The sequence below is a fragment of the Thunnus thynnus genome, chromosome 8 (assembly GCF_963924715.1).
Source record: "Thunnus thynnus chromosome 8, fThuThy2.1, whole genome shotgun sequence".
In the NCBI taxonomy this organism is placed as follows: Eukaryota; Metazoa; Chordata; class Actinopteri; order Scombriformes; family Scombridae; genus Thunnus; species Thunnus thynnus.
In genome coordinates, this window is record NC_089524.1 from 20,606,645 (window position 1) to 20,748,149 (window position 141,505).

At 40.0% G+C, this 141,505-nt stretch overlaps 10 protein-coding genes across 21 annotated transcripts; 6 read left to right on the forward strand and 4 right to left on the reverse strand.

The window, feature by feature from the left end:
- Positions 1-2,544: 2,544 nt before the first annotated feature.
- Positions 2,545-12,412, reverse strand: safb (scaffold attachment factor B). Its single transcript, XM_067597060.1, has 21 exons — positions 12,126-12,412; positions 11,717-11,807; positions 9,752-9,816; positions 9,428-9,637; positions 9,281-9,340; positions 9,135-9,174; positions 7,902-8,328; positions 7,490-7,533; positions 7,288-7,397; positions 7,024-7,173; positions 6,317-6,405; positions 6,048-6,097; positions 5,848-5,927; positions 5,522-5,664; positions 5,183-5,294; positions 4,761-4,957; positions 4,339-4,516; positions 4,152-4,234; positions 3,947-4,005; positions 3,699-3,753; positions 2,545-3,588 (listed from the first exon to the last, which is right to left on the reverse strand). Exons 1-21 carry the CDS (start codon positions 12,276-12,278, stop codon positions 3,471-3,473), a joined length of 2,514 nt encoding a protein of 837 aa, XP_067453161.1. The 5' UTR covers positions 12,279-12,412; the 3' UTR covers positions 2,545-3,470.
- Positions 12,413-12,648: 236 nt separating this feature from the next.
- Positions 12,649-20,458, reverse strand: malt2 (MALT paracaspase 2). 6 transcript variants are annotated; one of them, XM_067597070.1, is made up of 17 exons: positions 20,354-20,458; positions 19,626-19,803; positions 19,217-19,383; positions 18,532-18,662; positions 18,133-18,289; positions 17,868-18,055; positions 17,170-17,266; positions 16,893-16,943; positions 16,506-16,598; positions 16,185-16,388; positions 15,613-15,790; positions 15,432-15,506; positions 15,096-15,223; positions 14,201-14,350; positions 13,870-14,027; positions 13,520-13,657; positions 12,649-13,264 (listed from the first exon to the last, which is right to left on the reverse strand). In XM_067597070.1, the coding sequence occupies exons 2-17, from the start codon at positions 19,760-19,762 to the stop codon at positions 13,034-13,036; spliced, it is 2,283 nt and encodes a 760-aa protein (XP_067453171.1). In that variant the 5' UTR covers positions 19,763-19,803; positions 20,354-20,458; the 3' UTR covers positions 12,649-13,033. The 6 variants fall into 6 exon arrangements, with proteins under 6 accessions (XP_067453171.1, XP_067453172.1, XP_067453170.1 ...); XM_067597071.1 differs by having other exon boundaries at positions 19,626-19,800; positions 20,354-20,442; XM_067597069.1 differs by having other exon boundaries at positions 19,626-19,800; positions 20,239-20,436.
- A 511-nt stretch (positions 20,459-20,969) lies between these two features.
- mrpl54 (mitochondrial ribosomal protein L54) lies at positions 20,970-23,971 on the reverse strand. Its single transcript, XM_067597079.1, has 3 exons — positions 23,769-23,971; positions 22,438-22,594; positions 20,970-21,813 (listed from the first exon to the last, which is right to left on the reverse strand). Exons 1-3 carry the CDS (start codon positions 23,884-23,886, stop codon positions 21,681-21,683), a joined length of 408 nt encoding a protein of 135 aa, XP_067453180.1. The 5' UTR covers positions 23,887-23,971; the 3' UTR covers positions 20,970-21,680.
- Positions 23,972-24,074: 103 nt separating this feature from the next.
- Positions 24,075-27,056, forward strand: fam32a (family with sequence similarity 32 member A). The gene is made up of 4 exons (XM_067597080.1): positions 24,075-24,208; positions 25,442-25,586; positions 26,559-26,612; positions 26,814-27,056. The coding sequence occupies exons 1-4, from the start codon at positions 24,135-24,137 to the stop codon at positions 26,880-26,882; spliced, it is 342 nt and encodes a 113-aa protein (XP_067453181.1). The 5' UTR covers positions 24,075-24,134; the 3' UTR covers positions 26,883-27,056.
- Positions 27,057-27,204: 148 nt separating this feature from the next.
- Positions 27,205-29,565, reverse strand: fh (fumarate hydratase). The gene has a single exon (XM_067597075.1). It carries the CDS (start codon positions 29,491-29,493, stop codon positions 27,994-27,996), a length of 1,500 nt encoding a protein of 499 aa, XP_067453176.1. The 5' UTR covers positions 29,494-29,565; the 3' UTR covers positions 27,205-27,993.
- Positions 29,566-31,098: 1,533 nt separating this feature from the next.
- Positions 31,099-38,485, forward strand: hdgfl2 (HDGF like 2). Its single transcript, XM_067597073.1, has 16 exons — positions 31,099-31,294; positions 31,841-31,917; positions 32,817-32,958; positions 33,491-33,670; positions 34,060-34,182; positions 34,271-34,339; positions 34,446-34,626; positions 34,760-34,844; positions 34,958-35,249; positions 35,416-35,549; positions 35,662-35,729; positions 35,827-35,897; positions 35,997-36,098; positions 36,686-36,842; positions 36,996-37,113; positions 37,279-38,485. Exons 1-16 carry the CDS (start codon positions 31,223-31,225, stop codon positions 37,376-37,378), a joined length of 1,971 nt encoding a protein of 656 aa, XP_067453174.1. The 5' UTR covers positions 31,099-31,222; the 3' UTR covers positions 37,379-38,485.
- An 814-nt stretch (positions 38,486-39,299) lies between these two features.
- ap3d1 (adaptor related protein complex 3 subunit delta 1) lies at positions 39,300-66,847 on the forward strand. Of its 6 annotated transcripts, none has more exons than XM_067597062.1 (35): positions 39,300-39,642; positions 43,462-43,557; positions 44,464-44,544; positions 44,979-45,059; positions 45,188-45,295; positions 45,416-45,545; positions 46,345-46,484; positions 47,362-47,435; positions 47,556-47,605; positions 48,034-48,083; positions 48,496-48,544; positions 50,012-50,157; positions 50,616-50,764; positions 50,883-51,113; positions 51,303-51,534; positions 51,719-51,864; positions 52,145-52,286; positions 52,617-52,688; positions 52,837-52,914; positions 53,093-53,293; positions 53,641-53,714; positions 54,114-54,137; positions 56,701-56,869; positions 57,138-57,281; positions 57,718-57,771; positions 59,733-59,846; positions 60,148-60,297; positions 60,698-60,745; positions 61,362-61,382; positions 61,778-61,967; positions 62,190-62,278; positions 62,751-62,836; positions 63,339-63,460; positions 63,630-63,709; positions 63,872-66,847. In XM_067597062.1, the coding sequence occupies exons 1-35, from the start codon at positions 39,547-39,549 to the stop codon at positions 63,965-63,967; spliced, it is 3,813 nt and encodes a 1,270-aa protein (XP_067453163.1). In that variant the 5' UTR covers positions 39,300-39,546; the 3' UTR covers positions 63,968-66,847. The 6 variants fall into 6 exon arrangements, with proteins under 6 accessions (XP_067453163.1, XP_067453162.1, XP_067453167.1 ...); XM_067597061.1 differs by having other exon boundaries at positions 52,837-52,912; positions 53,094-53,293; positions 60,145-60,297; XM_067597066.1 differs by lacking the exon at positions 57,718-57,771 and having other exon boundaries at positions 60,145-60,297.
- Positions 66,848-67,889: 1,042 nt separating this feature from the next.
- cdc34a (cell division cycle 34 homolog (S. cerevisiae) a) lies at positions 67,890-83,492 on the forward strand. Its single transcript, XM_067597078.1, has 5 exons — positions 67,890-68,386; positions 78,188-78,274; positions 78,543-78,640; positions 80,133-80,267; positions 80,428-83,492. The coding sequence occupies exons 1-5, from the start codon at positions 68,204-68,206 to the stop codon at positions 80,648-80,650; spliced, it is 726 nt and encodes a 241-aa protein (XP_067453179.1). The 5' UTR covers positions 67,890-68,203; the 3' UTR covers positions 80,651-83,492.
- A 6-nt stretch (positions 83,493-83,498) lies between these two features.
- Positions 83,499-92,383, forward strand: hsd17b1 (hydroxysteroid (17-beta) dehydrogenase 1). 2 transcript variants are annotated; one of them, XM_067597076.1, is made up of 8 exons: positions 83,499-83,651; positions 83,896-83,923; positions 87,333-87,462; positions 87,647-87,808; positions 87,894-88,073; positions 88,231-88,324; positions 88,449-88,632; positions 91,596-92,383. In XM_067597076.1, the coding sequence occupies exons 1-8, from the start codon at positions 83,626-83,628 to the stop codon at positions 91,749-91,751; spliced, it is 960 nt and encodes a 319-aa protein (XP_067453177.1). In that variant the 5' UTR covers positions 83,499-83,625; the 3' UTR covers positions 91,752-92,383. The 2 variants fall into 2 exon arrangements, with proteins under 2 accessions (XP_067453177.1, XP_067453178.1); XM_067597077.1 differs by lacking the exon at positions 87,894-88,073.
- A 14,061-nt stretch (positions 92,384-106,444) lies between these two features.
- LOC137187853 (C2 calcium-dependent domain-containing protein 4C) lies at positions 106,445-112,838 on the forward strand. Its single transcript, XM_067597081.1, has one exon. It carries the CDS (start codon positions 106,495-106,497, stop codon positions 107,752-107,754), a length of 1,260 nt encoding a protein of 419 aa, XP_067453182.1. The 5' UTR covers positions 106,445-106,494; the 3' UTR covers positions 107,755-112,838.
- The last annotated feature ends 28,667 nt before the right edge of the window (positions 112,839-141,505 follow it).

Below are 141,505 nucleotides of genomic sequence, written 5' to 3' on the forward strand. Positions count from 1 at the left end.
TTTCTTCCTGAAACGGCATCGTGGGGTGGATGCATGTTAGGGTTGGCATTGTTGCAAACTGACAAATGTTCACATATGAACCATGTTTTTTTTTTTTGCTTCAGCTGCAAGTTAGCTGCAGACCTGAAGGTTTTAAATGAAGAGGGGGGTCAGCTACATTGCCAAAAAAACTTTAATATTATTTTTTGACTGAAATTTTGTTCACCAGTCAATATATGAAAGAAATGTGCAAAAAAGCTGCTTTTAAACATGTTTGGCAGATATTATAGATAGACTGTCGTGAGACAGGTTAGTTTTACCCTACTGATGATGTGTTGTTGCAATAGTAATCACACACACTTCTTTTAAATACCTTTCAAATACAACAATACTTGATATTATATAATGTAATATAGAATTCACATTATTGCTGTAATCTTGAGTTATTAATGACCATGAACAAGTCTTTCACAAATCTCACTAACAAGCAAACTAATCATGTCGTCAAAGCTAAACCTTTGAGATCCACTGACACATTTTTAAGGGGATATTGACACATGTCGTGGTTTATACCTGTTATACTCCAGTACAAGAGCTAATTAAAGGAATATAATGCTTACTCTTGACCATTCAAGAAGTTTACAGTATGATTATGTGTACTTCCCCGATGATATGCGGTCTGCATCATCCTGTGAATAATGCTTAATGACACATGATCTTCAGAGGCAAGTATTTTGGGAAAGAGAGGAACTCCATTTCTAGAAAAAGGAACTTGGAGCCAGTCATAGATAAGACTCAAGGACGTTGCATACAGATGAAGGAGTTATATCTAGAAATAATATTTTAAGCCAAAACTGACTGTAGGTTTACTCATGATCTGAATACAAAGATCAAAACGCCTACTGTCAAAATCATTTCCTGTTGCAGATAAATATACAGTATGTAATCCTGGATTACATGTATGATGTGCTATTCTGTAATGAGAATGTTATATGAGGTGACCTAGGAGGAGAGTTGACATACAACTTGTCCTCAACTCATCCTCCTAGGCCACCCATGGGGGGTTTGCAATTGCAGACATTAGCTTCTCACCTCATTTCTTCAGTCTAGGCTGGAGGTCAAACTGTTTATATATATATATACACATCCCTCCTTGATGGATTTCAAGTCGAGTAACACTCCCTCTGCCATTTGGAAAAGTTTCAAGGCACCACAGTGCAAAATCCACTGTGTGTGGTTAGTACTGCTGGAAAAGGTGACAGGATTATAGGAGTTTTGTAGTTTAGTTATTAAAGGAAAGGTTAATATATTTTTCAAGTCTGTCTTAAAACGCTACAAACATATTACTGGTTGCTGTAATTTTTCTTCCATTTTCCTAAATTTTAATGCAAGAAACGGGGGGCAAAATCCACAATCCTCACTCTTTGATGGAGTCATGGTGGCTAGATGGTACCATGTTTAAAACATACTTTACAGTAACTCAACAGATGCTTATCATTTTAAGATGTATGGCAGATTCTTGGACATGTGGAGTATGATGTGGTATGTCAGTTGGCTCTGATTGGCTGGCTGTTTATGAAAGGATTAATCCCGCAGCACATTTTTTCAAAAAGCTCAGTAGGATTTAACATTTTTGATGCAGGATAATTTGGAAGTCCCCCTACAGTCAAAAATGTGTTTCGCTTCTTGTTCCTAGAGCTGGGTGTTTGAGCCTCACTGTGCAGAATACTGTATGTGCAGAGTCTAACACCGGAAGTCTGTTTTCACTTTCATCTATGAAAGTGGAAAGTTTCTCTGTGCTCATTGAAAATCTGATTTTAAGGGGTGGGCCTACAAGCATGATTTGTGACATCACAACTAGTTTTGATAGCCAATCCTGATCCAATATTCAGTTTATACGAGTGTGATGTGGAAACTTGAAGCCCCCAGTGCACAAACAGTGAGAATGGACTTTACAGTGAAGTAGGAGACATCTTGTGTCCCACTGTTAAACTTCTGAAATGAACATATTTGCATATTTATAGTTTCTGGAATTTCTAATGAGTGAGAAGATGTCATTTTAAGGATTTAAACATTTTCATCATCATTTCAATCATTTAACTTCTTTTGTGGAAAAACAAAAATTATTATTCAAAGTAGAGTATTTTAAATACATCTTCAAACATGTCTGGAGGGGATCTTTAACCATTTGTTTGCAGAGCACAAACAAAATGTCAATTGTGCAGTGTTCACTACTAAATCTGGACTCTAACACAGTTTGAACTAATAAGCAAGAAACATTCAGGTAACCGAACTGGTAATGCAAAGTTAAATCACCAACACTGAGACAAAGGGCCTGGCTTAGTGCATGATCCAAGAATATTTATGCTATAACATTTCTTTACAAGAAATTGTGGTACAATAGGAAGCAAAACTAATGGCTGTTATAATATTATGCCACCTCATGTACTGTAATTTTGTTGTATGAATTCTAATAAATACACAATGTTACACTCTTAAATTGACTTCAGAAAATGTGTTTTAAAAATAGAACAAGGGAAATTTTGATTCAGTTGCACCACTGCAAAAAGATGAAAAATGTTTTATTTGTTGAAGGAAATTTTTTTTTGTGTATTTTACAAATTAAGCTCCAATAGAGACCAATAGAGCAGCTGGTTTTCTCTGCTGCTGAACTGAACTGGCATTCAAAGAAACCAAACAGTGTCAACATGAGGACAAAATAAAACCATTTTATGAACAAACCTAAAAACACATTTGAGTTACAAGATCTTAGTCAACAGATTCCTGGCCCATTTATCATAATCTAACATTCACACAAATCAAAGCACTACTATGTACAAAAGAGTTTGGTTTGAAATACTAAAAAAAGGTCTTACAAGCATGGGTTATCAGAATGTAACATTTAATTTAAAAACCTTTCCTTCGGCAGGGAAATTTCACCAACCATCCGTGTTTCCAAGAGAATAACGTCAAAAAAGTAGCCTGAAACTCATAACAAATTAATTACAAGAAGCAGATGAAAGATCTCTGCTCCGTCGAACATCTGACTGGCCAACGAGGGGCTTACATACATTACAGAGTGGAGAACTTCCAAAATGTTCAGACACAGACTGGGATACAGCAAGGAGACTGGTGAGGTTAGGTCCATCCAGGTGTCTATAAAACATTTGAAATTACAGCACAAAGCTCTGATGTGACTCCATCACAGGTCAGCCCGCATATACAACACATTCTTGTAAGCAGACAGTCGTGTTATACAGGCAAGGCAGGTAGGACTGAATGAGAAACACAAGACAGGTGATCACTATATCACAAAAAAGGAGAAGTGACCAGGAAAACAAGGGTCTCCATAAGAATTGCAAAAATGGATAGGAATTGTGCGAAAAAAGAATTCCTGATAAGATTTGTTTTTTTTGTACAAAACAAGATGGTCACACCCTTCCTGATGTGACCTCCTCAAACAGTCCCAGTGTTGTCTATTGACAGAAACATCAGTAGCGTCGACCAAAGGCTCCACCTTGCAGCCCGCCGCCCTGCATCAGCTGGTTCTGTCTGTTAAGAGCTCCAGAGAGAGACTGAGATGTTCCTGTGTTCATGTAACCTCCACGGCTGGTGACAGAAAACACAAAAACACATAATGAGTGACACCGTTACAACAAATACAGTGGCATGCTCTTTAAGAGGGATAAAATCAAAAATCAAACTTAAATCCAGCTCACCCTGCCATTCCTCCACGCGCTATGTGGCTCTGGCCTGGTATAGCACCGTCTCTACCTAGAACGGAGGAGCAAAACATCAGACACACCAAAGAGCAATAGTCATAGCTCTACATGTTACCGTTAAACAGGATACCAATTATATGTAGCTTCAGAACACATTACACAATTTTCTTTGAGCCTGCTGTTATATTTGTGGCATTTGCAGCTAGCAGTTAAGTCATTTTAATATAAAGCACAAGTGTTCGTACTTTGCCATGCTCTGTCTCCGTCCATCTTCCGGCCAGAGTCCCAGTCTCGACCTCCTTCCCTAAAAAAAGAAAAGAAAAGAAAAGAAATCAAATAAGTATTTTTCACATTTCTCCCCCCTTCAGCAAAAAGATTTGGTACTGGACTCTACTTAGGTTTTTTATTTAGCTTGAACTGATGCCAGTTCAAGCTCAGAGTGATGCTCACCTGGGGTTGATGCGCTTGTCGTAGCCTCCAGCCCACGAGTCTCGGCCATCTCTGCCGTGTCTGTCTGACCTGTCAGAAAAATGCTGCAAGAAGAGACAACAGACAGTTAAAACTCTCACACTGTGTTCCTGTGCCGTTGCATCAAATCTGCACTGCAAACATTCACAGGTTTCATCACGTCTCTTACCTGGCCATCTCTGTCTGCGCCAATGCCTCGAGCGTTGTCTCGCCTGTCCATCAACATGTCGTCTTGGTAACGTCCCCGGTCCCTGTGGTCAAAGTCCTGGTAACGTTCCTGTCGACCGAAGTCTGAACGGCCATATCGGTCATCCATGGCCATGCGCTTATCAGGCCAGTCATCTTTCCTAAAAAAAAAAAGAGCGAGCAACAACATCCAGAATGAAGTTCATCCAATGAGCTGCATCTAGTTGATATACAATCTACAAGACAAACAGATGCACTGAAATGCTCACCCTTAATATTGTTAAACGTTAATGCTAGCACTTAAAAATATCAAGAAGCCTACTGAAATGAACCTCTGCTATGAAATAAATCCATTCTGTATCATCCTGTTCAGCGTCTGTTAGCGCATCTTTTGTTATCATTTACCTGCCGTCTAAGTCATAAGGCCTTTTTATGGGACGTCGCTCCTGTTCATAGCGTAGCTGCTCTTGCTGTCGTCGCAGTTCCTCACGCTCTCTCAGGATCCTCTCCTGCTCGCGCCGCCTCTCATATTCTATACGCACCCTTTCCCGCTCCAGGAACTGACGCTCCAAGCGGTCTGCGTCAAGGCGCTGTTTCTCAGCCTGTGAGTGAAACCGTTCATGGGTTAATTATGATTATTAACATACAGCTTGTAAGAAAGTAGGGTTGACAACAAGAAATGACATAAAACATAAAAACAAGATATGTATTCAGCAGACTGCAATTTGCACCAGAGAAAGTGTTCCAAGAATGTGGGCAGAAACACAGATGGATATGCAGAGTGTGTCAGAGAAATCACTTGACAGAAATAAGTGATTTGACCGTACCTCCAGCCAGTCTCTCTTCCTGAGCAAGTGTTTCCGCTCCTCTCTCTCCCTGAACAGACGGATTCTCTCCCGCTCACGGTCTGGACGGTTGTCACGATCACGGTCGCGGTCACTGGAAGAAAAAACAGCAAAGACTTTCAATTAGTAACTGACTGCATTCACTGTTTTTGAAGATAGATAAGACAGTAGGTTGATAGTGTCCATTTCCCATGAACATCCACAAGATAATAATCCAAAACTAAGTAAAAAAAACCGACATTCATTTCAGTTATGTTGCATTAAATCTTATTATGTTGGGTTGAGATCGGAGTTTCCAGATAATTCTTGCATGATCCTTACGTGTATCTGCGTCTCTCCACCTCTCTGATCTCCCTTTCCCGTTGTCTCTGCCTCTCTCTCTCCCTCTGCTCTTTGATCTGGTCAAATGACAGGATGTCTTTCTTCTCCTTACTGGGTGACTTGCGGTCCCGACTCTTTGTGCTCTGGAGAAAGTAAAGAAGGAAAGAAACAGTAGAAACATTACCGACAACACCAAACAGACACAAACAAGTTGTGGGTATACTGAAATGAGTAACGCACAGAAACATGTCTCTGTTCAGTTGTTACATATCTTATATTACAAAAGCAGTTTGTTTACCTATTTCAATATATGCATGTTGACTTACTCGTTCTTTGCTTTTGGTTTTGACGCTGATGACGGGCTCTCCCTTGGACTTGTCCATGACTACAGTCCTCTCGTTACGCCCTGTTAAAACAAATACATTATTGATATTGTCAAGAATACAAGTAAATGTTTTACAGAGGTGAGAGATTTTCCAGTGTTCACTTGATACATAAAAGCTGGAAATAATCCCACTTTTCTCACCTTTGCCATCTTTTCCTTCTCCCTCAGACTTCTCATCCTTTCCATCAGACCTGCAAAAGACATCAACGTGACATAAGAGATCTATGTATAAACAGTTTCATGACTGGTTTTTTCCTCCTGTAAAAGGGGGCTATAAGTATTAAATCTGCAAGCCATGCTGAAAATATATGAGCCCTTGATACTCAAGGGTCCACTTGACTGAAAACACTGTTGGGTCATTTTTAATAAAGACTTTAGTCAAACATGTGGCAGCTTGTAGGGAATCTTACTTTGAGTCAGTGGAGTGTCTCCTGTCGCTGCCAGACTTCTTGGTGTCATTCTTGTCTGCTGGCTTCTTTCCTGCAGGCTCGTTTTTAGCCTACGACATATAAACAGCTTGAAATGATTTATTCACAAGAGCTCCAATTTCACACTGATCATATCATACTATGAAAGTGATCACCACCACCTCTTTTGTAGGTGTGAGATTTGTTTTTTTTCCCAATGGAAGTTATTTCTGTCATTTAAGTGCAGTTACCAACATCATTGTTCTAGACAGTATTTTATCTAAAACAATAGCAGATGGTTCATAATAAACAACACATTCCCCAGTCTGCTACACGTTAAATAACTCGTAGGTAGGCTGCCTTAGAGCCTAAATAAAATGCTTACATGTAGCTGACATTACAAAACTTAATGGGCATGTGCCATATGGCGTGCCCAGTGACCCTTTTTCTTTGCTATATGGGTTTCTAATTAGGACTGCATGTCAGTGCAATTAAGATTGTATCCATCGAGTTAGTCACAACATTTCCATTACACTGAACAGAACTCAAAATGCACACAGAGGTGGTTAATTTAAATAACAGGAAATAAGAGTTCTGTGCACAAATGATGAAATGAAGATTCACTGAGATCCATAAGGTGTTTATCTGGGTGAGACTAATTACTGGAAGACTGTGCGCACTAACAGCTAACAAGTTCCCTTAACACTTACCCGCTCCACAGAGATCATCCTGCCATGCAGCTCAGTCCTGTGAAGGTGGCTGATACACTTGGTGGCCTCCTCTGTGGAGGACATGGTGACAAAGCCATAGCAGCGAGCACCGGGACTCTTAGCATTGGTCACCACCTTAGCTCCAACAACCTGCAGGTAAAGGTGGACAAGGAGTGGAAGAGATGAAAATAACTCCAATCAATAGTACTTTTTTGGATCAAATTTGAATGTTCTCTAAGTTTTAAGTCTGTTTAAGCTACTAACCTTGCCATATTTGCTGAAGAGGGTCTTCAGATCAGTCGCTCTTGTAGTGGAGGAGAGACCACTGACCCACAGATTCCTGCTACTGCTTGCTGCAGCACCACTTCCAGCGGCTACGCCCAAACACGCAATAAATTAATGAGCATTTATCCACGGAGTTTGAAACAAACACCACAGCAGGAAAGAAATCACTTAATAAACTCACCCTTTTCATCTTTTGACTCGGTCTTGCCATCTTTTTCCTCAGAACTAGAGACAAAGAAAAAAAGCCATAAACATACAACAGTCAGGACGTCTGGGATCTCTCCTCATATTGATCTATATATGTATGTGTTTTATGGTATAATACAAAACTGACAGTGATCCACCCATCGCGTACCATAGTGCAGTGATTTAACAGTGAATAAATGGAGCTATACCCTATGACAATTCCGATACATTACATTGTCAATGGGTAATAAAGTGGGATAGGTGAGTGTAAGTGATGAGAAATGGAAACAGACAAATGCAAACAACGTTTTTTTACCTCCAAAAGAGCATCCAAATTTTGCTAGCACAAAGGAGCCAATGCAACAGAGATAGCCATTTTGGTTTCTAGTAGACAGAAAGCAACAAACCTCTTTTTCTGATCATCGCCCTCTACAGAAGAGGACTCTTTCACTGTGGAGGCTGAATCCGCAGCAGCTTTCTCTTCTGTCTTCTCATCCTCCTCACCCTTCATAGACCCCATTTCTGAATCAACAGTTTCGCCCCCGGTGCCCTGTTCGCTTACACTAACAGCCTGCGAGCTTTTCTTTTCAGTGTCAAGTGTCTCTTCTGGGACGTTCTGTGCGTCCCCAACCTCTTTGGTGTCAGTCTCTGAGACATCCTTGTCGCTCTCCACATCTCCAGAGGCGGCCTTGTCGCTTTTGGCACCAGTGTCGGACACATTGTCTTCCCCTCCGGCGGTTGCGGCTTGCTCTTCTTCAGGGCTCGTCTCGTGGCTCTGGTGGTGATCTTCGTTAAGCGGCTCAGATAAACAAGACCCGGCTACTTTGTCATTTTCTACGGATTTAACAGGAATAGAATGGCACAGAGTTTAATCACTTCTGAAACACAGCAATGGTTAACGAGGAACTGGCAAGGCCTGGATTAGGAACGTCATGACCACTGGCCTGTGCTCTTAGAACTAGGTATTAAAACGATGAAGTAGACCCTAATGAGAGACTGGAAAAGAACCCAAAAGCTGGAGGACAGCCAAGCAACTAGAGGGACACACTTTTGCTCATTTCTCAAGTTGAACCACTTCACTCTGTTCACCTGATCCAAAGCAGACAAAGAGTTCAGTGCTGAAGAGAGCCACAAGAACAGCAATGCGGCAGTAGAGGCTCGCTGCAGTCCGTCTTCTTTCAGCCTTTAACTTTTCCAGTGTCCATTTGTATTGACCAGAACTTCAAGCTCAAGTCCAGAAGTTTCATATACAGATTATTTCTGAGTCAGTGTCTTTAAAAAGTTGTGGTTGCTGATGAATCCTGATGCATCTTCGTTGTCTTGGTCTTCAAGTGGCAACCTAGAAACACTGCAATCACCTGCAACAGCTCACACCTCCCTGACCTTGATATTCAATTGCTGTCAGTGTGCGTCAAATTGTTAACCACTGCTGTTTCAGTACTGCAACATCATTGATAACTTCACTTATCTTAACACTGAAATTATGAATTATGGTTAACCAAATTTCAACACAAAGCCAGCAATTTCCTTTGGGCTTCCAGTCTCTCTTCCTGGTTTTGAAACTAAACAAAGTGTTTGCATTCCAAGCTCAACACTATAAAAGATACCTACACCTTCTTCTAACTCTTTCTCTACAGTACCTGTTTCTTCTCTCATGTCATCTGCTTCTGGATCCTGAGCCTGAAACAAAAAGATGATGTCTTTATAAATAAAACAGTTTGTGACATTTACTTCTATGATTGTTTCACAAGATTTACATATGAGAAGTATTTGTGAGGGAACACACCATATTGATTGATGAGTTCATCATATATTCATCTTTATCTACCATCTCGGACTCCTTCATCTGATAAAAATACATACAAATAACATTAAAACTTGCCGGTTTAAAAGATAAAAAATTTGCAGATAAGTTTCTAGTCTAGTTTCTCACCTCTGGACCTCCTGCTTCATCTTCCGACTCGGAAGCCCTGTTGTCGTGTTCTTCGTTCATCGCTGCTTCTTCGTCGCTGTGAAAATTCTCAGCTTCGTCGTCGTCATCGTCCTCAGCTGGTATTCCATTGTCGTTCTCCGTCTCATCCAGGATGTTCATGTCAAGGATGTCCATTTCCTGCATGTTCTCATGTTCGTCCTGAAGTTCCTCCTGGTAAAGAAAAGGAGAAGGTGTTTTAAAAAAATACAACAGTAACAGCCGGAGCAAAAGCGTTGTGTTAGAGCAGTAGTTAAATATGAAAATAAATCAACGTTTCAAACTCACATGGCCATCGCGGGAATCGTCCTCGATAGTGCTGTCCTCTGGTTCATCATTGTCTTGCCTTGTATCTAAAGAACAGAGAGTATGCTTTAGTTAAGACCAAGTCATTGAGTGTATCACAAGTCCTACATGAATGCAGATCAAAATGTTCTGTGACTGTCAAAGTGTGTTTTGATCCATCTGTTTTTATGCACATTTATTAATTTGCAGTTAAAAAATAACTTGAGTGGAAACACCTGAAATTTAAGGGAAAAAAAAGTTTTTTACCCCTGGTGGAGGTGGAAAAGTTGGTGTAAAAGAAGAAAAAGAAAATGCAACAAAGTACAACGGAACCAGAAATGGGGCATAAATCATGACACACATGAAAAACATGTGAATGAAACGTCACTCAAGCTTCCACTCCACTTAAGAGACGAAAAATGGTCAGAACCGATGTCCTCAAATTAATACATGAAACAAACATAAATGCCATATGTCCATCACGTCTGAGGTTTGACAGGCAGCATTTCAATTTCCCCTCTTTTTCTGTTGTGGTTTAACAGCACTGGACTGGAGATTTAGCACCATAGACTGTTTAACGGCAGTCGATGAAGAACACGCTATAATTTGCATTTTCTTTTGCTGATTGTACGGAAATTATGTTACAATTTGTGTTACATTTGGATGGATACTTTGCTATAAAGGTTTGCACATTTGGGTACATCACATTGTACTCCATAATACAATTTAATACCTACTATAACCTCTAAATTGACCATTGTCTTTACAGGACACCTGCCTTACAGTCTGACTAAATTTGACATGATAAGACTCAGTAATGTGGAGTTTGTTGCAGGGCATTATTACCTTCACACAGACATGTCTGTTGTGTTATACTGCTTTACTTTTAACAAGCTGCTTCTTGTAAAGTGGCAGCTACTCAACATTACATAGTAATTTAATTGGTAAGTGAATATAATGCCCGCAAACACTGAAATATTTTGTTATTTCTAATCACAAGCCTGCATGTTCATCATAGTTGTATTATGAGATCTGGATACCAGATGGCGCCTATTCAGTCCAATAAGAATTGGCTGCCTGGCGCATGAGCTAAAAAAGTTTATAGTTTCCTGGTTTACTTCTGCAGTATGTGGCCCACTGAGTCTGTGCAGTAGTGTTTCTCCTGCTAGCCCTGCCCGTGAATCCCCGCTCAGCCCTTCCGAAATTGCATACTGTGCACTACATACACAATATGTGTACTATCATTCAACATGTGAATAAACAGTTGTATGTATCTTTTCAGACGCAGTGAGCTGTAATTATCACGTCACTTCCTGAAGCGTTACTGACATTACACCAGAGCTGCCTTGGTTCCTGTCCGCCGTTGTCTATTATGTTGTTGTCGTGATGACTGCATTATATTGCGGGATATTTACACCTGCGTACAGTCAAGTGCTAGCATACTTTAATATTTCCCAGTAAACAGTATGCAATTCATGTACTATTGGTTTCAAACTAACTTTTTAAAGGGCTTTTCTTGGTCCGGGGAAGGTTTTACAAATATAAAACTTTCATGGATAAAAAATTCATAATAGAAAGAGAAGTAATTGACCTTGTTTGCAGTTCGAGGTTTCCTGTCAACAATTTTGTAGACGTCACGTCTCTTATATAATGGTGATTTATGGGGAAAATGTATTTTGGGCAGCAGGGTGATTTTTCACTGCAATACCGCAAGTGGTCGCTGGGAGAAACTGGATAAAACGGACAGCGTCGTATCCAGGTCTTATTATACATCCATGGTGTTCATGTGATCGCGCACAAGCATGAAACACCACGAGATCCGAGTATCGGGTGACATCTAGCAAGCAGAGGACTCATCAGTGTAGTTTCGTTGAAACAGAAACGAAAGGGACACAGGCGACACAACAGACAGTTACAGTAACGTTACAACATGGTGTCCACTCAACACCCGTCTTGTCCAAAATGTACCTTTGGCGGCCCGTTTAGGTGTAGCTTTCTTCGGGGTTGCCTCCGGTGCAACAACAATCTCATCAGGATTTCCACCATCTTCTTCGATTGCCTGTTTACAAAGAGTGGAGCAAAAACACAATCATACATTTACATTGACTGTAACGTACAATTCAGGACAAGTTTAAAATAACAACCAACACCAAAATATGTAAAAAACTATGTATATGTAAACATTTAGCTGTTTGGCGCAAACGTAAGCTAGCAGTTCGTGTCAACGGGCCTCGTAAGTCAACGTCAATGCAACGTTAATGTAACGTTTGGCTGAGAGGGTTCATTTGCACAGCCAGAATATGCAAAATGCAGCCTTCTAACATGATTGGGAAAACCTTATAGTAATCAAATTCAGTGAGTAGTTGTTTCACAAGACCTTTTTCAAACGCTCCGACAGCACGCTCTTGACGCCAGTGGTGTCCAGGTTTCGTCTCTTCAGCTCGGCCTTCAGATCGATAACTCTCAGTTCCGACAGTTTGCGAATCTCTCCGCCCTCCGGAACCTCCATCTCTGTTGATGGGTCAGCCATTGTTTTGTCCGTAACAATATATCTGCAGCTTGAAATAATCCCTTTAAGCACGTTATTTACTAATGCTGCACCGCGAAAGGGAGCAGCTAGCTTGCAAAACTACTGCAAAATGGAGGCCGTAGCCAGTTGACGTCAGTGCGCAGCCGCAATGCAATTATAGTGCAGAGACCAGCAAGGGAGAGCAGCATTCATTTATACAAGACTATACATATACATATATACACATATATATATATACACATATACATACATATATATATATATATATATATATATATATATATACACACACACACACACACACACACACACACACACACATATGTATTAAAAGTTATAAAAAGCTGAAGGCATACAAGGTTTTATACAATTAATCTTCAAAGATTGTTTTATTTCTTCCCTCTTGCAAACAACACACATATCAGACTTGATCTGCATTGTATTATATTTTGCATTGCATTATAATGCATTACATTATTGTAAAAATGTTTATAAAACATTACAAAAACTTAATGCATAGATACCTGTAAGACAAGGACAACAGTTAAATTGAGTCCTGTGTCAAATGTACTGAAATGACAAATTCACAAGCTTTCTTTCCCATCTTTTCACTATCATTTGTACTGTTTCATCACCAAAGTGTGGTCAAATCATAGGTTTCTTCATACTTAGTAGGAAATGGAAATTGTATTTGTCACTACATTCATCAGCATTGGCAGATTCCTGCCTGTTTGTGCATAACATGACCATATCTTTTAGGCTGAACCAACGGAGGTAAAGGCCTCAGCAAAGGAAGAGCACTCAGGAACACTGAAGGAGTCGAGGCTGAAGGATGAAACGGTGGGGCAGGCGCGAGGCGGTCGTGGTTCGTGGAGGTTGAGTTTGGAGACTAGTGGTTTTCCAACTGTAACTGGTTGTCTTTCCACTACTTCCTCATCCATGTTGGAATAAGTGTAATGAAGACAGACGGTGAATGTGAGCTCCCTCTATGAAGACAGTGAAGAGCAGAATATGTTTTTTTAGCTTAAGAGGAAAATATAACAGTTAATTTCTACTCTTAATTGTAGACTTACAATATATTTCAACATAAACTTTGACTAGTCATAATTGGGGTTTAAGCCTTATTCCTGACTGTGCCAAATATTACTACGTTGACTCCATACAGTACATAAACATTTATCAGGTTTCTCCTAGGACAGAAATAGGAAAAGTAATTATGAAAACAATGACAAATGTCTGACCCTGAGTCTCTGCAGGCCTCGGATCCGTGTGTAGAGACTCGGGACCTCCGGTGAAGGAAGATTTTCCTTGATCAATAATAAACTGCCTGCTTCAAGCAGAGTCTCCTGATTACTCTTCTTCAGGTCAATGTCCACATCCTGCCATAGTTACATGACATAACATACAGTGTAAAGTAAAAGTAAAAGTGAGTACAAATTAATTCCTGCTTAAAATATAGTATATTGAGTAACACTGAAGGATGGAAATATACAAGTGTTTTACTTCCAGGGTCACAAGCATGATGACTTATTATACACCATGTATGTGTGTGTCTTTAAAATCTCAAATCTACATAATGTAATACACCTACCACAGGGAAATCAGTAAGCTGAGCAGAGCAGGAAACAATGTCATCAGGCTTGTCAAGTATGCGAGTGTAGATGACCATGATGTTGGAGAACTCTGCAGCAAACCCGAGCTGAACCTTCACTCCACAGTCAAACTGCAGGTAATGGCTCTTAGGCAGGACTATGAAGAAATACATTTGATCACAGTTTGTTAATTTTTCTCTCTTATTGAAGGAATATTGTTACTAAAACAAAGCTTAATCTGTGCCTGTAAAATAATATCACTGTGTATTTTAAATGAGCATAACTCTAGCTATATTTAATCATTTAAGTTAATATTTGTCAAAGGAGTACCATGAGCAACAGCCCACTGCAGGTTGCGAGCTGAATAGGCTGCAGAACAGTCAGAGGTCTGAATCTGGTCAGTGAGGGAACGTCGTTCAGATAGATTACTGCGTAGCTCCAGAGCCTGCCTCCCTCGAGTGATCTGACAACGTCCCATGTCTGGTAAGAGTAAAAAACTTTTAATTTACAATATGCATTAATTAGTGCTGTTTAAGAGTTACACAGAGTTGTCTAAGCAGGTGTGCTCCATCAGCTGTCAGTGGTGTAATGTTACTGGGTGGTATGTGGCCAGATCTGCAACACGCTCAAACTCGTCGACCAACAGAGAGCAGTACAGTAGCAATTTTTTGCCCTTTGTGAATCAGCATTAGAACTGAAAACATTTTGAGTGTTTTGAAGCCTCTTATCTGGTTGAGGAACATGTTTTCACTGTAATAATGCACCGGAGGGCACATAGAACTGTGTTTATTTATTGCTACAATCACTAATAACAATATCATTGGCTCCATTCCATCTAGGTGTGCCAATAAACAATGCCAGTGAGCCATCATGCAGAATAATTATGGCCCTGGAACTCTAAGACTGAAATATTTCATACTACAAAGGATAATACCACAGTGGTAAGTCAGGTTATTTAAGTATTATTACAGCTGTTATTTCAATGTATTTCTTAATTTGATTTGTTTTTATGTAGACATTTTAAATCTTTAGTACACTTTCAGGCCACATGTGAACGCAGAGTAATCTGACCTCATGACTTCTGATTTATAGAATCTTCTTAAACATGCCATTGTAACATCAAGCATAATCACAACCTACATACAAAACAGCTTCATACAGTTGGTGCAAATCTGTTAGAGGACTACAATGGAAACCTCATACTTAACATGTGCACTTTACGTACCTTCAGCCACTCTGTCTAGCATGACTGTGACCTTCTCATCGTCACAAACTCGCCGTTTGAGGAAGCTTATGAAGATGCCATTGGACACGTCCTCCCTCTTCACTTCATAAGCTTCTGCGTCAACGCATCTAAACACAAGCGGCTACACATGAGCGACACGTTTAAGCCAAAAGCAGGACGATTCACGCATACAGTCATTTATACATGTATTAAATATATTACTCTTGTCTCAAACGCTCAACTCATTCAAAGCCAAAAGCGCAGTATGTGAATAAAGATAACAGCTGAAACCAACATAGTTTGAAAAACTAATGTGTCGAAGGATCAGCAACTTACGTGGCGTATCCAAACACTATATTTGCTGTCACCTTCAGCAGCCCCGGTTGGACAATGATGTCATCGTTTAAGTTCCTAAAACAGAAAACATTTAAAGCAGAAGTATGCACAACATATGATATAATCTCAATAGTAGGTCAAATTCATCCCAAAGAAAAAAACCTACAAAAAACATTCATACCTTTTGCGGCACATGTCAAGCAGGAACACGTTGAGTCCAGTCTCTTTCTCCTGCATCCTGGTAAGTATATTCTGTACACACAAACAGTGCTCTGATGTGTAGGAGGCTGGTGCATCGATGGGAACCATGAAACTGTTGCCATAGTTCTCATAACCATGACCAGCAAAGTATAGCAAGCCTGTGGAAGGAGGACAAAGAAAGTGCATCAAATTTTGAAGAAGTGTTGCATGAACACTTGGTCAGATTCTTAATGCTGTTCGTAAATGGTCTGCTATAAAAAAAAGTGTGTTCACTTTTAGGTAAAGTTAATTAGATTTATGTCATTAAATGAAAAAAGTGGGTTTATATTCTGCAAAGTAAGTAAGTAACTCGTTTTTGTTATGGTAGCAAAACTTTAATGCTCTATTTGCTGACTACTAATTAAGCATAAAGCATGAACATAAATATTATATCCCCTTTAATATAGTATTATGTAGGGTTACTGCAGTTTATAGCTTTAGCAGTCTTTAAAAGAACAGCCACAGACAAAACACATTTGTTAAACATATTGTCCACATGGCCAAGAGACGAACCGTAGACTCCCTTGTCAAGCAGCAACAGAAACTCTGTAACAGCACTGTGCATTTCCTGCCAGTTGAGGTCAAGCAGGGAAACCACCTTGAAGTCCATTTGTCTGAGGAGGTTGGTCAACTCATGCACATCAGCCATGGGAGCGCACAGCTGAGTGTGGTAGAGGTAGTTCAAGTTGCCAATCAGGAGAGCAACTTTGTCTGTTGCTGTGGAAGATAAGACAACAAGAAATATATTTTTAAAATCATGTAATGTCTCTATTTGCAGTGTATATTTTGATCTACAGATACTGTATTGTGACTATTTGTTTGCACAATAGTCACCATAGAATTGCTTGGCTAATGGCGGTGGATTGGCTATCTCTTGTAGCGGATGTATTCCTGGTCCAAAGGTTGACCTGCGGAATTCCTGTGAGTCTGACAACATCAATACAGAAACATTAAAAAAAACTCAAAATATTCCGATGCAGCTTGCTCTTACATCAGATTCTTTGTTTAATAATTCATTTTCATTTTCATTTAATTGGTAACCACACATACACATTAGTTTCTACTTTCAGTTTTCAGATTAACTGCTTTGACACATACAAAGTAAGTTTACATGAAAAACAAGAATTAAGGTGTGATGCAATGATGAGGAAAAAGTCAGAGGAACTAAAATCTATAGTTCCTCTATCCCCTCCTCCTATTCTATCAAAAAATAAAGAACACCTAAACCACGATCAACTTCTACCCAGGAGGCATCAGTGATGGAACTGGGGCCTGCAAAACAGGAAGTTACAGTATTCACTGCACAGTATTGCACTTTTGCTCATGTGTGATTCTACGAATGTGTCACACTTCACGTCAGTCTACAAGTTCCTTCTAAGTAAAATGGTCTTTGCTTGATATTGATAAAATTATTGCATTTTAAGACCTCTTTGAATTTTCTCAATTATACATTTGAATTCTGAATATAGAAAATAGAAATAATGCCTTTGGGTCTCACCAATGGTGATTGTTGCTGGGTCACTCCACGCCTCGTGATACAAATTAAATATCTTACATTTGTACTGTCCTCTGTCTGCTGTGGTCACACACGGGATCTGAAGAGAAAACAAGAATGCACATACAACATCAGCAACACACAGCGTATTGATATCAATATACCAAATGGGAGAATTACCCATCAACTGTATTTTGGTTTAAAAGTCTAGACATAGCTGCATGTAATATAGCTCATATACACATAACATAAGAAAAAATAACTTTGTTGTAATGTTTGGAACATTTTAATCAGTGTCAGTGTCATTGTTAATGGGTGACTCAGTTGGTGACCCATCAACCAAACTTTTGTTCCCCTTGATCTTATACAGGATAAAATGACATCACCCTGATTTGATCATCTTAACACTGATGTAAGCGTCAAAGCTGGTTTCCAAAATACAACTACAACCACGACTTTAAGCTCAAGCTGATGAAATCCCTTTTTAAATGTTACATGTAAATTGACCTGCTTTTTATGTGATGACATTTTATTTTTGTTTTTGACATCTCTTTTATGACTATAGTGCTTTATATAGGTTTCATATTTCTTGCCTTTGTTGTAATTCTCTTCCACCTCTTATGAGTTATAATTCAAAAAGGTTTCATAAAATCATTGTGATACATAGGAGTTCACTCGTAAAACTCTGTGAATACACTTACTTTGAGTGAACGTGTCCTATGTTGTGGCATGGGAACCATGTTGTGGTACCACGCGTACTGGGCTGGAGGGTTGGCCTCTGCATTGCACTCCAGGATCAGTGTGTCGCCCTCAGACACTGATCGGGACTGAGGGTGATAGATGATATGCAGCCCACTCACTGACCCTGGAAAGAGGCTGCTGCTGCAGCCTGAGATTACAGGATTTACCAACACATCACGAGAAGAGAGGAGAGGAGAGGAGAGGAGAGGAGGTAGAGTGTCGTACCTGGACTAGAGCCTGCTGAGTGAACCAAGACAATATGAGCCCACTGGGAGAAGATGCAGTTTTCTCCATGGTTGACCCTACAGATATAATGACCCTGGTGCATCGGGGTCAAAGGACACAGAACCAGCTCTGGTGTACTTCCAGTCTCATCCAAAATCTAAAACAAAGAAATAATCACAGATTAACTGACAATTTATCAATGACACTTGATAACTGATTATCCCCCCTGGATTTGCCTTTTGTGTCTTCTTTTAACAAATAGCTTACATTTAACTTGTGAACTGATTTAAAACTGACCAGTCCCGTGTTACTTTCCCAGTATAACAAACACAGTGCAATCCTCACACCTCAGAGTTTGACCTCAAGATACTTTTTATTATCTTAAAATGTTGGACTGACCTCATCTTTGCCTCTGAACCACTGGTAGCTGAGTCCAGGGGGGCCAGAGGCCTTGCAGCTCAATACCACCCTGCCCCCCATTATGGACTTCTGGGACTGAGGCTGCACTGTGATCCGGATCAGCTCTGCCACTACAATACACACACACACACACACACATACACAATGTAAAAATTCATATTCACAGACAGAAAGATACTCTCCCTCAGAGCACCGGTATCTGAGTCATTGAGTTCTAGCCAGGGATAACAAGCACTAACTTGTAAAAGGAGTCTACAGACACAAGCAGGTAGCGTACATGCTGGCTTATCTTTATAACTTGCTGTGACAGCTAAATGTAACAGAGGCATCATTACAGTAATGTATTAATTACACCTGTGCTTTTATAGTGTCACAAAGTGAGAGATGTCTATTCACAGTGCCTCAGTGTAGACAGAAGCTCTGATCAGGACACACTGCCACATTAACACACACAAATACACACATTTGACATTACGACCAAATTTAATTCAACAGTCTTTGCCATTTTGAAAAGCAGAATATGGCTTAAATCAAGGGCTTGAAGTCTCCTACTGTCTCTACCAACATTACAATAATCTCAGTTATTACAGAAATGTACGTCTACCATTTCACACCAAAGATGAGCAAAGCATAGGGGTTTTTTTGGAATTCAAGAGGTTTTTACCAGCTGTTGTGAGGAGCTGCATGGCTTCCTGGTGGTCCATCTTCCTCAGGCAGTAGAGCAGGAAGTCCAGGGAGCAAGAACGATCGGCCAGCCGAGCCAAGAGGGTCCGTCCTGGGCTGCCAGCAGCGCTCAGCACCTGGAGTGAGCAGCTGGTCAGCTCACTTTCACTGCAGGGAGTGAGTTCAATGGTGTTAGTAAAGGAGATGCCAGATCAAGGGGCCCAAAGTTGGGGAGGGCCAACAACACTTACTGTACAGAGATGTATTATTTAGACATCAGACATTAGAAAGGGGGGCTTGGCTGTTCATTTCATACATCAAAGACAATCCATGTAATACAGGATTAGAGTGTAAAAGAAACTATGAAAAAGCTTTGTACATGGCTTTGTGTGATGCCTTTAATGCCTCACCTGCAGCGGAATTTGGGTTGCTCAGACACCGCATTGGCCAGCTGTCTCCATCCGCAGGTGGAGTTGTCCAACAACTTTGCCAGCCTGTTGAGGACCTCGTCGTTCAGAGTACCAATGCTCATTTTCCACTCTTCCATCTTCACATGTGCCACCACTTACTTACTCCTGAGAAAACCTACTGCACAAACAGAGAAACTGAAACTTTGTGCGCTTTAAATCTGCACCACCATAATCATAAGCCCCGGGCACGCCGTGAGCCCTGTGAAGTTCTCTGGGTGTCACTGACAGTAATGATATACTACAGCGGTTTGGTTGTTGAATGAAGTCTCCCACACAAAACTACAGGTTGTAAACGCAGCCTCGATCGGGTTTTCCCGTGGTCAACTCTACGAAAATGCGTATCGCGGAGGAAAATCCGACCTGTAACAGGTCACCAAATCCTATTGAGGAAATAAATCCACCTGGGCGACTGTCAGCGAGGAAAGAAAATGAAACGATGAGGTGTATTCAGCAGCAGACCAAACCACGACGTAGATTAATAAACTGCGCTGTGGCCCGCCGCTTCCGCCATGAACATATTGTTTTATCTGAAGGCGTGAAGAGGAAAACTTACCGAGCGCAGAGCTTTAGTTAGATGGATCCCAGCGGTAGGGAGAGAGGAGAGAGTGCCTGTTCTATAAAAAAAAATGTTTGACGCATTTTATACCCCACCGGTCTCCCAGTCTTACATGATTTTGTTCCCCTGTTGATTTGCTTCTCATTTCGGTTCCTCATTTCTGCCATCCCCGGTAGGCTCGGTCATTTGCATGAAACGTTGTCATAGTTACCACGCTGAAGCCAATAATCACTGCAACAACTGTTCAATTTGCATCCTGGCAACCCAAAAGTTTTCCTTAATGGCTTATAACCGATTTGTAAAGAGTGGTACATTAACCAACTCATCAATCCATCAATTACAGCTTATATAAACTCTTGCCTTTTTAGAAATGGCACCAAAAGAATTAAACATAATGTTGATTAAAGTAGTTAATCAATATTTCTATTATTGTTGTTGTTGTTGCTGTGCTTCTCTGTGTTTCTCTCTCAACCCCAACAGTCAAGGCAGATGGTCGCCCACCAAGTGCCCGGTTCTGCTCCAGGTTTCTTCCTGTTAAAGGGAGTTTTTCTTGGCGCTGTCAAGTGCTTGCTCATGGGGGAATGTTTTGTCTCGGTAAATTAAAGAGTACGGTCGAGATCTGCTATGTTAAAAGTGCCGCGAGATGTGCCCTTTTGTTGTGGTTTGGCACTATATAAATAAAATTGACTTGACTTAAAGCTATGGGGCAATCTGCAATAATAAAAGGCAACATTTGAAGGATATTTATTAACATTTATTCATAATAAGTTTGCAAAAACAACAAAAAACAAACAGTGAAGATGATTTGTGGAAATATCAACAACAAGCAATGTGTCTTCAGATATGGACAAATACAAATAAAACCATGAATACATGTACAAATTAGTTCAATCCAATGCAGAAGCCCTGCAAAAAATCCAGTACAACTAACTCTCTGAAGTTGGCAAAACAATCTCTCCACGTGGTACATTTAGTAGCTGTTCTCGTGCTTTCAACTGTTTCACATGATCTTTGAAATTTGAAGATATCAAATTCCATGACGAGCAGGAAAAGTCCATCTCCTGAGAAAGATTGTGTGATACATGAGCTATTAAATGGACAATGTGGAAAGACTGTTTTCCCAACTACTGTTTTCAGTTTTAATCAACCTTTCTGAGGATTCTGGTGGTCTCATATTTAGGCCTTACTACAGTCTAATTCAGAAACAATCTTCCTTTAAGGTTTCAACTTGTCACCAGAGGGCCAACACAGGGATACCACTGTATATGCTGCATAATTTCAAATAACTACCCTTCTACGTGGTAAGTAGGAAAGAGGTGACTCTCTCTGACAGTGTTTCGATCAGGAAGTTGACACGGGCTCTGAACATAAACCAATGTCAGGTAATTCAGTCCACATGAGTCTGAAGCAAACCAGTGTACAGGAAGTCCAGTGAAGGCCTAAAATTTCTTCCCTTTGTGTAGTTTGTTGTAACGCCAAATGTTTCCCTTTCTCAGACGCTTCCAGTACTCCCAGGTGTCCGACTCCATGTCGTGCAGGTCTTTGGGTTTTCCCAGGTTCAACTGGAACAACCTGAGTGAATGATAAAAGCAGAGAGGATCAGTGAATGCAAATGACATGCCCTTTTTCCTCCAGAGTAAAATCATAGTTACAAAGGGTGGACATAATTACACCAAAGCCTCCCAATTATCTCACACAGTCTCAAGTAAAATGTATCTGCTCTTCTTTCCACCTGTCTCTGACTGTATTTATCATCAATCAACTAGTATACCTGTTTCCCTCAACCTCCCTCTGTATCTGTTTCTGTATGATGCATGATTTCCAGGAATGCCTATCAACTACTGAAACTTCACCCTTGAACTGCACTCACTTTGTCTTGGTGGAGAGAGCAATAGTAATAGTGAAAGGCTGCATATGATGACTAAAAAATTATGGATGGATTCAATTAAATAAATGTTAATGTAAAGTATGCAATCTTTATATGGGTAAAATATGTGTACCAATTTCCGCCCCAGCATGGCAAATTTATAACCCTTTACTTGTTCATTTTGAGCTGGCTAAAAGTGTTTTCTCAACAAATAAATGTTTAAAAGGAAGAAATTAAATTTGACAAAAACAAAAACATTACACATCAAGTAACCATTATCAGAGGCAATGGAAAACAGAGGCAGGAAAGAAAGAAATATGTGTCCTCACCACTCTGGATACTCCCCAGGGGGCTTTAGTTTGGGGTCTTCTCCTTGCTTGAAGATGTTGACCCCCACTGCATAAGATGTAAGTCTGACAGGGTCTTTACACACCTCTGGACCTTTCAGCTCCTCTTTCACCATGCCTTTACCTTTACCTTTAGCCGCTGGATGACAGGGGAAAGAGATTTGTGATGTGATATTAACACCAGTATAATGATGTGTTGAGACTGGCTTATTGACTTACTGAGAGAAAAAAGAGCAAGCATCTGACATTTTGTTGATTATTACACATGATTGCATGGCATGCATATTCATATACAGGTGATTAAGGTGGGTGGAAGAACTGTGAAGGGACACACACTCACAGATAAAGCACTTTATTAGGAACACCTGTGCAATCTAATGCAATCCAATACAACAGCTCTCTACTTTTACAAAGCGTATACATTTTCAGTTTGTAGGAAAGGTGATAATTGAGTATTAGATTACTCAGGTGTTCCTAATAAAGTGCCCAGTGAAAGTATAAACAAGACAAATACGTATTGCTACACCGCAACAGCAATTAACCACCATTTACTTTCCATTCTAAATCCCATACAGTGGAGTAAGCTAAACTGTAGGGCTGGGCAACATATCGATATTATATCGATATTGTGATATGAGAGTAGATATCATCTTAGATTTTGGATATTGTAATATTGTGTTAATAAGTGTTGTCTTTTCCTGCTTTTAAAGGCAATTTTCAGTAATTTTCTGAACTTACCAGACTGTTCTAGCTGTTCTATTATTTGTCTTTACCCACAGTCATTATATCCACATTACTGATGATTATTTATCAAAAATCTCACTGTGTAAATATTTTGTGAAAGCGCCAATAGTGATCCCTACAATCCTGTCACAATGTCAATATCAAGGTATTAGATCAAAAATATTGTGATATTTGATTTTGTTCATATTGCCTAGATCTACTAAACTGTTTCATTACCTTACCCAAAATAAAACTGGCACTAAAGGACACTGAGGGATATAACCATCTACTGCATTTTTATTAAGTAAAATGTCTTCTTTTTTTTTTTTTTTTTTTTTACCATTTTATATTTATCTCAGCACTCTTCACTTCTTTGTACTATTTGTGTCCTGTTTACAGTTCACAGAAACATGTTTCACCAGTATAAAGTCATTCCTTGTGTATGTTTCAGACGATTGTTGTGTTGTTATTTTGTGTAAGTACATGATAGCCACTAAACTGGAGTCAAACTCCTTGTATGTGTAAACATATTTGGCTAATAAAGATGATTCTGATTCTGAATAGAGAAGATAGATGTCCTCTTTACTCACCCACTTTTTTCGCATATCCGCATATCTGCAGTCTGTTTAACATGTTCGTCCTGCAGAGTAATGCTGCAGCGTTGCATTGTGTTGACAATGCTATCCTAAATAAACTATACCCCGACATTTTTACTGTAGGTTACCTCACAGTGCTGCTCACCATGCTACAGTTTGACATTCATAGTTTCTTCAACTTCCGTTTTCTGCCTTAATGTTTAACTCTGAAAAATAATCTTTACCGCCTCTCTCTGGCCTGGAAGACACACTAATCGTGCTTGTGTCGCTTCCTCTAAGTCCGGCAGGTGGCAGCACTGATCCACCGGTGCCTGGTAGTGTAAAAACAAAGGAGAAGAAGACGTTAAAGGCTTCTCGAAAATGTCGGAGTACGCCACTGCCCAGAAGAGTGCCCTGAAATTTAAGGGTGTAGGAGCCTCTTCAGCTGCAAAAAAGTAAGTCGTCTGACATTTTATTGTATTTTAGTCAGATACAGTGCGTTTACGTGTTAAAAATGAGTTAAATGGGCAGCCGCAGAGTACAGAATCGCCGGGGTGCGAGGCCAATGTTAGCCTGTTTGCTAATAGAAAACATAGTGGTACGCTAACGTTATGTGAGATAAGCTGACGGAATATTTAGGTAAATCCATTACAGAAACAGCAATATACAGTAGAAAACCCAATTTTCCCATCTGAGACCCAAACACCCTGCACGGTAACATATGGAGTGGTAAAGATGAGGCCAGAAAACATCAGCTAATAGACGTTAACGTTAGCCAGCCAAGTTACACAAAAACAGTTACAAAAGGGGGTACAGACAGAAGATACACGCGATCTTAAAATGTCAAGCTAATTTCGAAATGCTTAATATAAACATGTCAAAGATAATATTTAATTAATAAAATAAATACTAAATAAATTGTACAACGTATTTGTACGTAGGTATAGGTAGTAACTTTGCCCAGCTATTCAGCAGGGGATTCTGAGGGGAAAGTTAAGGAAAACATAAATAATGGTATTTAGCGGCTGATTCCCCGTTTTTGCACCATTTACACTTATGAAAAATTGTTGTCTAAACCCACTTTCAGACTTGTGAAACCTTTATTTTTCCTATGAAAACTGAAAAAAGGGCGATTTCACTGACATCTCTCCTTTCAGACCAAAAAACAACATCAAAAATCAGTATACTTAGTCTTGTCAAATCTGGACTATATTAACAAGAGTACTCCAGACACTCATTAAAACATAGTTTCAGATTTGTGAAACAATTTATTAAAGAGCAATTTCACCAATATTTCCCTATTCAGACCACATTAGACCAGATCCAGGTCAAAAACCACCATACTTCGATTTGTCAAATCTGGACTAGATTGCCCAGGAGACTCCAGAGACTCATCAAAACACAGTTTCAGATTTGTGAAACCTTTATTCTATTTGTGAAAAAAATTAGAGTATTTAAAATGTATAATGTATTTAAAAGAAAAAATTAGAGGAACGAGTAAAGATAATTTACTCTATAAAGATATTGTGATTGTATTTCAAAAGGTAAAAATAACTTGTCTACCTTTTTGTTTGAATGTCTGAATGTCTCTTTATACTGTCCCTGCTGCAGCTCTCTTTCTTTACTTGCCTGTGGATAGCCTGGCACGCTATTGATCTACTAACTGTTCGTTGCATATCCCTTTTCAGGAAGAAGAAGAAGGATAAAGAGAGTAAGCATCGTTTGGAGCAGGTTGTGACCAATCAAAATGACGAGGAGGTGAAAGCCAAGAAAGCATATGTTGACAAAAGGACACCTGCACAAATGGCTTTTGACAAGATGCAAGAGAAGAGGGTGGGTTGATGTTCTACAGCATTTCAGAGCTGCAGGTCGAGGATTTGAGGGACAGACATGACTGATAAAATTAGTAACAGTAGTAATAAGTACCTACTTTTATTGTCAACTACATCATCAAAAATCAGAATCAGTAACAGGTTTATTGCCACATAGATTTCCACAGACAGGGAACTTGCCTTTGTTTTTGTGGTGCATAACAATCAAAAAGTAGAAGGTGAGAGAAAACACAACTACCGCAAAAGACAGGTGATATAAATATATAAATAAAAGCTGGGGAGGCTGCTGTTAACCTACATGTTTTTTTTAATGTATCAGCCAAAATGCTTTACTAGTGTAAGGATTCATACTTAAGCATAATGCAGTGAAAAACAGATCATTTTGCAGCTACAGTCAAAGCTCATAGAGAAGTTGTCTAAAGGATAAACACTAGCTTGAAGTTGTGTTTACACTAAAACACAAATAAAAATCAAACAGGGCAGTGAACTTTTGGAAAATGAACTTTCCAGTCATACGATGAATTAAATGTTTCTCTTATGGGTTCACGAACAGCATTTACGTAGTAGTGAGATCAGAAACATCAGAATTATCAATAAGTGGTTAGTGGATCATTAACTTTTGTGCAACTCTGAACTTTCATCTTTTCCAAAGTACTATCATACCATAACATGAACATATAGTGGTGTGTTTTATTAACGTAATGGGTAAGCAGATCAACATGCCAATTGTCCAAAAACATGGTAAGATGTTTGAAAATAATACATACCCAGTATGTTTTACTTTTAAACATATTTTCAGTATTTTGCGGGTTTGGGTGTTTGACTATAGCTTAGTTGTTGTATAGTACTGTATGTATGAATGGGGATTTGTTTCCGCAGGTGTTGGGTATGTCTACATTGACTGTGCGCCTAGACTGACAGTAATAATGTACTTTCAAGTTTTTCACATTTATTTTCTTCTCTTTCTCAACAGCAAATGGAGAGGATTTTGAACAAAGCGTCAAAGACACACAAACACAGAGTTGAGGCAAGTCCTGTCAGACCTTGCACAGCATTCAGTCCAACTTATTGATTCAAACTTGTGTAACAGCACATTTATTCAAGTAGATCATTTTAGGTGATCCATGTGTAATCCATGTCTAAACTACAGCTAAAATATTTTCGTATTTATTAACAGAGACATGTTACCAAATAATAACAAACCTTCTATCATTTTGTTTGTTTGCAGGACTTCAATCGCCATCTGGACACCCTGACAGAGCATTATGATATTCCCAAAGTCAGCTGGACCAAATGAGGGAGAAAATTTTCACTTTGTTGTTTTATTTCCTACTTATACAAAAGCTGCCAGGTCACATTTTTGAACTGTACATTTTTTATTGCTAGTTTTATATATTAAAATTTGTTTCATTGGCAGTGATCTGTTGTTTTTCTGTCATTTCAGTTGTATCCATTAAAGATTTTAAGTCAACACATTTGTTTTACTTTGTCTCTTTCTTAGTCTTACAGAATAAATCCTTCTGGTAATTTGACCATACATAGATCACATAAGCTAATAATTCTTAAATTTAAAAGTGTGTGTAAACATGAATTATGAAGAAAAAAGTCTGAAACCAGTATATAGTTGCTTTTTTATTAACACATTTCATTGAACTGGAAATGGCACACATACTGTAAACCAGAACATACATGTTACAGTAATCCATCATGACACCTTTTGGGATGGCACAATGTGAATCTGAATCTGAACTGCCTTGAAGGTAGAAAATAACAGAATGACAATGAAGAGCATTTTAAAATATGAAAACCAAGGAGTTGATGTACAAATACACAAATGCTACTTCTACAGTAAAAGATGGAACTCCATTCTTTTGATGTTAAGCAACAAGTGTAACTTATTTTATCAACAGATAAATAAACCTGAAAAAACACAATTTTATGTAAGAGTTACAGAGGTATGTGTGACTAACCTGGGTCAAATAGCATCAACAAATGTCAATCTGTTGGATCTGTTGGGTGTGTGATCAGAAATCCCTCCCCAAATGTGTGAGTTACTGCATTAACAACATTAACAAGTGTGATACATCAAAGCAAACCCAATTAAATTGTAAAATCTAAATACCACTTTGCCCAGGTCTAAAATGCACCAATTTTTTCCCCTCATCCCTATTCAAAAGTGAAACATACTAGTATATGCAAAACACAGACAGTAAGAAGTCTGCATCAAACAACTGCGAAGGATTCTCAAAATGTTAATTTAAGAGATGAATTTGTTTAAGAGAAGGATTCATTTAAGAGAGGGATTCAGAGCAAGTTTTGTTCATTCAGTTCAACATCTTTGATTTAATTGGAAAAAACTAAGTTTCCCCACTTTCTTTGTTTTGTAGTGTTTCTTGTGCTGTCAGAGTTCACTTTGGCCCCAGCATGTCACTTGGCTTCACCCACTGGTCGAACTGCTCCTCGGTCAGGTATCCCAGCTCCACAGCCATGGCCTTCAGGGTCGTGCCTTTCTTATGTGCTGTCTTGGCGATGGTGGCTGCTTTGTCATAACCAATGTGTGGGTTGAGCGCGGTGACCAGCATCAGGGATTCATTCATGAGCTTGTTGATCCTCTCGTGGTTGGCCTGGATGCCCACCACACAGTTGTTGGTGAAGGAGACGGATGCGTCGCCGAGCAGCCGCGCAGAGTTCAGCACATTCTTGACCATCATAGGTTTGAAGACGTTGAGTTCAAAGTGTCCGTTGCTTCCTCCGATGGTGACTGCCACATGGTTTCCCATCACCTGAGCTGCCACCATGGTCATGGCCTCGCACTGGGTGGGGTTCACCTTACCGGGCATGATGCTGCTTCCTGGTTCATTCTCTGGTAAGATGAGCTCTCCCAGGCCGGAGCGGGGTCCTGACCCCAAGAATCGAATGTCGTTGGCGATCTTCATCATGCTGACAGCCACAGTGTTCAGTGCCCCGCTCAGCTCTACCAAGGCATCATGGGCTGCCAGAGCCTCAAACTTGTTTGGAGCTGTCACAAACGGCAGGCCTGTTAGAGAGGAAACAGTGGAGGCTACCTTCTCAGCAAAGCCGATGCGGGTGTTGAGTCCTGTTCCTACTGCTGTGCCTCCTGCTGCCAGCTCATACACCCTGGGCATAGCCGCCTTCACTCTCTCTATGCTGTACTTCACCTGCTGGACATAACCGCTGAACTCTTGTCCGAGTGACAGTGGGACAGCATCCTGAGTGTGTGTGCGCCCAATCTTGATGATGTCTTTGAACTCTTCAGCCTTAGCCGCCAGAGCATCATGCAGAGTCTGCAGGCCGGGCAGCAGGACCTGGTGGACCTCTGTGGCTGCAGCGATGTGCATGGCAGTGGGAAAGGTATCATTGGAGCTCTGACTCTTGTTGACGTGGTCATTAGGGTGGACAGGGTCTTTGGAGCCTAGTTTTCCTCCAAGGATCTCAATAGCTCTGTTGCTGATCACCTCATTGACGTTCATGTTGGTCTGAGTTCCTGATCCAGTCTGCCACACCACCAGAGGGAAATGATCATCCAGTTTGCCAGCTGAAACCTCATCTGCAGCCTTACAGATTGCATCTGCTATCTTTGGATCCAGGCCGTAGTCCTTGTTAACCTGAGCAGCCGCTTTCTTCAGGATCCCAAAGGCCTTGATGACTTGGATCGGCATTCTCTCGGTTGGTCCCCCAATTTTGAAGTTCATGGTGGATCTGACTGTCTGGGCACCGTAGTACTTGTCAGCCGGGACCTTGAGCTCACCAAACGTGTCCCTCTCGAGCCTGAACTCCGAGCTGGCCATTCTGGACGTGCAGATGTGGAGTTTAGAGTTGACGCTGACTCTTTGCAAAGTCAGGAGGTTGCAGTTAAACTGCTGGACGCGTCTCAAAGACCGAAACATGGCTCCGTATTAGAGGTGAATTCGGGGGGAGGTCAACGCTGCCTTCCAGTTTGTAATCTGTTATTGGGTAGTTGTAAAACTGATCGTACAGCAGCCAATAGGGAACCAGAAAAGGAGGGACTTCCGCTCTGGTTGGCCTATCGGGTGGAAATGATCAGGCTGCTTCATCCGGATGAGTGAAGCTTTTCACAACATTGCACGATTGTATTTCCGGTTTGACATCGAAGCATAATTTACTTTGCAGAACAAAACTCAGCAACTTTACATAATTTAGTCATTTTAAAGGTACGCATTTAATTTACCAAAAGAAGCAGCTTTTTTAATAAGTGTATATATGACATTTGTGAATATTGTGGAGTTTGTGATTTTGGAACAGAAACATTTATTTCATGAATGTTTATGTGGAAACCTTTTAGGACTGATGTTGAACATGTTGTACAGGACTGAGATTCATGTATGGATTTTTTCTCCTTTTCTTTTTAAATCTGATTTTAAATGCAATGGTAAAGAAAACTCAGACTACACGAGTTGAAGACTGAATTTAAGAGACATTACTTTGAAGCACCACATGGCCAAAATAAATAAATAAATAAAACTATTTACCATCAAGACTATGGTCATCTGCAATGCCTTGAAAACCAGTTTTTAGTTTCTATATTTATGTGCCACTCTTCATTATCCCTTTTGTTTGTACATAAGTTTGTATAAACCAAATTAAGTTGTTGGATAAATAGGTTTTTAAAAAGCTAATAACACTTGAAAGCATGTCTACTGTCTGCATTTCCTGTATAGTGCACACTGTTTGTCAGTGGAGCAGATGGAAGCTGTGTGTATGTGCCTTGACAGTGGCAGTGTACTCAAATACTAAAAAACCCTAAAAATCTCAGGTCTCTCTTGAAAATTAAGTCACATTGTCAATGGGACGTATACCTGTCCCATAGGATATAAAAATCAAAATAAAGACAAATAACTGTCCTCTTATTGTCGTCTAGTGTCTAATCTGTTCAAATTTAGTGATCATATTGTAGAGTTTTTGTATGTATCTGCAGTTGTACCTGTATTTGGGTATTTGTAATTCTAAAAAGTAATAATTGCACTCAATTTTTAAAAACTTTTTTTCCCTTATTTTATTACTTACTTTTTTGAAAGTTTTTCTCTTTTAAGCATTCTTTAGCATTTTCATTTGATTGCAAACCCTCATTTTATTTGTAGCTGCTATCTTTTTTTTTTTTTTTTTTTTTTTTAAACAATTGCTTGCTTTCCAGTAGAAAGTCCTGTATGTTGAAGGGTGAACGATTTTGTACCGGATGTGTTTTGTGCGGTTGTGCCAGCTTTCACGCAACCGTCCGCCAATTTTCTTTTCCTAGGACGTTGAAACCATGACCCGCCCTACTCTGCCTCCGATTGGCTAGTACTCGTTGCCTTCGTTGGTTGGGTTAGTTGGGTTGGTTGGGTTAGGCATTAGTGGTGGGATTGGTTAGAATTAGGGTTAGAATATCAGGGTAAGCCAATCAGAGGCAGAATAGGCCGAGTCACGACTTCGCCATCCTAGGAAAAAAATATCGCCTACAGTCTCTTCTCGCGGTAACGACAGTATACTGTTAGCTTGCTGGCTAACCCCATCGTTTCCAGGTTTCGTGTCGACCTGAAAACAGCAAACGCAGAGAGACACAAAAAGGCTACGCGGCCGAATACGCTTCAAACCCCGGCTGCTAAGAGGAGCAGGACAATGCCGCACAACTTCCAGCCTGGAGACTTGGTCTTCGCCAAAATGAAGGGGTACCCCCACTGGCCAGCCAGGGTAAGCAAGTAACGTTAATAGCAGCCGGAGAGGCGGAGGAGGGGGTGGGCTGCTCTGCATGGGACGCTGGAGAAGGTCCTCTGTGTATCCTCGGCACTGTCTAGCATGGATAAATATTAAACTAATATGTAACTTGATGATTGCTGGGCTGACAGGCTGCGTTACAGGCCCACAGTCGGTGTATGAGCAGCATAATTTGCATGAGATGCTGTTGGCCTAATGTGCATGGAGACGTTACAGCAGCGAGGCTAACGTTATTTTGAAAATGACGTTTGAGATACCTGTGCAAACATTTCCAAATAGCAAACACTCTTCCCTCACGTAAAACTAGCTCGTTTTGCACCACGCGTTCATTCAAATTAAATAATCTAAATTGAACCTACAAAGCTTTATTTTTTCCAGAATTACCAACAAACTACATAGTAGTTCATGTAACTTAGGCATGTTAACTTGAGTTTCAGGTCCAAAGAAAAGTTATGCGATATTTTCCATTTGCCGCTTTTTTTTTCTTCAACTTTCTTACTTAAAAGTCTTGTTTGTTTACAGATTGAAGATGTGGCTGATGGGGCAGTGAAGCCACCCCCTAATAAGATCCCAATTTTCTTCTTTGGGACCCATGAAACGTAAGTACAGAACTTTATTGTCCTTATTTTCACCTATATAATATATACACATATATATCTATAGCTACATCTACCAGAACCATTACTTCTGCACATATTTTGTACAACTTTTCTATCTCTACGATCCTCAAGTCAGGTCATGTAGCCCAAGTATTGTCATGTCTACAATGTTTATCATGTATATAAATTGAATTCCATTTACTTTTTATTTTGTTGTGTTTATTACCTCAAGTTATTATCTGTGACCTTGTTTCATGCACTGCTGCAACATGCAAATTTCCCTTCTGAGGATCAATAAAATCTGATCTTATTTTATTTATCTTATCTTATCTGTGTGCACAGACCTGTTTAAGCTGAACTGACTGCAATTGCACTATGGAATCAATATAAATAAGGGGTGAATTAAATCACATTAAATTAAATCATATTGGATGAAATCTATTGACTGTAGCACAGTTGCTCCTCAATCATGCATTGTTGAATTGGCTTTGCCATTTTTAAATTTAGTCTTTGACTCATCTGTTTTTTATAATCATATCCTGTTTGTGAGCAATGGTGTGAGGCATAAAAACACATACTTTTGACTCACACCACTGCTTTTCAGTCTCTTTTCTGAGGCTTTATACTTTTCTGAATGTTTGCTGTTAACCACTTACAGTTTGAGTGTACAGTATGTTTTTGAGAGATGTGTTGATATGTCTGATCTGGCATCAGACACCATCTGTTTGACAAGATGGCACCTGCATTATATCAATCCATCACAAGGTGGCACAGTCAGCTGCCTTTAAATCTTAAGTTAGTGTAGAACATCCTTAATGTGATAACATTTGGCACTTGTTTGGTTTTAGTTAGTATAGCGGTTGAATTGTTCACATTTTTTTAATCTCACTGTTTCACAGTGCATTCCTCGCTGCAAAGGACCTTTTTGCCTATGAGAAGTACAGAGAACGCTACGGAAAGCCCAACAAAAGGAAGGGATTCAATGAAGGTTTATGGGAGATCCAGAACAATCCACATGCCTCCTACAGTGCCCCACCTGTGGTAAGTTACCCTGAAATCAGAAATCTGAAATCCTGAAGCATCCATAATTCATTAGCTTGGACTCTAAAAGATGCTGTTGATATAGACTCAGAAGTTACTTGAACTTCAGTTGTCAAACTGTATTTATTTTGGTGTTTTCTTATTGTTCAACCTCATTCATAGTTCATAATCCGAATGTCCAATTTTTATGTCCATCGTTTTTCAACTCACAAGCAAGTCTCTGGTAAATGATAACATTTGAAGCACTTTGAATTGCCTGGTTGTAGAAAGGTACTATATAAATGAACTTGTCATGCTTTTAGATTAAAAAACTGCACGCAGCAATTTAAGATGTAATGCTTACTGCAACATCTACTACTTGGCTCCGACTAGGGAACTTTGTTCCATCTCTTTCTCTCTGTCCCACAGTTTTATTTCATGCTTCAATGTGAAATGTCAAGGATAGCATAATATGCTGCAGTTCCAACTTCCTAGACTGCAGTGCATTGCAATGGAAATTCATCTTAATCTTCTTATCGCGGTTTGTCTGCAGCCAGCCAGCTCATCTGACAGCGAGGGCAACAATGCTGGAGGAGGAAGCGATGAGGATGACGACGACGAAGAAGCCATGGTGCCTCAGAAAGCAGACTCGGGAAGTGAGGTTGACTCAGATTCTGGGAGTGAAGACCGAGGAAGGGGAGGAGGGGTGAAGCGAAAGCCACCGGCTGTTAAGGTAATTCATAATATAACCATGTTATTGTAGTGAATGGAAAAATGCATTCTTGGTCACAGTTGATGGTACAAAAGGGATGCAGCAGTCACAAAACCACTAGCAGCACTAAAGTTACCATATAAATAAGAATGCATGGATACTATGTCTGCATATGTAAGAATGAAAACAGGAGGTAGCAAAAAAGACATTAATTACTGTTAGCTTCCTTTTTTATATCAGTTGTCATAGCAATCATAAAAGCATAATGAGCCAACCTTAATGGAACCCATCATCATGGCAACAGAGCATGTTCGAGTGGTCAGATTGTTTGCCTTATGAAGAATAACTCCATTTATATAATAGACAAAGTTAAGTTTAATCTGTTTCCATGTCTGTAATTTCTATCTTAGCGGCCTCCTCCTCCAAAAAAGGTTCGGCGTTCGTCCAGTGACAGAGATGAAGAGGAGAGCGGATCCCCCTCAGAATCAGAACCCACCCCTTCAGAGTCTGACTCTGGCAAGAACAGTGACCAGGTTATTACACATACACAACATGTCATCAGCGTTGGATATTCTGACCATTTACAGTGAATGAATGTTAACCATTTATTTTGTCTGATAGGATTTTACTCCAGAGAAGAAATCTGCCGGACGAGGTGGAAAGAAACCAGGAAGCAGAGGGAAGAAAAAGGTGAACTATTTGCACTCTTGAACCATATTTGAGTAGTTTTGACATGGCAGTTTGTGATTTATTCCTCTATCTCCTCTTCTGTCTCTTTTTCTCCGTGATGTTGCAGAAAGCTTCATCTGATTCGGATTCAGATTCAGCATCAGGATCAGAGAAGAAAGTGGTGGACAGCGAATCAGAGGACGAGAAGCCTCGACCAGCTCTGTCTGGCTCAGAATCCCAGTCTGGCTCAAAGTCTGAATCAGACTCAGATCCACCTCCTCGGAAGGGTCCACAGGCACGCAAGAAAGGTGCAGGTTGTTAGATTAGAAAACCTTAAAGATCGATATAGTTTGATGTGATAGGAACGATTTTTATCTAATATCTAAATGTAGCAGTGCCCAGTTGTTCATGCTCTTTGCTTGTTTTTCTTCCCGTCCACAGAGAAGCCAGCTCCAAAGCCTCGTGCACGGAAACCTAAACCTGCCCCAGCCAAACGAGCACCTTCATCATCCTCCGACAGCGACAGGTCAGGCTGCTATAAGGGTTTTTACTGCACCACACATCAAATATGGTACTAAAAATGTGGATGTACATATAAGCTTGTTATAAAATGCAGCATGATCCTGTTTTTTTTGACAGTGACAGTGAACCAGACCGCATCAGTGAATGGAAGAAACGTGATGAGGAACGGAGAAGAGAGCTGGAGGAGCGCCGGAAAAAGGAGGAGGCAGAGGAGATCCGCCGGCTACGCGAGAGAGAGAAGGAGGAAGAGGAGAAAAAGAAAAAAGACAAAGAGGCTAAAAAAGGGAGTGACAGTGACAGCAGCAGCTCGGATGAAGGCGTAGATGATCACCCATTGAAGAAGTCCAAAAAACCCCCTCCACCCCCGATCCCTGCGCCCTCCGACTCCGATTCTCCACCACCATCTGAGGTACATAAGGACTGAAAAGCATCTCTTATTTAGACAGTGGTTTTATATTTGCCAGATGCAGAAAATTGTTTATGTTGTGTGTGTGTGTGTGTGTGTGTGTGTGTGTGAAGATTATGTACTGACAAAACGCATTTGTTTAACGTCTGCTGTTTTTCCTCTTCAAAAGGCGAAGAAACCACCCAAGAAGTCAGACAACCAGAATAAGGCAAGAATAAAGAAAGAGAAGGAGAGAAAGGAAAGAAAGGAGAAAGAGCTAAAAGAGAAGAAGGCCCGGCGGTCAGAAGAGAAGTCCAGAGCAAGGTGAGTGCACAACGGGCAACAGAAGACTACACAGTATTCAGACCTCATTAGAGGAACTTCATTAAATATTTAATATACACAGATCACAGAGTTTCCTCTCTCTCTCCCTCAGGTCTAAGCCTGAAAAACCCAAACGCAAACCAGAGAGGCCTCCAGAGAAGAAAGTGGAAAAGAAAAAGGGTCAGTGTTTCATACCGTCATTCAGTTTCACAATTACTGTACATTGATATTTTTTAAGAGGGAAAGTAATAATTGAGGGTTGTGTGTCCATATGCAGAACCGTCGCCTGAAGAAAAGCTTCAAAAACTCCACACAGATATTAAGTTTGCACTCAAAGTGGACAACCCAGTAAGTGACGTTTTTCATAACCATCTCTGGTAGAAAGTCAAGTTTCCCTCCTTTCTGGAAGCATGACAACTGCATTTTTATGTATTGTGTGTTCTCTAGGACATAGAGCGGTGTCTACAAGCCCTGGAAGAGCTTGAAGCTGTGCCCGTCACCAGCCAGATCCTCCATAAGAATGCTGAAGTTATTGCCACACTAAAAAAGGTACATTTTCTTGCCTTCTGGCTGTGTGTCTTATCATTATTTTGTATGTGTGCTTGCATTAGGAATAGATAAATCATATCAAAATATGCATTGATGGTGCTCTAGTTGAATAGTTATATACTTTGTCTTATAACATATACTGTATTGAATATATTTTCTGTAAATTTAACTTGTGGGTTCTCTTACATTTGCGAACAGGACATAGATGTCATTAAACAGTCAAAGTCTAACTGCCTGAATTTTAATAATATTTGGATACTATTCCACCGGTTTAAACTGATTTGCATTGAGATGTGAAATGAAACCAGTAGTCTCCAGTTAGCTATGTATATTTTAATTTATATAAATTACTCAATATAAAACTATGATAACATATTTAGTTTTACTGTTCACAGTATTTATTATTTAACTGCAACAGTACAATGTTAAATATGATACATCTGCCTACATTGTTTTATTCAGTGTGCTTCTTATCCTCAGAAGGTCTTTAGTAGGTTAACCTGATTGTAAGACAACTCCCAGACTACTATGACTATAACATCCATTCTCAACTTCTTTTATGTGTTTTCATGTCATGAACAATATAGATTCGGCGGTATAAAGCCAGCACTGCAGTCATGGAGAAAGCTGGTGAAGTCTACAACAAGTTAAAACTTCGTTTTGTGGGCAAGGCAGATGTGGCAGCTAAACCCAAAACAGACAACAAGGAACCTGAAGATGATGTGAAAGAGACACAAGACACAGGTAAAAAGCACATTGTAGATCTTGCTGCCATCTAGGTCTTCCATTACATAGTTATCTTCTTCCAGCCAAGTTAATTTTCCATCATATCCTAAGTCAGCATAAATGAATGCATTTGATCAACGTGATTTAAAAAATATTTTTTTTTCTTCCTAGATTCAACTCCTGTGAATGGGGAGTCAGAACAGAAAAAGGATCATGCGGAAGAAGAGGAAAAGCCCAAATCACCTGCCCAGGAGGAGAATAATGATCATCCTGCTTCAAGCCCAATCAGGTGAACATCCCACTTGAAGCAATGTGTTGTTCATTGGCTCTACGATCACTGTACATCTTGCTTAATGGTCACGTAATTCAGATTTACTAACCAAGATAATACTTATGTGAGTAGCTCTCATGTTTAATATACAGGTAATCATGATCTAATGTACTTCCTCTGTAGACGGAGCCCAGACAGCCCTGCTGAACAACAGACAAACATGTATGAAGAAGCAGACAACTCCATCTCCGCAGAGATGGAACCGTCTCCTGTAGAAAGCTGAAAGACCCTTAACAACCACTGCAATGGACCAAGTGCTAAAGATGGTGGCCTCTGTTTGACTTCATACAGTGCCCCTGGCCCAACACACACAAACACACACACACACACACACACATATACAGCATTTCCTACACTATCTGTTACGCCAATGTTGATGTTTTGGACATTTTGTACTATACAGATATCAAACCAGAAGGCCCTGTTGCTCAAACTGTTTGGTCCATTATTTATCACAGCGAAAAAGGAAAGCTTATTAGTGTGATAGTTTGTGGCGCTCCGCAAATCCCTTTTGTTTCTGAAATGTACGTTTCCTTTTATACGACACTCAGCCCGTCCTGGATCCTCACTCTGTACCCCTACACCTGGCTACTTTGTTCTTTCTACCACGTGAACTCTGACTTTGGTCTTTCATACCATATTGAATGATTACATTTTTAGCACTTCTAACCAGAATTTAGGCTGCAGTAGTATGAGATGGAACTTTAATGATTCTTGTGGGGAAGTTGGGTGGAAATGGAGCCATGCCATTAATTTTTCACTTTGAAGATTTTGTGCAGCCCTTACATCTTTTGACTTCAATTTTTCTTTTTTTCTTTTTTTTCTTTTTTTTTTATAAAGCCAACAAAACATCACAAAGGCCTCCTGTCTGTGTGTATGACATTGTGAGAGTGGTGAAGTACTATTTGTGAGTCTTTTATGTTAAGTATGTTTTTTAAATTATCTGGTCTTGATCCAGTTAATCCAGTCTGAAATGTAAAGCCATGAATTGAGTCACTTGCAGCTGTTTTCCAACTGAGGTCCACCTACTTTTTATAGCCTTGTTTGCAGGTATTTTCATTTACAGTTTTGTTTAAAATAATAATTGCCGTGGAGTTACACACCTTGCACTCTCGTCTCCCCATAGTGTCTGCTTTCAGTAACCTGCATAATAAATGGAATAACTGTACAGATTGAAAACTGCCCTTAAAAGTTATTGAGATCTCATGTAGCTGCAGCCTATTTTGACATTTTTCCTGTGATACGCATACAACAGGTGTTTTTAGTGCTATGTAAATTGGTAAAGCATTTCTATCACTTAGTTGAGACTTGAATAAAAATCTCAGCATGGTTTTGTTCCTATCTTGTTTCTTGGTGTGTGAAACTTGCTTTTAATTCATTTGTTGTGTGTAAAAGGAGGTTTTCCAACAACATCACATTGAATTGTAGGTTTATGGTACACAAGGTTAGACAACCTTATATGCAATATAGCCTGCTGCTCGTACATACTCCACTTACTGCTGGCCTGTGAATGACTTGTTGAATTTTATGAGTAATTAAAGGATAGGTTCACAATTTTTCAAGTCTGTCTTAAAACAACAGTCAGGTGCCCATATGAACACAGATTGAGGGTTTCCTTGCTGTAATCATTCCTCCTGTTCATACTGGCTATTGAAAGATCCCCTTCAAATGCGCTTTCAGTGTAAGTGATGGGGCCAAAATACACAGTCACAAAAATGCATTTAAAAGTTTATCTGAAGCTTATATAAGGCTTCAGCACTCTAAGTTAGTCGCATCAAGTGGATATTTGCCGCATTTACAGTCATTTTTGCACATTTTTGCACAAAAGGAGGCTTGTGGATTTTGGCCTCAATGCTTACATTATAAGTGCATTACGAAGGGATCTTCTAATGGCCAATATGAACAGGACAAATGATTATTGCAAGAAAAAAAAACTATTTTAATGTTCATTTGGGCACCTGATTGTTGTTTAAAGACACGATTTGAAAAATAGTGAACCCATTCTTTAAAACATATAATTAAGGCTAGAAAGATCTGTTTACTCATAATGGGCAGAGTTAACTGCCGTGATCGGGGGGACTAGACCTTTAATTCAACTGCTCCCCACATGAGAATCTCGCATAATACTCAAGCAGTCAGCTGACTTTAGACGCCATTTTGTCAGCCATTTCCTCCACTGATCCATTGCCAGCGTCTCTGCACAGCACAGGACGCCCCAGTCTGGCCCTCAGCTTCAGCTGCCCGGGCTCGGTAAACAGCTGCGGATCCTGCACACACGGTACCCGGGTGGATGAGAGACAGTCTAGCGGGTCGGTCGGCACCCACTAGACCTCTGCACGGCGCTTGGCCCCGCAGGAAGAGAAGAAGAAGCGGTACAAGTCACAGACAGACATGGCTTTGAAGATTGTCAAAGGGAGCATCGATCGGATGTTCGATAAAAACCTTCAGGATTTAGTACGTGGCATTAGGAATCACAAGGAAGATGAGGTAAAACGGCCAACGAGAGGCCAACGTTTTTAAATTCACATTCATTGATGTTTTTAAGTCGACACTGCACATCGCCGTTACCGTTATCGTTGACTAGCTAGCTAACGTTAGGTAAATTAACATTAGGTAGGCTGACCAGCTAACGTATAATTAAGCTAAACAGTCATTTCTCAGAAGCTACAGCAGCCGATTTAATGCTTATTTAACGTCGGCAAAGTAATGAGTGAGTGAGTGGAATATGTGACAATGTTAACTAGCTGTCAAGGTGTTAAAGAAGGAGGCTTAATGTGGAGTTAGCGGTTGTGTTACTGGCAGCTAACCTGGCTAACTTGACAGCCAGTTTAGAGGAAGCTGCTCGCTAGATAATCACAGTTCACCAGGCGATTACTCTCCTGCAAAACGGTGATCATAACAGATTGTATTTCCTATGTGAACACCCCGTACCATCAGGCAGCTACTGCTAACTTTATCTTATGCTGGCTCTATTAGAGTGTGGTAGCTTATATGTGGGTTTTGCCACAGTCACAGTCCGTGTTGACTGCTAGGTTCATTTCCAGAGGTCTTTAATCCGCCAGTGATTTTTTCCCTCTCCATTTGAGTTGAGGACACCAGAGACATTTAACCACTGAATGAACAATGTGATCATCTGATAATATAGGCAAGAACAAATTGTCACAGAGGCCTTTCCAAGATGGATCTGTTTCACTTTGAACTTGTATAAGCAGAGATGACCGTCCTGACTCTTGCTACCAAAATGGCATATTTTACAAACATGTTACTTTATTAAAATTTATTGAAAAAATTCTGGTATAAGATATAAATCCTCCACACCAGACTCTACAACTCAAAACAAACTAACCATACAACAAAACAATTTAGGCTGCAATTATTTTCATTATCAATTAATCTGTCGATTATTTTCTCAATTAATTGATTAGTTGTTTGGTCTATAAAATGTCAGAAAATGGTGAAAAATGGTGATCACTGTTTTCTAAAGCCCAAAGTGACGCCCTCAAATTGTTCCTGTTTCGTCTACAACTCAAAGATATTCAGTTTACTGTCATAGAGGACTAAAGAAACCAGAAAATATTAACATTTAAGAAGCTGGCATCAGGGAATATGGATTTTTTTTCTTTAAAAATGACTCAAAACGACTGATTACTTATCAAAATAGTGATATAATAATTTGATAGTTGGTGAATTGACTTATTGCTGCAGCTCTAAAAGCAATACCACAATATACTTGTTTTAAATAACAATAATTACACATATAATCACAAATCAGCTGTATAAATAAAAATAAAAAATTCTTTGGTGACCAGAATTTATCCAATCTGTTTTTAAAAGAGTTAACTGAAGGAGCCCGCGCTATGTCCTCTGGAAATTTGCTCCATGCTTTTACAGCACAATGTGAAGAAGATTTTTCTCTTTTCAGAGAAAAACTTTAGTGGGAATCATTTTAAGGAGTTCCCTCATAACTCATATTTAGTATTCCAAAAGTGGATATTGAAGTTGAGAAATGAGTCAGCCAGCCAGCAGCTCCACTTGAACATCCCATCAGTGATTGAAGGTGATGTCATCACTGTCACAGCTCATCAAAGCCTCAGACCTGAGTGGGAACAGGGTGGGATGGACCATTAGAGGGCACTGTTTGGGGCAGCCACGTCTCCATCTCTCCCATTAACCTGCCATTGCTATGCGCTGTGTTTTTGGCTGTGTCTTGCCTCGTTCTTGCAGTGAAAATGCTACGTCAGGTGGTAAGATAGGCTAGGTATGATGCATGATCCCTGGGTTGTTGTTGCACAGAGCAGCGGTGCCGTGCACACCTGTCTCATACTGTAGGCCAACTGTGAAATTTAGAGGTAGTGTGTCTAACCTGTGGGCAGCTTTTGGATGTGATTTCTCTGTCAACGTGGCAGATTTGTACTGCTTACTATCTCATCAGTAAATCAGTTTGCAAACAGGGGCTAAACCAGCAAACCTAATCAGCTGTACACACATTTTGCTTGGATATTATATCTGCATGTGCGTCTTCTTTTTTCGTATATGAAAAATGTACACCTAGCATGGTTAGGTTGTTCTAGTCCATCAATGTTTGATCTCTTGATTCAGCCTATGGCCTAAGCCTTTCGCTGGTGGTAACCCAACCTGGCCAGCCTAGATAAGCTGGTGGTTGCCCAGCCAACAGTGGACAGTTTGCTGAAATATTAATACAGTGTATGTGTGTGTATACGCCTGAGTGTGTGTTGACTTTTTCCTGGCCAGCCCACAGTTTCTCATACACTCTATTTGTTTTTCACGTGTGTGCTGAGTCTTTGCACGGTTCATTCATTCACTCTCCCTCCCACTCCTTCGGAACAGCAGACATATTGGAGAAAAAAAAAGGTGTGAGGATGTCCTAAGTGTTATTCAAAGAGATTGCCAGTAAGAATTAAAAAAGGCTTGTTTGTAATTGGCATGTATTAAAAGATAAGGTGTAGCACTAGTTAGCATCGGCTAACGCTGAACTTCCTCCTCCTTTGCTCAGAAGGCTACAGGCCTTTCATTATATCTTCATTTCAATCGGCATCAGTGGCTTAAAGATAGTCGCTGCTGGCCCTACGACAACTATTTCAGTTATTTCAATTGGTTCTGAATTGGTCATTGAAGGAGAGTGTGATGGGGAAGCACAATGTGTGTCTGGTGATAGTGTGCTGAATCCCAGCCCTGCTAGCCACAGTTTCTCCAGGATCAACAGCAGAGCTCAGTCCTCCGCCCCCTCTACCTCCTCCTGTCACTGTGCTGTCTCATGACTGCACACACATGACCAGCACACTCTCACACTCTACAGAGCTATATGTGTATGTGTTTGTTGTGTAAGGTTGCTCCTCTCAACAATGCTCGACTGGTCGCTCTATCTACAGGTCAAGCTGAGATCGAGCTCCATTGTTTGATGAGATATATCTTCTGTTCTCACTATTTCTGGGAATCTTGTGTATTACAGCAGGGTTCATAAGAGCAGCTATATTTTTTTTCACCTAATCATTCATGTCTATTTGTGAGGCTCCTCATTTTTTAAAATGTTTTAGTGGATAGGAGAGCTGTTAAATCACTCATTACCTTTAGACCTGCATGAAACAACCTGCGGCCAATAACTGTGTAATTAGTGATACAGTTTAATCTTTTGCTCAAGAGCTTGTTTAATATTTTTTTTGCTCTGTAAGCAATGAATAGTTTGTTCTTCAGCATGAGCTGTTTGAACTAGTGTAGTGTGTTTAAGCTTGGTTCAGCCATCGCGCTACACCTGATGACAATCCCATAGGCAATGTGTATCAGTGATGTGTGTTTTTGGTCCACAGGTCAAAGCCATACCATAAATCATCTGCCACATGGAATAGGGCTTCAAAATTATGTTTTTTAGCAGTCAAACTGGCTAGCACAACTGCAGAGTAGACTTCAATGCAAGTCATAATTTGATGTCTTCAGCCTCTACATAATTCTGAACTTCAATACCAATGATAGTGACCTGTTCTTAAAAGACTCACTGCCCTCCCTGAGCCCATGGTGGAAGAATTTTGGCTGATGCTAGAGGCAATAAGAGATAAAGACTGTGTTACGACTCGATGACTGTAAGTTTAAGACTTGAGACTTGCATGACATGACTTTAGACTTTACTTGGGACTTGCAGAACTAACACAGGTGTATTGTATAGCAACAGCAAACAGACCAGGATTTTCCAGCTTGTTTTTAGGTGCTTGGTAGCAGCCTCCCACTCTGGATATCACTCCACCTAATCTGATCCGGTGTGTGTTGTTTGTCCTCTCCTTTGTCTGCCCTCAGGCCAAGTACATCTCCACATGCATCGATGAGATCAAACAGGAGCTCAAACAGGACAACATCGCTGTCAAAGCCAATGCTGTGTGCAAGCTCACCTACGTAAGATCTCTCGGCGCCCTCCACCGATTCACTGACACTTTCTGCTCATCACTTCTGCTCAGTATATAGGAACTGATACATGAACAGATACATGCATAGATATACACACAGACCAGAAGCTGCTTTGGAGCACAACTTACTAAAAATGACACCAGAGTCTCTTTATTCCTGTTGTACTAGCAGGGTAATCGATTTTCAATTATTCAACACCCAAGATTAACAAAGAAAGAAACTAACCAAACAAAACACATGTGATTCATAAGCAGTATATAATTATATGCTTTGGAATTTAACCTTAATGGGGAAAACACATATGAATAACTAAGCACAATTCATTGTTTCTTAAAGAAAGTTTAACCACCAAGGTACGGGCATTTAATTTGATGCTTTCTAATATACTCAAACAGCTCTATCACCTGTTTACATGCACACACTGGAAAATTATGGCTGACTGTGATAACTGTACAATATATTATATATTATCATGTTCAATCAAAGCCCATTGTTTCAACTTAAGCCTTCATCAGGAGCAAATAAAACTCCCCATTTAGAAACCACTTTATAAATTTTTACAAAACATGCACAGAGGTACCTGTACATATTTTTGTTTTATAGCAGAAGATTAGTCACCACACAGCCAAATATGAAGCAGCCGGCTCTTATTAAGAAGACCGCTACTTCTATTAAAATGAAAGCACTCTCTCTATTTATAACCAGGGTCTACATTTAGGTTTAGATGGCCTGTTGCGATTAGCATCTGTGCCCGCTTTAAAAGCTTTCAGCTCAAATCATTTAGCCTCTCTGCGCACCACAGGGACAGCTTAGAGCCCCCCTACCTCCCCTCCTCCTCCTTTTATTCACCCACATCTCTCTTTCTGTCTCCTTTCTTTCTCTTCTGTGTTACAGCTTCAGATGCTGGGCTATGATGTCAGCTGGGCCGCTTTCAACATCGTTGAAGTCATGAGCTCCTCCAAGTTCACATACAAGGTATAAATGATTCATCTTGGACATGCAGATCTCAGAAGACAGATGTGGTGTTCAGATTGTGGTGTATGTCAAAGTGAAGGTTGTTGGTTATTGGTGAGATACCTGGAATCTTTAATAGAGGTGTCAAGGCCTAGTGACAGCCACAATCCCACAAACTGTCCTTTTCTGCAGCATCTAAGTTCAGTTCTCCACATAGAGACTCACCCACAAACAGTGCATTGAAGAGTCACAGCATATTTTATGTACACACATATATATATATATATATATATATATATATATATATATATATATATATATATAATCTTTATGGAGCTGCTGCAGGTTAATAAATATTTTTAATATTAGCATCATAATGAAATATATAGTATGTGGTTGCACAAATAAAATGCAGCACAATATGTAATTCTCTCTGGTTGCTGCTGTTTTTACAGAGGATTGGCTACCTGGCTGCCTCGCAGTGCTTTCATGAGAGCACTGATGTCATCATGCTGACAACTAATCAGATCCGAAAGGTCAGTGATGCTCTTGTTCTGTAAACTCTGTGTCTGAGTATCTCTGACTGCCCCCTCTATCTCAGCCAATCCCCTCTGACTCATGGACTGTTTTTTTTTTAAAAAAAAAAATCTTTTATTGCTCCCAGGATTTAAGCAGTCCCAACCAGTATGACACTGGTGTTGCCCTCACTGGCCTCTCTTGTTTTGTGACCCCCGACCTGGCTCGAGACCTGGCCAATGACATCATGACACTGGTGAGTCATGGCAAGGATTCATCCTCTTTTGTTTTTAGTACAGTGCCATGGCATCAAGTAGAGTTATGCCTTTTTTTTAACACTTTAATCGCAACTCTCTCTGCCTTTCTCTCACTCTAGATGTCCCACACTAAACCCTACATCAGAAAGAAAGCTGTGTTGATCATGTACAAGGTGTTTCTGAAGTACCCAGAGTCCCTGCGCCCTGCTTTCCCCAGGCTCAAGGAGAAACTGGAGGACCCAGATCCAGGTATCAAGACAGACACCATAAGTTTTTACTGCCGTGAAAGAAGAGAAAGTTGTTTGCTAATTTTTCTGGGAGTCTTGGCTTCGGCTCTTGATATGGGCCGGATGTGCCTCTTTTCCTCAGAGACAGCTAAATCGAAGACTATGCCGATACTCCTGGGGACAGGCGTTGTCTGTCACCTGAACCCTATGAATTATTCAGCAACTAAGAATATGAGATTAAGGAAAGCTCATTTGTGAGCCTGTCCGGACTGTCTGGGAATATTCAGCAGCTCACAGGACTATTTCTGTTACACAGACAGAAACATCTCACAGGACATTTATCTGGCTTTATTGCATGTAACAAGGACTGTGCCTGTGGTGTTGCACTTATTTACTATATGTCAGGGAGCCAATATTTACTGGTTTGACATCGTAGGGGGGTGGTTAATCTTATAAAGCTACTTTCAACTGTTGTCAAAAGGATATTTCAGCTGTGATATAAGGCGAAAAATAAATCTACTCTTTAAAATATTGTGTGTGTTAACCAGTTGTGATACCACACTGAAGTAAACAAGTAATGGCTGCACATGATAATTGAAGAACTAGTTTTACTTTTTATTTATTAAGAACAAATGGCATCTAATGAAATAACTGTTGTTTTTGTTATACTGCTATTTTATCCTACATTATTGCTTTATAGTCATTACAATGTCATCATTTTCTGATTTCTTTTTTTTTCTAGTGCTGTTAGTGTTCCAGATCAGGATTGATAGCGATGTGAATGACGTTTGTTCCTGTCTAATGTGTTTTCTCCTCTTCAGGCGTTCAATCGGCTGCAGTAAATGTAATCTGTGAGCTGGCCCGGAGGAATCCCAAGAACTACTTGTCTCTGGCTCCTCTCTTTTTCAAACTCATGACGTCCTCTACTAATAACTGGGTTCTCATTAAGATCATCAAGCTGGTAGGTCAACAGGCCACAGTCATTGAGACCGACTCTCCCTGTGTGGAAAAACGCAGCCATCTCATTTGTTTGAATGAGATGAGTATGGTCGACGCAGAATTGTAAACCACAGTGCAGTGTTGTTGCGTCAGACAAGCCTTCAAACTCTTGTCTGTTCTGTTACTCAAACCAGCCTTCCTGGATCATATTTCATGTCTCGCCGGTACCTGAAACGACACAGGGCGCCCAGTACTAAACTCCGTACCATGAGGGATCGAGCCTTCTGCTCTGCTGCACCATGCTTGTAGAACAGCTTTCAAAACGATCTGTGGGCAGCACAGACCCCAGACCTAAAAACTGCGAATGAAAAGTGCAGTACAGGTTAAATGCATTATTATTATTCTGACTAACGCAGCCCCATGTGTTGTTTAAATGCGGAGCTTTTTTTTTTGGGTCTGAGCGCCTGTTCAGATTTGCTGAATGGGTGTATAAATATTACACTGGCTTTTAGATATGTTGCTCTACTGCTCAAAGCCAAGGTTTTGTTTGACGCTCTTATAGTGTTCCACTAATCATACAATGAATCCATCACAAAAGAGGAATTGATACTAGTTCCAGTAGCCTCAGTTGGCTCCAAAATGCCATGGAGTCACATGACAGGTTACATAGTAGACTCTTTTTAAGTCATTTGAACTGCCTTGTTATAAAATAAGTCCATGTCCCCTCTGTTGCAGTTTATACAAATAAATAACACATTCTCACAAAATATATTGAGCATCCTTAGTGACGTTGAAAATACAGAATAGGACCCACAGTTACATCATTGTAGAAAAATGTAATTTTGTAGACTGCAGACTTCATACTCCATGTGTCATAGTACTGTCTTTGTGTCTTACAGTTTGGTGCTCTCACACCACTGGAGCCACGGTTGGGGAAGAAGTTGATTGAACCTCTGACAAACCTTATTCACAGGTGAGATGAAATCTTTTACAATCTTTTTCACAGATGGTTAAAGCGGTCTGATCTGATGAATATATCAATACTAATCTTTCTCTCTCTCTCTGTTTCTTACCCTGTCTTCTTCTCTCACAGTACCTCTGCCATGTCTTTGCTGTATGAATGTGTCAACACTGTAATTGCAGGTCAGTACTGGCGGTGTAGTAATGTCGTTCAGTTCAGTCAGTGTGTGTCCGGTATTGTAATTAACCTTACCAGAGTTTTGAATTTGAGTCCCACTGTAAATACTGTAAAGCCCTTTTGATAAAAAGCATGCAGACATTTAAAAGCACATATGATTTCTTTGCCTCCATGTCCAGGAATAAGCTCATAATTTTACTCATTTACTAAGATATACAATGCAATCAAATGTATCACTTAATTTACACACAAACCTTCATCTGTTATTGTTATTCAATCATTCTAAAAGCAGCATTTCGTATACACAACTTGCTCGATTATCTTACAAATATACTTGAAAATGCACCTTTTGGGAATTCTAGTGATATTTTTCACTATCTACCAAATATCAGTTCACCTTCAGATCTAACTGCTTCTTTGTCCTGCATTGCAGTGTTGATTTCCTTGTCTTCTGGGATGCCGAACCACAGTGCTAGTATCCAGGTAAGGCTCTGAGGTCCAACTCCTCTATCTGCACCTTCATTTGTGTGCTAGATGTTGATTTTTAACCCTTTCCACTCCAGTTGGATCACAATGCATGCTTTCACCAATTTCTTTCTGTTCACAAGTCTGTCTGTCTTAATACGTTTTTATATTTCCTATATATTTTTAACAGCTGTCAGACTGACAGGCTAGCAAAATTCCTTCCCTTCAGTCTTTGTAACTTTCAGTTAATTCATGAAAAAAAAAACATTTTTCTCCATTTCCCACCACTTTTGTTTGTCACATTTCTTTTCTTTGAAGTGTGCCCGTATGATGAGGCTGAAACTGGTGTGGAAAGGTTTACAGTGATGATAACGGCTCTTCCTTTCTCCCCCTCTCTTGCTCTCTCTCTCTTTCTATCTGTCTCCAACAGCTCTGTGTGCAGAAACTGCGAATCCTGATAGAAGACTCGGACCAGAACTGTGAGCCCTCTGTCAATGCCTGCAGTGTGTCATTTTCTCATTGTCTGCGTGTTTCTGACTATGGAACAGTCCGCCCTTTTAGACGACAATTACGTAGATCCCCTGACTCTGGATAACTCGAACTTTATTACCTTCCCACACAGAAAATGACCAATTTAGACTTGTTTTTTTTCCTGGGTTGTTGCTCCAGTCTGAAAGGGGTAAAAGTTGCCATTTTGCTACCTCTTGCTCTCTGGCACATTTGCAGGTTAGTTCATTTAAGTTGTGCCAGTTGCAGCTGATATTACTGAATTCAGCCATTCGAGTTATCTGGACATCCCCCGTATATAGGTAGTTGTGTGTGTGTGTGTGTGTTTGTAGAGTAGATTGTAGATCTCTGGTCTGAATAGAGCAGACTGTGAACCTGTGGTTTAAGGTTTTGTTTATCCTTTAATGGCCCTTCTTGTTGGATGTTATGGTCTGTCTAATACAATGAGTAAAGTAGTAAAAAGTTGTGTCATAAGCATTTTCAATGAGCAGGAATAACCCCGGAAAAGCATCGATTTATAAGGCAGCAGTGTAGTAAACAATCCTTGAAATGTTATCTCAGTTCTTCTCACATTTCAGTGCACAAAGTGTTTTTCCACAACATTTCACTAAACTGCTCCCTGTCACTTTTCCACAGTAGCAGTAGATTTAGAAGCAGTCGCTGTCATCGCCTCCTGCAGCAGCACTGAGGTTGCTGGTCATTTCTGCAATGTATTCACTGCAGCCTTTTACCCTCACCCCCAAGGTCACTACCACACACATACACGCACTCATATTGATCCAGGAACCTAAGAGGCATTTGTCTCTGCCAGATCATATGATCGACAGAAGGCTGTGATTCAGCAGATTTCTGAATTTCGGTGAGCGAGTAGGAAAAGCTGCCAGCGATACGACGGAGGATAAAGCAAAACAAAACTACTGTGTCCAGTGTGTGTGTGTGTGTTGTCCCGTGCATATGTGTTTGTGTGTCCTTTCCATTGTTCTGTTTGTTTTGTGTTCCTTTCCTTTTGTAACATTTAGTTTGTGTCATTCATATATGTTTTTTTATATTATTGCATGGATAAACATAGCAGTAATTTGTTCATACTGTATTTACATACAGATACAGATTTTTTTATGTTATGTATGCCAGCTAGAGTTTTTAGAGTGACTAAATGATCATCAACAGGGGTGTATAGTAAAATCTTTAATAAAGACATTTATGTCCTCTGGTGAATATGGATGTCTTAAAAAAGTACTCTGCAACCAGGTATTGTACTTTTTGTGGTACTGCAGTCACAATCAAGTAAATAGATTCTTGAATAAGGGTACAAGTACCATGAACATTGTTGTTAAGGCAGACAGTAATGTCAGGTGATAGGTGATGGGCTACGGAGAGCCAAGGGTGCATGTATTTCAGTTGTTAAGACACTGAGGACGTGTGTGTTTGTATTTATGTAGTGAAGTACCTGGGCCTGCTGGCCATGTCAAAGATCCTGAAGACCCACCCCAAGTCAGTGCAGAGTCATAAGGACCTCATCCTCCAGTGTTTGGATGACAAGGATGAGTCCATCCGCCTGAGAGCTTTGGATCTACTCTATGGCATGGTATGGAGAGGAGAAAAGTTTTTGATTTTACACATCAGTTTTTTTTAACAACGGTAATTTTAATCTTAAGTAGTGTCATTTACTCAGCTTTTTAATGCCAGATCATGAGGTGTCAGAAAACTACATTTATTCAAATAAGGACAAGAAACTGTTTTGCCACAGCTACTGATAAATTCCGAGTTCTCTTGCTGTTTGGGTGTTTTACTGTATAAGACTTGATTTGGCCAGTAGGTTACAGCAGGTGTGTCAGGCAATGTCACAGTTTCTCGTTAAAATGGCCATATCAGTGTATGATACTTAATAATGCTAAATTATGTGATATATTTTTTTGAAGAAACTAAATTGTGCTGTAAGATAAAACATAGTCAACTGGGCTCTCTACATTTTAAAGCTATAGTGAGGACATTCTGGCTTTTTCTGTTCTAGTAAAAAATATTGTTGTTTCTTATTCTCTCCAGGTATCCAAGAAGAACTTGATGGAGATTGTCAAGAAGTTGATGCTGCATGTGGACAAAGCAGAAGGAACCACCTACAGAGATGAGCTCCTCACCAAGATCATCGACATCTGCAGCCAGAGCAACTACCAGTACATCACCAACTTTGAATGGTCAGTTTTACTCCACAACAGACAGCATCGTCTTAAGTATCACTCCAAGTCTTTTTAACCTTGTTTTCCGCTCAACGACGTGACATTCAACTGCATCTCTCCCACATGTGCTTGACAGGTACATCAGTATCCTTGTGGAGCTGACCCGATTGGAAGGCACGAGGCACGGCCACCTCATCGCCTCTCAGATGCTGGATGTTGCTATCCGGGTCAAAGCCATCCGGGTCTTTGCTGTTGCCCAGATGGCCACTCTGCTGGACAACGCCCACCTGTTGACCGGCAACATGCAGCGAAACGGCATCTGTGAAGTGTTGTACGCTGCAGCCTGGATCTGCGGAGAGTTCTCAGAGTATGTTGATATCTCTATTTGAAACCACTCTTTGATACAGTTATTCGTCATTTTATACACAATAGGGGTACACTTGCAGTAAAGCAGTAAACCAAATGTAATCCTAAATACTGTATGTAATTGGAACCTTTCTGAAAGTTGAGGGTAACAAACCAGGAATAACATAAATCCGCCTCCTCCTCTTCTTAGACACCTGGAGAACCCGCTGCAGACTCTGGAAGCCATGCTGCGGCCAAAGGTGGCCACCCTACCAGGCCACATCCAGGCAGTGTACGTGCAGAATGCAGCCAAGCTGTTTGCCACTGTGCTGAAGAGCCAGGAGGGGAACACAGACAGCACAACCGCACAGGAAACCAGCCAGCTGATGATAGACAGGCTGCCGCTGTTTGTCCAGAGTGCTAACCTGGAGGTGCAGGAGAGGGTAAGATAGAGGAGGAATCATATGTTAGAAAAGTCTTTTAATTGGTTTTCTTTTGCCCAAGCCATAATAGAGATGTGGAGCTTTGCCACTGCGCACCTCACAGAATTACACACTGAACACAACTCTGATAAATACTTCCTCTAATCGACATATATGTTGGCCTCACCTCCTGTCATTTCTTCAGGCGTCTTGCATCCTGCAGCTGGTCAAATACATCCAGAAACTGCAGCAGAAGGACGTAGAAGTAGCGGAGGAAGTCAACGCACTGTTTGCTGGAGAACTCAACCCTGTAGCCCCCAAGGCACAGAAGAAAGTGCCTGTTCCTGAAGGGTGAGTTAGAAAATGAGAACTTGTTTTAGAGGCGTGGATTCAACTTACTTGTCATTTTTTTTCAGGCTGTAGTTTGTGGTGCTGTTGAGTAGAGCTAACTAGAGTTATTTATGTTGAATCCTTTCAATATTTGTAAAGATTTTTTTTAATATTTAGTCTACCATAATTGATATAAATGGGATGGACAAAATATTAGAATCCCTTCTCAGTATACCGCAGTACAATTCATCTCTGTTTCTGGGTCTTGATCACTGATGTGTAACTGAGTTTGTTTGTGTAGTCTGGACTTGGATGCATGGATCAACGAGCCTCCATCTGAGAGCGAGTCTGAGGATGAGCAGCCCAAGCCTATTTTTACCAAGGAGGAGCCCAAACACTCCCGTCCCCGTCACACAGAGGTGGATGAGAAGGAGCTGGCAAGGGTACGCTGGTTGATGATTGTAGCATTGCTGAACTGAACAAATTGTAGATGTTTTTATTTGTGTTAACAGCTTTTTGCAAGTAATTTGTGTGCTATTCGATGTTCTAGTGTATTCATATATTAAAAGATTTTATTTCACCCAAATGCCACATGTAACTGGAAATAGCCAAGACATTCATATAAAATGCAAAAATGAGACATGCAAATGATAAACCATACTCTACTGAACCGTAGTTCTGCTGTGAGTGAATTTGGCTTCCCGTGTTGCTTATGTTATAACTGAGGTTGGCTGTGCCCTCATTGATTAAATCTGTTTTTTCCTGTTTCCCAGAGGAGAGAAGCCAGAAAGCAAGAGCAAGCCAACAACCCATTCTACATCAAGGCCTCCCCATCCTCTCAGAAGGTTTGATTAGTTACAAGTAAAAATGTATGAGCCTATAAGTAAACTATCATCTTTGATAAATGTAAATGTGCTTTTGTATAAGGTGCATATATCAAAGTTGTGTGTTCAGTGCAAGTTCATGTTTTAAATGAGTGTCTCCTCTGTGTAGGTGTACCAAGAAGCCCCTGGAGTGGAGCACATCCCAGTCGTGCAGATTGACCTCAGTGTGCCTCTCAAAGTCCCAGGTGGGACGCAATGTTCTAACATGACCACAAAACACTAATTTCTCACTCATGACTCTTAAAATCCTACAAAATAAAACCGGCTTACTTTTACTCCTGTCTCACCAGAAGCAATGATATGATACAATGAAGATACTGTTGTGTATGTAATGCTAGTTCTGTTCTTTCTCTTTGTGTTCTTCAGGTCTGCCTATGTCTGACCAGTATGTGAAACTGGAAGAGGAGCGTCGGCAGAAAGAGAGAGCAGAGAAGAAGAAGAAGGAGAAGAAGAAGAGGAAAGAAAAGCGCAGCGGACGAGGGAAGAAACATGACTCGGGCCCTGAGAGTGAGGAGGACATCACGCCTGCGCACATGGTCGACATTGTTACAGAGGAGATGCCAGAGGTAATCTCACAATCAGAACGCTCGATTTGATATGTTTTGAACATTTAAAAAAAAAAACAAGAACATAACAGATTTGAATTTATTGACATCATGACTCATTGTAATAACATATAATTGATTTTCATGATATACAATTCATCAGACTGTCTCAGTGCACATTAAGACGTGTATCTCAGTCAGAATCAAACGCCATTTAATTCCGTCATTGCTTCGTTTATTGGTTTCTCAACTCAGAGTGGAAGTCAATATCTCAACAGACCTCTTCACATGTTTTTTTGTGTCAAGGTTATAGATTTATTTATAAATATATTAACTCTCTTATTGATTCTGCCTTCTTGTTGCTGCAGAATGCCTTACCCAGTGATGATGATGACAAGGACCCCAACGACCCTCACAAAGCCCTGGACATCGATCTGGACAAGTGAGTCCACGCTATCTAGATCGATTCCACATATAGACAGACCTTCATGTGAAATTCAACCTTAATTGTAGCACATAATTGAAAATGTACAAACCCATCATTTACATGTTTGACTGAGCTAATCAATCAATTGTTGAACCTTTTGATTTTCAGCCCAAAGTTATAGCTGAGAAACCCTGATGTTTAAGCTTGTACCGTTTCTTTTAATTTGGATGTTTTCTCAGCTTGAAAAATTCAGTATTTTTTCCTGTTTGGCGTATCTTGAGCTTCCTGGCCACGCTGTCACAGCTGATGTGACTCGGCCCTTTCCCTCCTCTCACTCTCTCTCACGGCATTCTGCTTTCTGCTTCCTCTTTTCTATGCATACACACACCCATTACTGCCTCTTTGTCCGGGCAGCTTGCTGGAAGCGGCTGGGCGCAGGTGAGTAGCACCCCAGCCACAGGACCTGGGCTCCGACTGTACATGGATTGCCTCCTTGTGTCTCTCTCTCTCTCTCTCTCTCTCTCTTTCTCGAATTAGCTATCTTGCGCCTCTCACTAACATAGCTGTTCTTTCTTTCCTCATTTGGAGTTTGCAGTAGCTGCGTCCTCCCTTTGCTCTTCTTTCCTTCTTTTTTCTATATTTATTGTTCAATTGTAGCCTTTAACCTAGTATAATATCCAGTTTGCCCTTTTTCTTACCCTGCTCCTTTTTTTTTTTTTTTTTTTTTTTTTTTACTTCTAAGCTTGACAATATCAGCAGCATACTGTGATTACCGATGTATGACTTCTCTGCCCTTCCTGTAACGGAGGCAAGAGAGAAAAATCGTCTAAAGAGATGATATCTCTTTGATAAGAAAAAAACAGTTTCATAAAAAGATCATTTCAACTGGTTGCTGCTGATGTTCTCAGGACTTAATCTTTCACCACCTGTACTCCTGGAATAGACTTCTAAAGCCATTTTGGCACTTGTTTCTTTTATTTTTTTCCTTTGGCATCAGCATCAAAGTGCTTTTAAGAAACCTATCCCAGGGGTTAGGTCTTGGCTCCCAGTTCCCAGATCCTCCTCAGTTGAGCTCGGTAGACTTGCCTCCAGATTCTCACCAGCTGTTTTTAGAGCTGCCCTTGGTGGAAATAACAAGTGCATGTGCCCTTAGGCCACATAAATAAATAAAAAGGAGCATTGGCAAAATAAAATTAAAAACAAACTTAAAGAGATCTTGATTGTGAACCACTAAACAAACTAAAATAAAATTGCAGAGTAAATATCATTTGTTTCCTTTGTAAACATAAGTATACTTAAGAAAATCCTGTGTTTCCTTTCTGTTTTGCTAAACGATAAGTGACCAGGAACCAGATGTCATCTAGTCATTGAACCCTTTAAAAAGATCATATTATGCCCCTTTCTCAGTTTAATATTTTCATTTTCGTGGTCTGTTAACAAAAATTTGTATGTTTTGATGAAACAAAAAGCACCTAGTTACAGCTGTATAAGCCATGGATGCAGCCCCTCTGTCTCACCCAGCCTGAAACAGGCTTTGTGTCTGCTCAGTGCCCCTCTCTTTTGATTGGCTGACTGTTTTCTGGGTGACGCATGCCCAGGCCAACCACAGGTTAAGGATTGTAGCACACAGAGAGCAGAGGAGAGAAACTAGCGTGACCATAACTTACAGCAAAATGCAGTAGAGTCGCTCACAATGAGCTGAAATGAAATGAATACACATAAATTAGTTAAATAACAAAAATAAACATATTTTGTTTCCTTTAGGAGGGGTGAGAGGTCCCGCCCTCCAAGGCATTGATAGGGGAAACGCTGAGCATATAGTTATGACATCACAACCTTACAGAAGTCCAAACAGCTTGTTTAAAGGCACAGTGTCTGAACAGGGGCTGTGTGCATTTCTCTGAGGACTGAGCGTTTTGACACTTTCACAGTATTTATATAGCACCTAGACCTGCTTTATAATCAAAAAAGAAATGGAAATCTCCCTTTCTACAGTATGTCCCCTTTAAAAAAAAAACATCCATCTGTGGTCAGTTCCAGAAACTGTTTAAATCCTTAACCAAAGCCTCTTATTTGAAACCTAACACAGGTGTCTGCAGTTGAAGTGGTGATGAATTCAGCTCAGCATTTATTTATAAGTCTGGAGAAAATAAGACTGTCTGCACTAGACAATACAATTTAATCCTATAGCTTTCTTTGAATGAAAACTTCCCTCAGAAGTAATGAATCATATGTTTTTAATACTGTTCAATATGTTTCACAATGTTCAGGTTCAAACAAAGATCGTGACTGTTGACTGCTGCAGGTATTCATTTAGATAAGTAAACACAATAAGACAGTTAATTTTTTTGTTCTGAATAGTTCATGAGTATGTGCATAAATAATACATCAAAAGTATTTCTACCAAAGCACATTCTGAACTTATGTGCGACCGTAGGGAGACAAATGCAAAATTAAACTAACTAAAACAGGACAAAATAACAACTAAGACTAGTATCTTTACAGTTAAAACTAAAACAAAACATCCATCTAGAAAACTAAGTGATATTATTGTGGTATACAGCTGGGCTATTGACACAGAGCATGTGTCTTTATAGAGAATAACCAGCAGGGGGCTGCAGTGCATGGGGTTACTACTTTGAAGGGCCATGCTTTGGGAAAATAAACTTGACAGCTCTTATCAGTTCAATATGGAGGAATTTATTACTGTAGTTTCTAGCTGTCTGGGAATGTCCAGTGCTTCAAGCTCTGCCAGAGGAACGGCTTAACTAAACGCTTTGAATGAGACATGGCTGCTGCCCAGTGCAGAATATGTGCTTGGATATGGTTGATTGCTGCACCTCACAACCCTAGTTCGCCTTTTTTAACAGATTATTGCTAACTAAAAACATAAAGGAAGCTAGAAAATATTTTCCAGATGACGGCACTAACTCCAGACAGATCATAATCACCTCACAGATCCTCATCCAAAATGTTCATCTGTGTGCTTTTGTTTGTCCAGGCCCCTTGCAGACAGCGAGAAGCTACCGGTCAGGTCACACCGTGCAGCTGAGGCTGCGAAAAGCCCAGTAGAAGATGGAGACGCAGAGAGCAGCGCCTCACAGGAGCCCAAGAAGAAAAGCAGCAAAGAAAAGAGGGAGAAGAAGAAGGATAAAGACAGGGATAGGAAGGTGAGGTTAAAATGCCTTTTTTATATCGCAAGGATTACTCCTCTTTCTTCTCAGAAACCACACTCACCTCATTCTGTCTAGCTACTGTGACTGTCTCTTAAAACCAGTAAATCAGATTTATGGAGCTGTTTAAACAAGAAGAGAACAACAAGAAGCTGTCAACCGCTGTGAAACGATGACTCAGCAGTTGCGTTTCTCAACCTTAACTGACGCAGAGCTGAATTGATTCTCCTGTTTTTTTCTGTGTGTGTGTTTTTTTTCCTCACAGAAAAGCAAAGAGGAGAAGAAGAAGAAAAAACACAAACATGAAGAAAAGGGGGAGGATCTTCTCGGGGGTCAGGCAGACGAGCCTGTGGTCCAATCGGAAGAAACCAGTGAGGTGGCGGCACCGCCCACTTCCACCAGTGCTGAGGTATGCGATCACAAAAAGGTAGAGCAAGGCTGTTTCCTACCTAGCAACAGAGTTTGTAGCCAAGATTTCATTTGACCCAGAAATTTGATTAAATTAGAATTTAAATCTAAAATTCATGATGGATAAAAAGCTTAAGAATATCATCAAGTGTAATCTGCTAAAAAATATTACATGCAAACAGATATCTTTTGATCATTTTCATTGACTCAACACTTCCATCGCTTCTTCCCAGCCGCGCTTTCAATCAGCTTTAATGATCAAGTATCAGTTTCCTCTGAGCTGACTGCATAGTCTCTTGCCAAATACTTGATTTATTCATGAAATAGAGCAGCGTATTCTCTGTATCCATTTTCATGAATAGTAGTAAGATTACAGAACCTGTTTGGCCCTCACCCTCTCACCTCCTCGCACTCCTCTCCCTCCCTTCGTCTTCTAGGTATCGGATCTGGATTTCTGGCTCTCAAATGCTCCAGTGCCCTCAAACACCCAGGTTGAGTCGCACCCCTCTCTCCCTCCCTCTCTCTCTCTCTCTCTCTCTCTGCCTCTTCCCCTCATCTCTTCAATTTACTTATTCCTCTTTATTAACTCCATGTTTTATTCATTTACCTCATACATTCTGCCTTTGTTGCCTCTCGATATGAAATTTTTTTTTTTTGCTCTGTCCCCACACCTCACCTTTTTTGACACAGCTTCCTCTCTTTCACAGGTCACACAACACTTTCCTCTCACATTCTTCAGCCTTCCTCTGTTTCCTAGCATGTGTGTGTGTGTATTGTGTGTACACAGTATGTGTGTATTTGTCTCACAATGCCAGTGGTTCTCTACCTCAACTTTTATTTTGCTCGCTGGGTGTCTTGTCGAGAAGTGACAGTGGATGTTGTTATTGTTGTTGTTGTTGTGTTGCTGGTGGTGGCAAGTGAGTGGAGGTCGTCTGAGCTTCCACTGGAATCTGGCCTGGAGTCAATTCCTTTTGTTCCTGTCGCCACCGCATCACCACATGTGTTCTCCGACTGCTTCCTTCGTGGTCACATGTTGGATTGTTCTTGTCTTTGTTTCAGTTTGAACTTTGTAGTGTCACAATAGTACACTAAGAAACAGAAAACACCTTTTTGTAGAAATTATAAGAAGTAGGGTTGAGTTAAAGGTACCCTGTGGACTTTTTGCCTGCTAGTTAGGTTATAGAGCAATGTTTTTATAAGTTCGTTCCCATTGTGTTTGTACAGACATGCGTACACGCTGTCCTCCCACAGATTTCATGCTATTTAGTTGATTGACAGTTGCCGAAAGTAACACACAAAGAAAAGTTTCAGTGCACCAACAAAGGCAGTGAAGAGGAAGACTGCTGGTACACATAGAGGTGGTGAGAAACACTGACTATAAGCATAACCTAAGTTACTCTTCCCTTATGATTCACCAAATTACATTAATGTCATCATTTAATTTTTAATTTATTTTTTAATAACAAAGAAAAGTATTTTTTTCCGAGAAAGTTTGTTATTAAATTTTGAACAAAACCCACTTCCATGATTGTTTGAGATAGTGCAGTACGTAACCACCAGTAACAGGCAACACAACACTTAAACAACATGGTAGACAAGCTTTTTCCCAATGCTTCCAGTGTTTTATGTTAACCAGCTCACTGGATGCACATATAACAGACAGACATATGAAAGTGATCAGTCTTCTCATCTCTGCAAGAAAGCGAATAAGCACTTTTCCTAAAATGTCAAACTATTCCTTTAACCATACAATATATCTGCGTTAAAAGTCAAAAGCTGTTAGCACAGACATCGTTCTGCATCTTCCATACCTCCTCATCTGTAGATTGCGGGTGCGTTGATTAAAACCAGGTCTGTCTTGGCATTTTAACTTTGGCTTCGAGGAATTCTGTTTTTAATCATGTGAGCTGTCGGCCCCAAAGTAAAAGCTCTTCTGACCTAGAAACACGACCTCTTCAAGACACGCCTCGACATGTCCTCGTGGAAGAGTTGTTTTTATATTGGTTGTCACACTAGCATAACAGATCAGAATTTGACCTATAAAGAGTTTACTGTAACATGTAAGTAGGCTGTCACTAGGATCCTGTAAATCGGGTTTTACTGTCTATGACGAGTGTAGCTGGTTGATACAGTCGATCCAGCACAAAGTGCAGAAACCTACAGGCAAAACTTACACTTGTTGATTTCTCAGACAAACTCATTTGTGTCTCGCATGTGACACTTTTGGTTTAGGAATTTCGATTTTTGTATTTGGTGCCACAGAGCTCAGTAGGTTGCAGCTGATCAATCCCTTTTTACTTTAACGAATGATTGAGTGAACTCACTAACTCCCACTTACCTCTATCGACACAGAAGTGACAAACACCCTGTATGTGTTGCATGCTATGGTAGCTCTCTGCTAATGCCTTTTATGTGTTTATGTGGTGGTGTGTGTGCATGTGTGCGTGAACAGGAAGCAGCAACAGTAGCAGCAACAGCAGAAGCAGCCCCTGTGCCCGAGGCGGCCTCTGGCACGGCGCCAGACTCCGAGCCTGACGAACCCAAAGACACCGAGATGGAGGAGATTGTGAGTCATCGCTGATGATGTGATAATTGCTAAGTAGATATTTTGTCTGCGGTGCGAGAGATTCCATATCACAGAGAGGATGTGGCAACTTTTATTCACACAAGTTTGTGGAAATGATGCACCAGGGACCTGCCAGTGCTCAGTCGGTCTCTGGAGGAATATTTCTACTAGTATTCATGTTTCATGAATTTGTGTTAATATTAGCCTCCCTGTGATATTCTAATATTATTTGTTTCACATTTGATTGCGCTAAAACTTTTAATTAATTCTTTCTTCTTTCTTTTTTTTGAATGATAAGAAGTCCTCCAAACACAAGAAGAAGAAGCAGAAAAAGGAGAAGGAAGAGAAGGAGAAGAAAAAGAAGAAGAAGCATCATCACCATCATCATCACAGTGACGGTGGAGAGGGGTCGGTGCAGAATGGCACTGTGGAGGAGGAGGAGCCTCTGCCGGTCAGTGTTTGTCATCAGCCTTTTAACAGGGACTGTCTTCACCACTGCAAGAAGTGTGAATGAAAACTTGCTGCATACACGCTGAGTGTATGCATGTTTTTATTTTCTGCATTGTTAAAGGGCCAATATGTACAGTTTCTTGATTTAATATTGCTTTTGGGGGAAGAACAAGTCACTGACCTCAAACCCACAGATAACCTGATGTTGCATGTAGGCAGTATAGTTTATCATAATTCTGATCTGTGACTTCCTAGCTTCTCACTGACTGCTGCAGACACACACACACACAAACTGCCTCACTTGCTATGCATCAGATAGGTAGAACCAGCTCCAGTTGCCTAGTTAGCATACCGAGTGACGGAGAAGGCTTGATCTGACCTGAGCTCTTCTCTCCTTTCAGCCCATGTCCAATTACTGCCTGCTGGCCGAGAACTCCTACATCAAGATGGTGAGTAATGACGATTGGGATGCTGCTGAAGGAGAGATGTTTCTAATAACATTTAATTCACTTATTTAATTTCTGATCTCAATAACTTCATTTATACTTCTCTATGAAGATTGCCCCACCATAGATAATGTGGCACTACATGAATGTGTCGGGCAGTATCGTACATTCTTTACCTACCTGTTCGGACCATGTTTACATTCTTCCCTTCACTCTATGATAAAGAGGGATGATGTAATGGTTTGCATAACAATAGATTTTCTCACTAGATCACAACATGCACATTTGTCTCTCACATATCTGATCATCTGATTGACCGCATATGATGTTTGGCCTTAATCAACCCTGTTGTGTTGCTGTGACACTGGTCTACTACTACTCACACTCAGCAGAACAATTCATGAGTGAAGATAAGATCAAGGTTGTAATAAACCAGAGTTTTCCTGTAACACATAGCAAACTCTTTGTGGTTTCTATAGGAAGCAGAATGTGAAAATCATGCTAATTTTAATGTTTAGTCCATTTAGATTTATCTGCAAGTCATTTAAGACACCTCTTAAAATAAGAATAAAACATAGTATGCAGATTTCTTTTTTTTTTTTTCTCCCTTTCTTTAAAGATGATGGAAGATGCTGATGAGGTACTGGTTAAAATTCTGTCAAAGACAGAATGTCTTTAAAACTCTCCTAGACGTGTTTCTCTGTGTTCTTGATGCTCTTCACTCAATGGCCTGAGCTTTACTGTTAAAGGAAATGTTACGTTTCTGTAGCACTGCAAAGCTACATCATTTTCTAAGAATGATTCTGTCCTTGTGATTTTCTCCTTGTGCTCAGACTGATTTCTTGGAAACAGTGATGTGTGCTTTGGTGTTGGGATGATGAGTGGATTTGTTGTGTTTACTGATGAAATAATCATTGCTCAATTTTTAAAATGCAGGGAGGGAGGTTGGGACAGCTTGAGCAGTTATTCAAGGTATAAATCTTTTTTTTTTTTTTTTTTTTTAATTAAAACAATTTTTCTTTTCCTGCTACTAAGGTTTATGACATCCAGGGAAACCTGCAGGATGGCAGTCAGGTAGTGGTGTCTGTTATATTTGAAAACAAGTGTGACAGCTTCCTTAAATCCATGGAGTTCAACGTGCTGGACTCTCTCAACTCCAAGCTGCAGAGGCCAGAGGGGGCAGGTCCACATGATGGCCTCACCGTCCCCTTCCAACTTCCACCTGGTCAGTCATCATCTGCTAAATGCAGCTGTTTTAATATAGGATTTCATTTCCAAATTGTAATGAGATACTTCACGTCAGTGCTAATTTTCAAATTGAAAGCATACATCAGCTGAAAGGTTTTTGTTGTAACTGCAACAAGATTTCAGACCATTTTCAAACCCCACTTTGGGAAGTTATGTTTAGCCTGATGACTTAATCATGAGCTTCTCTCTTGTGCTTCAGGGGTGTCCAACGAAGCGCGATTTGTGTTCACCGTGCAGAGCATCGTAATGCCACAGAAACTGAAGGGAACCCTCACCTTCATTGTCAAGGTTGGTAGGAAAACACACTCAGACACCAGTTAAGACAACAGTATACAACAAATAAAATCAAAATTGGTTTGATTTTGCAAGAATAATTGCAAAAATAGCAGAAAAACAAAACAAATTGGTTTCTTTGGGGTTATTTCATTATTATATTTAAAAACAAACATAGCTGCCATGTTTTGCTCAACTTTTTACAGTTGTTGGCTTAGTTGTGTAAATGTGTAACTCTTTCCATATATCCGCTATGACAAAAGTCATATGATGGTATTAAGCCTGTGGCTGTTGGACAAGGTCAAAATCAAGCTCACTGATTAGCAGAGTGTAGATAAGATGTACATTTAAGCAACACAAAGATCAGTTTGTTAACTGACGCTTTTCCCAGATCTCTCTGCAGGTCGCCAGGCCTAAAGGGAATCAATTCAGTGCCACGTTACTGTTATTGATTGTATTCATATGTTTTTGTGTTGTGTCCCCACAGAATGACGACTCCTCAACTCATGAGAAACTGGACTTCAAACTGCACTTTACCTGCACCTCCTACCTAATCACTACTCCATGCTACAGGTGGGTGTATTAAGTCTCCATCTGAAACACCTTGCACACCACATTACACCCCACAAATTAGTTGTCAGTAAGTCATTAAAATCAGTGGTGATTTTTCTTTCGGACCATGAATGTGATTAGTAAATGTCACAGCGGTCTGCCTATTGTATGAGATTTGGTAGGTAAAGCAGTGGACAGTTTAGTCTAACGATGCTAGAGAAAAGTTTGTAGAGTTTCCAAAATGGAAATGTGTCATCCTCAGGGGAGCAGGAACACATTTAATAAATTTCAGGACAATCGTCCCATTAAATTTTTCCATTTCCTGTGTAAACTTGGAAATTTTGGCTTGATGGTGGTACTGCAGGAAAAGTCAGTGGATCATTAAAAATCTTATGGGGACCATGAATATCTGCAATGAATTGAATAAAGATCCAACTATTTGTTATTCAGGTGTCTTTGTCCATTGTAACATTTCAGTCAAGGAGGAATTAAAATGTGTTTTTTTTGTGTTTATTTTGGCCAGTGATGCGTTTGCAAAGCTGCTGGAGTCTGGAGACCTGAAGGGCAGCTCTGTCAGACTGGAGGGTGTCAACATGCCCTTTCACCACCTACTGGCCAGGATCTGCTTCCATCACCACTTCTCTGGTACACAAACACACTATTTATATGTCTCAAGTGCCATCAGATGTGTGGACTGTTCCACTCACAGGACACTACAATACACTGATTACCAATAATTTAGTCATTTTTCTGTGAGTGTGTGCTTAACTGGCAGGATGCTTACGCTTGTGTTGTTTTTGTCTTGTTTGTTCAGTTGTGGAGAGGATCGACTCCTGTGCCTCCATGTACAGCAGGTCTATCCAGGGTCACCACGTCTGTCTGCTGGTCAAAACTGTGAGTGAACCAATGACATTCCTCACCTATCCTCTGTTCACCAGTGGACTGAGATATTCATAACCAAATATCTAATGTTGCACCAGTTATTATTCCTAAAAAACAAGTAGAGTTTCAGGTTGTAATTTTGACGTTGTCTTTCTCCTCCCCTCTTCCTCTCAGTCTGATCAGACAGTGTCTATCGACGCTAAATGTGACGAGCCGACGCTGCTTGGGAATGTGCTGGACGAGATCAAGCAGACCTTCTCTCAGTGCTGATTGTGTCCGACAGCCCCAGGGTGCCCCCGACCCCTCCACGCCACCCCCACCCCCACCCCTCCCTTGCTGAAACACAACATAATCATGTTATGAAACACTGCGGCTGGCACTTCCAGTATCGCCCTATTTATTAGTCCTGAAATTCGCAAGATTTCCTTCCCCTTACCTTCTTCTTCAGTGTCCAACACTCTGTTGTTCCTCTGCACTCTGAGCTCTGTGATCACTCCCTGACACTATATGTTGTTTTACAGACTTACTTTGTATTTGCTACGTCTTCTCTGCAACGCACTTTCATTTTTACTCCCTGGTTTTCCAAAACCCCAACAGCCACCCCACCTCTTGACTCTGTACTGAGCTCCTCCTGTTTCTGGATGCTCTGCATCCTCTGCTCTTCCCTGTGTACCTTTCTGCCCTCCACTTGTCGGCAATTCAGTCTGTGACGGTCATATAATGTAATGTTGACAACTGGACTTTTGCTGTTGATGGTTGAATTGTGTTTTTACTGTTTTGAAGGGGTTTTTTGTCTTTGGTTTGTTTTTTGTTTGTTGTTTTTTTGTCTCTCTCTTTTTTTTTTTTGTCTGAAGCCTGTCTGCGCCTTTTTCTCCCCCCCTCTTTCTTTCCGCTCACTAAACATCAGTGTGCGTGCTGCTCTTCTGTGTAGAAATGGAAACCATGTGACTGGCGCTTTCTCAGACTGGTCCTAGCTGGATAGATGGGGACTCAATCCTGTTCACCCTCTACTGACCTGGTGCCTGGAGAAGACCAGACACTGGGGGACTGCTGTGAGAATAGTGCAGAGATGAAACCAAAGCTACACATAAGGCATGGGTCTTTAACTAGTATCAGAGCTGGTGCCCTACTTGCCTTTTGGCAAGGCTCAGAGTAAATCTGCTAGTGTTAGTTTAACAGAATCCTTGTGTGGCACCACGGGTGATTTGTACAGTAGGTCAGTGGTTTTGCTCTGTGCCTTAGCCTCGCAGTCTGATCTACTCCAGCTCCTCATGAGTCTCGTAGAGCCCCACCTCCCTCCCCGATATATCTGCTCCCAAATCCAACCGTGCTAAACTGCAGTTTGACAGCTACTTGCTACATATCACTCCATCCAAGAATCAAACAAGAATTGGAAGACGGGAGAGTGTAAAAGTGATTGAAAGAAACTCTGGCACCGAAGTGCACAGTGTAATGTGAGATTTCTGTTTCACCTTGCCGTCAGGCCATTGACACCTTTCTCAGCCTCCCCTTCAACTGACAGACGGGGTAGTTAGTTGTATAGAAGTTGTTATATTGTAAGTACACAGAAGGATGCTGTTATTCCTGTGAAGTGGTTATGGTGCTGAAGGCCCACATTTTTTTTTTATTAGTGATAGAATAATCTGACATAAAGAGAGCTGCCCATGTTACATCACTGTTCTGTCTCTTTCCTTTTAAAAAAAAAAAGTCAAATTATTACTGACTGAAGGATGACAAAGTTACACTATCAACCTGCCTCCATTTCTTTAAACCAGCTGGTTTGCATATCAGGTTGCTCTCCCTGTAAAGAGAGACTGTTTAGTGGTCAGTGGTTTTAGGTTTTCTTTCAATCAGTATTAGGCGACGGGGCTTCCACTGTAAGGAAGCATCTACTCTGTCAACAGCAAAATGCAGCTTTGTCTGTCTTCATGTGAAACCTTTTTGCGCCTGTGCCACTTTGACGTTTGCATTACAGTAGCCGTGCCTGGCTGACACTCAGCTGGCGTGTGCCCAGATAAACCCCAATGTTTCTTCTCCCTTCAGGAACTGCCTTGCCACTTTTTTTTTTTTTTTTTTTTTTTTTTTTTGTGCATTGACATGCTATGATGAACATGACTGGTCATTTCAAAAGAAATGGCCTCCTCTTAGAAGTTTCTCAGAGTATTTGATGTTTTAGTTTGTGTCATTCATGTCTCAAGTCACTACCCAGTCCAGCACGACTTAATCTTGTAGTAGCAAGCTCAAAAAACTGACTCGGTAGCGTCTCTGTTCATATATACTGTAAGGCCCCCTTCACACCTGTCTGCTATTGTAGATAACGACTATGATAATGATGTCTGTGGCCTGAAGGTCAGGTCAGCCATTCCATGAGATCTTTTCTCCAGTAGTAGAGTCTGAATACAGAGGTGATCAGCTGTATTTCAGGAATGTCAATAGAAAATAAGTATGTATGTATACCCTATTCATGAAAATGACTGATATCAGTGAAACTGCAAAACAACTCCCCTAATCATACATTGTCTTAGTTCTGATCATTTTTCTTGTGCATAATATTTGATTAAAATTTGTATATTGCATGATTAGGAATGTACACTTTTTTTATTTACCTTTTTTTCTGTTCCATGGACATGCTAACACAAACGAAAACTTGTCATTCCAATTTTTCCTTTTTTCTTTCTTTTTTTTTTTAATGAAGTTTACTTGACCATTTTCTGTTTTGATGGTATTGTGTTTTTATCTATTCTAAGTTCGGACAATTAAAAAAAAAAAAGTGATATCGTTGAATGTTTTTAAATTATTAAACACAGGGGAAGGAAGGGGGTTCTGTTTGGTGTCATGACACTTGAGGGCGTGGGGCTCCGAACAATAAGTTGAGTCGAACAGGTCACGTGAAGCAGTGTACTGAGAAGCAACCCACTCTGTCTTAATTCTCTATTGGTTCAGTTGTAGTGAGTTGTTTTACCAAGTTTGGCTTGTGACATTGAAATATACTCTCATATGGCTCTGATTTTTGAAGGTCCTGTCTTTTTATTTCTCCATACTCAATTCTCCCGCTGTACAATGTAATATGTTCTAAAGGGGACAACATAAATTATCTTCATTCCCTTTAAAGAAACTCCACCCAAATTAAAAAAATAAAGGCTGTAAGAAGCTGTTGTAGTCTTTTTTGTGTGTTTTGGTGAACCAATAAACACCCACATATGCCAAAATGTTTATTTTCAGAGTATGACTGATGACAGCAGAGATGTGTTGCGTTTTTAGTAATCAGTTAAATATTTTCATTAGTTGTTTATTATGCTTTTTACACAAAAAAACATGTAATTGGCACATTTGAGCAACATGGCAAAATGTGTTGCTTTAAACTTCGATTCCCAGAAAGCCTTGCGTGACAGCAGACGTAACCGAGACCTTTTTTACTGACTGACAGCGAGCAGCTGAGTTAAGTAAAGTTCAGCTGACAAAACCACAGGTTTTGGTTTTATTTTACTTTATTTATAACTAGTTGATTTGAACGCAGAGGTCGCACAGCCGACCTCGTTTTATGTTTGATACCAACGTACCCGAAAAAAACAGAGACCGAGGCTAGCCATAGTTAGCATCACTGTCAAGCTAACCGGGATAAAAAGAAAAAGTAAATTTCCTGTGTAGACTTACAAAATAAACCCACACTCGAAGCGTTAACTAGTTTATATTATTCAAAGTTTAACGAACTGACCAATTTGACAAAAAATACAGAGCAAACATTCAGCTTTATAATATATCAGAAACAGGTTACGTTTTTGGTGTAACGTTAATGGAATAACGTTATTTGACTAACCGAAAATCAACAGGAAAGTGACGTCAGTCATTTCAAATGACATGGACTATAAAAAATTAGCAATATTTGGTGGTAGCATAGTAAACTATATGACAACAAAAATATACAGTAACGCTGTGAACTGGTAAATATGTAGTGAAAACATATTTTTCATCAGATTGGGGCTCTATTTCGAAACGTTTTTTCCCATCCGCATTCAGCGAAGACCCGCCTTACTCTGCCTCTGATTGGCTCTGACCATGATATTCTTACCCTAACCCAATCATCTCACTCCTCATGGCTAAATTTACCCAATCTAACTAACGAAGGCAACAAGTACTGGCCAATCAGAGGCAGAGTAGGGCGGGTCTTTGCGGAATGCGGGTGGGGGAAAAATAAGGCTATTTCGAAAGCTGTAACCGGAAACGGATTTGATAAAATGTATGACTTGACACCAGTAGGTTTAGATGATCGTTAATAACTGGGGCTCCCCGGGATTGTTCACAACAACAGAGGAAGGCGCACCAGCTCTGACCAAATACAGCCGAGTCGCGTTTGTCAGGTCCTGTTTTGGAAGCAGACAAACGGAAACTAACGTTAACGCGTTCCTGCTGCTTGTCCTGCTTCTTCTTTTCTGATAGCTATTGTTTGTACCGAGCTAGCTTTGTCCTTGGGTTGCTGAAATATATTTACACAAATCGTTGTGGAATATGGCTCAGCATGGACATCATGTAGCCAGTTCCCAAAAAGCACTAATGCTGGAGATGAAAAGTCTCCAAGACGAGCCAGTCGAAGGGTTCAAAATAACTTTGGTGGACGAGTCGGACATGTACAACTGGGAAGTAGCGATATTCGGACCCCCAAATACACACTACGAGGGTGGTTATTTTAAGGTGAGTAGCTAATGTTAGCTAGCAGTCGATCTATTGTTCTTTAGCTAGTAAAGAAAGGTTGATTTAGCCCACATTTCAGAAATGTAGTCATAAAGGAAAACCTTAATGTAACGTTAACCGTCTTCGTGAACAGCACGTAACAGTTAATAACGTTAACTTAGCTAACTGGCAGTTCCCCGTTTACAGTGATTAAAAAACAGTTTTTCCCCTCTTTGTCCAACTTAAAATCTACTCAATTTAGTCAGAAAGATCATATTTTAGTGCTCCCACATAGTAGACATCTTTACTTTTTTTGGTCTGGCTTATTTTTCCTTTAAATGCAGATCAATTGACGTCCCTTACACTGAGGGTCGGCACATGATCACGTTTGACAGAGTTAACTTTGTATTAACATGAAACAAAAGGTTGTTAGCTTTAACTGCCTCAAGCTTTAACGTTAGTATGATTAGTCAAGCTCATCATCTAACTGATTGAATCATTTCCTTTGTGTTCATCACTGCTTATTTCATCAACAGCCTTAGGTTGAAGAGGCTTTTTTTTTGTTTGTATATTCAAATCAACTAAATGGAGCCAATCCATTAAGCAGGGTAACCTTGCTTTTGGAATGTAGATAGCCCCAATCATTGCTTGTCTCATTTATAACAACTCATAATCTTTTTAATTTGTTTTCTAGCATACTCCCCCCTCCTGAGAGTGAAGATATGTCGGTTTCACAGATCTGTTGTTCTGTTGTATGAGTCTTTGTGATACTGAAAAAGAAGTATCAACTATTGAAATGTCGTGGTTGAATAAAATCTAGGTAAAAACTCCTTTCTTTAGCACTTAGGTTAATGCTGGATGGTAAGATGATTTTTTAAGTGACAGGAACATCAGTTGTACACTTATTGTCATGGCTCTGACCCTTGACCTGTGAACTACTGGTTGTTTGTAGTTTTTGTTCAACTAAAAGTTGGAACCTGCGTATGGACTCATTTTTAAGTGCTACTGTGAGCTACACACCCTGCATTGTAAATATAGAATCGCCTTGCATGTGTTGCCACAGCAGAGAGCCTACTGTTGATTTAAGTCGAACGTAAACAAGTGTGTGAAAATCAACTTCAGATGTGCAAAACACTCAAGGGATTGTTTGTTTGTTTTTAATACATGGCATATGTATGGTCTGATATGTAATATTTTTCATTTCAATCAGTTTCTTTCAGCTATCACAGCTAACTGGAAAGGGAAACTAAAAAATAGTGGATACAGACAGCAGGTCTGTGCATCTATTACATGGTGTCAGAAATGGCTGTCCAAAACAAAGATAAATAATTTATAATGTCATTTTACAGAGCAGAGGCCTTACTGCTTCTCTGCATTCAGTCTGTACCTTTTGGGTACATTTAATATTTTAATATCTTGGAAACAATTTTTCAGAACAATTTATAAAACAACAATCTATTCTTGCTCTAGAATCTTTCAAATGAAGATATTCTACAAAGTTACTGCCACTAAAAAAACAACTTAACATGTTAACATTGAACAATTATCATTATGTAGATTTTGTAATGAGAAAGAGGAAGACCAGTTGCATTTATTATCATCCACATGTTGCAAGTTTGTGGACCAATATCCGAAATGAGCTAGAACCACTCAACATTTATTTTAAACTTACCTTTAGACATTATGTCAGGGGTTCTGGATGACAACGGTCCCCACATAATGAATACAATTATTCTGTTAGGTAAAATATTTACGTTAAAAGCTCAATCAAGAACTAACCTGAATCTAAATTTCTTTAAAATACATTGCAAAGCCAGTTTCTTTTGTGAAAATAATTGCTATAAAGCATTACAAAGTAGCACAAAACAATATGAAATGGGAAAAATTTGTTCTAGTGTTAAATACACTCTACCTGTCATGTGTATACTTTATTTTCTAAATGTAATGGTAATGTCAATCTAATTATTTGAACTACTGAGAGGATCCTATTAAATTTATTTAGACATTTTTTATTTATTCATTCTTTATTTGTTTTGTTGGTGAGGTTCTGTCATGTCATCATATCGTTGTGTGTGTTCTGTGTATTATTTGCCTGTGCTGAGGAGATTGATACTCGCTGGAGTTTCAAGTCCTATTATTTGTCCTATGAAGCACTTTGATTCATTACCTCATTCCAGCAACGTCAAATAAACCGCTGGTTGGTCTGCTTCAAATGTGCCCTAGATTATTTTCTTGTATATTAAACAAAAGATAATGAGTTTCTATTAAAGTGGTACAATAGTGCCATCCTACTGAGAAAAAATAATATAGGTCAGGGCCTTAAAACAAGATTTAAATTTGTCTTATAAAGTAGCCGAAAATAATAATAAAACACTACATACGTACATGGTTTCTTTACAAAGGCTTTTTGTTATGGGCTCATAATGCTAAGTCTCGCGTTAGCCATAGTTGTTTTCATATAATAGCTCAATTGTAATGTATAAGTGACGGCTCCCACTGTGTTCCAGCATATTTCAATGGCTCTCAGATTGTAAACCATCTCACTCACTGCTCACTGCTCTGAGTCCAGTAATTTTGAAGCCTGTTCATTTCGCCCCTGGTCTTTTTCAAGCCTGTAAACACAAGCAGAGGGCCACAGCCAGGCTACCGTAGACGGTGCAGTGTGTCTGTGTGGGGTGCTGTGTACAGGATTCCTTTGTCGGGCCAGGAATGCACAGCCTGCCTGTGAAATCCACCGCATGGCTGTGACTCATTGTTCTGGGCTAGGTTTCCATCCAACCAGTTTGCCATATTCCTTTAAAAAAAACAAAAAAAACCACCCTGTCCTGACCAGGTTGCCCAAACAGACACTCGTTATGGCACGTCGTAGCTGCGTGTTCATCAGAAACAGGTCACATAATGACATCACATGAAACCTGGCTGAGTCAGGTGTTTATTTTGGGTGTTGTTCACAAAGAGTCACGCTGACGAATATATCACGTCTGCAGGCGCACAGTGGACTGTGACGTATCGAAATGTCATTCAGACAGCGTTGGATAACTGTCTAAGATCCACCATGTATAAATAAACACTATATAAACTGATCATTAATTAGCACTGACTGAGATGTATCATAGCTTTAAGGTCCTTTGTGTGTGTGTGTCTTCAGCTTCGTCATGTGAACTATCCCTACAGGCTCTGGGTGTCTGGTGATTACTGGCAGGGGGCCAGTCATGGTCCTGGTCCTGGGACATGTATGAAGCAGAGCAGGCAGGTTGCCTTTTGCTCAGAGTATTAACAGTGACTCACTTTGCGTGTTGTTATTCATGCAGTTTGAATGTGCAGAAGATCCAGTGATTATGATATTTAAACTGCCTACTTTATGTAGTCAAACACTGTTAATCCGAGCCTTAAATACGGACATCTTTTTAAAATGCTGCAGCGATTAGTTGATTAATTGATCGACAGAAAATTAATCTGCAACTATTTTGATAATCAAATAATCATTTCAGTTATTTTTCAAGCAAAAATGCTAAAATTCTCTGGTTTCAGCTTTTCAAATTTGAAGATTGGCTGCTTTTGTTTGTCATATATGACAGTAAATCGAATATCTTCACGTTTTGGACTGTTGGTTGGACGACATCACAGTGAACTCAGAGAAATTGTAAATTGCATTTTTTCCACATTTTTAAAAACATTTCCACATAGACTAAAAGGTTAATCGAGAAAATAATCAGCAGATTAGCCAACAATGAAAATCAGTAGTTGCAGCTCTATGGACAATCATGAACTAATGCTCCATAACACACACAACATTTATAGCCTTGCAATAGCCTCTAAAATATATGTAACTCAACAATAAAATACATGCAAAACTGCACAAAATGCAAAACTCACACAAAACAGCACAAGGAAAAAAAAATGACGCAATAAGGATCACTCATGACTACATGACCGATTGCTCTTTAAAAACTGTTTCAGTTTGAGTTTAAAATGATCTAAGTCATGATCCATATTGAGCTCCGTGCATGTCGATCCCCCCCCCCCGAACAGAAAAAGCTGTCTGTCCAAGTGAAGATTTACCAAAAGACACCTGACAATTCCCCGTAAACACACCTCATGTTACTGAGCTAGAAACCCTGAGAGGACCCACTAGGTCACTGAACAACTTAAGGAGCCTGGTGTATTTAGGGCATTTATAGATGAGATTAAGATTAACGAATTTCATTGAATGATCAAAAGTTAACACATTTAATTTCTTAAGAACATGGTAGTAGTGTGATCTTGTCCGCTTCCTGTCCAAAAGTTATAAATCATCATAAGCTGCTTGATTGTTGTAGATTCTACACACAGTAAATGTGAGAAGATCATGGATTGCATAAACGTATTTGCAGCATGAAACAGTAAACAGTCTCTGAGTTTAAATGTATGGAAGTTTGCCATTTTAACATCCAAATTTTAGGTGTGAATCTAACGTAAGGCCGAGATCTTTTACTTCTAAAAAGTGTTTAATACGTTTTAGTACTAGGACTCCTTTATTCTCTCAGCTCTTTTCTTTCTGTTCTGCTTCTGTCTGTTTTCACATTTTTTGATCCCAGGAAAGTCTTGCAAAATCAACAAGTGCCACTTCGTGTTTTTATTAACGTCACTCCACAGTCACAACTGCTTACTTGGCTGCATTCAACATTTCATCTGGAAAAATAATACCAAGCATACTCCCTTGCTTCATTCATTGTTTAGTTGTTATAGCTACTTATTTTTGATTTGGATCCCAATACTGCCTCCCCAAGATTTTGCAATCTTGCTGTTTGTGAGTGCTTGCAGTTTTGTCCAATACTTGTATTTTAAAAGTTGGTGAGTCATAGCTCATAATCTACGTGGTCCTACTTAAAATCAACTCACTCCACAACAAGCCAATACTAATTACTCCACTGCTGTAGGGGCCCAGGTAGTATACTGGCTCTTTGTGTCAAGTATTACGTTTTCTGGTATACAAGGCCAAAGCACCAGCTAATCTCAAGCAATCATGCATGTTTAGGATTTCCATCTTTATGGCAGAGTACCATAAAACATAAAACCTCCTTTTTGATCTGCTTCATGGGTTAATAAAACAAGGACAGCCCTTAAGACTTGTGCAGCCCCCATAAACTCCACTTGAGAAATATGACATTGCTTTTTCTGTGACCCCAGAGACTGTCAATTCAGATTTGACCTCCTCCAGCTCTGTTTTGTGTCAGGACAGCAGAAACAGATACACTATGTTCTAGCTATATCTACAAATATCAGGTCATCTAGTTGTGTTTCAGAGAGGTTTCTCATGGTGATGTACAGCACAAACTATATTGTGTGTGTGTGTGTGTGTGTGTGTGTGTGTGTGTGTGTGTGTGTGTGTGTGTGTGTGAGAGGCAACATGGGACTTAGGCTAATTTTTGTAGGATGTGATTACGATGTAAATAGGGGTCTCTGCATTTTATACTGTGAAAGGAACACGGTGCTGCAACCTATGATTATTTTCATTATTCATTAACCTGATGATTATTTTCTCGATTAATCATTTTGTCTATAAAATGTCAGAAAAATGTTGAAAAATGTTGATCACTGTTCCCTGAAGCCCAAGGCGACATCCTCAAATGTCTTTTTTTCTCCCGACCAACAGTCCACAACCCAAAGATATACAGTTTGCCATCATAGAAGACTAAAGAAACCAGGAAAGATTCACATTTAAGACCTTTTTTTCTTAAAATATGACTCATAATGATTAATCGATTATCAAAATAGCTGCTGATAAATTTTCTGTCATTTGATTATTCGACTAATCGTTGCAGCTCTAGACACCTTCACGTTGTGCTGGCTTAGTCACTCCCTCACTAAACACTGACACACCACTGCTTCACAGAAAACACAAGAAAAGGTGTGTTTCCCTTCGGTTAAAGCCCAGGCCTGCCTGTCTTTTTACACTTGTCTTTTTTTTTGACAATCAGTTGACATTTGTGCTGAGCAGCTGACTGTGTCTGAGCCTGTCTGCCTTCCTTCCTCCTCTGGTTCACACTGCTTCATTCGCACAGGCTCCATGTTAGCCTTGCAGCAGCAACAGCAGCAGCAGCAGAGGGGAGGGTACAGGCAAGAGGACCCAACCCGGCTGCAGAGGGCTTGGCTGGGCTGGCGGAGTCATGTTTCCCCCCCTCTGGCTGTGTCGCACAGAAACGAGAGCAGGGCAGAGGAAAAGAGAGGGGAATACAGAAACAGCCAGATCAAGAGAAGGCAGAGCCCTTCTTTGCAGTGGTGCCCCCTTGAAAGGGGAGCCTGCTGCGAGCAGAGGTGAGTGTGAGGCCCCAGCAGACAGTTATAACCTTCCCCCTGAAGCCCCGGCCGTGTGTTGTTTCTCTCTTCCTGCGCCCATGTGGTAATCACACCTCTGAAAACAACGCTGCGCTGAGCTGTTTGTTTGAAATTTCAATTTGTAACAAAACTCCAGCGTTTGATCCTTTTTACCTTCTCCTCCGCTTCCTCCTCCTTGTGGTTGGAGAGCTGTGTTAATGAGGCAGGGGCCTGTTGGGTATGAACATGATAATCTCTGGGACCCGCGTGCGTGTGTGTGTGTGTGTGTGTGTGTGTGTTACGCTGTGGAATTTGCTCTACATGAGGACCTTTTTCCTCATCGTTCAGTGTGAAAGTGTGGGGTGGGTGCAGGATGTGTGTGTATGTGAGAAGGTAAGGAGGTGCACCGGGAGAACAGAATGATTTGTTCTGTTCAGGGTCTTTGCATTGACCTGGTTTACTTCGCTTGTCATTCTCCACAGGGTGGGCACGTCCTCTCTCCTTCCTGCTCTCTCTGTCCTTCTCTTCAAGGCAGTTTTTTTTTTTTAGGTCACAATCCAAGAAAGATGTTTCATAGAAATAGATCAATCTGGTGTTCTGTATTCTTTGTCTTTTTTGTTTATTTGTTCGTTTTGCATGCTTGCCAGGAAATTACCCACACCTTATGTCCACCTCTTAAATGAGATGTTTAGAGTAAATCACCTTTTGAACACGGATACTGTTAATTCTGCGCTCAATCCACTTACGAGGCGTGACATGCAAGCCAGCGGTAGCATGTAGCAACAAAATGTACTGAGGGCTAGTGCTTTGTGATAGGCGGAGATCTCATTTTGAAGCGACACCTTCTTCCCCGCTACCTGCTCGATCCAGAAACCTCACTTCCAAAGGATGCGGAGAAAAGTGAGCACATTCAAATGTGAATGATGGAAGCTCAAAAGAGAAGCAGAAAACTGGTATTAGCCTTCTAAGACCCTGCTGCATCATCACGACCCCTCCTTCGTCTTATGTTCTTACTCTTCAGTCTGGTTGTTGAGATGCTGCAGAGTGAATGATCCAACCATGCAGCCTGTATGTGTGTAGGCCTCAATGGTATTTGTATGCATTGCTTTTGTTTGCATACAGTTAGTGGCATTATGTTACGAGGAAAATTGTTTTAAAGCCTCTGGCTATAAGCCGCATTGTGAAATCATGCTCTTACCTACTTACAAGGATCAGTGCTTATCCTTTTAATGTATATCCCCCTCACCTTCCTGCTTTAGTTGTTTCTCACACTCAGGCATGCAAGATTGTTATAAATGAAGCTATTTTACTGGCGGTGTTGATGGACAGGTCTCCCAGCAACAAGCATGCAGTAAATCAGTTTTTTAAAAAATGTAAATACATACCATTTCAGCGTAAAGATGTTTGTTCTTCACAAGTCTGAATGAGCGGTACGTTTTTGCAACAAAGTTGGATATAGTGTATGTTCTCTTCCATGTTTGATGTCTTTTTGTTTCCAAGATAGCTCAAAGCTCACAGTTTGTGCACTAAAAATGTCTCAGTCTTTCAGGTGAAGCAGCTAAAGAGCTTTTCATTCACTTACTTTTTGTGGAGTGTTTTTTTTTTTTTTCTTGGAAAATCAAACTTGGAATACAAACAGCCCCACTTTGCTCACTGGAATCGTTGGCACAGGTTTATGCTTCTAGTTTTCTTCTGCACCATTTCCATCGTTTTCTGAAAGTCATGCTGGATGGCTACCGATGACAGAGAATCTTGTATCTGTCAACTCATCTTACCGGGGTCGACAGAAAGAGTGAGTTGGACATGATGTGGAAGGATGGAGAGAGGGACGTTTCCCTAACTATACAAGCTAGGATTTTCTTTGTCCAGTTCTCAGCCAGTGCACAGATATGATCTTGATGCTTATATTGTTTTGGAAGACAGACCAAGCCCTCACTGTGGCCGCCTGGCCGCCCTCCTCCTCCTCCTCCTCCTCCTCCTCCTCCTCCTGGCTGCTACGGGCCATGCTGCTGCCAGCCTGTAATGTGTACAATGTTGGCTTGAACCCTGCACTCTTAGGGCCGCCAGCTTTCTGGCAGGGTCCGTCAGACCCAGGGATTTTTTTTTTTTTTTCTCCTACAAGCGGCATTCTCTCAGGACTGTGTCAGTGTTTCCTCTCTGCTCTGGTTTTATACGGTGAGAGCAGGTTTATTCAGCTCTTAACAGGCATAGTAAACAACAGCAGAATCTGTGACTATTACTGTTCCTACTTCTAGCTTTTGGTTCGGAGCATTGATGTTTGGTTCAGGGTTTAAATGCTTCAGTGCATGCAAAGAGGGATAAGAGCTTAATGTTAGAGCACAAGTATCATATAGAGCACAACCCCCTTTATTCCAAGTGAAATCCCCCCCCCACTCCCATCCTCCTCCCACTACCACTCCACCACCATCTCCCCTCCCTCCTGCTCATTGGTTCACTGTGGCGAGGACCAGCTGACCATGCCGAATCAGCAAATGTGGGCAAGTGTGTGTGTGTGTGTGTGTGTGTATGTGTATGTGTATGACAGGGGGATCAGCAGAAGGTTTCATGCTGTGAGTGACGTGCATGTGTGTAATCAGTGTAGTCGGTGTGCGTGTCCCCCTCCCTCATCCCTGCCATAGCAAGCCTTATGGAACAGGAGGAGGGGTCCTTCACACACACACACACACACACACACACACACAGACACGTCTCATAGTTGTCTTTTATACAGTGTGTGTGAATGCGGCTGAGTGGGTGTGGTGTCAGTGCGAGCACATATAATAGCAGAACACGGGTGTGAGTAGTGGATTGTCTTGGGTTGCAGTGACAGCTGGAGAGGACAAACCCCCACAATGTCTTTATACCGCCAACCAGCCCCCTCACCCACCGGTGCTTCTCTAAGCTGCGCACACTCGGCAGCTGAATGCACTGCGAGCCTCCCTCCCTCCAACACCATATTACATTACACTGTCATTAGCTCCTCCATGCCCAGCCAACTCAGTAGGGTTTGCCATGACTCCACAGCCACTATTTTTAGGTTTCTTTCAATCACTATTAAGGTCGATCAGCATGATCGTGGAGGTGTTCATTCAGAAGCCGCTTGTTGCAGCCGGAGCTGCAAACATAGGTCTTTGTTGAGAAAAGCTTTCAAAATGAAGCCTTCACTCCTCAGCAGCTGTCCGTGTGTGTGTGTGTGTGTGTGTGAGTGTGTGTTTGTGTGTGTCTGTCTGTGCTGCTTCTGCGGCATTGTACAGACTTGCATTCTGGATTCAGCCCTGGGAGGCTGTGAGTGTGTCTGTGTCAATCAGCAAGATAGTTTTAGCATAAATATGTGTGGAGGCAAGCCAGTACACACTGTTGGTTTTTCTGTAAGAAAGCAACACCACTAGCGGGCTAAAATTATATAAAGGATTCCCAAACGGTAACAGTTCGGAGTGAAGTAGTCATGACTTGTCTGTTGGAAAAGAAGAAGCATAGATGAACTGCCTTCCTCTCATGTTGCCTGTATGTGTCTTCTCTCTTCAGGCTCGGATCAAGTTCCCCGTCGACTACCCATACTCTCCACCTGCTTTCCGCTTCCTCACCAAAATGTGGCACCCGAACATTTATGAGGTAATTTAAAAATGCTGAGACAAAATCTAACTCCTCAAAGCTTTTGTTACTTAGCTAGTGTAAGTAGTAACATTCCCCCAATATAAGATTAGATTAAATTATAAAATATAGAAAGCATTCAGATATTAAGATATTCAATAAAGACTGTATACAAGGGTGTCCAGGTCCTGATATTTTACTTGTCTGTATTTGAAGTATTAACTGCATCTAAGTGGTAGCAACTAAAATATTATCTAAACATGCTGGTATGTGATCTTGTGTCCACAAGAACGGGGATGTGTGCATCTCTATCCTGCACCCACCGGTGGACGACCCACAGAGCGGGGAGCTGCCCTCAGAGAGGTGGAACCCCACACAGAACGTCAGGTACACAATGTGATGTTCCTCATCCCTGTTTATGTACAATGAAACATAAACAGCAGGGTTACTATTTTCTTTTCTGTCACATGTCGGCATCTTGACCAGACAAAATTCTGATTGGGATCGAAAAGTTGTGTCTTGAGATAATTTTGTGGTTTGGAGTCAGCGTGCAGGTGTTTTCATGGATGCTGATGTGTATAGAACCACGTTCCTTCTACTGTCTCATCGTTAATCAATCAATACAGGCTGAAGGATTAGCAGAACATGCCAGTGTTTATTGCAGCTTGAGGCACATTTTTAAGCATTATGAGATTTACTTGCAGCCATTGTGCCAACTGCAGTACAAGTTTTCAGATTGATGTCCTACCTTCCTTCCAGGATTTAGATAAAGTTTTCCTGCCTTACAGATAAACCTAGTTTACTAGTAATTATCTTGTTGTGGTATGACAGTTAGCTTGAAACTCTTCCTTAGTTTCCTTCCTTATAGTAGAGTGAAAATAATGTCATCTTTTGGTTTGCCAAAGTTAGCATTATGCTAATGCAGCTGATGGCATCAGCTGTTTTTGAAATGTCTTTGTTGTGGATGTTTTCAGTGGCTGATCTGAACCAGACTTTGCCAGTGAAATTACAACTTTTGAAGAGAAACATTATCCAGATCATAGTTATTAAAAACTGCTCATGTGATGGTTTGAACTGAACAACTTAAAAGACACACACAACAATCCAGGTTTGTTACCAGCCTCCGGTTATGTAAGATCTAGTGGGAGCAATGCTAAGTAGCTTATGATCTGCAGGTACTGGCTCTGCTTATAATATAAAGCTAGACAGTTGTTTGAGATCTTCCAAACATGATGTATAATTCATATCTATGTATTTCAGATATTTACTCGACACACATTAATTCATTCAACTCCTGACGCTTCTACTTGTACAGTATACATTCTTTATACACACAAACTCTCATAGCTGGGTAGAACTATGTTCACAATAATGTGGCCTCTGGAGCTCCCGAGCTGGTGATGACAAAAAAAACAAAACATTCCCACATTTTGGTCCAAGGAAAGAGAAAAGCGGTAGAGAGAGCTGGGGGAAGATCACATGTATGAAAACAGTTTAAGGGACCAGACAAACTGTACCTGGCAAGCCTTTTATTTATTTATTTGGTGATCAGTCTCTTGGTAAAGTATAAATAATGTCTGTATCTCTAATGAGTGACTCTTGGAGTTGAGAGCTAAATTCAGCAGATGAGAGCAGAGACAAATGGATTTTCTGGGGTTTAGGGGTTCATCTCTCACCCTCCTCCTCTCTGTCCATCTGTCTTTGTTTCTTTCCATCTCCGTACACCTCTTTGTCCTGCGTTCTCAATGTCTCCTGTCTCGTCTTACCTCCACCTTCTTCCCCCTCCACCACCCTCCCCACCCATTCCTCTGTTTCCTTTTCCTCCTCCTGTATTTGTTTCACCTTTCCTCTATTTTAATCTCTCTCCACGTTCTCTCAGGACCATCCTGCTCAGCGTGATCTCTCTGCTCAACGAGCCCAACACCTTTTCCCCAGCCAACGTTGACGCGTCCGTCATGTACCGCAAGTGGAGGGACAGCAAAGGCAAGGACAGAGAGTACATCGAGATCATCAGGTACATTGAGGGACACACACACAGAGGGCACTCTTCACACCTCATATGGGAGCTTGTCAGTGCCGCAGGTACACAGAGTACCAGCGCTAGCTGAAGCCTCATCCGATTGGTTTTTTTTTTTAAATTCTCTTCCACTTTCTTGTTTCTTTCTGCCTCGCAGGAAGCAGGTGCTCGCTACCAAAGCCGACGCAGAGCGAGACGGCGTCAAGGTCCCTGTCACGTTGGACGAGTACTGCGTCCGCACCCAAGTCCCACCCACAGACGACGGCTCCAACCTGTTATACGACGATTACTACGACGACGAGGACCTAGAAGACGATGACGAGGACGACGACGAGGACTGTTGCTATGACGAGGACGACTCGGGCACCGAGGACTCCTGACCTCGCCTCCCTGTGATGTCACCCCTGCCCCTCGTCGCCCCCCCCGAACCCCACCCCTCCCACCCTCTTCTGTCATGGACTGAACTTTAATCCCCCTCCCCCCTCCCGCTCGTTCCTGAACCCCATCATCCTCACTTAGCACAGGCCCCCTGTCCACCTGTCACATGTGCAGTCAACAGTATGCACACTAAAACCAGATGCATTGAAGAAAAGAAAGCTACAGAGTTGTTTTTGTTTGTTTTTCATGTTTCTTTTTTTTTTATTTTTCATTTCTGAGTAGAGGTTACACACATGAACAGATTGAGTTTTGACTTCCTTGCCTGCACTGATAACGAGAACTGGTTTGAATTCCCCCCCCCCCCCCTCCCCCCAAAGTGTTTTATCTCAAAGTCCTTACTCCCTTTTGGCTTTGAGTTGAACAAAGCCTGTCTGATGGCCAAGTTTCTTTTAAAAAGTTTGGCCAAGGATTGGGCGCGCCTTTTTATGATATCATCAGTCGGGAGGAATGCAACGTCACAAGTCAGATCAGAGTAAAACAAAGCAGAGGAAGCTAATTTAGGGCAAACCGGCATACAGTGCAATTTTGTGCGTGTGTTTAAAAAAAAAAAAAAAGCTGAGTCACTTCCGTCTGAGCCGTGCGAGTGTGTTAAATGTGTGTATGGGTGTATGTGTGTGACCTCTGGTTTGAAGCCCCCCGTCACGCTTCACCTCTGACCTTTTTGAGCCGCAGGGCTTGTGCTGCTCCATACAGGGAAGTTATCCATTTCAAAAAGCCGTTCACTCCCTCGTGCCTTCCCTCACTCCCTTTTTTTTCCCCCTCACAGACCTGAATGACTCGTATCGGGGGGTGTTGGTGGGGGTGGGGTGGGCCTCAGGCTCATAAGGTCTCAGGTGGGGAGATACTGTGCAAACAGCGCCCTCCTGATGGAACAACTTTTTATTTATAGCAGCACCTGTCAGATTTGTTCGGGGTGTGTGTGTGTGTTTGTTTGTGTGTGAGTGAGAAAGGTAAGATCGAACAGCTGAACTGAAGAATGGAATGTAGATGAGAATCCCACAAACGTCCTCTACCGACCACCACGCAGCCTTTCGGTGTACAAGCACGTGCTCCTAGAGGCCCGGACACATTAAGAAACGGCTCGCCAAGGCTGCCGCTCATGAAATCCAATGTACTGTATTCAAAAACCTATGCAGTCAGTGCTTCAATCTACTTCATATGCAGTGCTTTAAACGTGGCAGTTGAGCTGAGCCTTTCAAACAGCGGCCGGAACACCTCGAGCCAGACCGACCTGACCGCTCTCAAGTCCAGGTCTGTATCTGCTGCAAGGGGCTTCGGACCGACTGCGTCCTTGGTTAGAGACAGACATGTGCAGTCGTATCCGTTTTTCTGTTTGTTCTTGTCGGTTGGTTTGTTATTCTAAGCCAGAGTAGCACAAGTCTCCCAGAGCAGAAGAAAGAAGATTGTACACCAGCCTTCACAGAGCACACCCCCTAGTGGTGACTGCGTGTACAGGATGTTTTGTATTTTTTTTTTTTTGTTTTGTTTTGTTTCCCCCCCTCCCACTGGGCCGCAGCCATCTTGACTCACCTGAATCGATGAACCTTGTTGCCTCACCGGAGATCAGGTAGCAGCGTGAGTGATTCACAAGAATGAAAAATGTGCCCGATGAATATGTTAGACTGTTTTTCTTTCTCTGGCTTACTGTCAGGATAAAGACAACCACCACCCAACAGTATTTCTGATGAAACTCTCAACATCATGGCCATGTGACCATTTTTCCGTTGTGCGCGTGTGTGAATATTCGCTGATAGTTTATAAGATGTGCTCATTTAACCAGGCGAGAGGTGTGGAGGAGGAGGAGGAGAAGAAGAAGAAGAAGAAGAAGAAGCGCAGAAACGGGAAAAGGCATGGGGGGGGGGCGGGGATAGAGGGTTGATCTTCGAGCATGAACAGGAGAATGTGGTTCTTCACTAGCATGCTGTTATGACGTGTTTGTGGTTTTAGATCTGCTATAAGGGTCCGGGATTGTGTCCAAGGACAAAAGTCCTCCCCTTGATTTTTATCTAAAACGGTTGCATTGTGAATGGGCTGAGGGTTGTCAGTTTGTTTTTTTTTTTTTGGGCTTCTTTTGCTGTTTTGATGTAATCTTTTATTTCCAAATTGTGGTGTGAGCTGCAATGTTTTCTATCTTATATGTATTAAGTGCTAAGAATATTGACCTGATTGTTAAAAACCCAGGATTGTTTATGGAAGAACAAATAAATGTACGGATGGATCACAGAAATATTAAAAACAACAGACGTTGTACAGTACCAAACTGACACAGCCCTGAATATTCAACACTCAATAATTGACCGATTAGCATTACACGGCCTATGAATGATCCTACTTCCCCCTGTGTTTCAATGTTTTCGGGTGAATGGTATTTCATTTTTGTCAAACTACTGTTATTTCTATCGTCTTTCCTCCCTGCTCGTCCCCCCAGTTCTCTGAGCTCTGATTGGTCGCAGCATCACTGAGGAGGGAAAAAAAAAACCCAGCAGTTAATTACAAAATAACAACAACAAGCACCTCAGGAAAGAAAAAAAAAAAAAACAGCAACCAACAAACAAACAAACATCCTTTTCCAACTGAGTGAACCTGACCCCGGGGAGTCTCACTTTCTGGCTTCGCCCGGCTTCAAAGGACTGTTTACAATCTCTACCTTGATATGCACATGTGGATATTTTGACGATCACTTGATGTTTTTTTTTTTTTGTTTTTTTTTTTCTTGTTTATATTTTCTTTTTTTCTTATGGTTTGTAAATCTATTTAAAATCTGAAATAAAGATCTTTATTAGATGTTGATTGATTTTTATTGGATCAGGGGGGATAAACGGCTGATAGTAATAATGGAGAGTTTTAAAGGTCTTATTTCTCCTTTTCCTGTGTTCTCTTATAGACACTGAATGGTGCAAGTGAGTGAGCGATGTGAATGAAACTCAGGGCTAGCTCTGAGAGGTAAGACTCATGTCCTTCCTTTTCACTTTCACTTAATGGTTTCTGAACCTCTAGTGGAAATACAGTGTGAGGAAAGTGCATGATGAGATCTGTACCCAGTAGTCACCCCTGTGAGACTCAGAGGGTGGTGGAGACTATAAAGGATTTCCTGATGCTTCCCATGTTTTTTTTATCTGACTGTCACAAGAGGGGATTCAAGAAATCGACAAGGTCTCTTCTTTTTTTTCCCCCTACTTCACTCCAGGAAATGTGAAGGCTTGGAAGAAGCGATGGTAAGACTTTTCTGTGTGTTTTGTGAAGTCTGTCTTTTAGATGTACATTGCATGCTTTCTGAGATGTAGAGAAAAAGATTAATAGCAAACTTCAGACTCTCAGAAGAGCAAGAGTGGAGTTTTGGTTACATGGCTTGTTCATAAATAAATTTTAAAAACAAGCGGTTTCAAACGTGGCAGATCACCATCATCAGGAGATGAGGCTCAGGTGTTATCTGACTATTAAAACTCCACAACTCTTCTACATGTAAGTGCCTTAAGTTTGCTGATTTGCAGATGTTTGAACACTTTTTAAACCCTTTTTCTTCAAGAGCTATAATGTTTACACAAATCAGATTGCCAGTTATGGTACTGAAATATGGAAATTTTAATTTGTGAGAAGCTTTTCTTTGGTTTGATAGTCCACATATTGTATGTGGAGAGGTAAATATTTCATGTCATACTGACAGGACATCACAACGTGTTTGGATTATGGATCTTTACAGACACTTCAAAGTTAATGCATTATGATATTGGTTAACAGAAACCACATGCAGTGTTGTTGGAAAACAATGCATAGATAGTTACCAAACGCTAGAACTAAAAGCAATCTGATTTGCTTCTGGAGTTGAATGCAGGAGTCCAGTAATGAGTTGTGCTGGTACTGAGGGAGTAAAGCACAACTCTTGTAATCCTGCATTCAGCAATCACACAATCTTTATTGTTCTTCTCCCCTTATTGTTCTGCTACTTCTTCTTCTTCTTCTTCTTCTTCTTATTCCACTTTCCCTACTTTTTTGGACCTTTTCAACTGCTGCATACTTTGTGCAAGAAAAACCATTCAAATGTCAAACTGTGCAGCTCATTCAACAGATGTGTGCTATTACTTTTCTGTTTTCTAGCATATTCCAGCAGTTTTATATTAATTTTTAAACATCAAAATTTATAATGGGAGGAATTGTCAAACTGAGTTGGAATATTTGTCACTTTGAGACTCAACTGCTCAGACATCCCTTATCCTACAGACCCCATTCAAACTTTAAAACGTTCACAAAACTTTGAATTTTCAAAGTTGTATTCTGTGTTGTGATACCTTTTGTACTTTTGCAGCAGTTTACGTCTAAAGTGAGAGCTTTTACAGCAGTCTTCAGATCTCACAGTGTGTCGTGATCAGGCAGATGGGAGAGCTGAGATATTTTTAGACCAGAAAAAACAATTCTAAACACTCTTGTTCCCACAGTTTTAACTCCTCAAGCACATATCATACCTTAAATATCATCCTGTACCTTATGTCGCCACAAGCCTCCTCTTTCTCAAAATATAATAATAATAATATATAGTTATATATATGTATAGTTTTTGAGATCTAAACCTCTCCTCAGTCTCCCGTTTCTTAAACTTACAGATTCTCTCTTCCTTCAAACACTTTGTACACATGTTGTGATTCCACAGGCTCAGCTGGTCCTGCTGCCATCTCATAATGTTCAAATCTCTGAGCTAGAAGCCTCATTTTAGGCAAATCATTTTTTCCTCAACAAAATGTGAATTTGTTCTCCGTGTTTCAGGGATCCCTGCTGCTTCTGTGGTTAAGCTCTGGTAATAATCAGCTTTCCCCGTTATATAGCAAGGTTCTGGGTTTGATACCTGCTTAGATCAGCACTCTTTAATATTATTATTTAATAGATTAGATTCATATGCATGTTAAAAAACAGTCATCTTTTGCTGTCAGGTAACAGTATATCTGAATAGTCCAGTGAAATGCTTCAATCCAAATGATTGTGCTCAAAGATGAAAAGACTTAACAAGATTCATTTAGACACCGAAAAGTATCTCAGTTTAACACTTCACACTCTGCATCCTGAAATCAACAACATGTCAGACCTTTCTCTCCTGTCTGAAAGACTATTTTAACACCATTTAAACCCTTTTGAAGTTCATTCTTGACCTTGGAAACTGTGTGTGTGATGAAAATACTCTTGATTTAAAGGTCCACTTACTTTTTCTGAGCTTTCATCAGCTGATGAAGATGTTAAAAAGGTCAGAATAAGTAGAACTTTGAATTGAGATTATTTTGTCACATTTAAATCATATTCAAGGCATTGCTGTATGGCCTGATTACTTTCATCAAAACAAACAGAGCTTGATGGCATCAGTGAATGACCGGCCTTATATTAGACTTATCTGAAATAACAAACACAAGCCTGGGAAAAGAATGCAAATCACCAAATCAGAGATGTGAGAACAACTCACAGTTCTTATGAGAACAACACACAGCTATTTCCCTCCTAGATCCCTTGAACTCAGACCCATTGTGCTTCTTGCTGACTATTTCCAGCCTTATTGTCTTGATGTGGTCATTGGAGAACTCAGAGGTCAGTGTGGCTGTAGGATTGATATTGTGATGTTTTGCTGCCATCTGGTGCTAATGTCACCAGCGCAATTCAAAGGACATAAAGATACTGTACATTGTACTGTACAAACCAAAAGGTTTGAACACATCACGCCTATTTTATCTTCTCTTCACTGGCTCCCAGTAAAACACAGAATTGATTTTAAAATACTTCTTATTGTTTTTGAATCTATGAATAGCTCCTTCCTACGTTGTTAACATGCCCACTGAGTCACACTGGACAGATCCCGTAGATCATCAAGCAAAGGTTTCCTAATTATACCTAGAATAAATTCTAAACCAGCTTATGGTGCCTTCAGTGATTATGGTCCTCCTCTACCACATGAACTCAGGTCTGCTACAACGGTGTCTTCTTTTAAAAGTAGATTAAAAACATCTTTTTTTGCAAGCTTTTAAGTAGGTTTTAAGTAGTTAATGGCTAAAACTTTATTTTTAAATCAGTATTATTATTATTCCCTTCTTAACAATAATAATTATTATACCTTCTTATCTTATATGTTTTTATATATGTAATACCTTCCTATCTTATATGCTCTTATCTTATATGTTTTTGTCATGTATGATCCCATTTGCTTTTGTTTTTGCTTTTGATCTTGAAGCACATTGAGTCTATGCCTGTCATATGAAATGTGCTTTTGAAAATAATGACAATTCCTAGAAAAACCTGGTACACAATGTCAAATCTAGTTTATTTATAAATATAACTAACTGAAATAAATAAGGCCATGCCACCTCACAGCAGTCACAGAAAGCCTGTATGCACCTACAACAATACATTTACACTGTTATTGATCCTTTATGTAACAAGACGTCCATGGTTTTTTTCCATGTCTCAAGGGGAAAAAAAAAAAAACTTAAATAACAAGGACATGAGAAAAAGTGGGAGGACTAGCTGATAACTGGAAGATAGGATTAATTGGCCTTGCAATGGCAAAACATATGAAAACACAGAAGAGTTTTCCCATGCCTCTATCTTATCCTCTGGCTCATTTCAAGGTGTCTGTCTTCTATTTTGTTCCAGCTGCTCTCGATACAAGTTGATGGTCCAGACTCCATGGACAAGAAGGTGGTGTTGATCACAGGCTGCTCCTCGGGGATCGGTCTCAGCCTGGCTGTCCGGCTCGCCTCCGACCCGGACAAAACATACAAAGGTAACTAGAGCTACCCATCAGAGAGGCTTCTTTTATTCCTTATGTGCAAAGGTGTCTTCTAAAAGACACTGCAATCCATCTGACTTCCTTTCCACGTATATTCTGCAACAGATAATTTGAATGTTGTTTTTTTTAATCTTTGATAAAACATTTGAGTCCAGTGTGTGTGTCCCTGTCTGTTTAGTGTATGCCACAATGAGAAATCTGGCCAAGAAGGAGCGTCTTTTAGAGTGTGTGAAAGGCCTGCACAAGGACACTTTGGACATACTCCAGATGGATGTGACCGACCGGCAGTCCATCCTGGATGCGAGGGACAGGGTTGTGGAGAAACGAGTGGACATCCTGGGTATGTGAGTGCAATCTCGTGTCAGTGTGTTCTGATTAGGACTGTAATTTGTGTGTGTTAATGGGCTTTCCTTCGGTGCACGCAGTGTGTAACGCTGGTGTGGGTTTGATGGGGCCTCTGGAGATCCAGTCCTTGGACTCGATGAGGCATATTCTGGAGGTCAACCTCCTGGGTACCATCCAGACTATTCAGGCCTTCCTGCCTGAGATGAAGGCTCAGGGTCAGGGCCGCATTCTGGTCACTGGCAGCACTGGAGGGCTTCATGGTGAGACGAGCCAATGGTTGAGCAGTAACTGTAACTGAATGTCCACACGTGTTCCGCATGTGCAGTTTTTGTGATGGTTTGATGGAAATCATGATGCTTGCTGCCGTGCATGAAATTTCCAAAATAACCTATCTTGGCACTTCATGCTCTGTCACAGGTCTCCCTTTTAATGAGGTGTACTGTGCCAGTAAATTTGCAATAGAGGGAGCATGTGAGAGTTTGGCTGTCCTCCTGCAGCACTTCAATATCCAGTGAGTTTGAAGGTTTTCTGCATCTTGTTTTTGTTGTTTAAAGACTGTTGAGTGTTTAGTCTGTCTCTCTTTCTCATAAATGTTGATTAAGAGGAGACCATTGACTGGATGCTTTATCCTTCAGTGTGAGTCTCATTGAGTGTGGTCCAGTCAACACTGACTTCCTGGTCAACCTGCAGAAGGCGGAGCTCGGGGACACATCTCTCCAACAGGTTGATACCCACACGGTCAGCCTGTATGAAAAATACCTGCAGCATTGTGGCTCCGTTTTCCAAAACGCGGCACAGGATACTGAGGACATTGTAAAGGTATGTTGTATGTCTATAGAAGATCATTGGTTAACTTAATGTTTTAAATATACTTTAGATAACATGGCTACTTACAATTTAAAAAAACCGACCGGTTTCAACCATAAAGGTCTTCATCAGGGTACAAGGGTGAACAAACAACAGGCAATCATTTTATAAACTTGGCAGAGGGTGTCACCCAATCCTGATTATTTATTGAGTGAATGCAGGTGTTTGACTGCAAATGGATCACAATGAGAAGCCATGTTTAAAATAGCACGTTTAAACCAGGATATACCATTGCATCAAGTTTGAAAATCCAAAAAAAATCCCTTTGGAGAAGTCTGTGTAAACGATCGCTGCCCCTGATGGACATCTTTAATAATTCTAAACCCTCTATCCTCAACAAGGAATCATTACTATTATGTACTTCTTTGACGTGTGTGGCCGTGGGGTAGTCCACATTCTGGGTTCTGATCGCATATTTGTGTTCTGAAAGTCTATCCTTAAGGCGTCTTTTGGTGCGTCTTATATAAAAACAGTTACATGGGCATGTGAGACAGTATACAACAAAAGTAGTGTTACAGTTAATAAAGTCTCTCTGATTGTACTTTCTTCCTGTTTTCAGATCAGTAAATGTCTTTGTTTGAATCACATTTGTACAGTGCTTGCATGTGTTAATAAAACACTTGAAAGTACCCAAAGGCCTCTTTAACCACATGTCCTCTTTATGTGCTGGTAGATAACTGTGTACCAGTTTCTCTTTTATGGTAGGAGCTGGTTTGTAGGATATAACTGGTGGTTCTGGGAAAATTGCTCTCAGGTTAGGGTCACCTTTTAAGATAGGCCAATTGGAATGAATGATATGTTTAATTTTCAAGCTGTCAGTAATTGGTGAAGTTGAAGATACTTATCTAGTAACTCTTGATGTAGAATCTTTGTACACCAATATTGTGCATTCAGGGGGCATACGTGCAAGTAAATACTATTTATCTTGCAGGCAGGAAACTATGTCCCCCATTGCTTTTCTTCTGGAACTCATGGAGTGGGTCCTCAATAATAATGTATTTTTATTTCAAGACAAAATATTCAAACAATGTAAAGGTACTTGTATGGGAGCGAGCTTTGCTCCAGAGTATGCATGTTTATTCTTGGGTCTTTGGGAGGAAGAATTCATTTATACCTTCAAAAGAATATTTTTTTTGACAAGATCAAATTCTATTGTCAATTTATTGATGATATTTACTTACATTTTTCAGGTAGTGAGACTGAACTATGATCCTTCCATGATTATTTAAATTCTACCAAGAAAAAATACATTTCTTGGATCTCCCTATTTATAAAGATGATGACAATGGTTTACATACCACTTTATTTCGCAAAAAACAGATCGAAATTCTCTTCTTCATTATCATTCCTTCCACCCTCCACATCAAAAAAAGAATATCCCTTATGCACAGTTTCAAAGAGTCAGGCGGATTTGTTAATTGGAGGAATTCCTCCAATTAATTTTTTATCACGCGTTATAGCACTAAATCTCAGAAAATTAAACATATCATCATTCCAATTGGCCTATCTTAAAAGGTGACCCTAACCTGAGAGCAATTTTCCCAGAACCACCAGTTATATCCTACAAACCAGCTCCTACCATAAAAGAGAAACTGGTACACAGTTATCTACCAGCACATAAAGAGGACATGTGGTTAAAGAGGCCCTCGTGTACTTTCAAGTGTTTTATTAACACATGCAAGCACTGTTCAAATGTGATTCAAACAAAGACATTTACTGATCTGAAAACAGGAAGAACACTCAATAATCAGGATTGGGTGACACCCCCTGCCAAGTTTATAAAATGATTGCCTGTTGTTTGTTCACCCTTGTACCCTGATGAAGACTAAATAAAGGGTTTTTAACTTAATCCCTGAGTTTTTCCATTCCTGCTCCACACATGAGTGCCTGACGTTTGTTTTTTCCTTCCATGTGATGACTCTTATCTTCAAGAGCACCTGCATTTTTCTTGAGTTTTATATGATCAAGACAGTCCTCGAGCACACCACTACCTCTTTTTCACATAGTTTAGATAATTTGGGTGTTTAAAGGCTGTTATTGATGCCAGTATTTTTGGACAAAAGGTAATTATTGCGCATTTTGTCCGAAGATTGACACATAATTCTGTATATAAGCGTATAACTTTTTCCAAAAAGAAATCCCCCAAATTATAAGAATTCAGTATTTTCTCTGGAATTGTTTTTAGTGTGGAAAAGAATACTAAAAAGCATCTAAAGAGCATCTTAGAACACTAAAATGTTCCCATGAAACAATTCAAGGTGTATGAGGGAAGTCTAAATGTTGGTTTACAGACTATTATAATCCTTTCACACCAGTCTGAATCAATATCTCTGGACAGCTATCTGAAATCAAAATATATGAAAAAAATGTTCACCAGCTGCCGCATTGAGCATGAGTTTCAATTCCTCCTTTAAAATGAATATGCATAGATTGCACAATTCCAGATTTGCATCTATATAGAGCCGTGATGGAACCTAAGTAGATTTATTCAGGTACAATCTGAGGAACTTAATCTGAGTACTTCCATTTTAAGCTAATTTGAACCTGTACTGCGCCATATTTCAGAGACTAATGATTAATGTACACAATAGTATATAAAGTAGTTCCACTTCAACCAACCACAACATTAAAATTCTGCATACATGTAAATATGTCAATAATAGTCATCTAATAATGTAATAATGTAACACCAACAGGAACCATTCTGCATATTAAGTACTTAAATTACATTTTCTGTTGATACCTACATACATAAAACACATTTTTGAATGCTGGACTTTCATTTTCCTACTATTAGTTTATTCTTCTACTGATATAAAATGAGTTTATCACAGCAAGTATTTATGAAGTCAGTGTGCCAGTATACGAGCACCTCTACATCTAGCCGCTGGGGCGTGTTTGTTTTTGTCTCCAAGGTATTTCTAGATGGCATCCAGTCACCCAGCCCTGCATTCAGATACTTCACCAGCGGTGTCGTGCCACCTCTTACCAAACTGAAGATCACAGAACCAGACGGCTTGCAGTACATCACTGCCATGAGCAAACAGATTTTCTCAGCTGAGGAAAAATAACTTTTCCATGTTTGCACGTTTTGCTCTCAGCCAAGCCGTTACTTTAGGTGCTGACTGGCCACTCTCTGACTGCTTCTATTCTTGTTCGTCACTTATCACAAGTTCCATATCACAAAAAATCTAAATACAGACAATTTATAGGTTGATAAATGAGTAATTGATAAGAATTATATTTTGAGTGATACCTGTAGGCATATCTTCACTGGAGAAGTTGTTAGCTCAAACTTTAGGCCTTTTTCACAGCACACATTTTGACTTTTCATAGTAGGACAAACACAGGTGCTATTAATAACATTAACAATGGCTCTGTTCTATCCAAGTGTCCCTGTAAACTGTGAAGTTTTCCCACTGTGACATGTCAGAGTGTCCTCTGTAAAAAAGGCCTATTGTTAATGCGAAAACACTGATTTTCTTCTGTAATTTTTGATTAGCGAACAGGGACAACTTCCTCATTCTAAAGCATGAAATGAAAACAAAATCAGGCTCACAGGAGATTCTCCACTGGCAGTGAAAGTAAAATGTGAACTTGTGAATGATATTAGATATTGTATGTTGTCTGTTGTTTGCTTAAACGCTTGCCTTACATCACCCGTTCAGGGATAAATGAATAAAGTATTTGAAATGAACTAAAATGACTCAAATAATTTCTTTTTTACGCTCATTGCAGGTTGTACTGTGCAGGGTTAAGATTGTCGTGAGCACTGTACCTTAATGTCTCTCTCTTTAGCAGTGGAAAACAATAGTGAATCTTTAGCAATAGAGGTTATGTGTCACAAGGCATTAATATTTAGTTGAATCAGAACAGACACTTTATTAATTTTTTTAAAGAGAGGTAAACAGAATACTGTTTATAACAGTTTTGGAAACATCCTTTTACCTAGAAGATTCTCTGTCTGTCCTCTGCTCTTCTCATCTGTCTTTATTTTGGATGTTTGCATGCTTTTGACAAGTAATCTAATATATCTTTGTGGCTGAAGGACTGTCAGTGATTACTAGAAAATGCAATTTCAGAAGAAATTGTGTGTGATTGCTGAAATTAATTGTGCTACATTGCTAGAAACTGAATTGTATTGAAATGACCTAGTGTTTTGTAGGAAAGCAATGCTATGGACTCTGCTAACATGTGACACAGCAAACTGTAAGCAAAATCAGATTTTCATATTCAGCTTTTAATTGCATAAAAATAAGCCTTATTTCTTTACACAGCTATATAAAAAAAATCTATCCTACTTACTTTTTGTTGTGTCATATTTTAGCTCAGTGCATCACTTCTACAAACATGAGGTCAAAGGTTTGACCCCACCTGCGGGCCGTACTAGATAGTCTTGGTAAGTTTTCAATACTATTCTGCTTCCAGTAATTCAGTCTAAATAAGCTTTCAGCAATCACACAAAATTTCCTCAGAAACTGCATTTTCTAGTTCCACTACTTCTTCTTCTTCTTCTTCTTCTTATTCCACTGTCCCTATGATTTTTGGACGTCTTTTCAACTGCTGCATACTTTGTGCTAGAAAAACCATTCAAATGTCAAACTGTGCAGCTCATTCAGCAGATGTGTGCTATTACTTTTCTGTTTTCCAGCATATTCCAGCAATTTTATATTTTTTTAAACATCAAAATTTATAATGGCAGTCTATGGGCGGAATAATCTAACTGAGTTGGAACCTTTGTCACTTTGAAGTGCAACTGCTTGGACATCCCTTATCCTACAGACCCCATTCAAACTTAAAAATGTTCACAAAACTGAGTTTTCAAAGTTGTATTCTGTGTTGTGATATCAGTTGTACTTTTGGAGCAATTTAAGTCTAAAGTGAGGGCTTTTACAGCAGTTTTCAGGTCTCACCAGTGTGTGACATCATCAGGCACAGTGCAGAGCAGAGATTTTTTTTAGGCCAAGAGAAAAAAAAATCCTAAACACGTCTCACTCTCACAGTTATAACTCCTAAAGCACATAAAATGTTGCCACATGCCTCCCCTCTCTCTCTCAAAATGTATAGCATTGCTGTCTCAAGCAATGCTGTCTCAAGCAATGCTATACCCCAAGTAGCTTGTGAGGTCAACCTATGACCTCACAAGCATGAGGTCATAGGTTTGATCCCACCAAATATGCACTTGATTTGTTGTAAAATAATAAATAATAATAGTGTAAAATTATTTATAATTGCTTTTAGTAATGCTTGTCTGCTTTTTTAATTTGGCCTTAGCTTCTGTGTCTCCTTGAACTGGTCTCATCTTCAGTCCTTCACTGCAACATGATATGGAAACTTTTACTGCTGTTGTTTTATAAACAGACAGATCATGTTTATTATATCATGTTCAGTCGCACTGATGTCTGTCTAGACTGTTCTGGTCGTCCTCCTTCACCTCAGACCTCCATACATCCCTCCTCTGGTCAGACTGCAGCCTCAGCCCTCAGCTCAGATAGGACTACAACCAGGGACAAACTTAACCATTCAGCAAGGTAACTCCCTGGGTCTCCCAACTAAAAGGGCTCCAAACAGCTATAGATTATTATGATGTTTAGATATGAAAAATATTGAATTATGTCACTATTTTAACTCATTGTACCCTGAAATAACTTACAAAAGGTGCCTAAAAAAATGCAACTGTATATTGCTTACTTACTGTGTACTACTTTAGAGGAAAACATTGTACTACTACTGATGGTTGGTAAAAGAAGGTTTTGAGTACTTCTTCTACCACTGCCAACACCAACATTCCCAGTTAGAGAGAGGGTGAAAAGTAGAGCGAGACGATGTTTGCCAGCTGCAGCACCCAAATCACTAAATCCACTTCTGACTTTGTTATGCATGATTTGATCTAATGTATTGAATTATAAACCCTATAAATGTCTTGAATCTGTTGATTTATTGTGTGAATAACATTCACTATATAATGCTTATCAAAAATTATATATATATATATATATATATATATATATATATATATATATATATATATATATATATATATGTATACACACACACACACACGTTTTCTTACTTACTTCTTATTTTCTTACTTTGTCATTTACAAATGATAAGTCACTCCGGGCCTGGACACTGCTAAACATCAATCAGGCTTTCTAGGTTAAATAAAGGCTAAGTAAAAAATAAATGAATTTATAAAAACTACAACAATAATAATAATGTATTTAAAAGGTAAATGTCATAACTGTGTCATGGTCAGACTTTTATTCAAGTCAGAGCAGTCCTCTACATTTTGCAGAAAATAATTTTTACTGTGTGAGTATTTGAAACACTGGAAATGATCTGAAAAAGATTAATTTGGACAAATTCATAAATTCATTATTTTTCTTTCTACTGTTACTGTTATCAAAATTATATTTACACAGAACACAGTGATAATGGTAAATTAACATAAATCAATGCCTGCAGGGGTAAATGTTTACATATTTACTATAATATTGTGCATGGTAGCTGTATAAAAATACAGCTACCATGAACAAAATATTTAAAATAACTGCACTTCTATTATCATCACAGGATTGATACCTGGTGCAAAGGCGTCCCCCATCTATCCGCCCGCATATTAACAAGAGAGACTGACTGCGCCACCTTGTGGTCATTTATGGCGTGCTTTGACTTTGGCCTTTCAGCCTACGATTCACTTGCTATTCTATTTATGTTTAATGTTATTGATTGATTACAATATTGAGCTGGTTATACAAGTAACATTTTAACAGTTACCTGAAAGCGAACCTGAAAGTGAACCTAGAACAGTCTGACTGTGGAATAAGGGAAAAATAAATAACTAATCAATAGGAAATAAGAAAAAACACAACAGAGGAAGAAAGGAATTAACACCATACCAGTCAATTTCTTTCTAAACAAACCACTGCAGGGCCTCTTCATAGGTCAAAATATCATTTAACATGAATACTGGGCTTCTATATGAATGCTCACTAGTAATCACTGACAGTTCTTCAGCCACAAAGATATATAAGATTACTTGTCTAAAGCATGCAAACATCCAAATTAAAGACAGATGAGAAGAGCAGAGGACAGACAGAGAGTCTTCTAGGCATATTTTACTGTGTATTGATAAGTATTAGATAGATTATTTCAACCTTTAAACCTGCTGGTATATTTCTGTGCATTTGAAACATTAAGAATGAAAGAAATCATTTGATCCAAACATGTGAGAAGCACAATGATTTGTCAACACAACATTTATCCAACAGTTTAGGGTCAGTGAAGACTCAGACTGGATAATTAACACCTGTTTAACTTCTACTGTAAATGGTATGAAACATTTAAAAAATAGTCTCCTGGCATCTGTTTCTTATTGCATCTTCTTGCTTGTCAACTTCTCAGCTGCGTCTCTTCTGTGGAGACACTAATCCGGAACAAACTGCAAATAAGGAAACAGACTTTAATCCAACAGACACAACAGTGAAAACTTTTCAAATATGCTGTTGACATTAAAGTTTCCAGTCGCCTGCCTGAATGAAACATTTCCTGTGTCTGTGCAGCTTTACTAGAAACCAAAAAAGGATGTTTTGTTGCTCCTGCAGACAGCAACACAGATGTTTTTTTTGGCAGATCCTACTTATTGGACTACGCAGTCATTTTCAATTTGTCTTACAGATGCTTTAAAAATTAATATGATCCTGCAAGAAAACTGAGGTATGACACGGTTTGTTCTTGCTTGAATAACTGCACAAACGCCAAAGAGCAATGAGTTTTTCTTAGAGAGAGCTTTAAGACAAATCATCTCATATTAACTACATCAAGGGGAGCGTTTATCTATGATTTTTCCTCAACTTTGATGGATTAAATCCCTTGTTTTTAAAAAAAAAAAAAAAAAAACTACTGAATTACAGCTTTCTGTTTGGTGTGTCATTGACTGCATTCAGTAGCAGCTTTTGACAAATTTTGGGGGTTTTTCTTTCCTGGTTTGGTGTGTTCAAAGTGCGAGGAGTGTGTATGATGACATCTGTACCCTGCAGTCACCCTGATAACCAGGATGATGGAGACTTAAAGGATTTCCTGGCACTCTCCTCACCTGAACACTCACACCATACAAAATGCTTTTTTTTCCCCAAGAATTTATTCTATGACTGCTTCCTGCCTCCAGGGGGCAGCATAAGCTTGCTTCTAGTTAAATGTGAGCTCTTTGTCAGTGGTCTGTACAAACCTGATTCACTACATAGATAAAAGATGAATAGATGGGTTGAAACAATCACTAAAATATTAGTTTTGTTTTTGCACCAGTGTATTAAAAAATGTGCTTTTCTCTTGTTTGTTTTCGCAGCTCACACTTCAGTGATTCTGCAATTAGCATCACAGGCTGAAATCCACATTTTTCTTTCTCCTGCCTTTGTTTTCCAGTCAAGGACGCTGGCAGCATGTGTGAGAGTGTGTTTGTGTGTGTGTTATATGGGCCATTTATTTAGCTCTCTCATATCAAGGTGCCAAAGTATCCTCTGGTCATTTCTACCTTCTTCATCACCTACTGCGACTCCCTCTCTCTCTCTCTCTGTAAATAGACTGCCGGTATAACTCACATGCTGTGCCCTTACATGCTGCTCCTGCACAAGAGTTATATGCTTTATTATCTCCACTTCCTCGCTTCTTCCTGGTAAAGTCGACACACCTATGGCCTCGTGTAGTCCGGTGCTTGAAAATGAAACTCATCAATCCAAAAGAGGTCTCACCTGACAAATATGTAGATCGATATACGCTGGCGTTTCAGAGCAATCTCTCCTTTCTCTGATCAATGTTGGGTTTTTTTGTTTTGCATCCTTTTACTCATACTCTCCTAAGCTCCTAGGTCATCCTATTACTTCAACCCCCACCCCCTCCCCAATCCACCTCCCTGCAGCGTTATACCATCTTCGCTGCCGAGTCCATCAAATTTGTTTCCTGTGGCGACAGGTCTGACCTTTTGCCCTGCGTGTGTCCAATCCAAATGCCAGTTCAGCGGACCGAAAAAAGCAACACACTCAAATGGTCCTGGCATTTGGAGAATTGCCTCTCTCTCTCTCTCTCTCTCTCTCTCTCTCTCTCTCTCTCTCTCTCTCTCTCTCTCTCTCTCTCTCTGTGGTTCCTTTCATACACCACACACTGTTTTTGAGTTTGTCTGAAAGGATAACACTTTGTTTAAACTGCAGGGTATAAACCCAACTACTGGAAGAGAGCCAGATGTTACAATCCCTGTCTCAGCGGTATCACACTGAGATTGTGAGTCACACGTGTTACTCCGTCCCCTACTCCAGCTGGCACTTTGGCAGCGATCTCCGGGCACCCATGACTGGAAGGTACTGAGTCAGAGCCCGCGGTGACCAGCAGATAGCTGGATGGTCTGAGGAACGAACAAATCGGGTGAGGTGAAGAAATGTAAGATGAGATGAAGAGAATACAGTTGGGGAGGGAAGAATTGATCCATATGACAGGATATGAGATGTCTCCAAGGCAACAGAAGTTATGTGGAAGGTGGGGAGCAGGTTGTCAGGAGGGAGGAAGATGGATGGCAACAATATGAAGGAGTGGGGTAAAAATGGTCCATATGACGTGTCAGGCCTCTTTTTTTCCCTCCTTGCTCGACCATAATGAGTGACCTCATGTGCTAAGAGTCAATGCAGACACACACATACAAACCTGGAGGTACACTAGACCTCCTGCTGAGCTTTTGTGTAGATCTTGTTCGGTCTGGCAGCCACGTTTCTGCGTACCAGCCCCAACTCCTCCTTCCTGTCCTTCCAGGAAGCCAATCAGACATCAGCAGGAGATATTGCTCCACACCGGTGAGACACTGTATCGACTCCTTCAGCTGCTTTTTTCCCCACATTTAATTGCTACCGTCACGGCCGATGTGTAGCTACATCTGTCTATCCAAGACTGAGCAAGCAAGCACAGCCTCACTGATTCTGATCTGCGTTATTCAATGAGGAAATGCACATGTTCTCACACACTTTTGTACATTTTGGGGTGTGCAACAGACTGCTTCAAGTGTTTCTCACATTTTCGGACAGACAGAGATGTAGAGTCCAGCCCCTTAATGAGAGCAGAACAGACACATTAACCTTTTCTCAGGTTGTAGCCTCGTCCTCGTCTCACACTGAAGATTCTCAGACACTTTGTGTATCGATCTCATTATTTTGTGAAGGAAGCTGTTAACAGTGTGAGCCTGGGGTTCAGCCATTCAGATAGTCCTCTATAGATAGTTTCCATTCTGATAAACTTTTATTTATTTTTCCCATTTATGTTGTATTTATGGTAGTCTTTCCTTTTTCTTTTTTTTTTTTTTTTACAATAATTGGATTTATCTCATATTGAAACCTAAGGTTCTGTGGTTAAATGCAGTTTTGAAACAATTAGTTGATGAGTTGATGGACATAACAACTTCTCTGCAGCTTTGTTTTGTGACTAATTTTTATTTGATTTTTTTCATGTAATGATGGAGGCATAAAGGAGATTTTAAAGCTCTGTTGCAGAGAACTGAATAATTAAATACCTACATACATTTTCATCAAAAACTGAGACAAAATATGCAAACATCAGTAACCACTCGTGCTTTTCTCTGTTTTATATATCTTTATATTTTCACATATTTGGATTTTGTCACACAAAATAAATAGATTGAAGGTATCACCTTGGGCTCTGGAAAATTGCGATGCACATTTTTTCACTATTTTATAGACTAAAAGATGAATCAATAATGAAAATAAGCCTCAGATAAACCCCTAGTAAACTGTCAATCTTGGGACAGCATTGCATCATTGTCACAGATTCATATTTTTTTCAGCTCTGAAACCTGTTAAGACGTTAAGATGTTTTACTTGACTAGTGTAACAGGTCTAGTGTCTATAGGGAGCAGCTGAATGAGCATGACTGCCTCTCTGACAGCTTTCAGGCTTCATGGATGACAGACAGAAGTGGGTGAAGAGTTCAAATGTGCTTCTGCAATCTATATGGTAAGTGACTCTTTTCACAGGTTGATTACATCAGACAATGACCTCTGGGATGACCTCCGAAGAGAAGATGTATAATTATCTCCACTCAGAGCTTGAATAGCTGACATGGTTTACATGCTATGCTGAGGCTCTCCTGATGTTTATCCCTGAAACTATATGTTGAACCATAACGTTCTCTTTCACGACCTGGTGAGGAATGTTGAAACAGGTTTATCCTCCTCTTTGGACCCGGATTTTTGTTTGCATGTGGGTCAGTATGTTACATACTTATGCACCTTTGTTGGAGTGTCTCTGAATGTCAAGATTAATGTTATACAAAAAGAATTTATTACTGTTTCACATGTTCTATGTGTCTGAGAGCTTGTATCCATACATTTGGGTGTAGCTAGATCTCTCTGCAACAGAGCTATCCTGACTTAAAAGGGCTATAATTGATGTTTTTTATAATAACAATGTATCAACAGTGTTTAAAGTCATAGGCGTCGCTTGAAGTGATGAACCTACAGAGAATTATCACTTGACTGTGCAGCTCCCCTTGGCTTTATGGAGTTTTATAGAGAGTTTCAGCTCATTGTTTAGCAATCTGGCTGCAACTTTACTGTTGGTTCACTCTCAGCGCTCTCATAGTGTTTTTTTTGGCCGCAGCATGCAACTGTTTTGAGGGAAAAAGCTCTAAAAACCAACTGTATGCTACCCACTCAGGTAACAGATACAGTTACTGACTAGCTAGTGAACATAGTGAAGCATTTACCAGCTAGGGCCAGATATTTCCCTCAGGGGCTCATGAAAACCAAAAACAGGGAGAGTGAATATTGGACATACATTCATCAAGTGGACAGAAACACGACTAAATGAATGATAATGTTGCTCCGTAACTGCAGGATGTCTAAACTGTTTGCTAACAAGCTTGCCATGTCAACTTAAAGGGTTATTGCTGCCTCAAATGGGGTCATGTTTACTGTGCTCATGAGAAGAGTCCATATGAACACCCCCCTCTTGTGGTATTCACGGAAGTGGAAATTTTCTGAAAGCTCTGAGTTCACAAGTTGTGACGTGTTGTTGATGTTTTCCGAAATGGCGGACACCATGGGTGTTCATTTTTTGGTGGATGATAAGTTAATATACTGTAATTTTAGTCACACAGAGTTTTTCTTAGTAATTTTATAATATGTCTGAAGAAAATATTTAAATTCCCAATGGCCTCATCCTTTTCCCCTGTCATTATGCCTTTGCATTTCCTGCTTTGTTACCTGCTCACTAGCTAGCTAAATTGTTAGCCTTGGTGGCTTCTGGATGTCGACAATCATTTCTTGGAAAGAAGTGAAGAATGACAAGAGAACAATAAGGAGTCTTTTGGTGTCCATGTTTCCTAGCAGCGTTGTTCTCATGACTTAACTACTTGAATGCCAAACATATTGTGTACAACAGTGGTTCTCAAAGTGGGGTCCCATAGCCAGGGGGTCTGCAAAATAATTTGCTATAGAAAATAAAATTTTGCTGTATCATTAAAAAGTGCATATCTACAGATGGGTCCATTTGTGCCAAGCTGTGTAATGAAACAAGCATATTTTATCCATTACTCCCACGTTAGCTTTGGGCCAATAAAAACTCTTATATGATTATGACACATTACGTCAATCTATCATGAATCACTCACTTCACTCAGGGCGCAATGAACCATTCCTGCCGCTGCTTAGCTTGGCTTATTAACCAGCTAGCTAGCTGGTGAGCATCTAGAAATATTTGAGTCAGTCCACATCGTCAAGTGACACAAAGCCCAAACTAGCTAAACTGAGAAAATATGATGACATTTATTTCAAGTTTGGTTTTACTGAGAAAAGTGATGGAGGACCAAAATTTGTCATGTATTTTAAGGTGCTAGTGAATGAAGCCATGAAGCCAGCCAAGCTAAAGCAACATCTGATTACAAACACCCAGAATATGAGGGCAAAACAAAATATTTTTTCTGGAGGGAGAACAAAGAATACACCCAGCAGAAAACATGTTTATTTGTATAACTTTGTAGGGAGATGGATGCTGGGTATGACGCACAGCAATATCACACTGAGGTGTGATGGCTCTCTCGTGGTAAGGTTTTGCAGCAGGAGTTTATGAGAGAGGACAGAACTGACATAGCAGAGTTTTTCTTTGACTCAGACTGTGTAGCCAAATTGGTCTATCATGCCAATGTATTCAACTCGCTCAACAGCTTAAACCTCTCTATCCAAGGAGGCTATGCATCTATCCTGGAAATCACCACCTTCATGAAGAAAACAGAGCTATGAGGAAGAAGGGTACAAGTCGGAGTAACAGACATCTTCCCCTAACTGACTGAGTTTCTCCAGACAATCTGTTTTTAACTATAGTGAGAGAAGTAGCCACCTCTCACCTCACTGCACTGAGTGAGCACTTCAGCTCACACTTCTCCGACATGAACACTGATGCCTGGGACTGGGTGTGGGATCCTTTTGCTCCAGCTGCAACAACAAGTGGCCTTATTGGTAATGCAGAAGAGGAGCTGTTGACTTATCCTGTGGCAGGATATTGAAGGCCCGATTCCAGCAAGTGTCTCATGCAGACTTTTGGCCCTCCCTCTCACATGAGTATCCTGAACTCACTGCCGAGGCCATGCAAAAATTGCTCCCCTTTCCTACCGCTTACCTCTGTCAGTCATCATTCTTCACTTTGACTGCAATGAAGACTAAGTAGGCTACAGGGCTCGTTTGCATGCAGAGAACGATCTTAGAGTCTGCCTGTCATCCATCACTCCAAGAATGGAGAAACTGTGTGGTGTGAGACAGGCTCACCCATCTCATTAATTTAGGTGAGCTCATCAAGTGAGTTATTGTAAAATTATGTAAGTTGTGAATGTGATGTAGCCTAATGCAAATGTTCCAATCAAAATTTTCTGAAGTACCAGGCCTAATTACTATGATGTGTTACTGTTATACTGTTATGATTTGTTCAGAGCTTTCTGCCAATGATTTGAATAAGGAGCAATAAGTTCATTATTTTAAAGCTGAAGCACTTACTGAATGTCAGCTTTAAACTGGTCAATTTAAATGTCTTGGTTTATCTTGCTTGTTGCTTGCTTGTTCTTTTCTGAAAGCTTTTAAGATCAAATACTTGAAAAGTATAAATGCTGTCTAGTTGAGTCCAAATGAGTCCCTCTGTTTAAAAGTATGTAAGTGGTATTAATATGATTCAAATTGAAATGTGTTTCTGTTTATCACTATGAAACAGGTCTGAAGTATTTAGTTTGAAAATTTTTAGAATAGGGATAGTTCCAATGGTATATAAGAATACAAATGGTAGTAAGCATAGGCTTAATCAGTGTTACAATTATGAGGGGGTTTTCTCCCCTGTAAGGGGTCCCTGAACAACTGGTGTACACGACTTCCCATGTTGCAACCACAAGCTCAAAAATTCCATTTGAAGGCAGCATAAGATATGTGAGTGATGTGTTCAAAACTTGCCCCAAAGTGGCCAAAAAATTAGTTAATGCAGGTTTAAATTCCCTGAGAACATTTTTTTTTCAGTCATCTTCTGACTATGAGAGATGGCTCCGACATGAACACACAAAAAAAGATTTGTTTATTTCACATGAGTTTATTTCACAGACCAATATTACATTTCCAGGGTCTTAAAAAAGGCTGAAATTCAAATGCAAGGTAAATCTAATCGCTCATTTATTGTAAAGCTCTGCTTGTTTTGCTCTGCGAGCTCCCAATTAGCTGTGATAAGAAGGCCAACTCCATCCACAACAATCAAGCTCCTTTCATTATCCATCTGGGTGAGGCAGAGTCAGGCAGAGCTGACACCTATTCAAGGGCTATTCGCAGTAAATATTTGTTAATAATCAGTATGTAAAGCCGATGTGTGAGCGTTCCTGCCACTGTCCTCGCTGTCATTATACAGAATATTGACTCACAGTCACTGAAATCTACATTTCTAAATTCCTCTCAGACCAGCTGCAGTGGTTGTTGACAAGTAAATGCAGTGCTATTATTGTCTCTGTGCAACTGATCTCTGATATCAGGCTGCATGGCACTTGACTCAAAACTAAGCAATCTGGACAAATAAAGTCCTTTTTGTCCTGCAGATCAATGAAGTCAGTGGGGCCCTTCCTATTTTAGACAGACAAATGTATTTGTTGCTATTGCAAAGTTTCCAGGGAAACCGATCAGTCGGTTTGAACCTGAAGACAGACAGACAAAAAGAGGAGGGAAAAAAAAGCTGCTGTAAATTGAATCAGACCACACAGCACACAGGTGCATGCATTGTCTGCTCAGCTGCATGTTCTTTTCCTGGTCAAATAGGCACAGTCTTATTATATATAATGATTTACTGACGCACAAAACCTCTGTGCTGTGTGTGGTAGTGGAAAACAAACAAATAAACAAACAAACAAAACAAATTGGATGAGGCTGGAGTAAATGAACAAAGTGCCGAATGTCTTCTGATGTTCATTTCCCTGTTGAAAAGTTTGAGATTTGAGTTTAGAAAGTGAGAGAGAGTCAGGCTGCAGGATTGTGAGGCAGCAGTGTAAAAACAATTTTTAAAAATTGTAAAGCCTCAGTTCTTATACTCAGATTATAAAACAAAGTATACTTGCAGCTGTTTTAGAGCAACACAATATTCTCATAAAACATCTGTTTTGTTCAGTTTGGAGCAGCACTGGCTGTGAAATCCTGTGACTGAGCCGGTTAAAACATGTTAAACTCACCTGTAAGACTCCTCTGCCTTTGATCATATAACCAGTGTCTCTCTAGCTGGTTCTGCTGGGAAACACGGAAACGCACAGTTTGATCTTATTGGTCAGCTGGAGCCCTGTGCCGTCTATAAAACGCACGACAGGCGCTCCGGAGCGGAGACAGTCTGAGGCGCAGAGCAGCGCCGCGGAGCGCAAAGAGGAGGACCCGAGGAGAAAACACCTGTTACTGAGGGAGCAAGAGGAAAAAGAAGAGTGTGTCCCTTTTTTTTATAGCGCTGTAAGTATATTATTCTCTTAATTTGCAGACAGAATCAGTGTGTTCATGACGACATTTAATTTTTAGGCGTTTTGGAGAGCAGACTGGTGCGCAACGGGAGGAAACCTTCTCGCACCTGCTGAACTGATATTAAATTTGTAACTTTTATATAGTATTTTCCCTCAACTTATTCGATGAAAATATTTAGGTCCATATGATCTAAATAAGCAGAAAGATTGTTGTTATTGTTATTGGATAATTAATGTCTGGATCATTAATATGAGCAAAACTGACTGTAAATTATTATTTTCTGCCATTTATTTTTAAAATAACACAGAAACACCAGTATGAATTTTCTTAGATTTAAGAATAAAATACACAAAACAGCTGTATCAAGACAGAGGAGCATAAATACTTTATGTTGATACAATGTGGGTTAATAGAAAAAGTGTGACTTTAGATTTTGTCCTTATAAACATTGAGAATCATATGGAAATAGTAAAATAGCTCCAGCTTTGATCTTAATCTATTCCCATTGACTCCATACTTATACTACCAATCAATTAAGCCACTCTGCTGTCTAAAATCAATTGTTTTTTGTATATTGTAATATAGTTGAATTCTGGTTGATTTTCTATCATTTGTTAAGATTTCACATTGCTGCTTATTAAAGGCATACTATACAGGACTTGTCTGTTGGTGTTTGTAAACACACAACATTCAAAGTTGGCCCCTCCTCCGGTTCAGGGAGTGAGCAAGTGAAAGATAGATAGATAGAGAGAGAGAGAGAGAGAGAGAGAGACAGAGACAGAAACAGAGACAGAGAGAGAGAGTAGCGGTGGTTGAGAGAACTAGAAAGTGAATGAAGAGAGCGAGCAGTGTTGGCGAGAACAAAGCCGTGAATCAGATATAATAAAACTTTATTTTCTGATTGTTTCACAGCGGTTACATTCTAAAGCACAAATAAACACGCCCACACATTTGCACAACCCTGCGGAAAGGTGTCGCATTGCTGGATTTTGTCTGAATGCAGCCGAAGTGCAGTTTCATCCTGTCCAGTGTGGCCTCTCTGCTCTGCAAGGGTGTGTGTATATGTGAGTGTGTGTGTGTGCTCAGCCCCGCCCTCGGTCAAGCAGACACGCAGACCTGCAACTCTTTATACATCCATGACACAGAGACAGAGAGCAGAGCAGAGCAGAGGAGAGAGACGGAGACAACGATGTAACCTGGTCACTACACTACCAGTCCTGACCTCACACCCTGCGTGCTGTTATTGGCTGGTGGCTACATACCCACTGCCCAAAGGCTGAAGCCTAGAAACATCTGAAACACAGCAAAATAATAAGAAAATACAGGCAGAGTGCAGGGTCCCAGCTGATACATACACCACCACACACTTCTAGTGGGTCATAAGTGATGATTGAGAGGGATTATTTTTGTATGAGTCTATACATTGTCCTGCATAGTATACTTTTAGGATCTGTTGGCTATTAGTCCATGTCCTTGAATGTAAGCAGCCTACAGTGGACTTCTTTATATAAAGCTCTTTTATATATATATAGTATATATCTTTGAGTTTTTACTACATAACTTCTCCAGTCAAGAGCTCAGATTCAGTGGTGTTATTTCACTCTTAATCCTTTAAATTCTTGAGGTTTCCTAGACAGCATTTGCACCTTGGAGCTACGACACAGAGGTGTTATTTTTTTCTCTCTCCTCCCTGTGGACTAACCATCATCTGATCATTTACACCTCCTCCCTGTGTGTTATTAATTGCAGATACACCTGACTGCATCGACTTCACACGCCCACACACCCCACTGTCTGGTGGGACCATGTGGGTTCTGGATAAGATCCGCGGGTCGGTGGAGACCGGTGTGCTGCGACAGGGCGAGAATGGAGACAAGAAAGGCGTTGCGCCAGCCTACAGCAACGTCCTAACCCCTGACAAGATCCCAGACTTTTTCATCCCACCGAAGCTGGTCAGCTGCCCTCCAGAGCCCGAGATTCCGATCGTGAAGCCCAATGAGGGATTGCAACCTTCCACTTCAGAACAAACCATTGGCAGCGGGAAGAAGATCAGCAGCCCAAGAAGCCCGCGTCTAGTAGCCAAGATTGCAGGAGACACCAAGAACTTGTTGAGAGCGGCAAACCGCCACATCATACAGATAGAGAGCGCTGATGATGTTGTGGCTGGAGACACCAATGCAGACCCCGGGTCACAGACAGCCATGTCCCTACCTTATGTTCCCAAGACCCAAACCTCATATGGCTTTGCAACCTTGAAGGAAAGCCCCCATACCCGCCGTAAAGAGTCACTATTCCACTGCGACATTTCCAGTCCCATCACCTCCCCAAACACCCAGAGGAAGACTCCAGGGAAAGGCAGCGAAGGAGGAAACCATCTGAATCCAGCTGACTTCAGCACTTCTCACATGAATCCGTATCGATACTTCAGCGGCGGGGAAAGTGACACCTGCTCCTCAGCCGAGTCCTCTCCCTTCAGCTCTCCTCTGCTCTCCCGCTCCGCCTCTCTGCTCAAGATCTTTACCCATGAGACGCAGGCAAAGGTGGTCAAAGCCAAGCGGACATTCGCTCGCCACAGCTCCCTCTCAACTGACGAGTGCAGCTCGGCCGAGCCAAGCCCCAACATTCAGCGACGTCTGCACGTCCCCTCCTTCCACGGTGGTGCAGGAGCGTCAGACCACGGGCTGCATCGGGAGCACACCATCAACCTGCACAAAGGCGGGTCGGTGAGGATCAGCGCCAACTACGACGCCAGCACCTCCCGCCTGCTCATCCGAGTCCTGGCAGCGGAGAATCTTTATGACAAGCACTTTGACATCAAGAGCATCAACTGCTGCGTGTCCGTCTACCTGAACCCAGGCAAGCTGCAGAAGCAAAGGAGCAACATCATCAAGAACAGCCGCAACCCCGTCTTCAACGAGGACTTCTTCTTTGACTCGATAAGCTCGGTGCAGGTGAAGAACCTGTCAGTGAAGTTCAAGGTGGTAAACAAAGGCACCAGCCTCAAGAGGGACACACTGCTGGGAGAGCGAGAGGTGCCGCTAACAAAGCTGCTCGCGGGGCTCTAAAGCCACAAGACCTGGAGGTCAAAGGTGGCAAAAACCAAGGACACTGATTGAAAGTTATACTAGATGTTTGCACTGGTTTCTATACAATCCACTGTTTTTATAGATGAAACACGAAGATAAAGGGAAAGGAAAATGAACAGTTTCCAAGAAGTGAAACAAATTCCTCAAAGGAGAAGATGCTTTATTCTGAGATCTAAAAAAGAGCCGAAGCTCAGAAAATAAACTTCTTGATGTTCATGGACAGATGAGGGATTTACGGTGGTCGAGATTTGCCTGGTTCCTTCTCCTAATAACGAATGCTCATTACACCAAGCTGGGCTCAACAGCAGCAGATGAATTTTGCATATGAAAGGTTTTTTTTTTTTCCTGGACATGTCTCTCAGCCAACTTCTTCAGCCAGGTCTGGTTCAAAGGTTGGACGACACCTGTGCATCAGCCCGTCTGTGTCCCTGCCTGCACTGTGTACGTTTCATGTGGCATGGTTTTATTATTGTAATGTGACATAAATCCACAGCAGCACAGGAGGCAATTCGACGCTGTGCCGTGTGTTCAGTACAAAGATGCTTTTGTGAATCAGCGCGTGCTTTGAAGTGGCACTACATCCTGATGTGCAAATGACCCTTTGATCCCAGTTGCCATGGCCCACCCCTCACAGTGGAGGGTGAGGCACAAACACAGCAGGCACAATAGTCACATTTACATGCACAACACAAATAGAATTATAATGAGATTGATCTGATTCTGATAGGGTAATCATGTTCTCATTTATTAGAAAGTAAAAACTCCAGTAACATAAATTTAGTTAAAAAATCTCTACCCTTTGTCTATAATTTAGTACTTAAAGGTTCCCTGTGGAGTTTTCTTGTGAATGAACTTACATTCAGATCTAACAAACATGTTGAATTCATTCTCTTCCTCATAAAACATTTTTTTAATATTTTAAATCATGCTGTGTTTACATCCATTTTTGTTTGATAACAGTCTTCTTCTTCACTGCTTTTGTTGGCACATTGCTAAGTTTAATGGTGCATTACCACCACTAGCTGTCAATCAACAGACAGTTGTTTTTGTATTGTGTATTCAGATGCACATGCACAACACAAAAGGGGGGGGGGGGGGGGCACTCATAAAAACATTGCTCCAGACCACTGCTAGTGGTCAAAAACTCCACATGGTACCTTTAGGTTTATTTATCTTTAAACACATTCAAAAAATCTGTCTGTGCAGTAAGAATATTTCCAATGCAAATTAACTTCAAGTAAAGCATTAAAAGTAAAATCAAGTTTAATTTTTATTGACTCTTTTGCAACATTCAGGCACTAATATATAGAAAAATCTTGAAAGAGGATTGATTTTTATTGGAAACCGGCAGATTTCTTTACTTGTTTTATAAAAATGTGGTTTTTAGAGCTCAGTCATAGACAGAAATGTAGGCAGTGCTCTTTGATGGCCACCACTTACATCTTTACTGCATGATTGTCAGCTCAGTGAGTTAGTGTATGTGGAATGAATGGAATGAAAAATTAGAAATTGGACACACCTTCCCGTTCACTTGAATGAAGTGTGTCCAAACTTTTGACTGGTACTGTATATATATGCATGGACGTTCCAGCTGCAGCCTGTCTGTCACGTATGCCTCATCCACTGTGGGCATCTCGATTAAATCTTGTGCAACTGGGCAATGGGCTTAGTACACCAATATCTTTACTCTGCATTCAGGCCAGTTGGCGAGTATTAGATTCTCAACATCTCAACACCATGAATACAGGGGCAGTTATAACTTTGCACTCAGTCACACAGACACATGAAAGATCTTAACATTTCTTCCCACTCTGCTTCACTCAAACATTCAGTCAAACATGTCAAACTCTTGAATTTAAATAATCTTTCTTCTAAAGTGAAGGGTGGCATTTTAATTTTAACAGAAGTATCCCTGGTAGGCATGCAGAATTCTGGCTGTTCAAGGTTATTAAAGGTCCCATCCTTTTTACTGTGTAATCAAAGTAAATATGTCAGCCATGTAAATTTAACAGTCAATTTATGCAACCAGGCTGTTGCCTTAGTCACAGTATTGGCAGTGGACAAATACTTGTGTGCATGTACATGTATTAAATGTCTCATATGAGAGAAGAAGAGAGCACTGGTGTCACAGTGCAGAGTACCAGTTGCATGGCATGAATATGTCAAGGACACACTGGCGTTTGCATGACATGCTCAAAGTTTTATGAAACCCTAAAGCCTTACTATGTGTGAGAGAGAAAAAGAGTGTGTGTGATTTGATTATTAGCATGACATTTTGTCCAAAGCTGTTAATTTTCTATGTACAACATGTAGTATTTTGTAAAATGACTATGGATTGTTTGAAAAGAATTAATACGTGTGTTGAATTTGTACTGTATACAACTATATATGTACTAGTTTCTACAATTGTCAGCAAAATGCCAATTATGCACCAGCAAATGACTGCTGATGAGAGGCATTTTAATCACCTAGGAGAGGCAGAAATCTCAAGAGAGAAATACAGAAAATGAGGCAACAAGGAAAACAATATTATGTCTTTTGACACGAACAGCAGCCCTCTCTTCTCTTTGTGTACTCTGCTGTCCTTCTGAGGAATTCAAAGAAATTGCATATGATTGCAGCCTCGAGTGCTCAGCGGAAGAGAGTGACTGTAAAGAGAGAAAAGAAGTCAGAGACATCAGAGTGATGCAAATTACTGAGGTTTCTTACACATTGCCTCAAAGCTTCAATTTCATTCTACGAGGATTACTCTTACCTGGTGTTTGTAGCTCATTTGTAGCACTGCTATTAATATGCTCTATATACTTTATATAAAGTGACACTGCTGGTTGACTTTGTTATGGTGTGAAAGTCAGTGATCTGTTGTAATCCCTGTTGCATACTTGGCTTTGTGTGCAAACATACAGTGCCTGCTCGTACAGTTATTGTATTTTCTACTCAAAACTTCCTAAATTGTACTCAACCCTGTTGTTACCAAACCCTCTCTGAGGTTTCTTCTAGCATGACTTAAGTATGTGTCAGTACTAAACGTCAGTAGATTCTTATTGTGCAACTAGTGAGTCGCCTTGTGCTCTGATTCTAGAGGAGGTTTTGCTGCCAACGTTAATGTTTATAATAATACACCTGAGATATGGGTGATGTGTTCGACAGATTTTGTCCAACTGAGTCCTATTTTTATAACTTACTGCTTTGACTGTTTTCATGTGGCTTTGATAGAGTTGACAAGACGAGCGAAAAACAATAAACAGTTATCTGACCACTTCTGGCTGCACTGACTTCAGTCAAAATGTGGCCTCGTCACAGATTCATACTCATACTGCCAGTGGTGAACATTTTGGTAATGTGTGATAAGAACAATGTTATCAGTAACCTCTCTGAAGAAATAATATATTCTAAAGGAAAATTAAGTTTAATGTCTCTTACTCTTGACTTCCTTTGACTAAAGCTTTACCACAAGCTTCCAGTGTATTTGAAAATCGACAGGTAAACATCTGATAAACTCATCTTGGACTCAGAGTTTCACTTTCTCTTTTTTGTGAATGGTTTCGAAAAAGAAAGAAGACAAAGACTGTGGAAGAAAATGTACACTTTATGTTTCACATTTGAGAATGCAGTAGAGTTAAGTTGTGTCTCTTTTTCCAGCTGTGAACAGGGGATTTATTGAATGTGTGTGTGTATATATATATTTAATATATTACATAAACAGTTGTTTTACAACATATGCTCTGCCCTGTTTAACACAACAATAGACATTGTAGCAGGGTGTCAAGCTTTAATGGTCGCAAAATTAAAAATTAAGAAGTAACTTTGATCCTTAGTGAGCAAAAGATTAGTGCCAGAGGAAAGGCCATGTTGTTATGTAAATCTAATCAAAAGGGTTCATCCTGTATAGTGGATATTTTAAGACTAAGTGTGTTTGGCTCAGCTCAACCTCCATCACTGGCTCTTGCTACTGTTAGCATGCTGTGGATGCATCAACTTCAAAGTGCTGCTGAGGCTGATGGGAATTCAGTCGTACATTTTCACAGAACAGACAGTTATTTGGAGTAATTTGCAATTGCTGAGAGTTAGATGAGAAGATTGATATCACATTCATGTCCATGTTAACATGAAGCTACAGCCAGTTGGAAATTAGCGTAATTTAGTATAAAAACAGTAAAAGTAATGTGAAACAGTTAGCCTGACTCACTCAAAAGTTCAAAAATACCTAAAAACTCACCAATCAATACATGTTATCTTGTTTTCTTAATCATTACACAAACCAAAATGTAAAAATAAGTTTCTTGGTGATGATTGGTCGGGCACTGTTACTTCCCTGCGAGGTTGCAACCAGTGGAGTCTCCAGGAATCACTGCGCCTGGACGCTGATCACCAAGAAACAGTTACAAAGTATTTCCCAAAATGTCAAACTACTCTTTTAAAGGTGTTCTGACATCATTCTGACATGTTGGACAGGTGGGAATTTTTACCAGTTCAATCGACCACCAAAGTCATCAGGATTTATCCTCTGCGGACTATGAATGACTTCACCAAATTGTATAGCAATCCATCCAAAAGTCATCAAGACATTTCACTTTGGGCCAAAGTGTCCACAGAGGAATTATCTGAATTAACTTTCCCATCATCCAGCCTGCTGCTGTGGTGAAAATCAGTCCTTCTATCCCTGCACTCAATAGCTGTTTAATTAGGTACACAGGGCGAAGAGGTTTGACTGATAACATTTAAAATGAGAGTTGAGGAAAGCATCAATTCCTGTGTGTTTATGTGTGTGTGTGTGTGAGAGAGAGAGACTGCGAGTGATGTTGGGTATTGCTTTTTGTTGACAGTCACATTTATTTCCTTGAGTTTTTATATATATATATATATATATACTGTATATAGCGTATACTGAAGTGTCTCTTAAGTCTTCCTGTCTTGACAGGTTCACTCTGAAAAATGAAACTGAAAAGTGCCGGTCCGATACTTGACACTGAAATCTTTAATTTCTCTCCAGACTTAGATAAACAATAGGAGCTGGTTTCCATGTGCTGTTGCTGTTGTGTGAAATACTTTAATTAAAGGAAAAGTTCCACAGCATTACTGCTTATGTCGTTATTGATTTGTGATTAATCAGTGTATACAGGAAATGGAGGATATTTGAAGTCAATATATTATTGATGTTTGAGAATAATAAACATTTGACAATGATATATTGATTAATATTGTTTTGCTTTATAAAAGTACATCAAGTATCCCTCAAATTAGATAAAGATGTATTAGGTCAGAATATTTCACAGTTGAACAATAAAGTTTATTATCAATGATATTTGCAAAAGTAAATATAACATTACATACTAAACAGTAAACTTTAGAAATTATTAGAATACCGATATAACAATATATTTCACTTGAATTAATAAGAATGTAGGACAAAAATGCATCAAGATAGAACCTATCAAACATTTATTGCTGCTGTTTACTGCCAACATCTTCAAAGTGACAATATATCTGTAGTAAGCCAATATTGGTCTGTTAGTGTATCATTTGGGCTCCAGTTACCTTGTGCTTAACTCTCTTAACGCTTGTCACAACTCCTTTCCCTACATTTTCTGCCCTTTTTCTAGAAACTATGTGATGTAAATGCCACAAAAATGATCTTTTTTAGGGCACTTTCACAGAAATTTTAAGATGGTCTGAGGAAGATATTTTTTCTAACTCATAGCTTTTAAAACTTTAATATTGAGGTTTGTACAGTGACATGTACGGATCCATTGTTTTCTATTTAAAATTATGTTATTTCAAGTCATATGAAATTCAGTATTAAATATAAGTATCCCTGACAATTTGTTTGCCTTTTGCCAGACTCTTCTGTTACGAATGTCTAGACGTGTGAACTGTTGCTCACCGCCTGTACTGGCCACCAATATCAATTGATTCAATTGGTTACCAATAGGTTACTGTACCGTATCCATCCAAAGGTTAAATCAGACTAAATAAATGATCTAGTGTGATTAATTTCTTTTCAATACTAACCCTTACAAACTGTTCAGGTCAAATTTGAACCATCTTTACATTTGAGAACAATAAAAACACACTGAACACACTGAACACTCTTTATTTTGCCTGAAATGTTATGACTTTTCTGAAAGTGACCCAGAATATTTTTTTTTGTGCAGCTGATACAAAACGTTTATACACAGAGAGTGTTCCAGGTTAAATGTGACCAAAATCAACATTCAAAAATTGAATTCTTCTGTTTCAATGACCTGTTTTAGGTAACAACAACCATGTACTGAGAGGTTGTGGCTCTTACGACTTGCCTCTCTGAGTAAATTCTCAACAGTTTCAGTCAGGAGAGCATCATTGCCACGTTCCCTCAACTCTAGCTGCTCTGCCGCTGTCCTTTCTGTCTTTCTAATTACTTGATTCACCACAGTAATGTGACACTCTTGCTCCCTCAGAATAACCCAAAGTCTTGTTAATGACATCCTCCCACCTAAAATCCCATTATCAAACTGAGTTTTCAGGCCTCGTGTCCTTCTCAACCCTTGTCCCTCTTCTGCCCTAAATTAGCATTAATAGCATACACAAGCAGCGACGGTAAGCACCTCATCACTGCTTGCTGTCATTAACTCACAGGTTAAAAATACTGCACCATCACCATTAGCCTCAGGGAGGAGTCATTCTTGGTGCTGCCTGTTTAGAGAGGAAATGCGTGGGAGGCGGGAGGAGACAGGAGCTGTTACCCATCAGGGAAAAACCGGTAATAACTGCTGCCAGTGTCACATTTCTATTCCTCTGCATGCATATTTCACTTTTTAAAAAAACATCTTTAAAGCTGCATTAATTTATATTGTTATATCGATAATGGCTCATGTGACTATATGTTATGTGAAAGGTGTTGCTTGAAGTGACAAACCCACGGAGAATTATCACCCGACTTTGCAGTTCTACTCTTTCAGCTCATTGTATTGGTTTTACAACCCACAACGTTACTGTTTTGTCGCAGTCTCACTGCTCTCATGAACGCTGCTCCTGCAAAACAGATGCAGCCGATGTTTTTTAGGGCCGCAACTAATGATTATTTTCATTATTGATTAATCTGTCAATTATTTCCTCGATTAATCAATTATTCGTTTGGTCTAAAAAATATCAGAAAATAGTGAAAAATGTTTCCCCATATTCCCGAGGTGACGTCCTCAGATGTCTTGTTTTGTGTCGACCAACAGCCCAATGATACTGATTTTACTGTCATAGAAGAGAAAAGAAACCAGAAAATGTTCACATTTTAGAAGCGGAAATCAGAGAATTTTGGCATTTTTTCTTTAAAAAATGACTGAAAACAATTAATCAATTATCAAAATAGTTCCAGATTAATTTTCTGTCTACTGACTAAGCAATACAGCTCAACTGTTTCGGACAAAAAGCTCTGAAAAAAACATTGCACGCTGCCTTCCCAGCACTTAACAGCAGACAGACAAAATTAGCAACTAGCTGATGAACATAGTGAAGCGTTTAGCAGCTAAAGAGCCAGATATTTAGTTACAAACACAACTCTTATTCACATTGTAATGTGTTTACAGGTTGTTCTGCTGCCCCCAAGTGATAAAAAAAAGGCTTTAGAGTTTAGCAGGTGTAATTTTGACCACATTTACCATCTTAGTTTAGCATGTTAGCGTGCATTTGTTGATTAGCATTAAACACAAAATAGTTAGTTAATGTTGCAAGAATGTGTTCATAAACCAAAAGACACACTGATGGTGGTGCTGAAGGAAAAGTCAGAGGATCACCAAAGTTATTACAATTCATCCTGAGGGAAAATGAATGTCTTTACCAAAATTCATGGCAATCCATCCATGTTGAGACCTTTCCATCAGAACCACAAAGTCAACCATGATGGCTCTACAGTAAATGTAAAGTAAAGGAAACCAAAGTAGGTTTCATCCTTTGGAGACTATGAATATCTGTTCAGAACCTCATGTCAACCCATCCAATAGTTGATGTTTCACTCTGGACCAAAGTAGTGGATTGACCAACTGACCAACTTGCGTGGCTAAAAATGCAAAAATAAAATATTTGTCTTTAAAGTTGAACTTGAAGTTGAACAGCTTCAAATGTAAAAAATCAACAGGTTGGCCAGTTGGCAGCACAGCGTGGTGCTCACAGATTCGATCCTATGAGACAAAAAGTGTCTAAAGCCTCTTTCACATGTAATTCCTAGTAAATTACTGGGATAACCTTTCAGGCACAGCAAATGATTTTCACTATTTACACATGCACTCAGGAACATTTCCGTCTTGTCATCTATGTGTGAAAAGGGCTAACATGTGGCTGAAACCCTGTGCTCTGACCTCATGTGCTGAATAGATTCAGCTTTTGAATTTCTGGCAGTCAAATGAGGTGATAATCTCCAAATCATTCAACTCCATAAATCCACAGAACCAACATCACAGCACTCTTGCATACTGTACATATATGCACTCATGAAAGCTGATGTAAATCTGATGGATGGTTTATCAGAAGTGAAAGCACTTTTTTTTTTTTGTCACCACCTCTTTCAACAATTGAGTTACCCAAAATAACTTTTCCTTCTATGACTGAACATTTCCACTATTTATTATTCATCACATTTTATCCGCACAGGATCTCACACTCATACAAATCCCCTTCCTCTCTCCTCCCTGCCACTAATTCATCGCACACACATGCACACGCGAAAATACTATTAGGTTTCCTTTTCCAACTGCACATGAGACGCTTCCACTGCCTACACCCACTTGCCGTGGCGGCAAGAAAATGTTTTCCAATATCCTTCATGTGCCATTGTTCATTTCCATCTTCTGCCGAATGTCTCTCACAGCTTGTAAATTGATTTATAATGCTGTCTTCTCCTGAGTAGGGTGGAGGATGGGGGTCTGGGAATGGGTGCAGGTCCTGTATGTGACACTGCTGCATCAATGAAAACCTATACTCTGAAGGGCAAATTTGATTGGGGCAATTTTCATCCCCAGCTTCCTTGACTTCAAGGAGGAAAGATTTCAAGGTGTTATTGGCTTCGGGATTACTATGGCAACCACAGAGAGGAGTGATCTCTGAGTGAAGGAATGAGGCGAGTGTGTGTGTTTGTGTGTGTGTGTGCGAGTGTGTGTGTCTAGTGGGGGGGTTGAGTAGTCTATTGCTGCTTAAATTACTGTCCAGTATAATTGTAGCACGCTGTGTTTTTCCTTTCAGTGTTAACACTGAAGAACAAAATTTGTTCAGCTCTTTAATTAGTGTTTGCAATGTGAGTGTCCAGTCACAAACGCTAAGTATCCTACAATCAGAGGTACGGTGTAAACATACGGATGTTTAGAATAGAATAGCGCTCCCTTGTTATTATATCAGCACTTCTAGCAGTTCTGAGCAGTTCTATATTTCCTATAGACATATTGCACTGAGAGCATCTTAGTAAGAAATAGGACAAAAGGATAAGTTCACAGTTTTAAGTCTGTCGTAAAACAACAGTCAGATACCCACTGAAGGAGGTTTTCCTCGCTGTAATCTTTCCTCCTGTTCATACTGACTATTAAAAGATCCCCGTCAAATGCAATTTTAATGTAAATGATAGGGGGCCAAAATCTACTGTGCCCACACAGTCATTTTGTGCAAAAATGCATTTAAAGGTTTATCTGAAGCTTATATGAGGCTTCAGCAGTCTGAGTTAGTCATATCAAGTGGATATCTGCCACATTTACTGCCACATTCGATATCTGCCGTCTTTTTGGCATCAAATTCTCTCTTTGTGTTTCCCTGTTGAGCTGCAGTGGAACTATAGTAACAAAAAGAAAGACTTTGGCACTAAAAAGACTGTAATGTTGAAAGATATTTATCTGATATGACTAACTGGGATGGCTGAAGCTTCATATTAACTCCAGATAAACTTTTAAATATATTTTTGCACAGAAGGATTTTGTCAGTGGATTTTGGCCCCCATCACTTAAATTGTAAGTGCATTATGAAGGGATCTTCTAATGGTCAGTATGAAGAGGAGGAATGATTACAGTAAGAAGAAAAACCTATTTCAAAGTTAATTTGGGAACCTGATTATTGTTTTAAGACAGACTTGAATAATTGTGAACCTGTCCTTTACATCTATCATATGGACTACCATCAGATTTTGTACATTCAGGGTCCCCAGATGATGAATCCAACCAGTCCATATGGCAGGACAAAATAATTTGTCTGTGCCTTCCAAGACCAAAACAAATCACTTTTGATAAAGAAATAAGTTTTATGGTGTGACAACACTATGGTTAAGGTAAGATAAGATAAGATAAGATACCATCATTTAGGTCTGGTTACGGTCTGGGTGAAATGTTTTGGATAAAATAGACGATTTGGTTTTTCTGTAATGACATGTCAAAATGTCTGCTGTGAATAAAGGTCTTTTGGGGGAGTATGTTTATAAACTCATACAAGTAAATCAGTTTGAAAATACTTACAGAAAATAAAGCTGATATAAATCTCATGTATTTGGTTTGTCTCGCTAGTTTTGCTATAGTAGACATCTAAATCAGGGCTACGTTAGAAAATACTTTCCCTCTAACTGTTAATAAGTTGTGTTGGTGTTAATTAGCTCTAAAACAGCGATATGATAACAAGCGCTGCTTCTTCATTTTCATGTTATATATAGATTACATCACTTAGCATGATCTAATGTATGTTACCATAAAATGCATAATACACTTATAATAAAAAACACTTTTCCAGGGTTCTCATTGTCTTGGAATTAATGTTAATTGGCTAAGAGCTGCAGCTGATAAATTTAACAAGCCACTGTCAAATTCACTTGTCTAATGTTTGAAATCAGGTTCCAAAAACTTATATTGTAGCTAGGATTCAAAGTTTGATAGGCACAGCAACTTTAAAAGGGGCAAGACTTAGCAAAGGGTCAGTATTTATTTATTTACATGTTAATTAATTCCCTCTTCGCACAGTGAGAGCTGTGAGACTGACTTTGGTGTTAAATACAGTCTATGGGATAAACACAGAGAGGCACAGCTTATACGGTTGTGTGGAGCCCTAACAAAGGCAGGGTATCCATGAGAAGCATTCGTGCTGTATTTATCACCTGGCAGCCAGCACCATTAATGATCAGCGGCTGCTCCTTTGTTGGCCCGGCCCTCAGCGACCCTGTCAGCGTCAGCTCTGAGTGGCCCTAACCAGTAAGACGGCCAACCCTCAGCCTCCAGCGCTGCGACTCGACCGCTGTGATCACAGGAGACACTTCGGCTCTAAACTCTGTTGAGGCAAACAGGAGCCAACTATGCTGTCAAGCCCACCATGTCAGTGTTCCCATAGCAACCCAGGGGGACCACAGGTGAGGGGGAAATCAAGGTATGTACGTTTCTTTCTTTTTTTTTTTGAGGAACATCAGGTGGTCAGTGTGGTACAGAAAAGAACATTTATAAGTATTTGGAGTGAGCTGAAGCATGCAGTGTGTGTGTGTGTGTGTGTGTGTGTGTGTGTGTGTGTGTGTGTGTGTGTGTGTGTGTAATCAGCTACAAGGTTTCTAAACAAACAACTGAAAGGGGAACCCATCTTATAATATATGGAAAGTTTGACCATGATAACTCTGTAAACATACATTTGATGTAAATCAATATTCACTGTGTAAATAGTTCATTTTAAAATAACATTTACAGTTCAAAAAGGTTGGCACCTGCTCTCACAGAATAACTGATGGAATGAACATAAAGCTCACCAGAGATGATTATTGATGTCATTATTCATGTTGACTCATAACTGCATCATTTGAAAAGATATAATCTGTTTAGTTATTGAAATATGGAGTGATAGGGATTAAGCGGTAGATTGTAGCATCTTCGAATGGAACAATCAATAATTATTGTCATTTTCCAACCTTTTATTTACCAAAACATGGCTGCAGCGACGGAAATTGTATGCATTTGTCTTTCCTGATCCATCACTGAGTAATGAAAGACAGGAAAAGCCCAACCTCCACGAGACCATTGATTTCTATTATGAAAATGAAATTGCCACAACTTTCCGTTTCCAATGAAAAAACAATAAAACGGATGATAGGAAATGAAAGTATTTTCATTAACTAGTCATCAACACCCTGTAGACAAGGTGAGGGCTATTTTCCTCCCCCATTTCTGGTCATATTAGGATGATATTAAGGGAAGCACTGTACGGTTTGTTCTCTCAAAGAGCGGCAAATTATTCATCTCTCCCAACAGAATGACAACATCCTGACATGATGTTCTTATCAACAAATGCACATGACGCCGTTTCATTTCCGTAACTGTTGTTCTCACTCTCACCCTCCTGCTGCTCACCTTCCTCTAAACCTGCTTCTCTTCTCGTCACAGCTCTGCAGGTAAAAACAACATCACGTAAAGATTTTCTGATTGACGTGTCTTGTCTTGACCACAAGCTGTGAGCATTTCCCCATGAGCTGAAGATGAAAGAGGCTCTTTGTGTGATTGTGCTTTTGTGTTTTGATTGCACACATTTTTGTGCAATCAAAGACAAAAGGTGCTGTACAGAGCAAACTGTGAAATGAACATAAAGGGGCGTTTTAAAAAAATTGCCTAACAGAATAAAGCTGGGGAAAGCTTGACGTCAGCTCTTTGAGAACGAGTCTTTAGAGGTTGTCAGTGTCAGAAATACACTCAAGCTTTTATTATTGTGGCGTGCAAATAACTATGCCCAGACACCACAAAATAATGTCAACCGAATATATTCATTTTCAAACACTACCACAAGTCTACAAATAAAGAAGGTCTATATTTTAATGTGGGGCTCTACTGGTATGTCTTTGCATGATTTACAGTTCAAAGAACTCCTTATTCATCTTTTACTGGCCCTTTATTCAGCCCCTCAGTACAGCTTCTGTCTGAAACAGGCCGTTTTAGCTCCTTCCTCTTTAAGCAACCCTGTCCCCTAGAAATTACATTCATATACAACTAAATTACATTCCCGATTATGTTGCTTTGGCAAATGTAATCACTGCCTGGATTATGTTTTTTTGAATACATTTATATAGTACTCTGAAGTCACAGGGAGGAGGTTGGGGTGGATGGAGGGATGGAGAGACCCGAGTTTGCATCCTGAGTCCTGCGTGTGGTTAGGTTTAGGCAACAAAAGCACTTCGGTTAAGGTTGGTGAAAGATCATGGTTTCGCTTAAATGTTAATAGATATGTTGTGCTTCGAGTCATTGCACACTTTTACTGTATTAAACCAAGACCACGATCTTTCCCTAACCTTAACCGAGTGCTGCCAGTGCGTAAACATAACCATAAAAAGTTTAATAATGCTGTAGTTTCTTCCAGCGGATATTATACTTCAAGATTGGATATTTTGGTGGGAAAAAACCCCCAACTAGGTATATTGTCTATGAGCATTTCACTCATACATTCAGTAACAACATTTTTGCAACTTGCCAAATACGTTAATTAACAAAATGATCTCATTAAGTTTAGAGAGAACATAATTCAGCCAGCATTATGTTTCTAGCAAAACGTATATGCTGTTGCAATGTAGTTGTATATGAACGTAATTTCTAGGAAACAGGTTTGCTTTAAGGCCCCCTTCCGGGGATCAGAACTCTCTTCTGATTGGGCAGAAGAGAGTGGTAGTAGTAGTAGTAGGATTACCCCTAACCCTAACCTGAGCTGATGTCAGCTTGTTGGTAAGGTAGAAAAAAACAAATGAAGTGTTCAGGGCAGGTTGAAGCCTGGGCTTTTGACTTGCAAGGAGCATTTTTACATATGTTAACCTCAAGTTTTGGAACTCTAACCATGTTTAGCATAGATATCTGACACCATTACAGTATATCAACAAAAAAATCACAAAAAGCATAAAAGACCCCTTTAAAGTTTGACATTTTATGAAACATTCTTCACCGTTCATTCACTTTCTTGCCCAGAGTTAGGTGTAAAGATCAATACTTGTACGGTAAGTGTAAAGCTAGTTAAGCACAAAGGGGGTCTAGCCTGGCTCAGTCCAAAGGTAAAAAAAATCCATCCGGCCAGCACCTCTCAAGCTCACTAATTAACATGTTACAAATTTTATATTAAATTTGTACATAGGCTGAAGTGTAACAACAACATGTTGTTATGTGCCAGACTATTTCTTAACCCGTTGCAGTCTTTTTGTGAAGTCTCAGTTGGCTTCCTGGCAACCTGGCACCTCACGATGACGACAAGTCTCCAGGAAACAGTCTGATACATCGCACCTCATAAAACCACAGTGTCATTTTGGCTTTTGTACAAATTAAACAATTAAGATACAACGTGTTAATTAGTGAGCTTTAGTGGTGGTAAGAGGATTTTGTTTTTTACCTTTAGACAGGCAGGCCAGCTGTTTCCCCTTGATTCCAGTCTTTAAGCTAAGCTAAGCTAACCGACTGCTGGTGGTAGCTTCATATTTACTACAAAGACAGCTAGACATGTACCACTGTACACCACAATATTTCAGGGTTTTATCAAGCCATTTAATGGCAAATGGACACTCTTAAATTATTATAGTATGTTCAATACAAAAGAAAAAGGGACTCACTTTCCATTTCTCCCAAATCACACAGCTCATGCATTTTGTTTTCCTCCTGAATATTTTAATAAGAGTACCAGTTTTCAACTGTGCAACTTAAGACTTTTGGCAACTAAATAAGCCAGATGTAACATATGATTTAGAGCCATAATTTTGTGTAATAGGCATTATGGATTTGTGTATCACTGGGCCTTAACACAGAGAGAGCTGGAAATGAAGAGATAAATAAAGACTGCAGACTTCTGAGTGATGAAAGGGTGGGATGGTGTGTTGAGATGAACTGTAGATGTGTAATTAATCAACCTCGAATTCCCACAATAGCTCATCAATCTGACAAGAACAGGTTTTTAAAGCAATATAGCCGGTCGTCATGACACTGAGCATTTACTCTCCCATTTGTGGTGATCCTCTCTTCATGGCCTGAGTAAACATGCAGGGAAGTTAAGCAGCTAAGGGGCTTTAGTGCTCTTTCACTAACAAACCTTTACGGTTTGTTTACTATCCAGAATGCACTTTAAGATCTGACTTTTTGCAGACAGCCTCAATTTCCTGTTCAGGAGAAATCAGCAGCAGGTTGCCCACGCCACAGCAAGCATTGTTTGCTGTCCAGATTAATCAGTTCTGATAAGAGGAGGATTGTGTGTGTGTCTATGTGTGTGTGTGTGTTACGGATTAGACGGCATACCTTGAGGTTGCCATGGTGACTGGCAGGCAGCAGACACCTGTGAATTAACATGCTGCAGCACCAGGATCTTAATTAGAGATGCAGGGAAAGAGCAGGACGGCCGAGCGATTCAGTGCGTTATCCCGGCCCTTTATCAACGCGCTCCTTCCATAAAATCAAAGAGAATTAGCTCTCAATTGAACAGGTGTTAGACAGAGACACTGTGAGAGTGTTAGTTTAAATGTAACCTGCAGCAGACAGGGTGAATAGCCTGCAAAATGGAGGACTGGCTGCATCCCAAGTAAGACTTTTTCATGTCTGCTCCTTTCGGCTAAACCACATCTGCTCCATTCATATTTCTGGTGAAAACAGATGACGCCAGTGGAACATTAGCATCTCTGCATTCTGTCGGGTACTTCTGAGTCAATGTTCATTTCCTCATTGAGTTGTGAGTCTACTCTGACTTTCACAGAAAACGACAGTAGAGGTGTCGTCAGTTTTAGCCCAAAACAGATACGTGGAGCCGTTCACATACTTTGATATTCAACATATTTACTAAACTTCTGATGTCTTGTTCTTGGGCTGATGTATCCTGACCTTCACACACTCACAGCTGATATTGTTTTATTACTGTAATGTAAAAGCAGTTTAGCTTCACTACATGATGGTGTGAAAGCTGTTGGCTGAGCTTTCTTCACTCCACCAGGAATTATATTCTGTTGCGGAAAATTGTTGAATTGTTGAATTATTTATATCTTTCGTCATTTTCTTTGCTCAAAAATAGTCAAATGTACTGCAATGCCACTGAGTCCAAATAGTATCAAATCTGCCTTGAAAAGCAAGATATGAAATGCATTTCGGGTCCCAAAATTTCCTGTGTCCTCACTGGTAGGTACAGACCTGCCTATTCTCCAAAATTATGTCACATCACAACATCATAAAAAGCTACAGAATACTGTACTGTATGTTATTTTCATGCCAGAATGATGATGAATGTTTGAACACTTGCCTCAAAGTAAGACTAAATATAAATACTCAGTATGTACTGTACATTTATCTGACTCTTTCTGGCCTTTTTTGCCCCACATACACCACTATAATCTGTCTGTCTCTCTTTTCTTGTCCTTTATTGGCAAACCTCTAATCCTGTGATTTAAAAAATATGTGACTGATGTTAGTCTGATCTTGACTGAGTCTTTAGATTAAAAGTAAAATCTTACAGTAACTTTTAATTTAACTTTATTACTGTAAGAAGTGACTGATTGGCTGAATGAATAAATAGATGCTAAGTTTTCTGTAGTCTGGTTGAGCTATTGTACCGTTATTATGGGACTGAGCAGCTTGAGCTAAAAGGTGAAGGTTGATTGGTCTTTGCTGAAACACTGAAGTTTGTAATCTGGATATAAAAGCAGTTTCTGAAATGTAACTGTTTTAATAAAGTGATGTCTGTCCTCTCTGTGTTGTCTCACCTGAACCTGCTCTTGACTCCGTCCCGGATTAAGATGATTCGATTTCAGATGCTTTATTCCCTTTACTAAGTAACTCAGCCTGTGGAAAAAAGGAGGTTGTTAAAAGTGAAAATGTTTCATTTATATTGAACTATTTCAGGTGAAATAAAATGTCATCCCTGCTGAAGTGCTATTTTGTGGAATTTTCTTTCTTCTTTTCACATATGACTCATGTCAGGGGTTTTTTCTGATTCATTTGCCTCACAGTCCTGCTGATTCTTTCATTGATCACAGAGCTCTACCAATTTCTATCTCTCAACACATACAAAAGCTCTCAAATGCTCAAAGTACAGTAGAGAAGACTATCACCTGAGGACACAATGTTACTGAAATAACACAAAGGTATCGGTTGTGTCATCCTCACCTGATCAATTATTCATCGTTATTATTGTCAACAATTAATGATCTAGACGATCAGGCCTGCGGGTAGATGTATCAGAACATGAGATCATTCAGATTCAATGGCCAGAGTTTAGTTTGCAGTCAGAGTTTATTACTGCCTTAAAACTCTAGATTCTTAGTTACTTTACGTTCTCAAACACGAAGTTACAGTTAAGGCTGTAAGAATGAAGTGAGCCGCTGGATTTATATATGAGCAAACAATTAATTGTCGTATATTTTTCCCATTATTGCCTTATTAATTACAAGCGTTGTGAAGCAGGAAATGTCAGATCGGTGCCCCTGATTCTGCCTGTCACCTCTTTTAATGAGCAAGTAAAGGAGGTTTTTTAAATTGACACGAAAGCTCCTGCAGAGAAGGTTTTCATGGAAACTCTGGAGGGTGCTTATTAAGACAGTTTATGTTCTGGACAAAGTATATAGAGCTGTTATTTGCAAACTGCAAGGAGACAGACAGCAATTTTTTCATCTTTAAAACCTATAAAAGAGTAATGGTTTATCTTTTTATATTAGCTGGTGGAAAATGGAGAGAAAATGGGCTTTTTAAACATATGTAAACGGTGGAATTTTTAAAAGCTTAAATGCTTTCTAGAAATCTTACATGCTAATGATTTTAAATTTAGCAGTACTTAAAGTGAGATTGATGTTTAAGAGAATTTAAGGGTTTCTTTGCTTGATTTTTGCAACATTTGTTTGAAGTATAGGTATTATAGGAGCCACATCATAGTAAAAATGCATCAAGAAATCAGAAATACATTCAAGGCATCATATGGTAGACAAATGTTTTCTATATTTAATATAATCATATCTCACACTGGCAGAGAGCAAAGCAGGGTTTTATTGCTCTTCAATTTATGCGCCTAAAATAAACATTCATTTTGTACTTCTGTGGGTTTATCTGAATGTTTGCAATCAGAACCTGTGAACACAAACTGTACTTAACTGTATTTAGACAGACCCTTGCTTTACCACGCAGATTAATATCTTAGATTGATGATTCAAAGTGAACAGTCTGAACTAGATATCTTTATTTTGATTGAAGGAGACAAATATGATGTGCAGGCCTCCACTGTGCTCGACTGATCAGCGTCTAATTTGACAGCGACAATACTTTTTTTTTTTTTTCTTAAGTCAGTTTTTATTGCCACTTCTTTCTGCAGGTGCAGGAAACAGCAATTTCTGCCAAAGAGAAATTCATCAATCTTCTGCTGAATGTAATGAACATCTAGTTTGCTGTAAGCTGCACAGTGTGATTGCAGCTTTATGGTTGTGAGTTAAACAAAGATATTCATCGTTAGGGTGCAGTCAAATCCCCCTGTTTTCCCATCATACACTGTGGACATGCATTAGGAGTATGTTATTCACTGTTGATTCACTATGTACACTACTCTGTGTGGTCGGGTGTGGCAGTGCAGGTAGTGATGTTTGCAGAGTTCACTCAGGGATACGGACAACGAAAAATAACCTCTGTGAACAAGAGGAATGTGTTCAAAGAGAGAAATGAGACTTCTGTGACAAAATAAAGACTGAGAGATAGATGTTTTGTGATTTGTTATATCTAGTATTTTAATATCAAAGTCATCAACTCATTTAATTACATTATTGTATGATAATTTACAATTTACATGTTTAATTGGCTGTTTGCTTTCTAATCGTAGCTCAGCAACGGTAACTAGGCACAGCAGGTCTGTCAAGCTTTGTCTGTGCAATGTGCCTTTGTAACTGCAACTTTTGTTAGTGTTGTCTATCTTATCATCCCTTGGATATTATTGTCTTTTGTCATTTTTTTTATTGTTGTGAGTTTAATTTTTATTTTTCTGTATTTTTGTAAACAGGAATATGTTGATTATCATATAACTGATACTGTGTGCTGAGGAATCAATAAATTAGTAGGTTAAAAAACAACAACTTTTAACTGGTGCTGTAATTAACAGTTTATTAGCACTTTCACCTTATTTTTCTCTAGTTTATATTACTGTAAGGAGTCAGCATTGCAAAAGGGACCCTGTTTACTGGAAACTGTAACTTTCAAAAGTGCAGGGACATGAAATGTGGCTGAAAACTGTCTCCATTATTAAATATTATTATGCTGTGTGTAGTTGACTGATGTCCTCTTACTGCCATTTGGAGCAATGTTCCCCTGTGTGGCTCATTGACCTTGCTTTCCAGTTTGAACATCATCATCATTAAGAATATTCTCTTGTTATTTTACAGTAAAAAAAGCTTCTGATTCCTCCTCCTCCTCAAAAAAAAAAAAGAGAAAGGACATCAAAGACCCATTATTTCACAAATTACTACAAATCTTGCAAAAGTGACTACAGTATGGGAATCCTGGCTTAATGTATAGCAGTGTTTATGTGCCCTCTGTTACACATTTAGTGCGGCCAAATCTGAAAGAAGAATTTAAAACAAAGGAACACAAGCAGAGAAAATAATAAAATCTGTTCTAAAATGGTTGTCGTCCTTAGTTAAGTAAAACATAAAACATAAAAATGTAATCTTAAGAAACATTGCTATGATTGACAGAAAAGAAGATATAGCATTTGACAATGATGTTTGAAAAGCCAGTGCAGTGTTGATGTGTGCTTGTGCTGTCGGGGGCGAAGAGCTGAAAAGAGCCAAGAAAAAATGATAAGGTGTTGTAGCCAAAAGAAGGCCAGTGATGATAATATGAGGCCCAGACACAGGGAGTGTGATTACCACAACAAAGACTGTAATGGAGGGAGTAATCGTGAATAAATCCTTTAGAAAATCTGCTATACTGCCATCATATGCAAATAACTCACATGACGTACTGTATGACATACTCACACATACAGACTCACATAAACACAGACATTAAGCCTTAGAAATCATTGTTTTTGCTTCTAAATAAAGAGAATGCATGATAAACACTTACAGGGACAGAAATAAAGTGTTTGGTGGTGATGAGTGTTTGCATTTGTCTCGCCCAGCGTGACGTGGAGATGAAGGGGAAAGCCTGAACAAAACAAACCAGTTGACACAGTCGCCGACCATTTACAGGATGTTATGCATCTCCAGTCTCCTCCCTGGTTAAATGTTGTCCTCTGAATTGTTATGATGAGATACAGTCATTATCAAAGTGAACAAACACTCACATCGTCTGTTGACAGATGGGAGTTCCTTCCAGATTAAATTATCTGTATCAAGAGCTTGTACCAGAACTTATAAACAGGAAGGTACTTACATGGAGCACTGACATTTCAGTTTTAAATGTTCCTCTATGAACTCAAGGCGAAGTCACACAACCATTATCAACCAGTCAATTAGGTGAACTTTAATTTCAACATGAGAATATAGAAAATAGTTTTTGATAATAATAATAAGTGAAGACTTCCACTGGGGGTTGAGGAAGGCAAATCTTACTTGTTTTCAGTGTAAATTCATTAATTTCAAGAGATTCCTGGAATCAACTTACACTTAAGTCTAAAACAGGTAGAAATAGAAACAGTTACACAAATTTCTGTTTTTTTTTTCATTCTTTAGAAATAAAAATAAGATTTGATCACTTGTAGTGATAAGCACTGACTGTGTATCAATTATATTTTAGATACTGACATTCACATGATTTGATTTAACACTCAGTCAGAAGTTATATGTCTATTGGGGCTTAACTTTAAAGTTTCTTTAAATGTTTTTTTGGGGTGGGTGGGATGGGGTCATTTTGCATTTATTTGATAGTTTCACAACAGAATGCCACCTTACATGGACCTTTTGCTGATCATGTCAACCTTCCATATATTCTTTTACATTAACGTTGATTCAAATGACTCCCTGTGATGTTGTGGTTTCACTGAGAATGAACAGGAAGCTGGAAGAAACAAATCTGAGCCCCTCTGCAATCCACGGTTGTTACGTACACTAGCAGTCATTAAAATGGGTGCAGAACTGAAGCTGCTCCACATCACAGACTATACAGCTCTGCATGCTTACTGAGAGCACAGCAGAAGCTAATGTGTATCAGGAGAAATGACAGGAAGAAACAGATATATGTACAGTAGGGGTCCTTTCTTCTATAGGTGTCAGGATGAACAAAGCCTTACATGACGGGTTCACAAATTTTCAAGTCTGTCTTAAAACAACAGTCAAGTGAACTGAGTGAATCATCAATGTCTCTGAACAAATCAGTAGCTTTTAGCAGAGGAGCTTCCCTCACTGCTGACTTAAAACACAATTATCAGCTCAGCTGTGATATGTTACCTACTGAAAGCAACCTTATAAACAATGTTTGAAAAGATCTTGACCTCAACAAAACAGTCTGAAACAGCACCACAGTGTTAAAAATGGTGACATGATCGCTTAGCTTAGAAAAACAAACCACATAGTGACTGCAAACTGAACTGAACCCAAAAACATGACTCAAATCTGCAAAGTTATTTGAAATGTATACTTCTACTTTCTCCTAAGAAGGCAGTTCGGCAGAGGCTAAAGCCCCTCACACCTCTTTTTGATCTAGAGTGGGCACAAAAGCAACAAGACTAGATTACCAACAAGGCAAATGGGCAACTGCCCTAGACTCCCAAACCTCCCAGGTTCACTGTGTGTCAGTTGGATTTTGGTTGTTTAATTAATTCCACATTTGTTAAGAAATGTGAATGCCCTTGGATCCCCAAAAAAGGCTAACCCAGCTGTGTGAAGCATGGATGACTGTAGTGCTGGGTGTACTGTTAGGAGAAATATTTCAAAGAATGTATACAAACAAAAATATGAGGATAGAGTCACATAGGCATGGTAGACAAAAAGAAAAAGTATCTTTGTTGCTTCCCCTGAATGTCATGGTCTGGACCTACATATTCTCAGTTTAAGAGCTATCTCTCCTCACTCTCATAGGCTATGGGTTGCAGAAAAACATAACGTCTGTGACATCACCTATAGGTTACCGAAGGGTCATTTTAAGTGGCACAGTGGGTACCTGCCAACGGGATGAAAAAATCTTCCATATTCATTGTGGTCTCAGTCAGTAGGAGTCAATTACAGTAAGCTCACTGCTTCAGTGTGGGTGTTCCTAAAGTACATGTCATGGTAACTTCACAAGAAGTGGAGGAAGTTTTATTTCTTTTTTAATGAGTCACTAGAGCCTAGAGCCTTTTAGATTATCTAGAGATGGACACGAAGGACACTCGCTCTCATCATCTGTTTCCTGTGTGTGTTGTTTCTATTTTAGTCCAGTTACCACGACAGAAAGACAGTAAACATGAAATTGACATTTTCTAACCAACATTCATTTTGACTACTGCATTGTTGCTGTCTAAGGTATTGATGAAAAGTTATTAGCATATGTGATATTCATGCGTGTTTTTGGGGAATAGTCAGGTTTCCTCTGAGTTATGTTTACCGGATTACAGCCAGTGCATGTTCCCAGGCCAGTAATTGGCCAGTGTGTTAAATTATGCTCATCTTGCCATTTTAAAAACCAAAAGCACACAGCTTTGAAAAACTCATCATTTCAAATGGACATTCTGTTGAGAGAAATGAGAAATCAGGCCCTACCAAATGTGTGTGTGTGTGTGTGTGTGTGTGTGTGTGTGTGTGTGTGTGTGTGTGTGTGTGTGTGTGAGTGAAAGACAAACTGCCACGTGTGTCCTGTATCTGTAATCAGTGCTGCTCAGACTAGGTATTTTGTGATTGATTGCTTATATATTGTTGTATGTCAGAAAATAGTGATAAACTGTACAACACAATTTCTACAAGGTGGTATTGCTTGCTTTGTCTGACTAACAGATCAAAACCCAAAGATCTTCAATTTACAATGCAATAAAACAGAGAAAAGCAGAAAGCAGGAAGCTGGAATGGTGAATGCTTTGAATTCGGTACTTGCTAAATGATTTAAAGCTGCACTAATCAAAATGTTTATATGATTAAGAGTGCTCTGCCAGCTTAGTACTGCACTCTTTCTACATGATGGGCAGTACAAAGAAGGGATCAAAGTCAATGCAGCAGAACCAGAGATATCATCTTTTTTATTCCATGCATTCTTCTTCCTTGTCAAAACCTGGTGCCTACATTACCCAAAATGCAACTCAGCCGCTGACAGTTCAGTCAGAGATTTGGGTGTGTTATGCTAGTTGCGGCTAATGTAGCCTTGAGCCACAAGCCCAAGCTGAGATGAGGAGCGGGCTATGGCTATAGAGCCACAAAGTCATTTTGCAACTTTCTCCACATGTGCAGTTATGCTCCCCAAACAGAACTTGATTTGTAAAATTGATGGAGGTCCACTTGTACAGTAGTGACGAACTCAGAGAGTTCTCACCTTACTCTGTTGTTCCCTTCAGTGTTTTAACAGTCATTGTTTTTGTTTTAAGGCCCACAACTTCACTGTTTTGATTCAGTCTCACAGCTCTCATCAGTCTCGTATTCCCACTGTACACTACTTGTCCAGCACCAAAGACAAGAAGACACAGTTAGCTGGTGGTACTAGCTGGTGAACATGATGGAACATTTAGCTGCTGACGTGTCATGGACTCCGTGTTTCTGGACTTTTTGTGTTTTGGGGTTTTTGGTGTTGCTCTATGTGTGTTTTGTGATAACTGCATTTGCCAATTGTGTTTCTTTGTGTAGTGCTTGAGCTTGGTATTGTTTTACTCTGAGTCCAGGGTTTTCTTTAGTTTTAACTCTGCTTTACTTTGGTTTTATTCTTGTCAGTTTGTAACCTCTTGTGTTCTTCATGTGTTGCCGTAGTCCTGCTCAGTCTGTTTTCCCCTGCACACCTGTTCTGTGTTTAGTCTCATTAGCCTTGCCCTGTTTGCTACCTGCCACAACCTCTTTGTCTTTGTTAACCAATCCATGTGTTTCCTTCCTTATTCTAGTGCCTGCCCCACTCCAGCTGTGTCTCGTTCTGTGATTAGGTCCTTGTGTATTTATACCTGTCTGTTTTTTTGTTAGTTTGTGGTCAATGTATCCTGATGCTTGCAGCTGTTATTTTTCATGTTTCAAGCCAGCCAGTTCTGTTTTTGTCTTCTTCTGCCAGTAACTGTAGTCTATCACCTGCCTGTTTTTTCTGTATTTGGCTCCACTTGCCTGTGTAACTGTGACATGCAGAGCCAGATATTTCCCTCAGGAGTTGGTGGGGGACCAAAACAGAGATAAAAGCAGAGTGAAGATTGAGCTTACATTCATTGGTTGAGCAGAAACTCAAATCCAAATAAATGCTAATGTTGCTCCGAGTGTGCAGGATGTGTGAATCAACAACACTTTCACCATTTCGCCATTTTGCCAACTTATAAGCTGATAATAATCAGTGTTGTGTTCACAGCTTGTTTGCTGCCTCAATGTGGCCACAAATTTAATAAATGCTGCTTACAACTATCAAAATCACTGGAGATTCATATTTTGTCAGTTGATTAAATCACTTATTTGACTAATAGTCTCAGCATTAGCTCAGAGTCTCATGCGGCGATGGGTCCTGACAGACAGATGCACTGATAACTCCACCCTGTCTACTTCCAGCTGTGCCAATTTCATGACTTTCGAGAGGAAAATGAGCAGCCTTCGTGCTCTGAGTATATTCATTCATTCACACTGGGCCGAGGGCAGAGAGGCTTAAACGTATTGATTGGTCACAGAGCTGTGAGAGACACAGATAGGAATCAGATCTCCAGCTGCATTTGGGAGATTGAGTATGATGGGGATGATAGTGAAGGTCTCAGCTCGCTGTGTCTAATTTTCCTTTTTTGATTACAATAGCCCGGCACTGCGGTTCATGTATTTTGATACTCTGCTTCTTTTTCTATCTGGAGCCCTGTGATGGACAGGCGAACTGTCCGAGGTGTTTCCCTGCCTTCTGTCCAGTTAATGATTGCATGAACTAATCTGTGCTTCTATTTCGGGTTTGCATATTTATTCCAGGCTCCAGAGGCTATTCTGAGATGGTTACAGTTAGTCTGTCGTGAGTCCTTGTCATACCAGGCAGCATAAAATTAACATGAAAGAGAGCAGGGAGAGATGAAGAGTTGTTGAAACCCAATTACTCCCTCAGCGCCATGTGAAGGACATGGATGGTGTTGAACTATGATAGGCCGGTGCAGCATGTCAACGTCCACAGAAATCATGAACACATGCGGAGACAAATGGCAGCATGTTTGTTGGTTCATCTGATCTCTCAGAACGTACTTGATGAAACAATTGTCAGTCTGTCTGTGTGCATAAAGACCGCCACAATAGCTTATGATCATATTTGAGTATGAGACGTTCTGTACTGCGCTCTAGATCCGCTGTATAAGATTTAGAAGATGTTTCAACCTGTTGCACTCCTGATTTGTCAACTTTTTTCTACCCCTCTTATTCAATCACCTCCTCCTTTTCTCTCCTCTCCTCCTCCTCTCCTCTCCAGCCTCATCTGATCACATGGTCTGCAGCTTCAGATTTAGGAGAGCGATGAGAGGATTAGCTTTAGATTTGGTTTGCTTCTTCTCTGCAGAGCTGAGGGCCATGTGCTGCTAAAAAAGCAGACAGACAAGCCAGTATAGATTTCCTTTGCAATCCGGCTCAATAAATCTGTCACATTTACTCTGCTTTAGCACTCACACTATATGCTTCACACCACACCGCAGCAGCTTTTAAAACTGTTTAAAGCTGATGCGTACGAGCCGGTAACGTGTAGTACCTTCCACAACTACAAGTGCCAGTGATAACGGTGAGCCAAAAAGACGGCAGCAGCTGAGTAACACGAATAATGAGCTGCGCTTTTCTTTTTTTTTTAATTTCTATTTTTTTGGAAGCAGATCTTCAGATGTGCTTTCACGGTGTGCAATAACTGTTCTTAAAAGGTCACACTTTGAGGCACTCTTGAGAAGCTAATTAAAGTCTTCAAAATTAGATGAAGAGTATATTACCAAATTGTGTCTCAGTATTTCAGATGAAAACCCCCCATGGATCAACAAGCCTGCCCTTTGTACTGCTGTCTTAAATTTTAATTAAACTTAATCGATTTCTTCGTATCATTTTATCACCAATTGTTCTCTCTAGTACCACGCTGAGGAAATATCATATTACTGTGACTAAAGTATTTAAGCCTGAAAGCATAACTCACATGTGACATTATATCAAGGTCAAGCTCGTGCATTTCCTCAGGTTACTATTGATCTCAGTGTAAGGAACACAGAGTGAGAACTGCCTTTGCAATGACATTATCTCCAGGTTTCAGCGACTTTTCTACTTTTCAAATATTGCGTATTAGTTTTTGTACTAATAGGATTCTTAGTTTTATCAATACATATCAGAGTTAGACACACACATGAAACCAATATATTTCCTTCAAACCTACATCCGACCAGCCAACGTTAAAAAAAACACCTTCAGCTTAAAAAGTAGAGTGAATCTCCCATAAATATTCACTCCATATCAATGAAGAGGGATGTAGCCTCAAATTTGATATATCATGACAAATATTTTACAACTTCTTACTCTACCTGATTGTGTGCCTTACTCTACTCCCATTTTTTGCAGATACTGGGAGTCAGCTAGCAGGTGGAGCTGGGAGGTTTGCCTTGTACATGCCCATCTGGGTTGGGATCTCTCTCTCAGCCGGGCCTACTGCAGGGGCCTCAGCTTTCTTCTTTTGTTTGGTTTCTTGCACCATCCAACACTCTTTACACCACATTTTCACTCATCCATACATTACAAACACTACTGATGTTTCACCCCACCAGTTAGTTGGTATATTATTTCTTTGAGTTAAATAAATTACTTTTGACTGATATGTCTGTGTTTGGCCTCCCTTCTTGTTGCCAGCCTTGAGCCAGGTAGTAACAAATGGGGGCTCATCCGGGATTTGAACCCAGGACCTCTCACACCCCAAGTGAGAATTATACCCCTAGACCAACAGCAAATTCAAGACTTGACTATAGTTTTACATCTCATTTTTTGTGAGAATGCCTCCTAGAAACATCTTTTCTTAGTAAACCATATGCAAATATAGTTAATTTGTGTTGATAATTTTGTTCGGTCTTTTGGCCAGTAGAGATCTGGCTGTCAATTAAAAATACAGACAGTCAATTATAATAAACAATAGGACACACGACATGCTTCAGGCTTTGTTTATCGTCTGTGAGAGGCAGTGTGGCGTCTTAAGGATAAAGGTCTTACTCAATATATTTGTGACCTCCATGGCAGGTTTGACGTAATATCTACAGCTTGAGCTCTAAGCATAAACTCTCAAACAAATGGGCAAATAACAGACCAGTGTGAACATAAAATATCAACAAAGAGCTGTCAACAAATCATGCTCACTTTTTTTTTAAAGTTTTAAATCGCCTTTGTCTGTTTTTTAAGGCAGTGCTTCAACATCTTGTTCTGCTTGTCATTTTATAAATACTCAGTTTAAAACGTAAATTCAGTTGACTTTGTTAATAACAAAGCTGTCACTTGAGATAATGACCATTTTTCATGCCAAACAAGTTTAAGAGAGGAGTCAACTGCTGTCAGATTTCCCATTTAAACAATGAAATGTACCAAGTGAGAAAGTTTGTGTAACAGAGAATGTTTTTGTCAGCATGATAAACTCTCTGGGCAGCTGTTTATCTGGATGGAAATCCATTTTGACTTCTTGGCCATGTCTGCAGAATCAGGAAAAGGAGCTTTTTGTGTTGTTTAGTTCTTCATGGTGTCTGAGCTTTTGTGGGTGAATCTGGGGAATAAGTTGTATTATCTCAAGTGACCACAGGGTGAAATCCAGCTCATGCAGTTCATGCAGACATTAGCTGGTAGTGAACCCAGACATGATCTCACTGATGGAGCAGAAAAGCGAGGATCTGATGGGAATTGGTGCAGCTACTCTCTTTAACAATAGGACCTAAATCTGTGGTCAAGAGGTGTTAAAACCCTCTAACCTGACCTCAGCAAAACTCATTTTGGTTACAAGGGAGAAGTAATTCAGTTCTCTTATCAAAATAAAGTGGGCCAAGCAACTCTTTTTTAAACTTTTTTTCACACATCACAAACACACACATACCAAGCTAGCTGTGTACATGCTACGTAATCACTGTTTTTCCATTTCAACTGAGATAAACACAGATATTACAAAAATCTCCTGAAATACTTTGATTGCTTTGTAGGGATTGTAACCACTGTTTCTTATCTCCCAGCTGATTTTGTGGAGTTGAAGCTTTGATCAGAGTTACAGATTTGTTGTACTCACACAGAATGGCTTTCTCTCATCAGGAAGTGCGCTCTGCTGTAACCACACCCAACAGTGATGTCACAGGGTACTGAAGTACACCTGTACATCACAACAGCAAGGTGACAAGTTAAACCACTGGAGGGCAGCGAAAAAAATGGATTTTAGGGGGTATTAAGTTATTCTTAAAATGGGGATATATCATGCTTTTTGTGATTTTCTGTTATTTTTATACTGTTTTGATGTCTTTGTCCACTCTCATATCTCTGATCGGGCTTTGGCTGAAACATTTATGGATGTATTTTTCAAAAAGTTTTTCAACATTTTGAGTATAGAACAAGAAAAAGAAGTGACATCCTGCTACTATAGTTGGTTTATGTAGCCTCTTGAGCCAGCGTAAGTCTTCCAGAAACTAACAAATCAGAACAGAGTGGGATCATTGGGAGGGAGACCTAAAGAGACAGGAGCTAAAACAGCCTGTTTCAGACAGACGCTGAACTGAGGGGCTGCATAAAGAGCAAGTATAAGATAAATAAAGTTTTTTAAACTGTAAATCATGCAAAGATGTTGGTTAAAAGGTAAGAAAGATATGTGTATTCAGGGGCCTCATGTGCTTTAAAACATCAACAGCTTATGCAAAACAAATGCATTGAATACGTCACTATTTCTCGTCACTTGTGAAATGATATGCCTGGAGATATGATGAATACCTGCAGGCAGATTTTTCATTAGAATCTAATACTCGTCTCTCTCCAGGTCCCTGCTAAGATTTTCTCAGTCCATCTTCCGTCCCCCGCCTCCTTCCCCCCTCAGGGAGCATTATCTCCCTGCTTTCTCAACCTTATCCCTCCTTTTTTGCTCTATATCCCTCCGTCTCTTCTCCCAATCCCCTCTTTAATTTCACCTCTAGTCTGCTGACACACTCACACACACACACACACACACACACAGATATCTCCTATCTCTTCACTGGGTCATGGCTGGAGGGTATCTGTATTGTGTTGAAATGACATCATTCTCTCATTTGCTCACTGTTGACGGTTGCCATGGTAACACTGTGCTAAGCTTATAGCTGAACGTATAAAATAATTTATTGATGGAAATAAAGAATCTACAGGTGGACAACCCTTTATGCAGCCACCCACCGCTCAGGTTAAAACAATTTAAAGCTATAATATGTAACTATTCTACATTAAAATGTCTAAAAACGAGTAAACCTATGTTATATATATTTTTTGAGTTATGTACTTACATTATCCCAAATGATCAATCATCAGTGCTATCTGCATATATTGTGGCAACCAGTTTAAATTATTTCAACTTTGTTTTTGAGAATTCATGTTTGTTCCATCAGTTTGGTTAAACCAGTGGCTCTAAATACTGCGATACCCATGAAAGGACAGTTCAGAGCTGTGTCAAATTCAGAATACTAGTTATAACTTAGAACAAAACATTGTTTTACTCTCAGTTTCCCATTAGAGACGCATGAAAGAGACGTGGTGATTGGATATTTCGTACCAAATTAGGAGTTAGTTAAAGTGTTTATATGCACAGGCTTGTACCTTAGACTCAGGAATCAAGAATCAGATTTTTTTTCTAATGTAGTTACTCATCTGATGATCCAACCAGGACAGTTTCATGTCCATCCATTTTCATTTGTAATCCAGAATGATCTGTAGTAATGCAAACCAGGTCTACCATAAATTTATTTAGACAATTAAAAAGTATTATTTGGAAAGTTGGACCAAAGAAAACAGTTTATATTACATCTTGGAAGTGGAATGGAAAAGATGATCCACATTATTGTTATTAAAACTACTTTTGATGGTGACAGTTGTGTATACAGTACATGTAACAACTAAAAGGTAATAACAAAAGCTCTGAGTAGTGTAATGAATGACCTACATTACAGGTGCAACTTCACTATGACCATCTCTAAAATCTCTGAATTAAAGTAAAAAATTGCCTTAAACATAAGTTTAGTCAGAGTTTTTCTTTTTCATGTGTGTGTAAAGGGCTAATATTGAACCTGTTAGTGTCAACATTGTATTTGATTTGCGGGAGAGAACCCTAGACTTCCTTATTGAACCTTTTTGTGAGAGATTTTTTTTTTTAAGTGTAGTGGTGGTGTCCGTACTTAAAGGATGTTGTAGATATTGTCTCACAGTTGGGTGTGAGTAGTGCAATAGCCCAAATTGCCACACTGATCTGTGTTGATTGCTAATTTGCACTGAGTCTATTTGGTGTCTTTTTAATGTCTTTGTGTACTTTCTCTCGCTCTAAGACCATATTGATCCATCAGCTGTGGATCCAGCCAATCATAGTCCTGTATTAGGCAATTTACGTCTATCATTTACACAACATCACCATCACGATGACATTGATTTCTTCCGATTGAATATGACTTTACTGACTCATTTATACTGGCTCTACAATATCTTGTTTTTGCTTCTATCAAAAGAAAATTAGTTTTAACCTCAACATGGAAACAAGGAGCTTTGCCGTCTTTCCTGTAGCGCTCGCAGCTCATGCTCAGCTTGTAATGCCCATCCTTAAGACCTTAAGTCTAAATATTCTCTTTTATTACAGTGTAAAGCCCTTCAGTTCAGTCACTCAGCCTCAGCTCTTTAGTCTCTTAAGTCTTAGTTCCCTGTGTTTCACGGCGCTGCGCTCCCCTGCTGTTGTCTTCACTGCAGACAGCTTCCCCATGCTTCACTGCCTGTCTGATAAGAGGAAGAAAGAGTGAGACTGACAGAGGGGAGAGAGGGAGGAGCAGAGAGGTAGAAAGAGAGACATAGGTGAAGGAAAATGAAAGAGGAAGACTCAGAGAAGTAGAGACAGAGAGACACTTTGTGAGAGAAAGAAGGAGTGGGTGGACCGGCTTTGAAGGAGGTGGGCAGCAGGCCAAAAGCTTCAGCACTCACTCATTCTCAATTCTCATTTTATGAATCCAGGGCGACTCATAACTTTCCCCCCTCCTGTGATTTAGGAACTGTGTCTCATCACCACACGTCTGAATTCACTGGCTCTGCGGTGCTCCCTGTGTCTCTCTCCTACTTCAAAAGTTAAAATGATATCAGTCTTTCAGGCATCTGAGTCAACAAAGGGTCAGTATTTGCATTGTTATGACTCTTTTGATTAAGAAGGATGGGCCCCGAGCTGCTCTTCTCTCCATTACCTGTCTAATTACACCTCCGATGATGAAGGAGAGCAGGGGAAACCTTGTTATCTCTAAAAGCCTAATGTCATTCTGGTTTGGAGCAGTAGCAGACTGTGAGGATTAGACCATGAAAAGTGTCAGTGTTCAGTGAGATTATTTTAAAACTGAATGATGACAAAACATTAAGATTTTAACATGAAATATTATGTAATATTAACTGCTATGAAGTGAAACATAAGTCTTGTGCATCCATGCAGCCATCAACTCATTAGTTATGAGAAGATCAGGGAAGTATAATGTATTATTATAATGCATTAATGGAGAAGACACAATAAACATTTGTTATTTACCAGTAAATACTGCCTTGTGTTTTAGCATACTGTATAGGTGATTTTGTACTTAAGCGAATTGGAAAAATAACTAAATAAATACATTTTGTAGTATCACCCACCCAAAATTAAAGTATTAGGGTGAAAACACTGTACGAAATCAAAAACTTTACGATGTAAAATCAAACCAGCTACAGTCAGTGGCTTCACTTGTAGAGGTTAGGTCAATTTGCACAGTGTGTTTAACCTTTCCTAACAACTTCAACAACAAAGTGGAGGAAGCCATCACATTAGCTGTGTCACCCCATCCCGTTTTATATAACCCAGATCTGCCTGAGAACCAGTGATATAAAGCTTTCTTCTTTGCATCTATTGTGCCACGAATTAAAGTGGCCATGCACAATAGTAGCCAATGACTCAGAACACAGATCAGTCTAAACGCTTCGCTCATAGAGACCGAGGACAATCTCACAGGTGTCATTGTTAAAACTGGGTGCATTGCAGAACCAATCCAAAGTCTTTAGGGCAGCCCTTCATATTTGGGCGGACATGCAGTTCACTTCGGAGGAGAATGAGGGGCGAGCATCATTTCTGGTAAGGTGTGACCTCGACAAAATGTAAGCGGTGTAGGTTTGTTAGCAGCTGTTCTCGTTTGTAATGTGTTTTATGATGACCCTGATGAAGGCCACAAGCCGAAACACGTCGGTCAAATAATAATAAATACTACAAATGTTGCGGGAGTTCTCATCTTTTTAGCAGCCGTTCTCGCCACCATTCAAGCAACTATTGTGAATTTAGAAATCCTCAGACTTCGGTAGGCAGAGATCTCCAATGTCTGGTATCGCAAGACTACTACTTCAAGCTTCCAGCACTGATTGTTTCATGGAGACAAGCAAATGATGGTTACACCATTTTCTGGTGTGACTGAGCACTTAACAGTGTATTCTAATGAACATGGTGGTATATTCAAATGACGGCAAGCCTTTAAAATGAACACTGGATGTGTTTTTATTATTACAAAACAGGCAACATTTTCAATAAAACAATTTGCTTTCTTGCCATCTAATAAAATAAAAATGTACTCACTTACAGATGGAGATGCTGGCCAGTGAGTGAGGAGCAACTCATGTACAGCAAGCCGTAAGACTTCAAAAGTGAAAGCCTCTTTGTCTGAAAATTTCCCCTCGGCTAATTTCATTGATCCACAGCTTTGTCAGACCCCGACGGCTGCAGTGATTGCTGTGTTTTGACAGTAGAAAAGCTCATCAAGTGATGGAATCAGCTGCTTTGCTAAAATTGCAAACTCCCCCAGTGTCATCAACAGAGAGAGACTCCTTAAATCTCATCCCCTCAGGTCCAGAGAGATAATTGTTTTTAAAACAGAAGGCAACAAGAACATTTTGATTGCTTTGCTTCCAAATAGAAGCAGTTTCAGTCGCTCTTTAATAAGAATTCATGTAAATCTAGTACAGTAATAGTATTGAAACATTTATTTTACACATGTATGTACCCTCACATGTGCTTGTTCTTGTCACATCAAAGCTCAGTGATCCAATCACTGCCATGATAGCTGCCTTAATTGGCCCTCAGAGGTTTGTTACGGTGCTGATAGGGAGTAGGACAGGACACAGAGCAGCCTATCTGATTCTCTGTTCTCCAGGTAAACTTGCTTAGTCCTCCACCTCTGGCAAAGTTAAAGGGAGAATGAGAGGTACCACTGCGTTCACTCATGGATTTTAGTGATTACATGACGTGGGTGCATTTTCATCCTGAAGAGTCTTTTAGTCAATCTCCTTTTTGTTTTCCATGCCTGTCTCTCTATACAAGGGTTCATTTGCACAGTGCTGGGATTTCTCTCTTTGCTGCAGAGGGATTCAGCACTGCAGGCGAGATGACAGCTGTAACCGCGAAACACTAGATATTAAGTGGCAGCAAAAACATGACCTGGAGCTCATTATTCAACATTTGTAAAATAAAGAGGATCCACTGTGTCATAATTT

Excerpts from the sequence above, each read along its gene's own strand:
- safb (XM_067597060.1), bottom strand. The coding sequence starts at position 12,278 with ATGGCTGACCCATCAACAGAGATGGAGGTTCCGGAGGGCGGAGAGATT. Across the intron at positions 5,295-5,521 it reads GTGGAGAGACGCAGATACAC|TGACCGCGACCGTGATCGTG; the intron begins GTAAGGATCATG and ends TTTTTCTTCCAG. Across the intron at positions 4,958-5,182 it reads GGAAGAGAGACTGGCTGGAG|GCTGAGAAACAGCGCCTTGA; the intron begins GTACGGTCAAAT and ends TTTCACTCACAG.
- malt2 (XM_067597070.1), bottom strand. The coding sequence starts at position 19,762 with ATGGAAGAGTGGAAAATGAGCATTGGTACTCTGAACGACGAGGTCCTC. Across the intron at positions 16,944-17,169 it reads CCCAGCAACAATCACCATTG|GCCCCAGTTCCATCACTGAT; the intron begins GTGAGACCCAAA and ends CCTGTTTTGCAG. Across the intron at positions 14,351-15,095 it reads GCTAGACAGAGTGGCTGAAG|ACATGGGACGTTGTCAGATC; the intron begins GTACGTAAAGTG and ends TACTCTTACCAG.
- mrpl54 (XM_067597079.1), bottom strand. The coding sequence starts at position 23,886 with ATGTCGGGGTATAGTTTATTTAGGATAGCATTGTCAACACAATGCAAC. Across the intron at positions 22,595-23,768 it reads CGGATATGCGAAAAAAGTGG|CGGCTAAAGGTAAAGGTAAA; the intron begins GTGAGTAAAGAG and ends CCTGTCATCCAG. Across the intron at positions 21,814-22,437 it reads CCTGGGGAGTATCCAGAGTG|GTTGTTCCAGTTGAACCTGG; the intron begins GTGAGGACACAT and ends TCATTCACTCAG.
- fam32a (XM_067597080.1), top strand. The coding sequence starts at position 24,135 with ATGTCGGAGTACGCCACTGCCCAGAAGAGTGCCCTGAAATTTAAGGGT. Across the intron at positions 24,209-25,441 it reads GCCTCTTCAGCTGCAAAAAA|GAAGAAGAAGAAGGATAAAG; the intron begins GTAAGTCGTCTG and ends ATCCCTTTTCAG. Across the intron at positions 26,613-26,813 it reads CACACAAACACAGAGTTGAG|GACTTCAATCGCCATCTGGA; the intron begins GCAAGTCCTGTC and ends GTTTGTTTGCAG.
- fh (XM_067597075.1), bottom strand. The coding sequence starts at position 29,493 with ATGTTTCGGTCTTTGAGACGCGTCCAGCAGTTTAACTGCAACCTCCTG.
- hdgfl2 (XM_067597073.1), top strand. The coding sequence starts at position 31,223 with ATGCCGCACAACTTCCAGCCTGGAGACTTGGTCTTCGCCAAAATGAAG. Across the intron at positions 31,918-32,816 it reads TTCTTTGGGACCCATGAAAC|TGCATTCCTCGCTGCAAAGG; the intron begins GTAAGTACAGAA and ends ACTGTTTCACAG. Across the intron at positions 35,898-35,996 it reads CACTCAAAGTGGACAACCCA|GACATAGAGCGGTGTCTACA; the intron begins GTAAGTGACGTT and ends TGTGTTCTCTAG.
- ap3d1 (XM_067597062.1), top strand. The coding sequence starts at position 39,547 with ATGGCTTTGAAGATTGTCAAAGGGAGCATCGATCGGATGTTCGATAAA. Across the intron at positions 45,546-46,344 it reads ACTGGAGGACCCAGATCCAG|GCGTTCAATCGGCTGCAGTA; the intron begins GTATCAAGACAG and ends TCTCCTCTTCAG. Across the intron at positions 53,715-54,113 it reads CTGGACATCGATCTGGACAA|CTTGCTGGAAGCGGCTGGGC; the intron begins GTGAGTCCACGC and ends TTGTCCGGGCAG.
- cdc34a (XM_067597078.1), top strand. The coding sequence starts at position 68,204 with ATGGCTCAGCATGGACATCATGTAGCCAGTTCCCAAAAAGCACTAATG. Across the intron at positions 78,641-80,132 it reads AACCCCACACAGAACGTCAG|GACCATCCTGCTCAGCGTGA; the intron begins GTACACAATGTG and ends ACGTTCTCTCAG. Across the intron at positions 80,268-80,427 it reads GAGTACATCGAGATCATCAG|GAAGCAGGTGCTCGCTACCA; the intron begins GTACATTGAGGG and ends TCTGCCTCGCAG.
- hsd17b1 (XM_067597076.1), top strand. The coding sequence starts at position 83,626 with ATGAAACTCAGGGCTAGCTCTGAGAG. Across the intron at positions 83,652-83,895 it reads CTCAGGGCTAGCTCTGAGAG|GAAATGTGAAGGCTTGGAAG; the intron begins GTAAGACTCATG and ends ACTTCACTCCAG. Across the intron at positions 88,074-88,230 it reads CAGCACTGGAGGGCTTCATG|GTCTCCCTTTTAATGAGGTG; the intron begins GTGAGACGAGCC and ends GCTCTGTCACAG.
- LOC137187853 (XM_067597081.1), top strand. The coding sequence starts at position 106,495 with ATGTGGGTTCTGGATAAGATCCGCGGGTCGGTGGAGACCGGTGTGCTG.